Below are 144,179 nucleotides of genomic sequence, written 5' to 3'. Positions count from 1 at the left end.
TCAAACAAAACATTGGGTTTTAGAGTTTAATCTAAGTGCATTGGGCCTTCGTGAATTCGAATGTCTGGGGTCAGATGTCCACAGTGAATTCTGTGTGTGGACAGAAGTTGGGTGGGTGAACATCAAAGAGTGTGAATGAGTGAGTTGGGTTTAACGCCGCTTTTTACAGCATTCCAGTTATATCACGGCTTGTCAGCTTAATGTGGTGCAGGTCTCAGCGGTGTACCACTTCGGTGAAACCGACGAGCACGGGTATGGTGCTGACAAATCTAGAAACATAATCGGGGCGAACCGAGATTCGAACCCACAATCATAGGTTTCTGGCGTGCCCAAGGGACGCAACTCTGCACAGCGAATCGCGCGATACCTTGGACGACTGGGCCACCCACGCCCCTTGAACATCAAAGAAGGAAGAATAGTAATATACGGGTGTGTAATCGTGCGCTTCCTCACCTGGTGTGTGTGCTCCTCACCTGGTGCGTTGTCATGCTCTGCTCATTAAGACCTTGATGGTGCTTCACCTCGTCCGTCCTGTCTTCCTTGGGTAGCCTTATGGCTAAAGCTTTCGTTCGACGAGCTAATTACCGGGTTTGATCCTCCTTGTGTTTGCAAGGTGTGACGTACTTCCATTGGTGGTAAAATATTGCAAATAGCGGCGTAAAATCATACTCACTCACTCACTCACTCACTCACTCCAAGCATTACTTACCGTGAGTCAAACAAGCCAAATAAAACTACCTGATCGAACTTTCCTTTGAATCAATAAATGAAACAGTAAATCGATAATAGCAATAGACTCGTTATGACTGTGTTACGCATGAAGTATCCCAAGTCTAAAACAGCTGGGGGCTATGTGCAGTGTACGTCTTCACGTAGTTAATCAGTGACGTTTTTCAAACTGAGACATTGTGTGTTTCCGGAATAATACCTAATCGCTAGTTTGATAGATCTTGAAATCTGAGATGACACACGTATAAACTCGATTATTTAAACAACAAACAAACAAACACTCATAGAAAGAGCGTGCTCGACTGTACCAAAAGGCTGCACATAAATAATTGAATCAATTTCTAATATCTATTTTTTCAAAAGGATAAGGTGGAACTTTTAATTATTTTTGGTTGAAAAAAAACTCTTCTTTTTTTCAACTCAGCGTGACAGCAACACAATTTCGCACACCGATGTTAGGTTTCGGAGGAAACATTCACTCCATCACTTGCTGAAACAATGTCACAGTTAATAGTTGATCGTCTACTATTATTCCTTCCGCATTTATGTCATCTTATCTAAAATTAGAACGAAGGGGATTCCCCACACCCGTTTATCAGCCACATGGGGATTATTATGTCACGGGGAGCATCTGTGTTAACGTAAAAATGGTGTAACTTTAAGGGCGAATATATGATAAACGTACCTTGATACCTTGACAGTGTCTTTAATCTGCATCAATCAAATGCCGGAAATTTCTTACAAATGTCCATATATCATGTAAAGAAGGGACACGGCGATTGGTGGTTCTTTTTATATGTGTAATATTTCATGTTTTATATGTGCGCATGTTGGTCTTACTTCATAAATAATATCGGTTCATCGTTTTTCATTTTTAAGGAAATAAATTCTCTCGTAATAAGTGTGGATGATAGACGATTGCGTGAGCGTCACCAAAATACTGGGTTGAAGTAGACCTGCTAAACTTCGGATTCCAATCTGGACTGGTCAATCCAGTGATTGACATCATGAGCATCGATCTAAGATAGCAATGCATCGACCACGTCAGCGAGGCTGACCACCCGATCCTCATACGACAAGCATTGGTTGCTGAAGACCGATTCTAAACCGCATCTCCACAGGTCCTTCGGTATAAGACCGCCTCCGTGGTCTAGTGGTAGAGCGTCCGCCCGGAGAGCGGAAGGTCCGGGGTTCGATCCCCGGCCGCGTCATACCAAAAGACGTTAAAAGATGGTACTTGTTGTTACCCTGTCTGGCGTTCGGCATTAAGGGGCTAAAACAATGACTGGTCGGCTCGGAGTCAGTATACTGTGTCTGAGTGGGGTATTCATGTTAAACTGCGGCATGGTATCTCAGTGAGCTAGCACCATAAATCGGCATCAGTCCGGACTAGTACAAGCAGCCACACACCTGCATGCACGTTGCGATATAAGTGCAATAATCTTGGACGCGACGTGAAACCCAAGTTCACCTCACCTCACCTCCTTCGGTATAAAGATAAGATACAATCCAGGTATCAAAACTCGGAGTTTAGAGGGGGAGATTAATTTCCCGTACAGTTATATGTTTCTCGAATACACTGAAAGACCCGTGACGATACCACGTAACAAGAAAAAGAAACGAAGCAGATGAATATATCTATGCAGACGTTCCAACACAAAATCTTCGCGTGAATGATGTAAACGGTAAAGCAGTGAATGATAGTATTCTCTGAGGCTACATATTCATAGTCAGTTGACCAACATACTTGATATAGAAGAAGTGTATGTGTCAAGGGAAGTTGTTGATGACACCTGGAGCAAGACATAGACGAGTGATGGTTGAAGGCTTCCGAGCCTAACTAATTGAACTGCGTTGATGGAGTTGGTTGTGCTGACTAGTTTGCAGGTCCATTACCCCGAGGTCCACACACTTCTGCCAACGGCGCTGTAGTGCTTGGATCCCACCGGTGTAGAAGGCTCCCTCCTGGCGGAGTAAATATTCCTCCACGGCAGAAATGACATCATCAGCATTTGCATAATGCTTTCCAGGCTGAGTTCTTTCTTCAAGTTTGGGAAGAGGTGGGAATCTGGAGGTGCCGGTTCTGGTGAATACGGAATATGTTCAATGACCTTAAATCCACTGTCATGCAATGCAGCCATGGCAACAACAGATGCAGTTGCCTAAGGAGATTAGCATGATGTGGTCTGACCTTTCGGGAGGTAGTCCATCAATCGGATTCATTTGGAATTCCAGAAAAACGAAGCTGCCCCCTTGTCATCTGACGGGCCAGACTTTGCCTTCTTCGGAGAAGATGTTAGATGCTCCTGCTGATTTGACTCTCTGATTTAGTCTCTGGGGGATGGTGGTGAACCCAAGGGTCAACCATGGTCACAAATAGTTCAATACAATTAGCTGGGTCTCCTTCTCAACGACGTAAATTTTCACGATTGATAATGAACCTGTAGGAGATACTTTGATGACAATACAGTCCATTTTGTTAAAGAGAGTGAGTGAGTGAGTTGGGTTTAAAGCCGCTTTTAACAGTATTCCAGTCATATCGCGGCGTGTCAGCTTAATGTGAAAAGAAAGCCCGAAGTGATGCAGGTCTCAGACGTTTACCACTTCGGTGAAACCCACGAGCACGGGTATGGTGCTGACAAACCTAGAAACATAAACGGGGCGAACCGGGTTTCGAACCCACAGTCATAGGTTTCTGGCGTGCCCAAGGGACGCAATTCTGTACAGCGAATCGCGGCGCCTTAAACGACTGGGCCACCCGTGCCCCCCATTCAAACAGTAAATGTGTACCAAACATCCTCCGTAGTTAACGTCTAGCACCCAGTGACCAAGTCCCATCCATACATGTAAGTATAAAGATTCTGATACTTTCAATGTGTCTTTCATAAAGCTTGACTAACAGAAACAAGACACAAAGTATTGTAACAAAGCTTAAATAAATAAGGACATAATTGCTCATGATATAGTCGGAATCGTACTATCGACTCTGCTCTATGCAGATAATGGTATTGGATATGGAAAGGGATTTGTCGCCTTATTTGCTGAACTGGTTCCTCACATTGTGGTGGTATGCGTATAAGATCCATAACATGGTGAAGGAGACCCGTTGTTAACAATGCTAACATTTATCCTGATACTCCGTGTGTTCTCCCCACTTTTACACGTGTTTCCACCATAGTGTGACGTATCACGTGCATATATACTCAGTCCCAAAAGAAACGCGAACCATGGAAACATACAGAGTATGTACGTTAAGAAGAGTGAGTGAGTGAGTGAGTATGGTTTTACGCCGCTTTTAGCAATATTCCAGCAATATCACGGCGGGGGACACCAGAAATGGGCTTCACATATTGTACCCATGTCGGGATTCGAACCCGGGTCTTCGGCGTGACGAGCGAACGCTTTAACCACTGGGCTACCCGACCGCCCACGTTAAGAAGAGATGTGTCCAATGTGTACCAGTTAATGATAAAACTAACAATCAGTCAAGTGTTACCAAAGAGTGTCTTTATTCTTATCACGATATGCTGCACGTGATTTCCAAACTTAACACGCTAATCCTGCACTACTAGACAAATGGTGCAGCTCGTGTCATGGATCTATGACGTCACATGTGATGCGTTCGCGATCGTCGGTTCACGAAAATACCAATGCATCGAACCCATCTTATATCTCTCAATATGAGTAATATTTCATTTAATGACCAACATATATGGTATTTGCTTTTTGAAAAGATGGAATATTGATGAATACAGCGTTAAACAACAAACAACACTTGTAGGCTTGTGGACGGTGTGTCAGACAAGTGAGACCAGGTTCGATTCCCATTGTAAATATAACATGGTGACGTTCCCGGCATGGTATGGGAACAGTGACGGACAACTCACCTATCAACATCACGTATAAGTTATACATACACAATCATACATACATGCTACATGAATAATGAGAGTTTGGTGTGGTACTCGTACAAATGTGTTAATGTTGAAAAGTAAACACTAGGAAATAGTTGTGCTTGGTCCTGTATAATTATTTATTCAATTTTAAAAATTAAAACAAATCATTTTATGCTTGTGGAGTTCATTTCAGTTCACCAAATTGTTATATATTACGAATTTTGTATACTTTTATAATTGTTATATATAGTTTGTTTCTTCAAGATATATGAGCTGTGCGTCAGAAAGCTTTCTAAAAATGATAACTATTTACCACTTTTCCAAACCGAGGCCAACCCAATGCCTCGGGGATAAATAGTAAGTTGTGTAAGGTGGCAGCTATAACGACCAATGTTCAGCAGATGTCGTAAAATACACGTGTATCGGATTATGGCATGACGTCACAGTACAATCGGTGCACGTTGCTTATGGTAATAATAATAACATTCAGTTCAACGTGGGGGAAATGTGTTCGGATTGCGCGGCCCGAGTGTATGTGATAGCGGTTTGTACTGTATTCAACAAAACATGACTTCATGGGATCAGCATCAGGCTTGGAACACCTGAAATTCAACCAACGCGGTTCAGCTTTCCTGTTCACGTAAACATGAATAAAGTCTCACTGAAGTACTCGTAATGTAATGGCAATAGTATGGCTTTCGGGGTACACCCAGTGTAGGTTTTTATATGCATTTATAGCTGTGAGTTTCCGTATTGACAACACGCGATTACTACTAGAAATTGCAATAATAACACAAATGAATCACTCATAATATATTATCGTCATCATCAAGGTCGTTGTCTTAGTCATAATCTTCATCAACGTCATCACCACCATCGCATCAATGTTTTCGTCACCATCATCACCATGAACGTCGTCGTCCTCATCATCAAGGTCGACGTCGTCGTCTACTCTATTCCGATTAATCCCTTTGGCAAGTCTTGGATTGTCTCAACTGATATTTTTTAAAATGTTCAAGATAATGCTGAAAAAGAATACGTTTTTTCATGTCCAACAAACCAAAATACTGTTGATCGCTTCCTCCTCTTTGAGTCCCATATTGCATGTCCTGAAGCTGTGACTGTTCCCTGATTGGTCCCTTTATGAGGACACTGGTAAGATTTTCGGACATTCATTACTTAGTAAGCAATGGTGCCATGAAGGAAGAGACAGACTTAAATGGTTCGTTTATTTCTTCTGGCTAATCTGGCTCAGTTTCATTAATAGCATCTTCCCGAGGGAAGCAAGTTAACTGACTATAAATGTCCTGTTTCCACCCTTGCCGAATTAGCCTGGAATTATGGAGTTATATTTTGGCTGGACTATCGAGTCTATGTATAGTTCAATCAATATCGCGTAACGAAATCAACATCCGGTTCGTAAACTGCCGTTTAGATTTCGGTCGATTGCAGATTTGCAAAGCATGTGTTTCACTTACTCGGCATCAACAGATATTTTCCAAATATTTTCATGTTTTCAATTAAGATGCTCACGTGACTTGATGCACTTCGCGAAGTAAGACCCGTTTTATCACAATATAGATTTTGATTATCGGTCAGATCGTCTTGACTGGGTGCCGCCATTTTGTTTGAATACATGTTAGGGAGAGGCGGAATCAGATTGGTCAATAGGAGGGGCGGAGAAGGGTCATGACACATAATAACCACTGGTGGCGCTACGATCGAGCCTAAAAATTCCAGCCAACTTCGGGAAGGGTGTACTAGTACTTGTACTAGTCCGAACTGTTGCCGGTTTATAGTGCTAGCCCACTGAGATACCATGCCGCAGTTTAACATGAGTACCCAACTCAGACACAGTATACAGACACAGACTCCGCGCCGACCATTCCTTGTTCTAGCTCCTTGATGCCGAGCGCCAAACAGGGCAACATCTTTTAACGTCTTGTGGTAAGACGCGGCCGGGGATCGAACCCCGGACCTTCCCCTCTCCGGGCGGACGCTTTACCATTAGACCACGGAGGCGGTCCTGGGAAGATGAAGTAATAGTGGGTTTGCCTTTGGCAGTAAACCACGATGTATCACATTTAGTGAGGACAAGACTTGGGCACATTGGCAGTCTTAGTTTTGTTAGTGACTGTTAACTGATCGGTCACTATGTGAGTCGTCTCACCCCAAAGCATGGCTCGCTGCTCCGATGTAGACACCTGGAGTGACCGACCAGGATCAGGTGTCCCCTACATCGCCGTGGTCAGTTCACACATCGGTGACTACGGCGCTAAACCATCTCGCACCTCCTCTACAGCTGCCACTGAGATGACCTTTCTCAACCACCTATGACATGTGCAATCTTTGCCTGAAACTCGTGAAACACAGATTACGGTGGTAAATAGGTGTTAATCCCTGGACATAAATGCTGTCTGTTTGTACCCTGTAACGGGATACGTATGGGAACATATTTAAACATTGATTTACTTTTGTTATTAAAACCCAATAAAACCAGAACCCCGTAAAGCTAAGGACGTCTTGATAACACGGCAATAACGCCGACTCTTGTGGACACATATATGTCAGGTCCACTCTGGTCAACTTCACGAACAGGTGCGTGGTCATTTCAGATGTATCTGTTTCCGATGTAAGTGGTGGTTGACCTCTTTCCTCGTTTCACGTGACTGTCCGGAAGAGGACACTGGTCAGCTTTCTGACATTCATTACTTAGTAAGTACTTACAAGGGTCCGTCCGCTTTAAAATCGCAGTAAACTTTAGATGTGATTGGTTTGAACTCTTACCATCGGATAACTCGCTCAATTCGGGTCGACATACCCGGGCGACATGCCGCGAGATAGAACATAAGGCTGTGATTAGATGATTGTCCGACTTTATCTTACATTTTAATGAACTCGCTGTTTAAAGGTTTAAGTTTATAGCCTGATTACATCTTTATGTGTGCCCCGACAAACTAAGTTTAATTTTGCAGAAATGTATTGCAACCACACCCTTGGAGCTGGGGGTGGGGGTGTGTTGGCTCTTGGTGTTGCAGTTTATGAAAACGAAATAGTAAAGATAATAAGTTATTAAGTATGGTTTTACGCCGCCTTTAGTAAAATTCCAGCAATATTACGTCAGGGGACACCAGGAATGGACGTCACACAATGTACCCGTATGGGGAATCGAACCCGAGTCTCAGCGTGACGAGCGAAACCTTTAACCACTAGGCATACCCCAAAGCCCCAGTTAAGGTAATACGGATTAATGGTTGAACGTATCACGGACCTATATAACCGTTATACAAGTCCGTGAACGTATTTAGTTCTTTCATAATACATTTATTACTTGCATACCCTATATTAATAACAATCAAAAACGTTTGTAATTTAAATCAATGTATAATAAAAGCCGAATTCAACAGCTGACATCAAGCATGGCACTGATAAGTTCTTTGAGCTTTAGTTCTTCCAATAATTCCGGGTTTTGTCTTTAAAAGCGATAGTAGAGCGAAGATGATCGCAACTCCCATGCTTTAACATAGACTTACGACAGTCGTAGCGGTGCGATCGATTTATGAAACGGGGCTCTGGAATAATTATTATATTTTCAGCACTTATGCATACGACTCGCGAACGTGGACATTGTCAAGTTTCGTACTGTTTAGTCTCCCAATAGGTTATTTTTAATGAGAGAATTCCTACTGTTTCCCAGCCGAGCAAGGAAGCGGTGGAATCTGTGAGGTAACATCAGGCATGGCCCATAACGGCCAGGAGTAATTACTGGGACGCTTTTTCTTTGTCTTTTAAAGCCCCTTGCACTGGGTGACTGCGTGATGTTATTAGAGTAATTTCACATTTTGCGTCCAACATGCCAGGGAATTGAGCAAGCGGTGGTTAACATTTAGAGGTCGATTAAAAATTCATCATTGAAATTTAACAGTTTCTTGGTTAAAAGCCAGATCCCCGTCTGGATACAGCGGCCTGGCTATCTTCACAATACAATTGCACCTGTGAAGAGATGCGCGTTGTTGTTATGAGCACGACCCTGTGATTATTTTTTAAAGACGTTTTTTTATGTTCTTGACGACGTGAGACACAGACATGAGGGACACCGCTGACAGTGTCGGTCGTGGTATCGTGTTTTCATGTTTAAACGATGGGATGGGCCTGATTTGATTAATGCACAAACTCTTTTAAAGTCAAAATATCTCTTTTCATTTTTCAGCATACATGAGGGTAAAATGTCTGTATGCTTGACACCTTGAAGTACACACAGTATTACAGCTAACTCAAGGTACTTGAAACAAACTAATAGGTATTGTTTGTATGTAGTTTAACGCCGCACTCCGCAACAGTTCAGCTATATGACGGCACAGTTAGGATCCGATGACATGCATCAACCATGTCCATACATTACCACCCGATCCCGTTTGTCGCCTTTTACGACAAGCATTGGTTGCTGAAGACCAAATCATAATCCGGATCTTCACGGGTTCGCACAGGAATTGAAAATGGATATTGGATATGAAATTACGTGTGTAGTAAGAATTAAACCTTTAGCTTTACACTTTTGTCACCCTTTCAACTGGCGGAAGCCCAGAGCTAAAATTAATTTTGTAAAAAAATATTAAAAGGACAAACCTCTGAGGAAAGAACATTTTCTTCTTACTTCATTTTGTGCGGTTAGTTATAACAAATACTACAAATGTCTGCACAGCACCGCATAGACTGACATTTAGTCCCAGAAATAAAGTTATCTTATTTAAAAATGCATATCTACAAAATGAAAATATCATGAAATCCAAATGGAGCTCAGAACAATCCTTACTTTCAGAGATGAGGAAATGTATACTTGCCAAATCGTTCTAGACTTAAGTTGGGCTCCTTTTTTAAGTAATTCTCAAGAGTCATAATAGGGTTAAAGTTCTCATAAGGGAATAATATGTTGCACAAAGGTTTTGAAATACACGCAGAATGTTTAAAATGATGACAAGAAGATTATAAACCACTGTGAGCAGGTTTTTCGTATGAGTTACATCCCCTAATAATCAACTCTCTCTCTCTCTCTCTCTCTCTCTCTCTCTCTCTCTCTCTCTCTCTCTCTCTCTCTCTCTCTCTGTGTTATATACCCTAAATGATGTGCATTCAAAACCGTTATACCCTAAATACTTGCAGCAAAACAGTTAACCTACAAGGTGCAGGGGTCAAGGGTTAGCCTAGTGGTTGAAGCGTTTGCTCGTTAGACCGAAGGCCTAGGTTCCACTCCCAACATGGTGTTATGGCTGGAATGTTGCTTTGATGCGGCGTCAAATACGACATTCTCCTACAATTAAGGTGTGAAATGTTGGTTACCTTAGACCTTTTGGAATCTAGAAACCTGCTGCAACAATGATAAACTTTTAATACACAAATTATGCTCATTTCAAACCCTTGGTGCAGCTTAAAAATATATTGTGAAAATGCGAAACCTTATATGAGGACTAAACAGCAGGGCAAAAAGAAAGTATGCACTTGAAAATTGCATTTGACAAAAATATAACAAACGTTATCAAAACATTACTTGGCCGAAATACTGTCCAAAACACTACTATCCCCGTATCAAATACATCGCCATTGAATCACCATTTCTTTTTTTGTTTCATTCTTAGGCCCTATTAAACATTTGTGTATATTTCCTTTTGTCCGGCAGTTTACACTTCGGATTTTAAACTGTCGGTGTGTTATACATTTAGGTTCAAACAACAGGATAGTCCCCAGAACGTGATACCATGCCACGTCCTGCCCAAATCCATGCTACATACATAACCATGGTCCACGTTGATAGCTGTTTTCCAACTTGCGAGTTTGTCGGAGTACACCACCCCTACTTGAGCGTAGCGTATACCACAAGTCCAATTGGGCATGATTTAGGTGAACATACGAAAGTCAACAAACATCAATCAATATTGTAATAATTTTTCTATCAAAGTAACTGTCAAACTGACGTATAAGCAACGTTAAAGAAACAATCCCTCTTCCCGTGGCTTATCAATACGGCGCCTGTTCGCTTTCCTGGGCAGGCGATGCATCACAATAAACGCCCAACAAACGGCAACTTTCTTACTACATTTGTCACGTCGCAAATTAGACATACAGAAAGACATGGTTTTCAGTTCCATCTTTGTATAGTTACTAAAATAATGCTAAATGCCATTTTATTGTAATGAACAGTTTATCAAAGTGTCCTTTGTTACCGTAGATGGGGGCAATGATCGTTCAGACAGATGGGGCCGGGCAAAGGGCGGTGAAGAGACTGATTTAAATGGTTCGTTTATTTCTTCTAGCCAATCTGGCTCAGTTTAAGTAATATTGGGTAAGTGAGTTTGCTTTGGGAAGAATAGCACGGTAAATCACATTTTGTGGCGACCAGGGTATATTGACAATCTTAGTTTTGTTCAAGATGTTCGACCATCAAGTTGTTTGTAACAATAATAGGACTTTTATATTGGGCATATTTCCACACCAGACACGGACATGCGCAAAGCCTTATTATTACCCCGGTCACTGGATCAGTGTGCACTCGACAATCATTCTCAACTCAACTCCCTGGGGAGTATACAACCCAAGCTGCCTTATGGGCGTTAGAAGGTAAACAACCATCTTATCTCATTTCATCTCTTTCTACCGGGTACCCATTCACTGCTGGGTGAAGAGAGGCATATTTCGAACGAAGCCACTTGCCCAAGGAGACACCACATGTGTTACACGTGCTTCAGTGTGGGCAGGACCGAAGCCCTAGAAACTCACAAGAGCCAGGCTGCCGAAACGCGGTCACCCATCCAACGACTCTCCGCGATGATCGTTGCTTAACCTTACCTTATTGTGACCTGTGCGATGTGTTTGGTTTCTCGTGTTCTATTATGTATACTAATCCGACGGTTACTAATTACCCGATGTATATACGTATGTACCCACGCGCCCTCATGAAATAATTGACAAATGTACATGTGCCCGTTCTTGGAAAAAAAGCAATGCAACATGTATCATATTCTCTGTGTTCAGCTTGCAGTCGACACTTAGGAAGTTAAGTACAATATCGCTTTACTTTCTGATACTGTTTTCTTTGAAGCATTACATTTCAGTGAGTGAGTGAGTTGGATTTAACGCCGCTTTTGACAGTATTCCAGTTATATCATGGCGTGTCAGCTTAATGTGGGAGGAAAGCCCGAAGTGATGCAGGTCTCAGACGTTTACTACTTCGGTGAAACCCACGAGCACGGTTATGGTGCTGGCAAACCTAGAAACATAATCGGGGTGAACCGGGATTCGAACCCACGATCATAGGTTTCTGGCCAAGGGACGCAACTCTGCACAGCGAATCGCGGCGCCTTAGACGACTGGGCCACCCGTGCCCCCATTACATTTCAGAGGAGTATGAAATCAGAGTATGGAACTTTAGACAATGTCTCAGTTCACGGTATTGTTGAGTTCACATCGATAAAGAACATCATTATTCTACTTTGGTATCGAGGGGTAGAATAGGTCTTCAGCAACCATTGCTTGTCGTAAAAGGCGACTAAAGGGACCGGGTGGTCAGGGTCGCGGACTTGGTTGATGCAGGTCAACGTATCCCAATTGCGTGGCTCGATGCTCATGATGTCAATCACTGGATTGTCTGGTTCAGACTCGATTATTTACAGACCGCCGTCATATAGATGTATTATTGCTGAGCGCGGCATTAAACAACAAACAAACAAAACTTTGGTATCGCGAGTTCATGCTTGGTATTTACAAACAATGTAGGGGTCACGGGTGCCCCAGTCGTCAAAGGCGACGCAATTCGCTGTGCAGAGTTGCGCCCCTTGGGCATGCAAGAAACCTATGATTGTGGGTTCGAATCCCGGTTCGCCCCGATTATGTTTCTAGGTTTGTCAGCACGATACCCGTGCTCGTGGGTTTCACCGGAGTGGTAAACATCTGAGACCTTCATCACTTCGGGCTTTCCTCCAACATTAAGCTGACGCGTCGCGATATGACTGGAATACTGTTAAAAGCGGCGGTAAACCCAACTCACTCACTCACAAACAAGGTAACTATATTCAGACATTCACATGACGATTTCAAGGCGAGAATTGGAAATTGACCGCTGAAATACATGCTCATCATTTCACTTTTCTCTGTCTATTGGTTTAAGCTTTTCAGTATGTCCATATTATAAATATACTGTTATTTGAATTAAACCAAGAACGGGAACACATGTGCTCTGTGCATATTGTTTAGGCAGGATCAGAGTTTAGTGAGGTGAGGTGAAATGGGGTTTAACGTCGCGTCCAACATTATTGCACTTATATAACGACGTACATGTACGTGTGTGTGTTTGTGTGGCTGCTTGTACTAGTCCGGATTGATGCCGATATATAGTGCTAGCTCACTGAGATACCATGCCGCAGTATAACATGAATACCCCACTCAGACACAGTATACTGACTTCGAGCCGACCAGTCCTTGTTTTAGCCCCTTAATGCCGAGCGCCAGACAGGGTAAGAACAAGTACCATCTTTTAACGTCTTTTGGTATGACGCGGCCGGGGATCGAACCCCGGACCTTCCGCTCTCCGGGCGGACGCTCTACCACTAGACAACTAGACCTCTGAGTTAAGACGTCGATATCATGAATCAGTTGGGTGAGAAGTTGCCATTAACTGTATGGAACCAGCAAACATCCCTGTCTTACCACACTGCATCTCGATACCATTCAGTTGGTTTTGGTCTGCCTTTCTGTGAAAACACTGACCTGCTAATTTACAAGCAGACATCTCAGTGCATTGGTAACATAATGACAATTATTACAACCTGTCAAGAAGTGTATGGCTTCCGAGCTCGGGTAGAATATCTGTCCCGTCCACGAGAGCCTAGCCATTTGTAACCGTCTCCGCGTTATAATGATTACATGTTGTTGTAACATCCCCCGTACCCGGGTACGTTTACATGGACCCCGACGACAACAATGGCGGGTGGGTTCCGAAGCGTCATCTGGCCTCAAGCGGCCCACGTTGTTTTTTCACGTGAGTCAACATTCACACTCACAGTATCGCAACGTGTGGTTAAAGTCACACCATAACTTGATTATCCAAATCATAAAAATAAACAAATCGACAAAGGCATGCATATTCTGCCACGCAGGATAAAGCACAGAGCATGGTTTGCACTGTGGAAACGTGCCTAAAGAGGGTGCTGAAATAGAGGTGAGGGTGGAACGAGGGGTGTGTGTCTGTGTGAAGCGACAGGGGGGCTCGGGGTTAAGCGGCGGGGGTGAAGCGAGAGGGGGAGGTACTGGGGGTATTGCGAGGTGGAAACTGGGGTGGAGCGACGGTGGGAGTTGTTGAAACTAGGTGGTAACTAGGGGTGATGCGTGGTGGTAACTGGGGGTAGAGCGACGGGGGGACAGGGGGTGATGCGAGGGGGAATGGGTGTGAAACGACGGGGGGATGGCTCGCAGGGAGATGGCAACCAGAGATGTTTAAAGAAAACGTGAGTACAAATAAACCTTTAGGGGTCACGTCAGTGCAGGGTTGTCTCGCTTTGCACAACATCATGATGAGACTGCAGCACACTGTGAGGTGCCCGTGGCCACTAGGGAGAGGTGGTCCAGGAGGGGGTTGGCTTGTAGTGCTCTCGGGATGAATTTGGGAGATGGTCCGAGACAGGTGGTGGTGGCGTGGGGTGCAGTGTTACCAGAGAAGGGAGAGGTGGTCCAGGACAGGAGTGGGTGGCGTGGGGTGCCTTGTGGCCAATGGGGAGAGGTGTTCCATGACAGGTGGTGGTGGCGTGGGATGCAGTGTTACCAGAGAAGGGAGAGGTGGTCCAGGACAGGAGTGGGTGGCGTGGGTTGCCTTGTGGCCAATGGGGAAAGGTGATCCATGACAGGTGGGAGTGACGTGGGGTGCAATGTGGCCAGAGACGGGAGAGGTGGCCCATGACAGGTGGGGGTGGCGTGGGTTGCCTTGTGTCCACTGGGGAGAGGTGGTCCATGACTGGAGGGGGTGGCGTGAGATGCCTTGTGGCCACTGGGGAGAGGTGGTCCATGACAGGTTGGGGTGGCGTGGGTTGCCTTGTGGCCAGAGGGGAGAGGTGGTCCAAGACAGTGTTTAACGCATTCTCTTGTGACAAGGCACACCTTTGATTCCCCACATAGGTACATCTGTGAAATCCATTTCTGGTAATATGGCGGCGTAAAACCATACTCAATCACTGCGTTCTTGTGGCATGTCGCCCAAGCATCCAGTCTATGAAATACACAAGTTATAAGAGTATCCCAGGTAACAACTGAAATTAATAACTGAACCTGGTACCTGGTGGTCCTATACAAAATATCCCCCAAAGCGAATATATAATACCTGATTTGCTCTCAATATCAAACAGAGCCATATAAATTTGTCTCATAGTCTGTTTCAACTGATGGACCACACTGGGAGATTAGTTGTGCAGTCATCTCCATATTGGGTTGTATGAGGTTTTCTAACTGTCTGATCTGAGACGTAATCATCTATAAGTGAGTGAGTGAGTCACGTTTAGCTATATCCAAGTTGGTTTCGTTGGTTTGTTGTTTTACGCCGCATTCAGCAATATTCAAGCTATATGACGGCGGCCTGTAAATAATCGAGTCTGGATCAGACAATCCAGTGATTTATATCATGCTTCAACCAAGTCAGCGAGCCTGACCACCCGATCCCGTTAGTCGCCTCTTACGACAGCATCGATCCACGCAATTGGGATCGATGACATGCTTCAACCAAGTCAGCGAGCCTGACCACCCGATCCCGTTAGTTGCCTCTTACGACAAGCAATACCACGGCGGGGGTCACCAGAAATGGGCTTCACACAGGGTGCTCGTGTGGGGTATCGAACTCAGGCCTTCGGCGTGACGAGTGAACCCTTTAAACCGCCCCTACAAGTGATGCGCACACAACTTTATTTTTGTCCAATATTGGAGATATCGCTATGGGATATGATTAAAAGATATATGTAAGGAGATATCGCTAATAACCTGTCTATTATATATCAAACTAGTTGATCACTTTGGGTAACTAGGGGCTGTTACTTTCTAATAAGAGTGAGTGAGTGAGTATGGTTTTACGCCGATTTTAGCAATATTCCAGCAATATCATGGCGGGGGACACCAGAAATGGGCTTCACACATAGTACCCATGTCGGAAATTGAACCCGGGTCTTCGGCGTGACGAGCGAACGCTTTAACCACTAGGCTACCCGACCGCCCCCTTTCTAATAAGAGGCAAATGATCATAGCTGTCATGAAAGTCAAACAATTCCACCCAGTTGACAAAGTGTCTTTAGATGGACTGGTCCAGCTACTGGGGTCTGATGCTGGAAGGTATATCTGTGTGCTGTGTTGACTCTGGGAGTCTCGGTAACTTATCGTTTAGGCCTTCAGGTGGGCAGCAGACGTCGACGTCAACTTCAACTTGATCCACATCGACGGGACGTAACGAATCACGCCATTGCCTCATGCTCTTCGTACATGGAGAAAACCTTGATATTTATAACATTATTCAAATATAAGTAAACAGAAAACAATTCGTGTTGACACTGGAGGTGAAAATACATTCGACACGCAATGTGGAGCTACACAAACCAGTTGTTTTCTTGAAGAAAATCCTAAGGTAGCCCTGACGTAGGACTACATTGAAAGTCTGCCTCCAATTACCGTTAGAACGCCTATATTAGACCGTCGAGGATCCCTTAATGATCAGTCGGATAACGGTTTCATAACTCTGACGTTATTGCCTGAACTGAACATTACCAGGAACAGATTCCAAGACCACTCACTTACTTTTGTATGAGGTACACTGATTAATATGTATCTGTGGTGAGCGAGTGTCGTTTTACGCCGCTTTTCACAATTATCCAGTAATATCACGGCGGGGGACACCATAAATTGGCTTCACACATTGTACTCAAGTGAGAAATGATCACGTAACTAAAACTTGTATCTGATATTTATATATTTATATTGTAATTATTTTCACTTAATAAAAACATTCTAATTCAGATAACCAAGGGACGTGGCTGAATTTCACAACACGCGTAATAACGCATGGGCATTGTATTATACAACAGCGACCCCGCCCGAGCGTGTTACTATAGTCGTCGTAACTGCAATTTGACAATTTTACCCAGATTGCGAGTCTTGGCCATCAATCCACCAGTAAGCTCATCAAGTACACATGTCTTTGACAACTGCGATGACGTGAAACGTCGACATCGGCACGTTTGCATAACATCTGCTACGGACGGCCTCAGCCCGTAGGACAACATTTCTCATACAGATTAGAGTTTGGTTTCACTGTGATCATTGCGCAGCTCTCCGTATGTTTGGGACTGACAGTTTGCTGCAGTTTTGCGCCTAAGCTGTCACATCCGCATGGCGAATTTTCAAGCGGCCCCTATGACCGAACGGGACCAAAGGGAGAGAATGCACGTAATTTTACAGTAATAAAATAGCGTCCGCGTTTGTTTCATCATGGCAGGATAAAAGTTATGTTTCTGTCGTATCCTGTTTACAGAAATTCAAGAAACAAATCGGTGTTACACAAACACTGTATTTGGGAATCTTCAGACAAAAATTATAGGTTATTTTTTGTCATTTGGTTATTTGTCTTGGAAAATCGCTGACTGGATTGCCCTGAGTAAAACGTATTGCAAAACAGTTGTAATTGTTATAAAAATGTATATGATTAGAAAATATAATCATGACAAGTTACAAATCGATTTTTATGGAACGTGGTGTTTCAGAAGCATAACACAAATCGGTAAAGTGAAACATTATTTCAAACACCTCGTCACATGCATCTATCTTTCTACGTATCTTTTTATGGTTCTATACTAGTCTTAAACTATACATCTGTGATACTCTAGTTATTTTACTGTTCTTTGACGACGGGTTTTATAATAAAAATTGAATGTATTATTCCTGTCTAACTTGATTGAGTCACGATATGGCTGAAATAGTGTGACTATAAATATTCACTCACTCACTCACTACCTTTCTACGACATATTGCAGTATGTATTAAGCACCATATCCAAGTAAACCTCTATTCAATGATTGAAAAGCGCTCACACCAGAAGACGTAAGGTTGAGATGGCTTCCTATAAGTTCAAATAAAATAAAAGTATTTTTTAATATTTGAATTCAGTCAATGTTGCAATCTATTTTTTAAAATATTGTCACGGATTTTTTAATTTTTAATTTTGTCCATATTGTTTATATATTCAACAACAACAAAATCATTACATTAATGCTTGAGTTTAAATTCTGGGAGGTCCAAAATTAAAACTTTACCTTATTACGCATATAGAGTTTCTGTTCTTAATGCACACAAGGTGCATACTCAGTTAATACACGATCTTTTATTTTCCTTCGCTAAAGTGTTCAAAACACATGGTCTGTTTCGGGTGTGGTTATTTTCAGGAATGTTCAAACATGTTCAGCACCTGTACAATGCTTTCAAACAGATAAGACGCGTATTGCAAATGACGTCATACCAGGGATGTCTTTACCCGATGAGCAGATTTATCTGTCAACATGTCATTCTAAGTACACTACATTAAATGTCACAACGACCAAAAAGCAAGATTGGTTTATCCATCGGGCGTTTACACCTCTTGCATGAAGTTTGTTTGTCTGTTTACCGCTATTTCTCACCTCAGCGCGTAATATAGCAGACGTGCGCGAAAATCAACACCCGGGGCCTTTGATGTGCCCGCCCTCGCCGGGTTTTCATCAACAGATAGCGCACCTGCAGTGACCGGTTATTCCCAGGTGGGTCTGACACTTCGGAAAGATAAACATTGGTGACAGATCCACGCAGTTCTCGTGCAGCTGCAGCAACGAGCTTGTCCTCGTGAGGTTAAACGTTGGGTGCGTCTTGGACCACACGGCAAAACGACCGTAGACGTCACCAGCGGGCATTTTGGAAAATACGCACGGATTTTAATATGTTTAAATGTTTAATATATTTAAAAGTGTGGTTTGATGTTTTGTTGTGTTTGTCAGGTTACTTTGTGTTGATTATAACTCGTGTAATGAGAGGCGTTGTGGTATTTGCTTTCCTTCTTAGTAGGAGTGCTGGGGTAGCCCAGTCAGGTACAAAATGTCTCAATGGGAATTGTTTTACGGCAGCCTTGGCAAATTCTGTTTAGATACATGTATTAAACGATCAGATCATTCATACAATGAAGTTAACGGAAGCTTAATCTTTACTCAAACATATACAAGTCAAAAGGAATGTATGCATTGTCAAAATGAAATGGGAACATTAGCGACTTGTAGTGTGTTCACTGAGTTACAGTCAGTGTTTGGCATTAAATATATCACGTGACTAACCACGGGTCCGGGTAGTGCTGTGGGTACCCGGGTCCTACTCAGGACCCACCTGGCCCGAGTACCCGAGTTACCCGTCCCAGCCCTGTTTATCGGGTACTCGGGTGCCAATAGCATGGTCATGCATTGTATGTAAAAATTCCAATCTAATTTACTTATACCAGCTCTGTTTACAGATATGAATTGTTTGTTTGTTAAAAAGCATGGACTCGTGATACCGAAGTTTTGTTTGTTTGTTGTTTAACGCCGCACTCAGCCATATTTCAGCTATATTACGGCGGTCTGTAAATAATCGAGTCTGAACCAGACAATCAGTAATTGACATCCACACAAATGGGATCGATGACCAAGTCAGTGAGCCTGACCACCTGATCCCGTTAGTCGCCTTTTACGACAAGCATTGTCGCATGTGTTGCTGAAGACCTTTTCTACCCCGGATCTTCACGGGTAACACTATGATTCAAGACGTCTTAAATTTGATGTCAAGACAAATTGAGTGGTATGCCGTATACCTAGAGTGTGCGGGTTGACACCTAAAAGGTCACTTGGAAAGATTGAATAAAATAAGTAAAGCTCATGTATGCAAGCCGTTGTATTCCATCATGCTGAATCGTAACTTTCGCAGTCTGAAGATGCGTTTTCTTGTAACAAAGGGTCTCTAAATGAACTATCCAAACTTTGACTATATAAGCCATGCTTTTCATGTATCTATAACTCTCAAGTACAGTAGGATTTGACTGAACCATGTAAAGTTGCGTATGGCTTTAGAACAAATACCACGGCAGGCCGGATGAAGGGGTCCAAATGTAACAGAACATTTAGATAAAAAATGTTTTAAAAAGGGACCAGGGAGACCAGCTCTCCTGCAGGTCAGACGAGGTGTGAATTTCATACAAATACATAGTTTGCATGGGGAGTTCCACAAGTTATTGATTTTAACTCGTTTACAAACTTGGATTCACTTTTTCATGTGTTCAACATTGCATTTAGTGTATGAGTGTTAAAATGTATAGGGACAAGAATTCCGGCCAAAATATTGTTCAAGAAGGTTTCAATTCCTGGCTCGAAATTAATCGACACCTGGAACCTAATACAATACTCCGATCATTGTTGTGCTTAACTGAATTGTTTGCGCCTGGGTGTTTAAATAAATATTGAATCATATCGATATAAGTGTACGACCTAATTATTTTCCATTGGCGATAACATAACTTAATCTTGCTCCCACCCGATGCCGTATGCTGTATGTAATGAACAGTTAAATTATGTGTTGTCTAGCAGGGAAAGTTATTTAATGCGTGTACATTTCACATACATAAGTAGTACGGCGTTAGATGCAAAGATGATTTAGTTGGATGTGATAATTTTGTCTTTTCTGTAAAGCAAACATGTTTGTTAGACAACTAAATTGAATCAACCGAAATTCGAAACGTGACTCGCCAATCAATGCCCATTGCCCGCCATGTGACCAAAATAGAAAGAAGTTTCGTGAAAAACTCTATGGGTAATACAAACTTCCATGCAAAAGTGATGTAATATTCAAAATTATCTTTCGTGTATACGAGCATGGCTTCGGTGTGAGTTACCTCCCCTGCTTGTAGCCTCACACCTCACTATGTTTATTCAAAGAGAAGGAGCCTCCAGTGTTTACCGTAGAGGTGCGAATGACCTTCCGCCAAGCTGTTTATTTGTTTACATGGAAACGAGTGCCTCGCAAAAACTGACGGACTCACGTTCGTTTGTCAAAATACGGAGCGGCTCTAGCGCGGAAGTCGGGACGCAAGGCTAAACTTGGAGGCATGGATGGCGCCAGATTTGCCGGCATTGGGAACAAGCGACTTGAGAAACGCTCCGACTTCATAAACACAGAATTTCCCAGCATGCTTGTGTCACAATTAACCTTTAGCCTTCTGTTGGTAACAGTTTCAGCCTGCTTGCCTAAGCCTCAGCGCGACCTGGGTGATTATCACTAAACGCGAGAGCCCAATGCCCTCCAAGATGACGGGGTCACTTCTTTCACCGTATATCAAGATTATTGTTGGCTCTTCCGAATGTGTACGGACTCACAGTTGCACCCATTGTAAAACGATCCGGGGATGTTATTTACCAGTGATAAGGGGCTGCATTGACGTCTTGTTGTTTACAGTAAGAGTGAGTGAGTCAATTATAATTAATAATGAGCTAAAGGCGACTATGCTTGTCGTAAGAGGCAACTAACGGGATCGGGTGGTTAGGCTCGCTGTCTTGGTTGATGTGTGTCATCGCATCCCACTTGCGTGGATCGATGCTCATGATGTCAATCACTGGATTGTCTGGTCCAGACTTGATTATTTACAGACCGCCGTCATATAGCTGGAATATTGCTGAGTGCGGTGTCAAACAACAAACAAACAAAATAATGGGATCGAGTTTGTTCAGACTCGGTGTCTTTGCCGATTGCAAGTCATCGTCCCCGACGGTTTGGGTTATTTTCAGTCCCTGTTTCGCCTGATCCAGACTCCATTAATGTACAGGCCGCCGTGATATAGTTGGAAAATTGCTTAATGCGGCGTTGAACAACACTCACTCTAATTTGACCTCAAGTTTTATCAATTAAAATCGGACACTGGACCTGCTGGCTGTTCTGAAAATTATAATTGGGTATAATTGGGTGTTATTGGTAAAAGGTTATTTGGCTTCTCCTTTCCGAGGACAAAAATATCTTGAAGTGCCGACTCCGTCTCAAACAAACTCCCAGCTCAGCGCCCTGGTTATGTTTCTAGGCCTGTCCGCACCATACCCGTGTTTGTAGTTGTCCGCACCATACCCGTGTTTGTAGTTGTCCGCACCATACCCGTGTTTGTAGTTGTCCGCACCATACCCGTGTTTGTAGTTGTCCGCACCATACCCGTGTTTGGAGATCTCCTCACCATACCCGTGTTTGTAGTTGTCCGCACCATACCCGTGTTTGGAGATCTCCTCACCATACCCGTGTTTGTAGTTGTCCGCACCATACCCGTGTTTGGAGATCTCCTCACCATACCCGTGTTCGTGGGTTATCCATACCATACCCGTGTTTGTAGTTGTCCGCACCATACCCGTGTTTGTTGTTGTCCGCACCATACCCGTGTTTCTAGTTGTGCGCACCATACCCGTGTTTGTAGTTGTCCGCACCATACCCGTGTTTCTAGTTGTCCACACCATACCCGTGTTTGTTGTTGTCCGCACCATACCCGTGTTTGTAGTTGTCCTCACCATACCCGTGTTTCTAGTTGTCCGCACCATACCCGTGTTTGTTGTTGTCCGCACCATACCCGTGTTTGTTGTTGTCCGCACCATACCCGTGTTTGTTGTTGTCCTCACCATACCCGTGTTTGTTGTTGTCCGCACCATACCCGTGTTTGTTGTTGTCCTCACCATACCCGTGTTCGTTGTTGTCCGCACCATACCCGTGTTTGTTGTTGTCCGCACCATACCCGTGTTTGTTGTTGTCCTCACCATACCCGTGTTTGTTGTTGTCCGCACCATACCCGTGTTTCTAGTTGTCCGCACCATACCCGTGTTTGTTGTTGTCCTCACCATACCCGTGATTGTTGTTGTCCGCACCATACCCGTGTTTGTTGTTGTCCGCACCATACCCGTGTTTCTAGTTGTCCGCACCATACCCGTGTTTCTAGTTGTCCGCACCAACCCCGTGTTTGTTGTTGTCCGCACCACACCCGTGTTTGTAGTTATGCGCACCATACCCGCGTTTGTAGTTGTCCGCACCATACCCGTGTTTCTAGTTGTCCGCACCATACCCGTGTTTCTAGTTGTCCGCACCATACCCGTGTTTGTTGTTGTCCGCACCATACCCGTGCGGACACTTGAACCACTGGGCCATCTTTACCGTCATCATTCCTGGTGTCCCCGTTTTAATGGAGGATTGCTAAAGGCGGCCTTAAACTTTACTCACTCACTCTTATCGTCAAGTGGGATGTGACACACGTATAGTCCTTAAAATGTTTTACTATCAAAGAGAGATCTTTTCATCCTGAAAATAAATACTATTTCCACATAACCGAAAATACTCCATGATTATGAGACTGAATCGGTCTAACTGCCAAGGAAATAAATCCAGTTCCTTTTTATATCTCACTGAGTTGCAAATATGTGTCTGCAGACGTGTAGCGATCGTGTTTTCCATTAGCGTTCTGTGCACTCGAACCGACGCTGCAAATATCGCCCCTCATTCTGTTCCTTTGAATTAAAATCAATTATAGAATCGTATATCAAATATTAAATTGTCGTAAAATCGACTTGAGAGGAACACGTCGAAATTTACACCGGTTTTGGCGTAAAGCTAAGGGCAAAAGTTGGATTATCGGAAACGGAACAGGATCGGCAAAGGAACAAATTATCACTAACGCGAGTCGAAATGGCGGGAGAGGGGTAACGGGGGGCTGGACCGGCGCCATCCGCGTAGTGTGATGCTGGAAACATGGCGGTCCTGTCTGATCATTAGTATTATTTCTGAATCAGTGGGGACCGGAAGTGAGGAGTTTTTCGTTGAACGGATATCCCAGTGGCACCTTGTGGTCCCCGAATATACGATTACACGTGTACACGGTTTACTTACCAAGTTCTACACGCAAAATAGCTGCAGAAAAAGCGAATTGGAGTCTGACATCAAACGATCAACTCAACACTTCTTTACACAGTAGCATTCATTTGGACGCTGTGTGAGCTTCCAGGGGAGTTAGGAAACATTTTGTACGATAAACGGAGATGTTTTCATGTCGAACCTGAGCTGAATACTGTGCACATTAACTACTAGGAAATGCAGCGCGCCCCATTTCTTACATATTTCTGAACAAACTATTCATATAAACAATCTCCCGCGCCCCTCTAGAAATCAAATGGATGCTCTCCGACTAGATGGAGGTGAAATAACATCACAACATGGAGGTGGCATTACATATAACATGGAGTTGGGATTACATAAAACTACATGAGGTGATATAACATTACTACGTGGAAGTGTTATAACATAACTACTAGGAAGTGATATAACATAACTACGTTGAGATGTTATAACTTAACTACATGGAGATGATATAACATAACTACGTGGAGATGATATAACATAACTACATGGAGGTGATATAACATAACTACATGGAGGTGATATAACATAACTACATGGAAGTGATATAACATAACTACATGGAGGTGATATAACATAACTACATGGAGGTGATATAACATAACTACATGGAGGTGAAATAACATCACAACATGGAGGTGGCATAACATATAACAACATTGAGGTGGGATTACATAAAACTACATGAGGTGATATAACATTACTACGTGGAGGTGATATAACATAACTACATGGAAGTGATATAACATAACTACATGGAAGTGACATAACATAACCACGTGGAAGTGATATAACATAACTACATGGAAGTGATATAACATAACTACATGGAGGTGATATAACATAACTACATGGAAGTGATATAACATAACTGCATGGAAGTGATATAACATAACTACATGGAAGTGATATAACATAACCACATGGAGATGATATAACATAACTACATGGAGATGATATAACATAACGACATGGAGGTGATATAACATAACTACATGGAAGTGATATAACATAACTACATGGAAGTGATATAACATAACCACATGGAGATGATGTAAGATAACTACATGGAGGTGATATAACATAACTACATGGAAGTGATATAACATAACTACATGGAAGTGATATAACATAACTACATGGAAGTGATATAACATAACGACATGGAGATGATATAACATAACTACATGGAGATCATATAACATAACTACGTGGAGATGATATAACATAACTACATGGAAGTGATATAACATAACTACATGGAAGTGATATAACATAACTACATGGAAGTGATATAACATAACCACATGGAGATGATATAACATAACTACATGGAGATGATATAACATAACTACATGGAGGTGATATAACATAACTATATGGAAGTGATATAACATAACTACATGGAAGTGATATAACATAACTACATGGAAGTGATATAACATAACTATATGGAGGTGATATAACATTACTACGTGGAGATGATATAACATAACTACATGGAAGTGATATAACATAACGACATGGAGATGATATCACATAACTACATGGAGGTGATATAACATAACTACATGGAGGTGATATAACATAACTACATGGAGATGATATAACATAACTACGTGGAGATGATATAACATAACGACATGGAAGTGATATAACATAACTACATGGAGATGATATAACATAACTACGTGGAGATGATATAACATAACGACATGGAGGTGATATAACATAACTACATGGAAGTGATATAACTTAACTACATGGAAGTGATATAACATAACTACATGGAGGTGATATAACATAACTACATGGAGGTGATATAACATAACTACATGGAGGTGAAATAACATCACAACATGGAGGTGGCATAACATATAACAACATTGAGGTGGGATTACATAAAACTACATGAGGTGATATAACATTACTACGTGGAGGTGATATAACATAACTACATGGAAGTGATATAACATAACTACATGGAAGTGATATAACATAACTACGTGAAGGTGATATAACATAACTACATGGAGATGATATAACATTACTACATGGAGATGATATAACATAACTACATGGAAGTGATATAACATTACTACATGGAGGTGATATAACATAACTACATGGAAGTGATATAACATAACTACATGGAGGTGAAATAACATCACAACATGGAGGTGGCATAACATATAACAACATTGAGGTGGGATTACATAAAACTACATGAGGTGATATAACATTACTACATGGAGGTGATATAACATAACTACATGGAAGTGATATAACATAACTACATGGAAGTGATATAACATAACTACGTGAAGGTGATATAACATAACTACATGGAGATGATATAACATAACTACATGGAGATGATATAACATAACTACATGGAAGTGATATAACATTACTACATGGAGGTGATATAACATAACTACATGGAAGTGATATAACATAACTACATGGTGGTGATATAACATAACTACATGGAGGTGATATAACATAACTACGTGGAGATGATATAACATAACTACATGGAAGTGATATAACATAACGACATGGAGGTGATATAACATAACTACATGGAGGTGATATAACATAACTACGTGAAGATGATATAACATAATCTTTCCCTGATATGTCAACAAACTTGATATGTAGAGCACGTGACTATGTCTTCCTTCACGTGTCTGTATGCTGTGGGTATGGCAATAATTGCTGAGGCTACAATTAGTTTTTATGACACAAGAAATCAGGGTTGTCACTCACAGAGTTTTCACGGTCACCCTAGTGCCGCCATCTGGTGGCACGTGTCGGGAACAAGGGGGATTACCGGAAGACATTTGTCAATGTATCATCAGCTCTTAGTGAAGACAACTAGGGTACAGCTGTATAAATACATGGACAGACTTTGTAACTGTTGTCAGAGTTGAAGAAATGTTCCCAATTTGTCTTGCTTTAATTCTGTCAACGCTGGGCGTACTTGCGGGGACTCTCGGTAGCATCTATGCTCCTCGCCACTTGAAATAAAATCACGAAATATCGCGATTATTAATTACCTAAGATAGCTGCATGTGTGTTGATACTTATAAAATAAAAAAATAAAATAAAATTCCGGCGATAAGGAATATTACTTACATTAATGACAAAACATTCAAAGTGTGCTTTTCAAGAAATATCCATTTTGATAGCGATAAACGTAAGTAAGTAAGTAGCAGGAAATAAAAAGTAGTATTAAAATCGCAATTTGTCAACACTACGAAGTTTATGACGATCAACGAAAGAAGAGACAAAACCGCCTTGGGCACCAATACAGGCTCCCCCTCGACGACGAGGGAGTACGTCAGACGTCGAATGACTTGAGGTGGAATATGGCGCTATTCCAATTCCAGTGCTTGCAATAAACTTTCAGCTGGTCACCACAAGAAACTCAGACTAACAAATAGTCTATGAAATCTTATATTACACAATACATTTCCCTCCTCTAAAACAAATACAAATAATGTTCCTGGTTGTGATTTCATAGTGAAACAGAGCTGGCTAGACTTGCTTTTATATAACTCTTGGTTTTGTTTTCATAAAATGAATAAATTCCACAGTCATGGTGCAGGGGTACTCCAGGAACATGTCTTACTCTAATTTTACGTCCCAGAGTGAGTGAGTTGGGTTTAACGACGCTTTTAACAGTATTTCAGTTATATCGCGGCTTGTCAGCTTAATGTTGGAAGAAAACCCGAAGTGATGCAGGTCTCAGACGTTTACCGATTCGGTAAAACTCACGAGCATTGATATGGTGCTGACAAACCTAGAAACATAATCGGGGCGAACCGGGATTCGAACCCACAATCATTGGTTTCCGGCGTGCCCAAGGGACGCAACTCTGCACAGCGAATCGCGGCGCCTTAGACGACTGGGCCACCCGTGCCCCCTTTACGTCCCACATGATTCCGTGTTGAGTTGGAGACATGTCAGTGGACCTGGCTGGCCATGGCAAGACGTTCATTATACACTGTACACACTGTTCGATTGTTTGTTGTTTAACGCCACACTCAGCAATATTCCAGCTTTATGACGTCGGCCTGTAAATAATCGAGTCTGGACCTGACAATTGATATCATGAGCATCGATCCACGCAATTGGGATACGATGACGTGCATCAACCACGTCAGCGATCCTGACCACCAGATCCCGTTAGCCGCCACTTACGACCAGCATTGTCGTCTTTTACGGCAAGCATGGGTTGCTGAAGACCTATTCTACCCCGGATCTTCACGGGTACTGTACACACTGAAGCCCATGTAGCAAACTGAAGCACATGTAGCAAACTGTAGCACATTTGGTGTCTCCTCAGAAAAATGGCTTTGTTCGAAAATATGTCTCTATTCATCCAGCAGTGAATGGGTTGGGTACCCGACAGAATGTGATGAATTATACTGCATTACAAATATCCAGTTACTACTACTACTACTACTACTACTACTACTACTACTACTTCTACTACCTCACACCTGCGGGCAGTACTTCATCCCCGTTTCGTTGTGCACGGACAACTACTACTACTACTACTACTACTATTTCCATGAAACGCGCGAAGTACTTCATCCACGTAGCGTTGTGCATTGAGATTGGCGTCACGTCTTCAGTTGTTCACAGACACGCCCCAAACCATGACTACCACCGCCGAATGTCACGACCTCCTGGATGTAACAACGCGCGGTACGCTCTCGCGGTGAATACGCACTCTGCCATCAGGACTGAAGAGCTGGAATCGACATTCGTCAGAAAAAGAGTACCCGTTACCAGTGTCTGATCTGCCATTGGCTGACGCTCCGTGCCCACCTCAATCTTTGGCTCCGATGTTGAGGCGTCAAGGCTATCCGCGGTACGTTCTGGAGGCACCAGTACCATGTTGCCGTAGTCACCTCGATAGAGTTCTTCGTCTGACAGGATGTCCAAAGGTAGTTGCGGGCGATGACGTACGTCACTGTGACGAATCTGTGAACTGCGCGTAGATATCGGTCTTCGTTGGGGGTAAGTGTCCAAATAACATGGTGTTGTACGTGCATCAAACTTTCACGGTTAAAGTCAATTTGCACGAGATCCCGTGACGAGAACTGTGGCTTTCATAAACACTCGTGTTGGTTGCAATTATGTGATTCATCTACAGCAATGATTTGACTGACCCGTGAAGATCCGGGGTAGAATAGGTCTTCAGCAACCCATGCTTGCCGTAAAAGGCGACTGTCAGTTGTTTAACGTCGTAGTCAGCAATATTCCAGCTTTTTGGCGGCGGTCTGTAAAGAATCGAGCCTGGACCAGACAATCTAGTGATTCACATCATGAGCATCGATCCACGCAATTGGGATACGATGACGTGCATCAACCAAGTCAGCGAGCCTGACCACCCGATCAAGGGGTCTTCGTACTACTACATGCCGGATATGTTTCTCAAATACTTTGCTTTCACGTGCGTTATCACAGACTATGTGAACCTTAAAAAGTTGTAAAAGCAAAGTTGTTGAATAAATACTTTAAAATTGCTGATTTATGTTCTTTTCACAGACGATTAAGACGTGCTGCTGGGACAAACTCTATGCTCGCTTGCTCGCACGCACGCACGCACGCACGCACCTCGGGGCATCTTTGTGGCCAGTAACGCTCAGTGGAAATGATCTCAGGATATACCATTACAAGATGTACGCGCTGTGTAACTCACCACAAACTAATTCATCAAGTTCATCAAGAGAAACACTCGCTTCTCATAACAATAAATAAGACTGTATAGTGAAGTATGCACAACATATGTTAAATATTTCACAGACTGAATGGCACTCGAGGTCCACATCCAGCCAACAATAAGCCCACCATCCGTCAAAGTTCGCATTAAACCAGAGTGTTATAATTCCCCTGTCAAACAAGCACGGTTAAAACGTGCATCAGGCGAGCCTGCGGAGTACAATGTTGTCTTCTATCACGTCCGCGCAGGGTGTGGCTGAGTCACGTGCCACCAAAATGCCCGGAACGTGTATATCGTTGAGGGTCGATTATTAACAAAATTGTAATGATACTATATTGAATGACACCTTCAACGCATAATTCTTGTCATTAATAGTATTGAAGAAATGTTGTTGTTTTATTTCTTCATATTACAGAAATAACGCATTAACTGAAGTGAGGCTACCAGACATATATCCTGTTATACTGACACCTAAAACGACAACATTAAATGGTATAAAATGTAAAAAGAAAGTTGAAAGATTCCATATCTGATCAACTAGTCCAATATCAATGTATTATTGTGTTAGAATAGGGTTTTTTAACTTTTCGTTTTTGAACAAATGACTTTTCATATTTTCATTTCAAATTGTTGGCCTAAATACTTTTTTTTGTTGGCCTTTAATATGTTCAGTTCCTGGTTCAGGCAAACAAGGGCAACTTTAAGGATACCAACTTCATAGGTACTGATCTCCAGGATGTTACACCCATTCAACAAAATACATTTCTTGAATATGATGTTTTAGATAATATTGTTTACACCGTATCATCAATGTTGCAGCTGTCCGCAACATGGCATTTATTGCGTCTCATCAATTTTTCATACAAAACAAGCATGAAATACTCATGTCCCCCGCCAATATATCATGTCCAGTTGCTCTGGAAACCGGAAAAACAGTTTTTTCCAAAAATCTGAAACTATCAAAAGGCACCAGTTTACCACTAGACCTCACTATGTTCCACTAGCGGTGTAGAAATATTTACGGTTTTCAAGATCTGCTCGGGAATGGAGGACTACCGCCATTTTCAGTATAAGTCAAAGTCGTTGCCACGGAAACTCGAAAAATATTTTTTGCAAAAATCCCAAACTATCAAAAGCCACCAGTTCACAACTAGGCCTATCTTTTTGCAAAGTTTGGTTAAGGTATCTCTCATGGTTTTTTAGTTCTGTTCCGGAAATGAAACGTGACAAACGGACGGACGGACAGCGCCCATTCTTATATAAAGTGAGTGAGTGAGTGAGTGAGTGTGGTTTTACGCCGATTTTAGCAATATTCCAGCAATATCACGGCGGGGGACACCAGAAATGGGCTTCACACATTGTACCCATGTCGGGAATCGAACCCGGGTCTTGGCGTGACGAGCGAACGCTTTAACCACTAGGCTACCCGACCGCCCCTCTTATATAAAGGTCCGGTAATAAAGTTCGCTTTGAAAGCTGATAATAAATACTAGGCCAGTACGATGCGCGATGCTTTTGTGAACCCGAAAGTGGCAACATTGTTTTTTTTAAGCTTCACCGATGTATGATAATCGTGTTGAAAAAATATAGATAAATGGATAAATAAAGATAAATTGTATAGAACATAAAAACCCGCTAGGGGCCGGGTACAGATACAAATTATACACATTATACATTATGACAGTCTTACGATATCATCGATAGCGCGTTATTTAATATTTATACATCACAATAATGATGTGGTTTATTACCTTTTCAAACACTTAAACATCTTCAACACACACTTTGAAATGTCAATATAACGCAGCCAGTGATCATTGCCCGTTCTGCTTTCATCCCGACAGTCATGCTGAGGAATAATTACTTTTAACTTGACGTACTACACTTGACGTAATGGGGTTCAATATGGGAGAGAAAACTTAGAATCAAGCATGTAAAACTAGGCTCGTGTTTGAAACTATCTATCGTGGCCATCACAACTAATATTCCCACGACATTAAACCGCATTTACCAATTGCTCATGTTGCCTCCGAGGGTGGGCTGTCATTGTCCTAATAGCTTTTATGGATGTTTGTAGGAGACTCTTGTTCAATATTGTGATCAATCAAATTAGTTCTGATGTTAATGTTCTATCTACTGCAAATTATAAAGCGTTATTTCCGATGATTAAGTGACATATGATATGAGATGTTTGGCACGGAAGGAGAAGGCGGATGTTATGTTCCAAATGAACGTCCCTGAGCCCGCCGTAAGATCTAGTGCGCATCTGACTGGGCTCCTTCTAAAGTCTTAATCCACTTTCGTCGGTGTTCTGGTCTGAACATTGCGGTAAATATATACGCTTCTATATTTCAATAGAGTTACGGTATGGTTCATTTAACGTCGCGTTCAAGATAACTGTACATATATAACGACGTGAGTGTGTATGTTTGTACAAGTACGGACTAATGCAGGCTTTAGTGTTGGTCCACTGAGAGGCCATGCCGCAGTGTAACATGGATTAGTGAGTGAGTTAATATTAAACGTCACATTGGCATCATTTCAGCAATATAGCGACGAGCTAACGTGGATATAGGTGAGGTGTAGTGGGGTTTAACATCGCGTTCAAGATTATTGCAAAGGTACAATATTTAATTATTGTAAAGGCGCCTTCCTCTGACCGTTTGATCAAATTTTAATCTGTTTTGGGACTGAGAAGAAAAACTGACGAAAAAAACAAACCTTGTTCCATTTCGGACTCGAATACCAATTGACAGAAACATGTATTGCTCGAAAACATTAAATTTGCAAACGAATTGGTAAAGGAGAGAATGTCATTCTCTTCATGCAGTTCAATATGTACTTTTTTAGAATAAAAAAGAAGACGAGAATTGAACCTCAGCTATCTGCGTGGTTAGCCGAGCACTGGCTTATGATAAACGAGGATGAAAAAAATGTGCGGATTCATAAAAGATACTTTGATTACCTGAGCTGTTTCTATTATCCAAGATTCACGATAGGATCGTACCATTTGAGAAACATGCCTCATTCGTGACGGAACGCCACTGATTCGTGCACCAGCATCGTGTCAACAATAAGGTAAAAAACATACAGATTCTCAACTACCACCCATCAACACATAATCTGCGCAAATTACCCGTCATGCATGTGAATGTCGTGCACGTAATGTGCATCACGTGACGAGAGGGACTTAAGGGTTGTGTTGCATGCTTCGTGATTGTTTTGTTGTCTTTGTAGTGACATGTTTATAACACATATGGGCTGTGTAGTGCACCGATCATGCGCATGGTGACGACTGTGTGTTTTGCCAGACGGAAAGAGGCGAGTGACAGCGCCAAGCAGTTTGAGGAGATGTTGAAATCGTGTTTCTGTATTAGCTTTAAATAACCTAGCTCTGTTGTTAGCGCTAGCCGTGTTATTAGCGCTAGCTCTATTGTTAGTGCTAGTTCTGTTGTTAGTGCTAGCTCTGTCTTTAGCGCTAGCTCTATTGTTAGTGCTAGCTCTGTTGTTAGCGCTAGCTCTGTTGTTAGCGCTAGCTCTGTTGTTAGTGCTAGCTTAGTTTGTTAGTGCTAGCTCCTTTGTTAGCGATAGCTCTGTTGTTAGCGATAGCTCTGTTGTTAGTGCTAGCTCTGTTGTTAGTGCTAGCTCTGTTGTTAGCGCTAGCTCTGTTGTTAGCGCTAGCTCTGTTGTTAGTGCTAGCTCTATTGTTAGTGCTAGCTCTGTTGTTAGCGCTAGCTCTGTTGTTAGCGCTAGCTCTGTTGTTAGCGCTAGCTCTGTTAGTGCTAGCTCTGTTGTTAGCGCTAGCTCTGTTGTTAGCGCTAGCTCTGTTGTTAGCGCTAGCTCTGTTGTTAGCGCTAGCTCTGTTGTTAGTGCTAGCTCTGTTGTTAGTGCTAGCTTAGTTTGTTAGTGCTAGCTCTATTGTTAGTGCTAGCTCTGTTGTTAGCGCTAGCTCTGTTGTTAGTGCTAACTTTATTGTTAGTGCTAGCTCTGTTGTTAGCGCTAGCTCTGTTGTTAGTGCTAGCTCTGCTGTTAGCGCTAGCTCTGTTGTTAGTGCTAGCTTAGTTTGTTAGCGCTAGCTCTGTTGTTAGTGCTAGCTTAGTTTGTTAGTGCTAGCTCCTTTGTTAGCGATAGCTCTGTTGTTAGCGATAGCTCTGTTGTTAGCGCTAGCTCTGTTGTTAGTGCTAGCTCTATTGTTAGTGCTAGCTCTGTTGTTAGTGCTAGCTCTATTGTTAGTGCTAGCTCTATTGTTAGTGCTAGCTCTGTTGTTAGCGCTAGCTCTGTTGTTAGTGCTAACTCTATTGTTAGTGCTAGCTCTGTTGTTAGCGCTAGCTCTGTTGTTAGTGCTAGCTCTGCTGTTAGCGCTAGCTCTGTTGTTAGTGCTAGCTTAGTTTGTTAGCGCTAGCTCTGTTGTTAGTGCTAGCTTAGTTTGTTAGTGCTAGCTCCTTTGTTAGCGATAGCTCTGTTGTTAGCGATAGCTCTGTTGTTAGCGCTAGCTCTGTTGTTAGTGCTAGCTCTATTGTTAGTGCTAGCTCTGTTGTTAGTGCTAGCTCTGTTGTTAGCGCTAGCTCTGTTGTTAGTGCTAGCTCTGCTGTTAGCGCTAGCTCTGTTGTTAGTGCTAGCTTAGTTTGTTAGTGCTAGCTCCTTTGTTAGCGATAGCTCTGTGGTTAGCGATAGCTCTGTTGTTAGCTATAGCTCTGTTAGCGCTAGCTCTGTTGTTAGTGCTACCTCTGTTGTTAGCGCTGGCCTTGTTGTTAGCGCTAGCTCTGTTAGTGCTAGCTCCGTTGTTAGCGATAGATCTGTTGTTAGTGCTAGCTCTGTTGTTAGTGCTTTCGCTTGAATATGACGGCGAGGAACACCGAGAGCAGACTTGACATTGTTTCCATGTGGGGAAACGAACTAGCAGTGTCTTGAGGGTAACAAGCGAACACAACAACCACTGGACTACCCCTGCATTGCTCACACGACGTGACACAGCATATAGATCTCTACTGGAGGGAACATCAGAGAGCAGTTGTTTTTTTAAAAGGAGTGATGTGTGAGTGCGTGCGTGCGTGCGTGCGTGTTGGAGAGAGGCTTTGAGTATTTCATTAAACAAGTATGTTTTCATTGGGGCCTCCATTATATTATTTTATTTTTAAAAAGAAGGAGGGGGAGTAAAGGGGAATCCTTCCTTGAGATCTTCTACAGCACATCATTGTTAAACCGGGCCAACGTTGATATCTTACTGAAATAAGTTGCCTCTAGTAACACGAATAAGGAGTGAATCAAACGTGTAAGTATTTTCTCAACAACTATCACGTTAACATGTTTCAATTTCTTTCTAATCACATCCATGATGGACTTTCCCATTATCTGTCGCCCAGCTCCAAGACAATATATTAGAAAAGGAGTACAACTCAAGTCTAGAATGATTGGGCAAGTCTAGATGGCCTCAGCTCTGAAATTAAACATTATTCTGGGCTCCATTAGGAATTTTTTATTGTATTTTGTAGAGGAATGTTTTAAATAAGATAACTTTATTTCTGGGACTAAATGTCAGTCTAGCTTTCCCACAACAAGCAGAGGTGATGCCTGCGTCCTCCCGTGTCCCCAGGCCCCTGACCCCTCCTGCAAATTGGTGACGGCCAAGCAGGAGCAGGGCTGATTGACGTGTGAAAGATGCACGACCACTCTACCCAAAGGCTGAAGGAACCCCCTAGACACACCGCCAAGGGGCCAGTGGGGAGGAACACCGGTAACAAACATACTGCCAATTCTCTTACGATAAACGCTGTGATTGAGTTTTCAGTATCAGTTACAAATTACGAAAGAAACAAGTTGGGAACATTTTCTTTTCGTCTTTTAAGAGCCAGGGTGGAGTGAGGTCACTATTCATTATTTTACATTGCGGTCATTACTCGGTGGAGATTCCCACATGCTTGTCCCTTGCACTTAACGAGTGACTTCAGACTATTCTCGCCGACAACACGATTGCAACATGTTTCCCATTTCCTGATAATCAATGTGCCTCCACATCATAGGGGCCGGAATGCCCCAAGAGGCCCTACAATTCAAATAGTTTTTATCCCGTAAAACTGCCCCTATCTCCCTTGGGCCTCACCGCTCGTCTATTGTTGTTTTTTCTTCACTGAGTCATGGCAGTTTCGGTTACGTTTCTCTGACGCCTATTTTTTTGTAAGTTCTACCTCTACCCTTTTATTTAGATAGTCTCAGCCTGTTAATAACTTGATCTCTTTTGTTTTTTCCTCCGGCAGATGATGATGTGATCCCAATTTCAACATCCTCCTTCTCGGAACCCCCTCTCACCTTTCCTCATCCTCGTCAACACATGGGCCGCGATGCTGGTGCGAGAACACGATACCCCGACCGTCCAGGGTGAAGCAAACACAACCGAAGAGGTCACTCGGTCACAGCATTTAAGAAATAAACGACGAGTGGGAGTTGTTTATCGTCCAATAAAACACTGCAGGGAGAATAAAACATAAGGGGTACAATAAAACACTGCAGCGCAGCCCCTCATGGTTTATTCTCCCTGCAGTGTTTTATTGTGCGATAAACAACGACCACGAGTCGATTATTTCTTATAAAGATATCAACATGTAAAAAGTACACGCTTTAAAAATATTTACCCGTATTTAAATAATGATGACTCCCTGGATAGAATCCGCCCGCGGAAATGTCGGACAAGTCGATTTTATGAACAGTGGGGTTAAATTTGGTATTTCCCGCATATTTTCACACAATTTTCAACGTCGATTATCTGTACCTTTTCTCCCAGTAACGATTGTCATGTCAATTCCATGGAAGCGATCGTTCGGCAATTGCATTGCCCAGTTATGGGAACAACTCACTGGACACTTCCCTACAAAAAATAACGTCCAAATTACCTCGTCATCAAGTTGCGAGCGCATGTTCGAATTACAAGAAATAAACAATGCTTCCTTCTTCATTGTTATTTGCGATTTATCGCGTAGCTATCTTATGTTGAAAATAAACTACATCCACTAAATATGTCACTGATATTACACAGAGTATTATGACAAAAAGAAGAAGAAGTATAACAGTAAGTAGCGTAAGTCAGGAACATCGGGGTTAGAATTGGTCTTCAGCAACAAGATTCCGGGGTAGAATAGGTCTTCAGCAACCCATGCTTGCCGTAAAAGGCAACTAACGGGATCGGGTGGTCAGGCTCGCTGACTTGGTTGATACATGTCATCGATCCCCATTGCGTGGATCGATGCTCATGATATCAATCACTGGGTTGTCTGGGCCAGCCTCGATTATTTACAGACCGCCGTCATATAGCTGGAATATTGCTTAGTGCGGCGTTAAACAACAAACCAACCAACCTTTCTTCAGCAACAAATGCTTGTTGTAAGAGGCGGCTAACGGGATGGGGTGGTAAGGTTGATTCATGTCATCCTATCCCAATTGCGTAGATCGATGCTCATTATGTCAATCACTGGATTGTCTGGTCCAGCCTTGATTATTTACAGACCAAAGCTGGAATATTGCCGAGAGCGGCATGCGACATCTTCCCGAGACAAAGGCACACCTAGACACTCGCCCACACACAAACCTCCGCGCACGTTAAATCCCATTTCACCTCATCCGACCGCCTTCGTGGTCCAGTGGTAGAGCGTCCACCCGGAGAGCGGAAGGTCGAGAGTTCGATCCCCGTCCGCGTCATACCAAAAGACTTTACAATATGGTACTTGTTGTTACCCTGCCTTGCGCTCGGCATAAGGGTGCTAAAACAAGGACTGGTCGGCTCGGAGTCACACAGACACACACACACGTCCACGTCGCTATATAAGTGCAATAATCTTGGACGCGACGTTAAAACCCATTTCACCTCACCTCACCTCACCTCACCTCACCCCACCGACTTGGGACGTTTTCTCACCCGGAATCTGTACAGGATATAGTGTCACAACGAGCACGTTCTATAAACTTATAACAATCATAATAACAAGGGGTAAACAATGTTCGATCAGTCACGCCTGTCCGAAATCCCACAAACAATGCAAGAAACCAACTGACATTTTAGCTTGCCCAAACATTATCAGAATATGATCTCGATTCTCTCATTGAAAGGTCGTGATTACAAGTATCACCAGTAACACACATTCTACACACGTCAATATCATAATACCACCCCGATATGTCATAATTAGGAGTGGAATTACCCGTGTCACAGCGCGTCGCGACGTTCTCGTAATCAGTTGCTGTACCGGTAGTATTCTTTCACCAGTAAAACATATGTCAGGGATGCCGCTCTCGTGACGTTGTGTCACATTCAGTAGGTATCTGTTTCATTAATGATTGTTCAAAATTTCATTTTTTAATCTTTGAAAGCGAAAATCTGCTGCGGTAAGCACGTGTATGCGTAATTCAAAGCAATGCGCACGTGCATTGCGGTATCCTGGCGATCGTATCGCAGTCGGCGACGTGTGTCCGCGAGCGCACGACCCGCACGAGTGTGTAAAACAGATTAACGTGAGCGTGCCGCCACGGCAAAGGTATATTAGAACGGACTGGTTCAGCGTTCGTACCTCCCCATCTGGTTTGGATTAGAGGTGATTCTCGATGAAAAGATGGCATGAATGAATAAAACCTAACGTTATGTGTGAGTAACCCGTTATGTGTGAGTAATGCGCCTCTTTGAATATTATTTCATTGATATCATTGTGTGTGTGTGTGTGTGTGTGTGGCTGTGTGAGTGTGTGTGAGTGTGTGTGGCTGCTTGTACTAGTCCGGACTGATGGCGATTTTATAGATAGTCAAGGCCGTAGTCAACTTTTTTTTATAAGGGGGGGGGGGGGGGGGGGGGGGGCAAATATTTGTACAAGTATCACTTGTCCCCAACTTGATTTATATAAAACTGTTTTCTATAAAAAAAATCTAGGGGGGCAACTGCCCTCCCTGCCCCCCGGCTGGCTACGGCACTGATAGTGCTAGCCCACCGAGATACCATGCCGCAGTTTAACATGAATATCCAACTCAGCCACTCCGAGCAGACCAGTCCATGATTGTGCTCCTAAAAAGCCGAACGCCGGACAGGGTAAAAACAAGTACTATCTTTTTACGTCTTTTGGTATGACGCGGCGGGGTGGACGCTCTACCACTAGACCACGGAGGCGGTCTCAGCGTTAAATGAAACTCACATACGTTTCTGTAACTACACGTAGATTCCCATAGTCGCCTAAAGACACCATACGCGGATATTTCGCCCGCAATAATCGCTCAGAAAGGTTAAGTTCAATGCTCACGGACTTGAAACCTAGGTGGAATGAGCAAGACGTCATCAATATCTGTCTAATCTGATGGGCTAGCGTGACATCGTTTAATTTCTCCATCCTGTCTATCCAACCACCGTAGTAATCTCCCGACACCAAACCTTACTTCATCAGTATATAGGTCGATTCCGAGAACGTGAGATCCACGACCTTACCTGATCGCAAACATACTAAATTTCCCCGCCGAGCTCTGTAACTTTCGTTGTGTTTAGCATACTCCACTTACGATGATTCGGGTGTTAAAGGTCACATGTGTGTAGAATGTCTGGTATTAACGCTGCCACCCCTTCCGCTGTGCACGTGGCGGGTAGCCGTGGGGGCAGGGCGAGTTGGAGAACACCTGGCAGCTAGGGGGGCCGTGACACTGATTCATGTGCGCATCTTGCTCGTAGCTTTCTAAAATGGCGACTGCTGGATTCCAAATAAAGTAGGCATGCTATCTGGCCTTTAGAAAGGTCGCTTACGCTGTTGATGTGTACATGTAGTTATACACATTTCATTCCAAGGTTGTCTTAATAGCAGGGATAGAATAGATCCCAGGAATACTAACTCTTATACAGACGGGATTCACTCCAGGGCAGACTGAGGCCTTGGAACGTTACCTTGCCTGTTGTATGTCTGCATTTGTGTATTCCAGTCTAGTAAGTCTAGAGGATACAGAGCGGCAAGTCTAGTTGTGTGTCTTCCAGCATTATGGTAATCGCTTTGGAAATGGAATGATGTTATGTCTTTTTAATACAGTACAGTTCATAGGGCATCAAGAATCCAAGGATTAAAATCTATTTAGTCTGGGTCTCATTTCATAAATCGATCATACCGCTACAACTGTCGTAATTCGCATATTTTATAGACTGGGGTTATATTTAACTGCCTTGCTTTATAGACTGGGTTTATATTTAAATCCCTTGTTTTAGTGACTGGGGTTATATTTAACACCCTTGTTTTAGTGACTGGGGTTATATTTAAATCCCTTGTTTTAGTGACTGGGGTTATATTTAACTGCCTTGTTTTAGTGACTGGGGTTATATTTAACTCCCTTGTTTTAGTGACTTGGGTTATGTTTAACTCCCTTGTTTTAGTGACTGGGGTTATATTTAACTCCCTTGTTTTAGTGACTGGGGTTATATTTAACTCCCTTGTTTAAGTGACTGGGGTTATAACTTACTCCCTTGTTTTAGTGACTGTGGTTATATTTGAATCCCACATTTCAGTGACTGGGGTTAAATTTAACTCCCTTGTTTTAGTGACCGGGGTTATATTTAACACCCTTGTTTTAGTGACTGGGGTTATATTTAAATCCCTTGTTTTAGTGACTGGGGTTATATTTAACTGCCTTGTTTTAGTGACTGGGGTTATATTTAACTCCCTTGTTTTAGTGACTTGGGTTATGTTTAACTCCCTTGTTTTAGTGACTGGGGTTATATTTAACTCCCTTGTTTTAGTGACTGGGGTTATATTTAACTCCCTTGTTTAAGTGACTGGGGTTATAACTAACTCCCTTGTTTTAGTGACTGTGGTTATATTTGAATCCCACATTTCAGTGACTGGGGTTAAATTTAACTCCCTTGTTTTAGTGACCGGGGTTATATTTAAGACCCTTGTTTTAGTGACTGGGGTTATATTTAAATCCCTTGTTTAAGTGACTGGGGTTATATTTAACTGCCTTGTTTTAGTGACTGGGGTTATATTTAACTCCCTTGTTTAAGTGACTGGGGTTATAACTAACTCCCTTGTTTTAGTGACAAGGGTTATAGTTGAATCCCACATTTCGGTGACTGGGGTTATATTTAACTCCCATATTTTAGTGACTGGGGTTATATTTAACTCCCTTGTTTTAGTGACTGGGGTTATATTTAACTCCCATATCTTAGTGACTGGGGTTATGTTTAACTCGACCGCCTCCGTGGTCTAGTGGTAGAGCGTCCGCCCGGACAGCGGAAGGTCCGGGGTTCGATCCCCGGCCGCGTCATACCAAAATCGTTAAATGAGGGTACTTGTTGTTACCCTGTCTGGCGCTCGGTATTAAGGGGCTAAAACAAGGATTGGTCGGCTCGGAGTCAGTATACTGTGTCTGAGTGGGATATTCATGTTAAACTGCGGCATGGTATCTCAGTGAGCTAGCACTATAAATCGGCATCAGCCCGGACTAGTACAAGCAGCCACCAAACACACACACGTACATGCACGTCGCTATATAAGTGCAATCATCTTGGACGCGACGTTAAACCCCATTTCACCTCACCTAACCTATATTTAATTCACATGTTTCAGTAATTGAGGTTATACTTTAGTGACTTGGATTACATTTAACGCTCCACTGACAATGTCTCAGGCACACAGCTATTCTCCTCCCTTTACATCGACGATTGCTGGTGGTTGCTCTATTTGTTTCCTAGACAAACATTTACTTTCTGAAAATATATAATTTGGATAGAAACAAGCAACTTTATTTATATTGAAAAGGAGCTCCGGTGAGATGAGAGTTTTCAAGGACGTGAACCTATGGAAAATCGAGACTTTATTTAGGGTTACATAATACGGTTGAAAGACCATGAGACAGTCTATAAATTGTGAGACTGGTATAAGGACAAGTTGGACAACAATTACATTATACTTAATGTATTAATGTTATCACACAAAGGCCAGTTTTAGTCGTGGCCATGAGACAGACCTTCAGTCTTCTTTTACTTGCCAGAACGCCTCCGTGGTCCAGTGGTAGAGCGTCCGCCCGCAGAGCGGAAGGCCCGGGGTTCGATCTCCGACCGCGTCATACCAAAAGACGTTAAAAGATGGTAATTGTTGTTATCCTGTCTGGCGCTCGGCATTAAGGGGCTAAAACAAGGACTGGTCGGCTCGGAGTCAGTATACTGTGTCTGAGTGGGGTATTCATGTTAAACTGCGGCATGATATCTCAGTGAGCTAGCACTATAAATCGGCATCAGTCCGGACTAAAGTACTCACGGATATGAAAAAAAACCTGTTTTTTCGACCTCAGATCTTAAATAAATGCAGTTAATATACAAAATATGTAAATATTCAAACAACTAAATTAGTACTAATTGGGCCGTGGCACAAATACAGCGTATCAAATGTTTTTATGCCTTTTTACACGTAAAAGTGTGTAAAAATGTGAATAAAACAGACTATTGTGAAACAGGGCATAACCAGGTGTAAGTAGATCAAGGTGACCTATGACACCTTGACGACAGGTGAGAACAGGTGCATAATGCCTATAGTTTGTTTCTGCTATGTCAATTTGGACTTAGTTTTATTTTTGAATGTTGAAAGTGCCGACAAATTACCTCCTGTAAAGTACATTTTGTATTGTTCACTGAGATCAAACTAGCAAATCCAGACTAGTACTTTTCGAGTTGTTTTGTTATTTCGTATTTACAGCTACGTAACACTTTGTGTCGATTTTTAAATTGAGAAAAACAGTTTTTATTCATTTCCGAGAGTACTTTAGTACAAGCAGTCACACACACTCGTATGCCCGTCGCTATATAAGTGCCATAATCATGCACGCGACGTTAAACCCTATTTCACCTCCCCTCTTTTATTTGCCGAGTTGACAGATTATCGAAGTTTTCGCATGCTCACATATTGCTGGTCTTCAATTTGAATGCAGTTGAGTTCACTTAATATCTATGGACGTGAGTGACTAAGTGGTCAATGTTAAGTGAGTTGTTTTTATATGGAAAAAGTCCCGAGATCGCTTCCACGTCACGTCACAGGATTTCAGACCCGTGAGGATCCGGGGTATAAAAGGTCTTTAGCAACCCATTCTTGCCGTAATATGCAACTGTGCTTGTCGTAAGAGGCGACTAACAGGATTGGGTGGTCAGGCTCGCTGACCTGGTTGATACATGTCATCGATCCCAATTGCGTGGATCGGTGCGCATTATGTCAATCACTGGGTTGTCTGGTCCAGACTCGATTATTTGCAGACCGCCGTCATATAGCTGGAGTATTGCTTAGTGCGGCGTTAAACAACAAATAAACAATAAACAGTCACAGTATTTCAGCTGTAGTCTGTCCGCTCACAGGGCGTGTCGGGCTCGCTGGTCATCGTAGATTAATAATTTACATGGATCTAGCAATTAATGATAACCTTAATGAATAGAGACCATGTCTCAGTCTCGCGTATAGCACTAATTACAACTCGGCTAAGACTGGAAGAGAAAGAACAATCTGTCCCTCTTAATGGTTGAGGAAAGAACGCCAAAAGTAACACAGGCTGAAGATTAACCAGCCAAGGGAGGCAACTCTTCACAGCGCGCACATCCGTGCCAATTGCAGTGACAGTTCACGCACATCACAACGTATTTGGTTATGAAAACATTACACAGTATAATAATAATAATAATAATAATGATGATGATGATGATGATGATGATGTGGTGGTTGTGGTGATGATGATGATGGTGATGATGATGATGATGATAGTAATAATTTAGTATAATATAAAAATGAAATACATAAAATACGGACGTGCTGAGAATGTTTTAAAGTGTGACTGAGTGCAAAACGTATGTGGTAACAGAATGTAAGTTATCAACAAAGATGTGGATGTTATGATCACTGATGGAGATGTAGGGCGAGCTGCAGTGGTAAGTATACACGTGGTAGTTATGACATCAAACACATGCGATACCATACAGTATTATAGGACCAGAACATTCTCGATTACTGTTATCACAACAAGCGTTTAAGATGCCATGAAGCAGTAAATGAACGTACGTCAGATAAACACGCGATGTCGGGATATAACCACACAAAACATGCTATTACATACAACACGTAGGATGGAATACCGTTATACAGGGGTGGACGTCGTTAACACAGCGTGTGGAGATCAAATATGCATCATGCGTGGGGGGTTTTCAGATCGAAAACAAAATATGTGGAACCTGATATTTTTTTAAAAGAAAGAAATCATTCATTTAACGGATCGAAGACAAAACCTGAGCACCTGATGCATACAGAATATAGATCAAACGTTCTATCATATCCGGTAGCCTTTGAGGTGAGAGCGTTCGCTCGTCACGTCGAAGACCCGGGTTCCATTCCTCACATGGGTACAATGTGTGAGGCCCATTTCTGGTGTCCCCCGCCGTAATATTGCTGGAATATTGCTAAAAGCAGCGTAAAACCATACTCATACTATCACATCCGACAGAAACGAGAGTGAGTGAGTTGGGTTTAACGCCGCTTTTAACAGTATTCCAGTTATATCACGGGGTGTCACCTTAATGTGGGAGGAAAGCCCGAAGTGATGCAGGTGTCAGACGTTTACCATTTCGGTGAAACCCACGACCACGGTGCTGACAAACCTAGAAACATAATCGGGCAGAACCGGGATTCGAACCCACAATCACAGCAAATCGCGGCGCCTTAGTCGACTGGGCCACCCGTGCCCCCTGACAGAAACGAGAATGACCTTGATACATTGATGAAATACGGGTCACACGTGTTCTGACTCATTGACACCGGGTGACGTGCATAATTGGCCTGACATAATATCTTACGAAACAAAACAAAACAAACTTTGGGATGACTAACATATACTGCCAAATTGTCTGATGGAGTACGTTTATATTTTAAATTGCCCCTTCAATTTCAGTTATGTATTACAAGAAAATTCTGTACAGTAAACTACGGTTAAAACGAACTCGAGGGGACCACTTTTTTTTGTCCGTAATAACCGTAGTTCGTTATAAGCATACATACAACATATATACAGTAAACTCCGGTTATAACGAACACGCTTATAACGAACTGACGGATATAACGAACTTACCTGTTTGGTCCCGACTATTTGCTGTAGTTATGCTGTATATATGCTTATAACGAACTACGGTTATAACGAACTAGAATTAGTAGTCCCTTTGAGTTCGTTATAACCGTACTTAACTGTACAACAAATGGTCGGGACTAAAAACAAAGTTCGTTATATAGGTCAGTTCGTTATAAGCGTGTTCGTTATAAACGTAGTTTACTGTATGTTAAAACATGTCATCCTTTACATAATATCAAACACCACACAGATACACGGCAAAGATTAACATAACTTTAACATTTACAATTTCTTAAAACACGAGCTGTATAAAAGTGTTGAAATAATGTCAGTCCTTTTTTCTCCACCATCTTAACCCACCTCAAGAGGTCTCCGCAACAGGAACACTTCCAAAATAGATGGCTTTAACATTCACATAACTAACATTACAATTAATACACCAAGAGTCTGACGTAATGGGTTTTTGTTGTTCTTGTTGTTTTTAACGCCGCATTCAGCAATATTCCAGCTACCGTATTCGACGTAATAAGCGCCCCGCTCTAATAAGCGCCCATGGCGATAACTGCTTACATATTACCTAGTGAACAATCCCAATTAGCACCCCTTCCGATTGATCAATGTACACAAGACTTTTATATTCGCGTATAATACGCAATCGTGTGTTATATGCACCCTTCATTATGGGCAATTGAATTCTGGAAAAATATATCTGTCGTACATAAACATTTCAGGCTGTCAGCATAAACCACGAAATTTATCTTTCAACTCTGTTTTTTCCACCAAAATAATATTCTAATAAGAGCCCCTATTTGTAATTTTGAGAGCGCCCTGGGCGCTTATTGCGTCGAATACGGTATATGACGGCGGTCTGTAAATAATCGAGTCTGGACCAGACAGTCCAGTGATTGGTATCATGAGCATCGATCCGCGCAATTGGGATACGATGACATGCATTAACCAAGTCAGCGAGCCTTACCTCCCAATCCCGTTGGTCGCCTCTTACGACAAGCATAGTCGCCTTTTACGGCAAGGGTGGGTTGCTGAAGACCTATTCTACCCCGGAATCCTCACGGGTTCTGACGTAATGGGAGTTGTTATGAAAGTTAATAGCCAAGAAATAACACTGTGCGTGCATTCGGGTTCTGAAGTCTTGTTGCTCTACTTTACATCGAGTTTCATTTCATGTTATCATCTGATTTCCACATACATTATCCCCGCCCGCCGAGTGAACATTAAAGACTTGGTGACTGTACATTCCTTAAATTACAGACCGCCTTCGTGGTCTTGTGGTAGAGCGTCCGCCCGGAGAGCGGAAGGTCCAGGGTTCGATCCCGGGCCGCGTCATACAAAAAGACGTTAAAAGATTGTACTTGTTGTTACCCTGTCTGGCGCTCGGCATTAAGGGGCTAAAACAAGGACTGGTCGGCTCGGAGTCAGTATACTGTGTCTGAGTGGGGTATTCATGTTAAACTACGGCATGGTATCTCAGTGAGCTAGCACTATAAATCGGCATCAGTCCGGACTAGTACAAGTAGCCACACACACACATACACGTGCATGCACGTCGCTATATAAGTGCAATAATCTTGGACGCGACGTTAAACCCAATTTCACCTCACCTCACCTTAAATTACAGTGAATAATGTGTATTAGAGAATGAAGTACACGCTTGTAGAGTTGTGGCCCTTAGTCGTGCCTGGATCCGAATACCTGCGTCACTTTGGGCGTCTTATAAACACCTGCCTCGTGTTATAGGTTAATATACTGTTCAAAGTTCATTTTAGAAAAAGACGAACGTGTATCAATGGATGAACGTGCTATAACACTAAGGATTCAAAAACTGGGATTAGGCCTATCATATATAGTACATGTCACCGACAAGCAAAGGGAAGACCAGCCATTACTTTAGAGGATGAGACACTAATAGTTACTGTTTTGACGGCTCAGCATAAATGATGTTTGCGATGAAAATGGCATTTGTGCCTCAAATCCTTTTCGACGAACTTAAATCGTTTGAATGGCCAATGGTGTCTCTAAAAATGTCTGATCTGTCTCAAATTGGTAAACATTTGTGTATTTACAATACATTGTCATCGCGTCACGACCACGAACCGATAATGTCAATAGCAACCCAAGCTGTTGTATCTCAGTCGTGTTATCTCGCCCAGCACGAGATGCATGCGGAATTGAGAGCTTGTAGTTTTGATAACCTCACGCAGAGACCAGTGAAGTTCAAATCTGCCACTTTTAAACGCTTCGTTAAATTGTAAAACTTGGAAAAGTAAACAAACTGCCCAATTAGCCGAAGGAATCTGCGAGAACAGTGTTTTTAATGGTCTATAATGATAGTCGAATGTTGACTTGTCCCTAAGAGTGGCCATAAAAAACAGCCTTCGTGGAACCTTCAGCCTCATTACGCGGGCCGAGAGGCGGTTGAGGATTTCAAACCCGTCATACCGTTTATTTATGTCTTTTAAAACAAATAAATTAGATTGTTCATCGCGTCCATTTGTTCTGAAAAATTGAATTAGAAATGGTTATTGTAACAGCGTGTTACGAGATCTGTTATGTTTTGATAAAACTGCAAATTACATGTTCCCGTTGTAAATGAGTTGTTGAGAAAGCGTCCTGTTATGGAGCGTTGCTTCCACTGACGTTTCTGGTGTTCGCTTGTTAATGAGAAGACACTTGACGTTGAACAATGTGCTTCCATAGCAGGTCCTGGCTGGTAGGACAAACCCTCACTGTCATACTTCATGCAAACTGTGACTCTGGGAAGAATGCCATTAAGCATCAATGTTGACGCTTCACGTGACCCTAGCTTTGAAAAGAATACGTCATTTATGAGCATGCACGTTCTTCGATTTATAGGATAATTGAAACTAGCTGTAATAAATCACTTTAAATGAATAAATCCGAAGTGTACTAATTGTAACTCGGGGCAACTATCGTTAATGTAAAATGGTCGTCAGCTGTTGAAAACCTGCTCATGACAACTTGTGGTCAAGGGGAGACAACTCCATTTAACGCAACATACGCCAGATGAAATTATGACTCGTCCTGTTTCTAAAATGTCCATGTTTCGCTTACATAAAAGCTGTTCCTCGTTGTCTTTGGTAACATCTTTCCATGCGAAATCATTTAATATTCAAAGCGTTTGGTTCCAAAATAATATTACACCTGATTTTATTTTACGAATGGTTTGTTTGTTCGTTGTTCAACGCCGCTCTCAATTCCAGCTATATGACGACGGTCTTGAAATAATCGAGTCTGGACCAGACAGTGATTGACATCATGAGCATCGATACACGCAATTGAGATACGATGGCATGCATCAACTAAGTTAGCGAGCCTGACCACCCGATCCCGTTAGTCGCCTCTTACGACAAGCACAGTCACCTTTTACAGCAAGTATGGGTTGCTGAAGACCTATTCTACCCCGGGTCTTCACGGTTAGTTCATTTTACGAGGATAAGGATGTTCATAGCAGATTGGTCATAGTTGTCCAATAAAACTTCAACCAACGGCTGTACTCTTAACAGATGTAGATTATCTGTCAGGGCCTAAGTTTTAGTGAAACAAACAAAATCAATTTTTTTTTAATAGAGGCCGGAATTAATTTGAATTCAATTAGGATGAAACCATAATTCGAGGGCGATTCGAATCTTCAGATAGATCATCAGGTAAGTGTGCTGACAATGCACAAAGTTTATTTGCATTTTTGGGTATGCATGGTTGTGTAAATGTTCTACAGAGATCTACCGTGCCACGTATTCAACTGATGTATCAACTGAAACAGACCACAAAACATTAATTACGAACTCGACACAAGCAATACTTTACTTGGAGACAGTATTCATCGGGAGCACTTGTAAGTTGGAAGTTCAAAAATAGTATACATTCATTTTATAATTTTTATTTATTTTATTTTATAAACGTATCCCAGACGCATCAGTGTGCATGAGTTTGTATGTTGTTTGTTGTTTAACGCCCCACTCAGCAATATTGTATATGAAGCGAAACCTTGTGGAACACAGTTGTGTGAAGAATACTTTACGAGATCGGAGTTTCAGGTAGAAGTGCATTAACAGCTTACAACCATATACCATACATATTGTCTCTGTAACAACACATTATGCCAACCTATAAGTACTTATACATGTATCAATAAATTCTCATTCTTAAAAGTGAGTCATCTATTGAATTGGTAGTTTACTGGTACGCACATAGCAGAATTGGACGAAATATGAAGGAGTCAGCAAGACATTCTCCTCAAGTGACCAGTTTCAGAAATTAGGGAAGGTCTATTCTTTGTTTGATTATCAGGGATTAGCGCGAACGCAGACCCCCACACATATAAATTACGTACTCGAATCACCCGCATTTGGGGTGATCGCAGGGGTCAGCCAAACCGATGTTGTGCAATGGAAAGGGCCTCGCCCTGGGAGGACCGCCTTGCGGATCACGGTGACCTCCCGTACCAGGTAAGTATGCTTACAAATAGCTCCAGTCACGTTTAGTACAACCAGCCCATAACTTTCACTCTGGTGTCCTCGATCCATAACGCTTCGCGGAAATATTCAAACAAAAGCCTCTAATTATTTTGTTGATATGGATAGTTCAATTGGTATTTATTGTTTATTGTGATAAAACATGATATTTTCATAAACTCTGTCACATCATGATAATTATGGTAAGATACATGGTACAGGATAACAGCCACGTGGGTCTAGCCTTGCTCCAAGGCTTCACTGAATAATAAATCCATGGATGTATAAGAATTCTATCCTTATGATAGGCTAGTCTAGATAAACAGAATAAGGACGCTAGTCTTTAATCGGGACAAATGGTTCGTATTATATATATAATCTACAAATTACGAAGTGAAATAATAAGTTTTGCCTTAGAGACTTAATCAAGTCTACACAAGGCCCAGTAAGCGGCAATAACAGCGCGATAACAAAGCTCCTCATAGCGACAGCTTGTTCGTCTCCCATCAGTCACAGCTCCCCTCTGTAATATGCGGCCACAAACATGCAAGGGACCCGCTGTGATGGCTGTCGTGACGCCGAATACTCTGCCTCCAGCTGAATTATTGTCTTTGTTTGTCAATTTGAATTCTATGTAATCATGTAATCAGTATAGTACGAATATAAGGGAGAAGTTGGGTGTTTTCCCCCGTTTTTCTGCACTCTCGAACCATTCTGATTATAAAAAACAAAACGTCAATCCGCCCGGGAAAAGGAAATCAATCGTAAACCTTTTCAAATTGACTATGATGGCATTGCCAAAGATATACACAAAAACATTAGTGTCACTACATTTGCACAGAGACCACATACCGATATATCGTCTCTGAGTTTCATCTTCCCCAGGCAAGGGAGTTAACTGACTATATACGTCCAGTTTGTGGACTTTTATGGTCAGTTAACTCCCTTGCCCCGGGAAGATGCTACATTTGGATTAAAAGGGCAGATTTCAAGATTCTTGTCATGGCCTCTTGCACATTGGTGGTAGCGATGAGACCGGGAGGGTAACGCAGGAGCACGCGCTGCTAAAGAGCTTGTCGTTTATGCCCTGTACAGAGTTTTGTTGGTCTCTCGCCGTTCGTGTGATCGTTTAACCTACGTTTCCAGATCAACCTGAGTACAGAAACAATTATAAAACTGGAAGTGTTGTAGTTGTTGTTTGTTGTTAAACGTCGCACTCAGCAATATTCCAGCCATATGACGGTGGTGTGTAAATAATCGAGTCTGGACCAGATAATCCAGTGATTGATATTAAAAACAACGATCCACGATATACAATCAACCAAGTCACGGAGCCTGACCATTAACTCGCGTCTTTCGACAAACATAGGTTGCTGCGGGCTATTCCAAACCGGAATCCCTACGGATCTACAACTAGTAATGTCACGCGTGAGTTTACAAACAGAAAACAGAAGTTCTACACTTGCACTAAAATCTAAAATCATATGTCGGAATGTGCTGAATTGAAGAAAGCAAACACGGACGCTGTATTTTGACAGATCTGTACACTTCTATTCATGTTTAATAATATAATAGAATCTGCGTGCATTTGCAAAATATACATCGGCAAAACCAGATATATTTCATTTAAAATAATGAATCTAAATATACTTTTTGAAAAGCATCTTGGAACAATGTATTTTTGTAGCAATTTCTTTTTACCGAGAACTTCAGAATATTTTCCTCTTAACAATTTCAATTTCTGCTTCAATATCACGTGACTCCAAAAGACTACTGTATTTGGTATTTACTTTGACGAAAGGGGCCGTATTGCGGTCTAAGGGAGGTAACTTCAGCCAGGCACTTAGTTTGGCAGGTCACAGGTCATATGCAACGGACACTTGTAGATTTTGACTCTATGTGAAAAATATGATGCCATTTAGACAGGCCCTCAGATGGCTTAAACAGATTTATTTGAATGATTTTAAATCCTTTTAACATTCCATTAATGTTGATCTAGTGCTTTTTTATTGAACGAGTATTTTTTTTCAGAAACGAAATAGTCTGCTTTAGGTTTTTAATCCATATCATGAAGCGGTGGTTATTCTTCTGTCTTTTCTTTCTCTTTCCCATCATTATTTTTCATGTATATGTATGCTGACGTCTCCTATATGTTATCTTAACGACTTCGTACTGTCTATTTGGCAATTTAATACTTTGTGATTCTTAATAAGTCAATATTTTGGGGCATAAATACGCCTTCTGTTGACTCACGTCACCCTTAAAATATAACACCACCACCAGATAGTCGTTTGTTACGGCAAGCATGGGTTGCTGAAGACCTATTCTAACCCGAATCTTCACGGGTAGTCAATATATGAGACGAAAGAACACGTTATATACAGGTGCGTCTTACCCAAACACCAAACACCAAACACAATTACCGCACACTTCCTAATACCAGAACAAAGGACGTTCTCAGCAAATTATCTTTCGCACAGATTCTATCAATGAAAAGTCATTGAACATAGTAACTTGTAATTTCAAGTAATTTGGACTGAATGCGACCCTTAGAAATATATATTATATAAATGGTTTTGAAAAGTGTTTTTCGTCGAATAATTTCATTGACAATCGTATCAAAGCTGGTATACTCAGTGTGCTGAGGACCAAACAAAATACTGATAGTGAAGAACATTAAACGACGACCAGGTGCATTTTTGTGTTTGACATTTAATATATATTTACAAAATGGTAAAATTTAATAAATGATTGAAATCACTGCCTGATCAGTGGGAAACTCTTGTGGAACACTATTTCAGGTAGAAATGACTTCTATTCCTTTTTTTTTATCATCAGGGTTTGGCGCGGACGCAGTGTAATTCACGAACGGATACGTGGTCTGTTAGAACATTGGTCATGCCCACCTATGAGTACTTATATCAATAAATTTTCATTTTTAAAAGTGTCGCCCATTCGAGTTTAATTTATCAGGTACTTACTTCCCTGGTGTGATGTGTGATGAAAAAACGGCAAAATATCAAGGAAATGAACAGCAAGAAGTCCTCATTTGAAGTGTAAGAGTCAAGTTCTATTTTTCCTTTGATTATCAGGGGTTAGCGCGAACGCAGACCCCCACACATATAAATTACGTACTCGAGTCACCCGCATTTGGGGTGATCGCAGGGGTCAGCCAAACCGATGTGCAATGGAAAGGCCTCGCCCTGGGAGGACCGCCTTGCGGATCACGGTAACCTCCCGTACCAGGTAAGTATGCTTTCAAATAGCTCCAGTCACGCTTAGTACAACCAGTCCATAACTTTCACTCTGGTGTCCTCGATCCATAACGCTTCGCGGAAATATTCAAACAAAAGCATCAAACTAGTCTCCCAACTTAGATATTTCAGGTGATATTTCGTATTAATTGTGATAATACACGATATTTTCATAAAATCCGTTTTATCCTGAAACTGGTAAAAAGTACATGGTGCAAGGACAACAGCCACGTGTAGTGTTCGCTTTGTCTGGAAAGACTCCACACAGGGTCCAGGAGGCGGGAAGCAGGCTCCTCACAGCGATAGCCCGTTCGCGGAGCTCTCTCTATACTATCGCTGCCACCAGGCAAAACTCCCCACTGTGATAGGTGGCCCCAACCATGCTTGGAGTTGAACTCGCAACCGAATGACCGTTATGTTTACAAACAAGTGACGACTGTCGTGACACCGAATACACTTACCCCTGCTAAATTACTCTTCTTTGTTTGTCAATTTGAAGTTCTATTTCATTAAAACTATCATGTAAATAATATGGTAAGAATGTAAGGGAGAAGTCTGTTGATTTTCCGTTTGTCTGCAATCTCGAACCAATCTGATTATTAAAACAACAAAGTAACTTCATCTGGAAAACATGGTCAGTCGTAAACCTTTTCAAAATGAAATATGATGGCATTCCCAAAGACATAAACAAAAGTATTAACGTTACTAAATTTGGGGTTAGAGGGCAAATTTCAAGATTCTTGTAATGGCCGCGCCCACACTGGTGGCAGCGATGTTACCGAGAGTGTAACGAAGGTGTCACGCGCTGGGAAGGAGCTTGAGGCGGGAAGTTACAACGGGAGATAACGCGAAGCTGAACATGAGTTATGCTGTTTAGGTCCCGTCCCTGAGATCGTACAACACACATTGCTAACTGTACGGGTATATTTCCAAGGCCATACATGCAGATACTTAGGGGAATGAAAATATAATTGGAAATGATTAAACTTCAAAGTACGTTCAACTTAATCTGGCAGAATGTTATTTGGAAGTAATTTGGACTGAATGCCACCCTTAGAAATATATATTATATAAATGGTTTTGAAAAGTGTTTTTCGTCGAATAATTTCAATGACCATCGTATCAAAGCTGGTATACTCAGTGTGCTGAGGACCAAACAAAATACTGATAGTGAAGAACATTAAAGGAAGTGCATTTTTGTGTTTGACATTTAATATATAGTTACAAAATTGTAAAAGTTAATGAATGATTGAACCACTTGTGGAACACAATGTCAGGTAGAAAGACTTCTATTCTTATATTTGATCAGCAAATTAGCGCGGAACGCAGACCCCTTCACATTCACGAACAGACACGTGGTCTGTTACAACATTGGTCATGCCCACCTACGAGGACTTATATCAATAAATTCTCATTTTTAAAAGTGTCGCCCATTCGAGTTTAATTTATTAGGTACATCCCTGGTGTGATGTGTGATGAAAAAACGGCAAAATATCAAGGAAATGAACAGCAAGAAGTCCTCATTTGAAGTGTAAGAGTCAAGTTCTATTTTTCCTTTGATTATCAGGGGTTAGCGCGAACGCAGACCCCCACACATATAAATTACGTACTCGAGTCACCCGCATTTGGGGTGATCGCAGGGGTCAGCCAAACCGATGTGCAATGGAAAGGCCTCGCCCTGGGAGGACCGCCTTGCGGATCACGGTAACCTCCCGTACCAGGTAAGTATGCTTTCAAATGGCTCCAGTCACGCTTAGTACAACCAGTCCATAACTTTCACTCTGGTGTCCTCGATCCATAACGCTTCGCGGAAATATTCAAACAAAAGCATCAAACTAGTCTACTAACTTAGATATTTCAGGTGATATTTCGTATTAATTGTGATAATACACGATATTTTCATAAAATCCGTTTTATCCTGAAACTGATAAAAAGAACATGGTGCAAGGACAACAGCCACGTGTAGTGTTCGCTTTGTCTGGAAAGACTCCACACAGGGTCCAGGAGGCGGGAAGTTACAAAGGGAGATAACGCGAAGCTAAACATGCCACATGCGTTCTGCTGTTTACGTCCCGTCCCTGAGATCGTACAACATACATGGCTATCTGTACGGGTATATTTCCAAGGCCATACATGCAGATACTGAAGGGAATGGAAATATAATTGGAAATGATTAAACTTCAAAGTACGTTTAACTTCATCTGGCAGAATGTTATTCTGTCAGTATATTATACAATACAAACGTACATTCAAAGTCTGACACTGATAATTTTCCAACAGTCCACAGAACTTTCAACACAGAAACAAAATTATTTCACGCACAGAAAACACACGATGCTACTTTATAACTGAGCATCCCCTTTATTCGACGAAGGGGGTGCTGGGCAGGCGGGGGAGGGTATCTGAGGGACCTACCATTTTAACTTCGGGGTGGGGAGGGTATCTGAGGGACCTACCATTTGATCTTCGAGGTGGGGAGGGCTGTGATTTTATCACCAAAAAACATTGTGGTTGAAAATTCTTGAATAAAAGAATCTGCGTGTATTATACACGATAGATATATTTTCGAGAATTAAATTGCCCATTATTAAGGGTGCATATAACAAACGAGTGCGTATTATACACGAATAAATAAGTCTTGTGTACATTGATCAATCGGAAAGGGTGCTAACTGGGATGGTTCACTAGCCATTATATTAGCAAATAACGCCGTGGGCGCTTATTACGTCGAGTACGGTATATCTAGTTTTGAACCTGCAGCTGAAACCAATATCTAATCTCTGTACAAAATCCCCCAATTTTTGCGTCCTTGGGTAGGGTCATGAAGTACAATGGACAGGCTGGTAAAGAGCTTAAGCTAAAACAATCACATATTACTGTTAGTAGAGGTTCATGTTGATACCCGTGAAGAGCAGGGTAGAATAGGTCCTCAGCAACCCATCCTTGTCGTAAGAGACGACTAACGGGATTGGGTGATCAGGCTCGCTGACATGGTTGATGCATGTCATCGTATTCGAATTGCGTTGATCGATGCTCATGATATTTATCACTGGATCGTCTGGTCCAGACTCGATTATTTACAGACCGCCCTCATGTAGTAGCGGGCAAGGCTCCGGTTAGTGCAGTAAACACAGAACAGGCTACTGGGGTGTGAGTTGACAGTTGATTTTATTTGCGCACACGCTAGTTGTTTCTGAACTCTGTACTCTAAAAATACAATGAAAATATCTAATAAATGAAATAAAACATATCATAGTATCAACACACCAATGTATAAACGACTCATCCAGTTTAATATGCTATGCATACTATAAACATTTACACGTGATATTTTACATTAATGTATCAAACATGCTGAGCAGTAATTACACTTACCCTTGTGGTTTTAAGCCAAATTACATATAGAAATACTTAAGACAGTTACACAAATACTGCCTCTACAGATTGCCATGATATAAACATAATATAAACACAATATACGCAAAATGTACACATAACTTACCACTGTGTGGCAATGAGCTGGCAACTATGTCAGCGTTGGCAGATCACAGGCATCAATTGCCATATTCTAGAACAAATTTAAACAATAAGGCCGCATAAGAAAAAGGAAATGGCCAATAAAATTAAGAACATGTAAAATGACCTTTTCATATGTATCCATTCAATCAAAATCTACACACATACATACTGCATTCACACATGTAGTTAGATGGTATTTCAGTAGTGATTAATAGTTAAATTAGATTATAGATTTAGTTTAGATTTAACTGAAGTGTTTAACAAATTAAGAGGGAAGGTATGGAATATCTGAAGATATCGAGATAACATGTATACTTATGATGAAGTACTAGTTTATGTTTTTAAACTATTTTCAGTTTGACATATATAGATATATTATAAAATATATATAATTAGCAATCAATGCATTACCTTAATGCATCTAATTCATAAAACTAAATACACAGACATATCTACAAGATACATAAATATGAACCAAACACAAACTAACCTTATAGAGATCCTGAACACAAATATATCGTCCACTGATTTGAAATCCAGTCCAAAGAACCACTGATATCCTTCAAGTTTAAGTGACCAACTAATTTAGCAAAGTCAGCAAAAAACAGAAGAAACCTTTTACTTACATAACACAGAAGCTGGGAAGGAAAACAAAGCAAGACGCTTGTGCTGTTGGTGACTGTATAGGTGAAAGTGGCTATTGTTATGTTAGTAGTTATGTAAGTACTGGAGCTAGTCTAATTGTTGTTGTTTTCATACTGCTCAAGTAATCTAGCTTGAGACAGAAACAGGCTAAAACAGAAACGAGACAATTAAAAGACTTTACTAAAATATTTACAAAATAGCAATAAAATCAACTCGGCCACACTCATATACCCGGAATATTTATGAGTGCAGTGTTAAACAACAACAAACAAACAAACAAACAAAGGTAGCCAGTTAAAGTGGTCCCTTTGGGTTTGTTATAACCATACTTTACTGTATATCCTGACTTCATTAACACCCTGTACACAAAATACACACATGACTGGTTGAGAAGAGGGACAAAATTAGATCAAAGACTGAACTTGTGGCCAAGATGAATATACAATATTGAGTTATGAAGGATACAACAAACATACTGCATATGAGATCTGAATTGTGTGGGCAGTAGTATTTCGAGACACCAATACTGGGATCACAAATTATACAAATAATTACCCCTGACAAGGTCAATTCATGAAAACAAGAATGTCAGGGCTTTGAGCATGCTTAAGGATGGATTCGGTGCTGTACAAATCATCATCATCATCATCATCATCCCCGACCGCGTCATACCAAAAGACGTTAAAAGATGGTACTTGTTGTTACCCTGTCTGGCGCTTTGCATTAAGGGGCTCAAACAAGGACTGGTCAGCTCGGAGTCAGTATACTGTGTCTGAGTGGGGTATTCATGTTAAACTGCAGCATGGTATCTCAGTGAGGTAGCACTATAAATCGGCATCATTCGGACTAGTACAAGCAGCCACACAAACACACACAGTGCATGCACGTCGCTATATAAGTGCAATAATCTTGGACACAACGTTAAACCCAATATCACCTCACCTCACCTCACCTCACATCATCATCATCATCATCACCACCACTATTATTATTATTATTATTATTATTATTATTATTATTTTGGGGGCAAAAGAAACTACACTTCTCAGATAATTTTATCAAGTTTGATTTTCAATAGAAAATAGTAAGTCAGCAATATTCAGCACTCAAAGAATACTTCTACATGCTTTTATTGTTTCGAAATATAATTTGATTTAATACTTAATTATTTTTGCATAATACACAATTGCTGATGTGTATCATAGACATCTTACCCTCGAAAATCACAAATGTACAACATTTCAAACACAGTAGTAGTCAAATGAGTCTTGTTAGTCCCAACTGTGGTAGTAGCACTGCCCTTTGATGTAATGGTAACAGTATGACTATCACCCTGGAACTGTGTGTACCATGTCCTCCAGTTGTTGGAATTTGCTGGGGTTTGAGATTGTGATGTTTGAAGTTACCAGAGTACATTCCATTTACAGACTTGTGCTGTTCCTTACCCTGGGTCACGCCACATGGTGACAGCTGATGACTAATAACCAACAGGTGACTAGCAAACAAGAGAAAAATAATTTTAAGACAAATAAATTCACCCATCTTTTAATAAAATATGGAAGAGTTTAAAACCTGACATCAAGATTTCAAATGGAATGTAGGCTAGTTATTTTCCTGATATCTTATTGTATTTGAACACTTATAGTTTTCTTTTCGAGGTTTGATTTTGGTTTTTATTTTCCATCATATTTGCAATTTATTTATAAGAAATGGCAGCACATATTCCTGCATGTCCAATGCCCATGTTGCTCTGTGTGGTCTCCCTAGTCCTGCGCCATGACTGTGGTAGATGGATGGATGAATGGATGGGTGGATGGATGGATGGATGGACGGACGGACGGACGGATGGATGGACGGACGGACGGATGGACGGACATGGATGGATGGATGGATGGATAGATAGATAGATACACTACCAAAAGCCTAGGCAACAAACTTACCAAGTCCAGTTTCCTTGATTCCAACAGCAGAGGAGGAAAGGTTCTTTTGAAAACAATAAATTACAATTATTTTAAAGAAACATTTTCATAGACCAAGCGTTAGCCTAGGTCCCACTGTCCACTGATGTACTTTTATTACATGCTCCAAGGGCTTGAAGAAGTGAAGGATGGGAGGACCGAGGGTAGTCGGGGGGCTGAGGGGTCGGGGTAGATGATCTTGAGGACAAATAATGCAGATCATATTACTGAGCAAAACCATGGTGTAACAAAGCATCTCCTCATAACTTAACAATTGACATCTATGGTCATTTGTTGGAGTTGTGAAATCAAGGAAACCAGACCTTGTTGAGTTTGATCTCGACTTGCCTAGGAATTTAATAAAAATTTAAATTCAAATATATATAAATTCCACAGTCACTTGCTGAACTTGTGTATACACAACTTGTCTTCAAAATTTAACAAAGTATGAAATCCATCAATATTGATATAACCATCCTCCAACCATGCCAGTGTAACCTGTTTTGTTTAGCTAGTAATTATAAGAGACCAATGATGAAAGTTCATAATTAAACAGGACAACTTGTTCTTATTATTTATATAATAAAGAAATTATGTTTTAACCCAATAATTATTGCCTTAGAGACTTGTGCAAGTCTGTGTTGAAGTCAGCACTCCTCTAACCAACAACTCTTCCATGGATTCCTCCAGTCAATCAAAACACATGGTCCAGGGCCGAAACAGGAAGTACGCAATCATGACCTTTGCACTTCCCAGTGGTCACAAGGATGAATTATCTCCCTTGTTAGATACCTGGACTTGCAAAGGACATTAAGAACTGTTCTTTATAGAATGTTCCATTGTTTGTTTTGGGCTGGATAAATATTTTCCTCTTGACTACAAAACTGCACTTAGTGGTTCAACTACAAATCCCTGGATGTAAAAATCATAAATATTTCAATTTGAGTTTTCTATTCTGCAATACACGGATTAGCTCATATCCATAACACAGTTTGTTGTTAAATGCCGCATTCAGCAACATGCACAGCAGACTGAACTGACTGTGTGCAACTCCATGAACTCACAAACCCCATAGAGAAACTGGGTGATGCGGTTATACATGTAAGAAAGACATCACCACATAAACAATATATGGAGTATGGACAGGTCTTCTGGAAGCAAATTAATAATGTCTTTGGAATCATCAAAATGCAGCAACGACCAAATGCATAATCCACCTGTAATGTAAAAGATCAGAAAAACAGGATCGATGCACATGTACATTATGCATATGCCTAGAAAAATAGGGGTTTCCAACAGGTTGTTAGCAGCTGGTTAACCATGACCGACCGAAGCACTACAGAACATCATCATCGCACGTTTGGAAGCTGCAGAACCGCAGCTGGCTGAAGCCAAGGTATTCTATGACTCAGGAACCGCTTCATAGGACTAAATCACTTGGATACGAGTACACAAAATCAGCAGCCTTTGAGGTGGGCCTCCAAGTAGTCTTAACGCACCAACATTGTCAATTGCCACGCCAGTGGTGTCAAGCCTACAGAAGAAGAGCTAACCAGTGATGGAGAACTGCTTGGTTCAGCAATGAGCAACGATTTCTGCAAGCCAGGGTGCACTGCCATGAACATTTTGCCACCAAGTGCATTCAGGACATTAACAAACTTAACAGTGGCAAGGTGATGATGTGATCAGCCATCTCCATCACTGATAGCAAAAACCTCAACAGCAAGTGTTCATACCATGTAGCATCATCTTCCCAGGCAAGGGTTGGTTGGTTGGTTGGTTGGTTGTTTAACGCCGCACTCAGCAATATTCCAGCTATATGACGGCGGTCTGTAAATAATCGAGTCTGGACCAGACAATCCAGTGATTAATGTCATGAGCATCGAAGGGAGTTAACGGACTATGAAAGTCCAGTTTTCATCCTTAACCGAAGTGGGCTTGAATTATGGCGTTATATTTTGGCTGGACTAACAAATCTATGCATAGTCCAATCAAAATCAGGTAACAAATCGACATCTGGTTCGTAACGCCATGCAGAATGTGGTCAATTGCGGGATTAGTCAAAGCATGTGTTCCATCAACATAGTGTCAACAGATATTTTCCAAATGATTTGATGCACTTTGCGAAATAAGTCCCATTTTATTACAAGGTAGATCTTGATTATCGATCAGATCGTCTTCACTGGGGGGCCATCATTTAGTATAAAGCAAATGTAAGTGATATGAGAGGTGGAATCTAATTGACCAGAAATTAAGACCTAGTTCGGCAATGGTGGAAACTGGAATACATTCAGTTAACTCTCTTGCCTCGGGAAAATGAGCTAGCAGCAGCCAGGGGGGAACAGTCCCCACCCAAAGTACCTGTACTCGTCCATGACCAAGAGGTGCCAGCCAGTAACACAGACAGTGGACACACGATATATCAAGTTCTCAGGACCCTGGTCCTTCCTGTTTCCAGTGTGGCATAACTCACCAAGTGTTCAGATGTGCAGTAAATCAGTTACTTTCCATGCCAAAAATCAGGTTTCGTGTGTTTTGTTTTAGAAGGATAGCCTGGAATGTCACGATCATACCATATATCCCTTTGTTCATGGAAACCTGAATCTATACCAAGATTAAACTTTGAAGACACTGTGAAACAAACATCTATACAGAAGACAATAGAGGGACAAAATTCACAATTTTATTTTCATTACTTTGCATATTTTACACTATATACATACATACAATTTACAGATAGTTTTGTGTTATTTAACACACTGTACAGCACACAGTACATTATCACATTTCTTTCCTCATACACAAACATAATTCACTCTTAGGCATTTGAACATACAGTGGAACTGATGTCAACAAAATCAAATATAGAAACCAAATACTTAACAACTGAAATTGTACAGAGAAAGACAATGTGATCAACAATGACGCAAACAATGTCAATGTATGAAGCCTGTGAAATACAGGAAATGATTCATGGTGTGTTGGGTAAATGCATGGAAACATGGGGATGATCATGGATTAAAATACTTGAACTTACTTGGAATCATCTTCCAGATGCAAGGGAATTAACCGAATATAAACCTCCAGTTTCCACTGGAGTTTTACAGTCGTTAACTCCCTTGCCTCAGGAAGATGACTTGGAATGGTTGCTTCATGGATATGCATTTCATGGTAAAATTACTTCGAAAAAGAGTAAATGTGCTCTGATCATAAATTAAGCCATTTGTACATCTGTACAGTCTTCAGGATCAACCTGATACCTGTGTTGGTACTGCCTGAGCACTATCAACAGTCACCATGGTAACAAACATTTGAACATATTCCAACACATTATCTGTGAAAGATCTAATATTTGACCTTAAACTATCATTTGAATTACCCATGTTGTAGCATCATAACTCTCAGTCCATGTTAGCCTTGTCTAACATGTTCCTCATATCCTAACACTGGATACACAATCATTAACATCTAACTCCATTAATCGTATCAGTAACCAAAACAGAAAGGGCAACTAAAGAACTGCATCCTGTGAGGCCACAGTTAAGTAATGCCATGAGCATGGGTGGTAATGGCGGTGACTATGACGATGACGATGACGACGATGATGATGGAAATATGCGCTTTGCATAGACAATGATATGATGTGCTACACATATGTAAACAGGAAGAATATCTTCAATGTCATTGTGATGCAAGACGAGATTCAGACAGTTCTTGTAACAAGACATACGCATATCTCGAGGAACAGACTGTAGAAACAGGTCTTCATTACATTCAAAAGACTGTTGAATGTTGACTCATGTGCAGCAATGGTTACTATGGATAATGACCAACACCCTGAGATGTAACTGTTCAATCTTCCCACCCGACGTATCCCATGTTCAAATGCAATGGTTCTGGGTGCTCACTCTATGTATTGCTCAACATTTTACTGAAGTGCTCCAAGTGAAAATTATTCAGCTAGCCTGACAAGCTGTTACACATGCTGCTGTGAAAACAACCAGCAACAATGTGTCCACATTGTGTCATGCTGTGCTACATCTGTACAAAGCCATTGCGCCTGAAAGACAAGTGTGCATCTTCAGTGTGACCAAAACTTCAAAAAAATAAATCTCCTTTATCTACATTGCTTTTCCCTTCCAACATAACATTCTCTTACATTAAATACCACGGCCTTATCCTGCAAATCATCAAATACAAAAATAGTGTCACAGCACTGTAGCTCACCTGGACACATAAATGTCAACAAAGAGAGACACCCAACAAAAGCTGATGTCAGTGTTGATATTTAAATATTTTGGCAAGAGGAAAAACTAACAAAAGTCTAAATCATTTGAACAATACTTATCATAAGGAGACTGTAGTGTTGACTCCCCAACTAACTAAAAAATTGCCAAATTTCATTACATTTTGGGAAAAAATGGCCATAAATAGCTTTTACAATATAGGTTGTTTTTACAAGATGTTGAAGCCAGACGACTTATGCTTGACACCAGACAAGCAGGCCAGATATTAGCTCATTTGACTTTCTATCAGGTGAGCTAAAAATAAATACAAACTTATCCATATGTCCAGCAAATGAAGAGCTTACAAAAGTGAAACACAAGCTGCACGTTTGTGAAGCCCAAACTCTCTCCAAAATGAAGTGCAAACAACATGACTTAGGGGTCAAGTGTATGTCAAACAACTGTGAAATAGTTTTCTCTCAGATGTAATTGATACAATAAAATTAGACGTGAGAGTTGGTAGATCTGATTCAAGTTCTGAAGTTTAGAATTCTACATGTACTCCTTGATTCTTAGCTTGTGCCTGAAAATAACACTATCTTTCAAACAATTTAAGATGTCTCTAGACATCAACAAAGGTGATGACGATTTGTTACTCAGCAAATACATTTTTGACCTCAGATAAAAAGAGAATACAATAACTTCTCAAAAAGGCAAAATACACCTTTGGTATTGGTTTCATCAGTCATTTAGAATCTTAAGATATACCACATTACTTGACTTGTTTTAACAAAAAAGCGAACTGGGAGAAATATTTCTCTTGTGAGGAATCTGCAGCACAAGTCTGGAAACAATCTCTGGCCTTCGTAACACTTAACACTATAAAGCGCTTTTTGGCAAAGTGAAAAAAACATATCCTTCTGACCAGCTACTATAAGCAAAGGAAGAGTTGGACCGCAGCCCTCACCATGTCACGTTGATGCAGGATCTAAGTGCCATGGCGACAGAACGGAAGAACAGTTAATGTCCTGTGTGTGAGCTCATATTACAACTAGACAGATGCATTAGTGTATCTGTCTCTTAGGTACAATGAAGCCTCGTGGATGAACACAGTTCCAGAAGACCAAATCACTGATAGGGTGTCTTGTTCCTTTGGATTCTAATAGACTTTCCAAACAAGATTGTCTAGAAGGCAGGGTGTGCAGGCTACTGAGGTTTCACCATATCTAAGAACCATTTACTGAAGTTCCAAGATCACTGCAAGATAGGGATACTAGACACTTTGATTGTGATGCTTGAATCAATATATTGATACTAAACATTCCAATCAATGACACCCCTACTGCATGGCTGCTGACTCATTCCATGAACAGGTAGGTATAAGACGTGAGACATGTCAAATCTATGTTTCAATATACAAGTATGGGCAGTGTTAAGAACTTCTGAGCTTTCAACAGTCCCTGTACTGGCTTCGGGAAACACAAACATGGGAACATTCAAATGAAGATGCTGTGTGGGACTGATTCTAAACAGATCTTCGTATATTATGGACATTCTTGAAAAGGTGATCAGTAAAATACTGGAAGATCTTTGGATGCTGAATTGCTACACATTGTCCACAAGTCTGAAGCAAGGAATACTTGGCTGCTGAGAGGACAGCAAGGGTGTCAAGACACTGCCACACTCAAGTCCCACAACACACAGGCACGACACATTCTCACTGGTTTCTCTGTATATAAGGCAGCATTTACCACACCACTCAACATTTAAACCCTCCAAGGAAGTGACATCAACTTTCTCTCATGATGGCCGCAGGAATGTATGTGGTAGAAAATGATCCCGACCATGGAAGCACCCTGTGTGGGAACGCCATATTGAGCTCACGTAGCACAAGACACAGGGCATTCCTCACGGAGTTCTCTGTCCTTGAGTCAGCTCTGTGAGTCAGATCTACTAGCAACAGCCAGTATCAGTGCTTGGACTGACTAGATTCAGTGTGCACGGAGGTGGAAGAACGGTTCTGGTCAAGCCGTGGGTCTTTGTGAGAACGTCGATCAGAATGCTCATCACTCTTGCGCTTCCTGAAACATAGGAAAACATTTGAGGGAACTGTATTGGGTCCTACTCTCCAGGAAACATTGGCTCTGATTTTACACTTTGTGTATTAACAAGCACATAAGAATGTATTACACAACAAATTGACTGCTACACATTATCCTTATTCACAGTATTAGAAACCCTGTAACCATGAATTCCTCCACAGCTTACCACTAATCTTATGATCGGACACATTTTAATGAGGTTATGACAAATTTGTGAATTTTAACATATTTATGATATTCTTACAACGATAACAAAAGCAACCATTCCACCATTATCCCTGCCATACACACAAGTCCAGGCCCTCTGAACAAAACAAGGTAAACCAAAGACCAAAATAGGATATTTCCATACTTAGGGCTGAAGGAACTTGGGTATTACCCAACAATATGACAGATTAAAATGTGATTAAAGTCAAATACATAATTTGCAGATGACACTACAGAATGAGTTTACTGATTTTTAACATTTAAAATTTAAATCTCAGCCCTACGTATGAAAGCAAAATCCACAAAATCCCATGTGAATAAAACCTTGCTCCAAGGTTGAGAAACAAAAGGCTTGGTAGTATAACTAAAGTAAACCTGATACATCTCACCTCATTAGTAACAAGAGGTTGTTGATTGACCAGGCCGCTCTGGAGGATAAAACAGCCATGGTTTCAACGAGTGGAAGAAGCTACCAACTACCTACACCTTGAAGGTCTATTGGAGAAGATAAATCAATAGTCTGATGGTAGCGAGCCTCCATAACATCTCAGCACTTGTAAAAATTAGTGATCTTGTTATTGAAACTCAATAACTCATGTTCAACATTTTATACATCAGTGTTTGCCCTAAAAGAATGGTGTCTCAAATGACACGGTAGCTGTGGTTTGGGGCATATCTTATTTTTACTCAATTTATTCAAGGCTCATGTGTAATTTTGCTACTAGCTGTCAGTCTTTGAAAAAATATTTCCAAACCTTCTGACACACACACACACTGTGTCGGTGCCAATAGCTGGTACAATCACCATGTGATCTTATAACTTCTAATAACATCTAATAATCTCGGTTGGGAAGAAACATCAAAACTCATACAATAAGAATTTGAGTAGACAGGTATGAAAAGTCATACATTGCTTGGCATTTTCAAAATCAATGTATAAGGACACTACAAACAAGAAAACTGCGTTATCACTATCCCCCGCTATAGGGCACATGGAAGTTAATGTTTACTATAAAACAAGAGTCCTATATATCCTTAAGAAGAGACAAGCACTGGGATGGCATTTTGTCATGAGAAAATCTGATTTTACTTTCCACGTTGCAGACACTATGTACTGAATAGAAATAACCTTCATCAAGGGCCTTAACTGTGCATCTAAAAACATGTAGCAAGGGATGTAACTCTGGAAAAGTATAATTTATGGCACAATTTTCAAACTCAGTCTTGACAAGGATCTCTTAGATAAGCATGCAAATTATCATTCATGTAACTTCAGTAGTTTCTGAGAAAACATGTCCCCATTTCACGCAGCGAGTGCCAAGTTGAGCCAGTAAGGAGCAAGGGCACTAACTCTGTAAAGTGTGATTTTAAGACACCAATTTTCGTACTCATTTGAGATCATGACCAGTAACATCGGTGTGTAAAATTTCTCATTTCTCTACCTTAAATAGTTTTTGAGAAACATTTTCCCACTGAGAAGCTGATGGATGAACTCTGTTCTTATAACTACAACTAGAGATGAACCCAAGATATATGGGTAAATAGGAAAATAAATGAAAGGGATAAAAGCCCTGCACTACTAGACTGTGCTGTGAACAAGTAAAATGATGGTAGTCCTCAACGACAAGTAGCATTTGAGGGCTATAAATTGGAACCAGTTCTCAAAGCTTCAACTCTTCTGCTAAGTGCAACTGAATAAAACTGATAGATGTAAATATGGTAAAATAATTTGTCTCATTCAAGCAAGACAAGCCACACATTGTGAGGAAAAGCAAAATGAGGTTTCCACCAGTCCTCTGGACTAGTCTTTAAAGAAATAAATTTATATGGCCGGAATGCTGAACTGACCTTGTCCCCCAGTCATCCCCTTGTCTCTGGTAGTGACCATCATGTTCTCTGTAGTGGTGGCCGTATTCTGGACGATAGTGGTCATTGCGGTGGTGGTCTGAGCGGTAGTTGGACTGGCGACCATCGCCGCCGCCACCACCGCCTCCTCCCCATTCATGACGGTGGTATCCTGATCCCCCTTGATGACTGCTCCGCCCACTGCTTGAGTGCCGGTCATTATTGTACCTGAAGTCAGACAACTACAATGTAAACCAGGCAGTTATTGTGTCAGAGAAATGTCCGCCCCATCGCTAGCCTAGGATGTGGAGTGAGCTGAGTTTAATGTCACTTTGAGCAGTATTCCAGTTCATCACAGCATCTGAAGATGTGGTTGTAATGCATGAGTGAGCGTATAATGCTACAATCTGCAACATCATTTTATTCCATGCAGCCATTTGACGGATAACTACGAAATATGATGGTAAATTATTACACCCTAATTTCAGATAGAAGAAAACAATAATGGCATTTAAGATTTAATATGTATACAAGGAACAAACAAAAAGTCATGGATTCTTGATATTTTTTAGATATTGTCATGAAATTGTGTGTCTTCACTACAAAAGCAAATCTCCAAGAATATTTATGACTCCTACAGTTTTTGTTCAGTATACCACTCAAAAGAGGCTGAAGAACACTGATTTTCTGTTATGACTATATTTAATCTGTCATGGATGTTGGGTTTTGCAAAACATAGCCTTCCAGTTGTGGGTGTTCTGTAACTTGTTTGACACAACTGAAAATGTTACCTGTGATATGCATCTTGTTTACTGTCATTGCTGTGATGCGGACGATGAAGTTCATTGTAACGGTTGTATGAACTCGCGCTGCCTTCATTGTACCTGTCAAAAATCATGTAACTGTGAGGACGGTCAAGGTTCAAAGTGTGAATAAAGCCACAGAGATTAATATTCCAACCACTGATATATGTACCCAATCACAGCATCACTAACACTGCAGTTGCCAATCTTCTTCCAGACATACACATGTATCACATTTATGTTTGAAACACATGCTAGTCAAAGACTCAATAAATACAGCCACATTGCCCTGCAGCTCACACTACTCATGAAGTTATTGAGATCATCATACGAGCAAGCGTGTCATACCGTCATACCGAGTGTCTGACTTCGAGTATTTCCGGAGTGAGAGCAAGGGTAATACATGTATTTTTTCTTACACAAACTTGGACCTGGTATCTAGACCAGACAATCCAGTGACTGACATCATCTACGATTGATCGATCGAGCATTGATCTACGCAAATTGGATACAATGACATGCATCAACCAAGTCAACAAGCCTGATCACCCGACCCTGCAAGATGCCTCTTACAACAAGAGACCCAAAGGGCCTGTATCGCTCACCTGAATATTTACCCAATCAGGACAAAATATACATATACATTGTACATGTATATAATACTGCAAATATTTAGTAATTTTGACTGTTAAAATGGGTGGATTCACATCTGACAGCATGAATCTGACAGCAATATAACTCAAGATACAAATGTTGCATAAAGATCTGAACTGTTTCCATGTTATGATCCATGATCAAAGTTTCCAGAGGCAAGGCTGGACGCTAGGCGAATCCTATTGGCATAAATGTATTATTCTCTTCATAACAAACAAATGTATACAGTGTATTTGTTTATTATAGGGTGGGGATAATATTGGTTTGCATGTTATGGTAAAGGTTCTAACTCTCTTGGGAGTGCCAGACGGATGAATAGAAGGGCCATTCCTGGTAGCATATGTGCATTCCTCTCATTATACTCAGCAATTGTACATATGGTTGTACGGTGGGGATCTTTACTGTGTCCAAGTTAAGTGCAGCCCTCCGTTTTACAATTGTGATTTCCAATCACCTGAGAATACTTCCTACTAAATATGATTGATGTCCATCCTGTAGTTCCTGAGAAAAAGTCGCTTAAAGTATAGCCAAATTACTCCTATTTGGCCCTGCCCCTCAGCCCCTTGGAGGGACAGCACCTCCATTTGTACAATTTTGAATCCCCACCACCTAGGGATGCTTCCAGTCAAATTTTGTTAATTTCCAATTAGTGGTTCAGAAAAAGTCATTTGAATAAATTGCTGACAATGTGACATACAGACGACGGACGCCACGGTATGGAATAAGCTCACCTTGGTCCTTTGGACCCGGTTAGCTAACAAGCAAGGGTTGCTGAAGACCATTTCTAACCTGGAACTCCACTGGGACCAGAACTAGTCCTTATGTAAGCTTTCTCGAGTAAAGCAGGTAGATAGGTGTGACAGCGAGACGATAGGCGCCATGTCCAAACTCACCTGTTTCTGGGGACATCCTCTGCTCGAGCTAATGGACTAGCATGCTGCCACCTGTCAGCGGGACTCGAGTTGCCACTCTCTACACGTGAGGACTCCTTCACACTGCTGAAAGTATTGCGGAATGATGACGTGTGACTGGAACTACTGCTGCTGCCGTGCTTCGGGCCATTATGTACAACGCTGTCAATATAAAGACAGTCATAGAGAACGTAAATCTCTTATGGAGCTTAACTCTGGGTGAGGTGGGAATATATCACTAGCAGACCATACTTTGGTAAGCACTGTATCTTACAGTACGGCTCCTACAGATGTGAGTACGAACAGTCGATTCATCAAGTTCTTCACATTTGTCATCAACAGTAACCTGTAATCACATTACTTGGAATTTTCTATCTCTTTAAAGTTATGGTTACCTGTCCTTATTCTTGTCTTTTTGTTCTGAGCTATGGGATTTTTTAGATGGAGGTTGATCTCTCTTTCCCGCTTCCCCAAGCTTCTCAAACGGCCGCTTGGAACTGGACTTGTGGCTGTTTCCAAGGGATGACTGAGACAGATTGGAGTTGGAACTCTCAGGGTGGAACTGGAATACATCACATGCAGATCTAGTCACCGCTTTACAATGACAATATTTACATCCAACCTCATGCTGCCACATATTTCATACAGAATGGTAGGCCTCGTCTCCAGTTGAAACTGACAATGTTTATGAATAATTCTTGTTTATTTACAAATAGAGCCAAAATAAGTGTTAATAAACCTTAAACATTCTTAGAAAGGCGTTTCATAATGTGTCTACCCAAAACCAAATGCTCTTCCTTGCTGGTGTCACTGATGCCAGCTGCACTGTGCACCTACATGGCTCGAGAGTCCAAAGTAGTACTATTAATAGAGTACAACACTCACTTCGTCTGTTGCAGGCACAGTGTCCTTGTTGCCATCTCGCTTCTTGACAGCATGTTTGTAAAGTTTGTGGAGTTTGATGGGATCCAGCTCGGTGAACTTTGACACAAAAATCCAAAGATTGCTGAAAAAACGTGAAGATGTTTGAGATTGGAACTACATTCATGTACAAACATGTTGAAATGGCATAACTCTGGTGAGGTGAGGTGAAATGGGGCTTAACATCACGTCCAAGATTATTGCACTTATATAGCGATGTGCATGCACATGTGTGTGTGTGGCTGCTTGTACTAGTCCGGACTGATGCAGATTTATAGTGCTAGCCCACTGAGATACTATGCAGCTGTTTAACATGAATACCCCAATCACACACAGTATAATGACTCCGAGCCGACCAGTCCTTGTTTTAGTCCCTTAATGCCGTGCGCCAGACAGGGTAACAACAAGTACCATCTGTTAATGTCTTTTGGTATGACGCGGCCAGGGTTTTGACCCCTGGACCTTCCGCTCTCCGGGCAGATGCTCTACCACTAGACCACGGAGGAGGTCAGCATAACTCAGTCATCAAGACATGCACATAAGGAAACATATTTCTTTGATCCAGTTGAAAATTGAAATGTACTTGCCACCAGTAAGGGAGTATGTTTGGTTTAACGCCGCTTTTAACATTATTCCAGTTATATCACGGCGTGTTAGCTTAATGTGGGGGGAAAGCCCGAAGTGATGCGGGTTTCAAACGTTCACCACTTGGGTGAAACCCTCGAGCACTGTTATGGCGTTGACAAACCTAGAAATATAATTGGGATGAACCGGGTTTCGGACCCACAATCACAGGTTTCTGGTGTGCCCAAGGGACACAACTCTGCACAGCAAATCATGGCCCTGTGCCCCCAGATTACTTACTTCCTCCACTGCTTGATGATCTCTGGGTTGCTCATGTTGACGAGACACTTGCTGATCTGGTCCCCGATCTTCAGCAAGCATTGCCGCATATGCATGATCTGCTCCTTCTCGGACAAGCCTTCCTCGGGGTTGTCCAACTCCTTCAGGGCTCGCTTCACCGGTCGCATCTTCTCCTTACACTGAAAACACAGAGGACAAACAGCACGTGAGCTGGACTCAATTCATAGACCATTTTGACATCAAAATGCCACTCTACAAACTGCACTCCTTGGTGAGCAAATCAACAGACTCCCTACACTGTAATCAGGTTTTGTTTATATGAATTCATTCAGTACTCAAACACTGGCTGCAGTAATGGGCAAAATTATTTTCTTGTTTGATAGCCTCCTGTACTAATGTCCTATTCATACAATGCAACATTTGGTGCTCTGTTCTCTGAATAAACATGTCTTGATATTCTCCCTGAAGTCTGAAATACAAACCTGAGCGAAGATTTCCTTTGTGAGCTCTAGGCCCGACTCATCTTGTGAGACAGAGATAGGTTCTGAGTTGGCAGTGAAGTGCATAGGCCCCGCCCCATCTTTATTCTTCTGCAAACAGCAAAGAAAACAAACACATATTCTAGAGTTGGACTACAAATGTCTCCTTGGCGTACATGGTTGTATTCAAATAAATAATAAAACACAGTTCACGGAAATGTAGCTCATCTGCAGTCAACAGTGTAAAGTGTCAACAAAGACGCTTACAAAGAGTATGTGTCAGCATTGATATTCAAATATTTTTCGCATCAACACTAAAGACTAACAGGTGACTTTCAGTCAAAACTCGACACTTTTGAAACTTCATTACGCATACAAGATTAAGAAAAGACCCTTGCTCTTGTGTAACACAGGCATTTTTTATTTTACTTTTATGATTGAGAAGTGTAATTTTTACAATGTATTATATACTTCAAGTTCAAAACAACCAACATGACCAAATGCCTTCAATCTCTCACAAAGAAATTTGTCAATGACAACAATTCTTGCCTCCAAGATATTTGTTCTATCATAACCAGTACCTTCTTATTCTTACTCTTCTTCTCCTCCTTCTTGTCCTCAGACTTCTCGCGGTCATGTCGCTCCAGGTTTTCCTTATCTTTATCCTTTTTCTTTTTTTCCTTTTTCTCTTTCTTTTCCTTTTTCTCTTTCTTGACTTTCTTCTTCTTCTTCTTAATCTCCCCCTCCTCAACCTCTTCATCATCGTCTTCCTCCTCGTTCTTGACATCCCCCTCAGCCTCCTGCTTCACCTGCTTGACCTCCTTCTCCTCCGAGCCCTTGTGGGCCTTCCTGGGACTTGCAGGGATGCTGTCATTCATCTCTTCCTTCAAAGCTTTAACTGATGACTTCATGGAGTTCTCATCTGAGCTGCTGAAGTCATTTTCTATGATTTCAGGTTTTGATTTGGGTTTCCTTTGACGTTTGGATGTTTTTGTTTTTGCTTTTGTTGGCTGGAATGTGAAATTTGTTTCACTGCTTACTTATTTCTACTGCACGATACAATTTCAGTTCTTGAACCTCCATTGAGTGAACTGAATAACTACTTATACATAAATCATTGAACAAACTAGACTACTAAGAATTCAAATGGAAGAAAACGAAGAGTATTATGCATGAACTGTCATAAATACCAAATCGTACATAAAGAAGTTCTCCTTGTACCAAGACATTTTCCTAACGAAGAGTATCATAACAGTGAGTGAGTGAGTGAGGTTTTATGGCGCTTTTAGCAATATCACGTCAGTGGACACCAGAAATGGGCGTCACACATTGTACCCATGTGGGGAATCAAACCTGGGCCTTCAACATGACGAGCAAACGCTTTACCACTAGGTTACCCCACCTGCCCGTAATTGACATTGACCTGAGAAACAGATTCTGTAGTCTGAAACGAATTAAGGTCTAATAACAGAAATGAAAAGAAGACAAATGTACTGTAACTCTTACAATAATATTGTTCTTCTCCGTCTTCTTCTTCAGTATCTTCAGCAGGTACTCAACTCTCGTCTGGAGGTGCTTGCCCTGTGGTTTCATGTCTTCACCAGGAAGAATCTGGAACATAAACACACCAATAAATAGCCTTGATCTTTTACCATACAATCATCAACCGCCACAAATTACAGAAATACCACTTATAGTGTTGTATGTTATCTTAATGCACTAACCTCACGCTCAGTTCACGCTCAGTTCACGCTCCATGCAGTACAATATTACCCTGGTCCATGGATCAGGGGAGGCGAGGTGTAACAGGGTTTAATGCCTAGTTCATCATAATTGCACTTATATTGCGACGGATGTGCATTTGGGTGTGGCGGCTTGTACTAGTCTGAAACCAGTATTGGCTCTTTAGTGATGCTATGCTGCAGTGTACAAACGCTGAGCTGACAAGTCAGTTTTTATCCCCTTATGCCGAGCGCCAGGCAGAGAAACATCAAATACCATCATTTAATGTCTTTTGGTTTGACGAGGCCGGGGATTGAACCACCAACCTTCCACTCTCCAGCAGATGCTCTATCCACTAGACCATGGAGGCGGTTGTCAATGGATCAGTGTGAATTGGCTTGTAACAAATGAAGGAAAAAAATAAAGTTGACTTGTGGAATTCAACTTCTTTATTCAATGCAACATTTTGGCACAGCTGCCATAACCTTATCAAGCATGTGACTTCACCGACACCAAAGCTTCGATTAAAATGATACTCAAAGACATGGCAGGAAAACATTCTACAGCACCAAAAATATGCCAAGAAGCAGGTAGGCACAGGTTCTTCCTGTACCAAATCCAATGTTCATATCATCAGTAGAACTGTGGCATACCTTTTGATGGAGCGAGAGTTCTGGGTCCATCTTGATGGCCTCCCAGCTGCCCATGCCATATTCGTAGACCCCCTTCAACAGGTTGGAGTCATCCTCAATGTCCCACAGGCAATCCCAGTGCACCTTCTTTACATACATGTCCATCTGATACCTGCAACACGGGAACACGACTCACTGAGAGAGCATCCCCATCTCACGCTCAGTCCTCATCTCGGGCTAGCAGCCTACATCGGCTTCACAGACAGACGGGTAACTACAGGAGTGGGTGTCAGTTGTCTTCGTCCAGCAGTCGGCAATACAGCCACAATGGTGGAGGCATGTAAATATTAAAGTTGGGAAAAACAAGTGGATGATAGCAAACATCATTCCACACTATCAGTGGCCATGCACAGGATCAGAAATTGGCACTAGTCGAGTCCTTGCCAAACTGCCCAATAGTAAAAGTATCATAAGGACTAGAAGAAATTTGCCATTTCTAAGGGTCTTGCTATAAGTTATCATTATAAGGACTAGTGGACAAAACATGCCAGTTTCTACCACTGCATGTACAGTGAAACCCTGATTCCAAGTTGGGTCCACTGTTAAGACAATCATAGGTACTGGGGATCAATTCTGTCAAAAATTTCCAAAACGATAATTACACATAACCCATAGTACGATTCTGTTAATTAATCATATACAGGCAAGCCCATTCAACCAAAGCTGTTATCTCCATCTTTCATAATATTCATGATTTTGTAATTATCACAAAGTCTGAGCTTACCTCTTCCTCTCCGCTTTCTCAGCAGGTACTTCCTTAGCCAGGGGCTCCAACTCCTGCTGCGCCTTGACCAGGGAGTTGCAGTTGACCATCACTCCGGACAGCTTGAATGTTGGCCCACGGCTGTGAGCCTTCTTGCCACCTGCAATACCAGTCTTCATTATACCCTAGTTCACAGACTATGTACTACATACATACAAAAAACAACCAAAGAAAACATGAATATCAGTACTCTACAGCTTTTAGATGTAGGATACTTAAAGAGATAAAAACAGAGCGATATTTCTGCGAGATGATTGTGTCCAAGCCTCACCTTCGGGTTGTGTCTCCTCAGCCTGCTTGTTCTTGCTCTCCTCAATTGTTTCACTGCAGTGCTTGATCAACATCTCCGCCAAACGTTTCAAGTCAGCCTCAGACTTCTCTTGCAATTCTCCATCACAGGCAATGGCATCCAGTCTGAAGACAGTGACAGTGAGACAATGTTATGAATAATTTGAATTCACAAAGCATAAAAGCATAATTCATATCATCAAGACATGTTCACTAATTAGTCCTCTTATCCAAAATCAGTGACAACTTTTTAACAATTGTTATTCTAAAAACAAAATCAACATTTGTTTAATGATGCTGTCATATTATGATATTGTATAAATATATTTCTGAAGAACATCAAAAATGATTATAACAAATAGCATCAAAAGTGGCATCATGTTTAATACTGGCTACCCATACTGACCACATGTCCAATGGCCATCAGACTGACAATGTTGCACATTCTTTGAAAGCAGGGCAGCATCAAAGTGTAAACTACAATGTTACTAACAATTTCTATTGTTACCTTGTTAAAGGATCTCCGAACTTCTTAAAGCTTTTAACAAATCTCCTAATTTCTGCATCAGTAAATCCCTTCACAGCATCCTTGTTGACAGTGCGAGGTCTTCCTCTCCGTCTGGGTTTGTCCTCATCTTCATCCTCATCACTGCCCTCCGATTCCTCGACCTCACGCTTCTTCCGTTTTTTCTTCTCTCCATCAGAATCATACTCCATCTGCAGCTGCAACAGCCAGAGGAATGACCTGGGTCAACACTTGATAAAAGTGTCAATGTCTTCCACTAATCAAACCAGTAGTAGCCTTTTCCTATTTCATAAGTATCCTCAACGACGGGACAGAAATTTGCATGAACCTCCTAGCTTGTCTAATGGAAAGGTAACAGAAGTGGTAAAATTTTTCTGCCATTTTTAGGCGACACTAAAACATCTACTTCCTACCACTGCAACAAAGCAGGGCATTGTATTACTGTTATAAACAATCATGATGTCAAAGATGGAACTATGATGGTTTAGAAATTAACAGTTCAAAACATCAACATCACCAGCGATAGAAACTAATATATGTAGTCCGCTAGTCCTTATAATGATAACATATAGTAAAACCTGTAAAAAACGCAAATTTCTACTGGTCCTTAAAAAAACATAACTGATGGGCAGTTTGGTAAGGACAATAGGACTAGTGGCAATTTCTATCACTGCATCACCAATTTCAACTTCATGAAATTGATTATTATTCACAGGGTTGAGCTTACACCCCTTAATTCTCAGTACTCGGAGAGAGGATGTGCATCTACTGTCATCAGCCTACTGACCTGCTGTATAGTCTTGCGACTGCGCGGTGGCAGATGTAGCTCAAGCAGCTGCTGCTGCCTCTCCTCCTCCTCCACCTTCTTCCGGTCCTTCTCCGGGATGATGTTGTCCCACACCCGACCTGCCAACAGGAACATGCTGACCATCAACCACATGTCTTGGAGAGGGACAGAGTATTTTGTTTAATCCTGCACTCAGCAATATTCCAGCTATATGACGGCAGTCTTCACATAATCGAGTCTGAACCCGACAATCCAGTGATTGACATCATGAGCATCGGAATTGTGCTCCAATGACATGCATCAAACAAGCCAGTGAGCCCGATCCCGTTAGACGCCTCTTATGACTAAAATAGTCGCCTGTTACGGCAAGCATGGGTTGCTGAAGACCTATTCTACCCCAGATCTTCTCAGGTGGGAGGGAGTAGGTGAAGTTGGTTTATTGCTGCTTTGAAAGGTGGGATGAAAGTCCAAAATGCCCACTCATGTCTTTGAGAAGCTAAACATCTAGATTAATATTGTGGATCGTGACGACTTCTCTTGAGTATAACTGCTTTCATTCGGTGAAGCGATTAGGGCCCAAGTTCAACCTTACCGTACGTATGGTAGGATTACAAAGATTGGTAACAGAAGGACAGACATGAAAATTACTATCGGCACAGGTGTGTTGGTCTTATAATCACCTGGGTCATCTGGTGGTTGTTCTTCTTCCATTGTTTCAAAACTGACCACCTTGAACTGTGAGAGGAGTTCATCACCTACGGATGATGTGTCAGTCTCGTGTGTCTCGGCTCGGTTGAGGATGTCATCAATGTCCACCTACAATCAACAACATCATTTTGACAACTGCACAAGTTAAAAAAGTTGAATCTTTCTTTTCTTTAGCAAGATGAAAATAAAACAATTTTTCATGCTGTCTGGGTATTCAGGTTTCAAAATAAAATCATCACATACGATTCTAGTAAGTTGTAGGAAAAGGGTGTATGAATGTTGCAACATCACCACTTTGTCACCATGACTTTTTTTAATAAGCATGGGCTGTCAACAGTGGCAAAATCCCCAAAACATTATCATTTTGGGTAATTATAAGTCAACTTACCTCAGAATACAATTGCCTTATTCAATTCATGGTGAAAAAGCAGCGATTTTGAGCATTAAACAACATTCATACACCCACTTCATCCATCTTGTGGAATTTACGCTGAAATTAATCTCCCAACACCAGCAAGTCATCAAGCTGCTCAGTCTGCACTGACATCCGGATGTGTATATACCTGAGGTTCCTCCTCATCTTCATCCATCTCCTTGAACAACTCCTCTGCACCAAACTTCAATATGGCTGCCAGCTCCTCCTTGTTGAATGGGGTTGAGTTACTGCAACTAAACAAAAACATCCTTACAAGTGACCGTTTTCAGAAATGTCATATCGCTTAGCAATATTCCAGCTATATGCAAGCTGTCTGCAAATATTCAAGTTTGGACCAGATAATCCAGTGATTGACATCATGAGCATTGATCGACACAATTGGGATATGATGACATGCATCAACTTGGATGGCGAGTCTGACCACCCGATGCTGTTAGTCACCACTTATGACAAGCATAGGTTGCTGAAGACATTCTAACCCTGGTCTTCACATGTAGGTTCTTGAAATGGATAATCTTGAACCCAGGATGCACAAAATAAGACTGAACAAGTGGGTACAATTGGAATCTCTCCTGATCTACTAACTGTGTAAGACTTCAAGTCTATCCAGGTTGTACAGATACTGCAGCAAATCCCTTGTGTTCCTACCTAGATGGGGCAGCTCCCTTGTTGAGCACAGTTCGGCCGGTGGTGTCCATTCTCTGGATGACAAGATGATCAAGGACCATCTTCTTTTTGGCACGCTCCACAATAGTCTCCTCCACACTGTTCTTGTTGACCAGGCGATACACGCTAACCTTAAAATAACAGAATGCATGCAAGGGTGAGTTCCCTTTTCGAACAATATTTTGGTAGTATCATGATATCTCATCTTGATCTGGTTGTTGTTTAATGCCGCACTTGCCAATAATCCAGCTATATGACGATGGTCTGTAAATAATCGAATCCGGTCCAGAGATTGATATCATGAGCATCGATCTACGCAATTTCAATACAATGACATTGCATCAACCAAGTCAGTGAGCCTGATCCTGTTAGCCGCCTCTTACGATAAAAACATTCGCCTGTTACAGCAAGCATGGGTTGCTGAGGTCCTATTCTGACATGTATCAACAAAGTCAGCAAGCCTGACCACCCGATCCCATTCGTCGTCTCTTATGAAAGCATAGTTGCCAGTTGCCTATTCTCTACCCGGATCATCATGGGTCCAGCTTCATGTGGGAGGACCAATGCCATGCAGGTCTTGTTTACAAAGTGGGTGAAGTTAATAGACAAAGGTATTGATACACCAAGGATCAACACCATCAAATCCGAAATTCAAACACTCGATCAGTGGAGGCTGCACAGAAACTGAAGCAGCTTGGACCACACCCACCCACATGGCAAAACCAACATCACTAAGCTACTTTCAATGTTACAAACTATGCAAGGTTCACGGCATGTCAGGTAAAAGAGAAAAAGGGTTTTAAAAGAATGTCTGTCCTCAACATGTTGACAACCGATGCCTAGCATCATGCAATCCCTCACCTGGTTCTTCTGGCCTATTCTGTGGGCGCGGGCCTGTGCCTGCAGGTCGTTCTGTGGGTTCCAGTCGCTGTCAAATATGATCACAGTATCAGCTGTTGCCAGGTTCACACCCAGCCCTCCTGCTCGTGTTGACAACAGGAAACAGAAATCCTGGAACAATACACAACGGTTATCGGACCAGCGAACATCAAATTACAGAAAAATTCTTATCTCTCTTAACAATTTTCTTTCTACATTAAGCTGTACATATGACTGAGTAAAGTCTATGTTTGAGGTGACCACCACTCCTCACCTGAGAGTTTTCTGCGTTGAAGTGGTCCATGGCTTGTTTCCTGAGTTCACCACGTATAGACCCATCTAGTCTCTGAAAAATAATATATCGAAATTTCAGTCTCTCTTTCCCAAAATAAATACTTCCAAAGAAAACAAATTGTAACTGTTAAAATAAATTGTATATTTATAATACTGATCCTATCTCTTCCTTCTTTAAATCCTTGTGAAAACCCAAACACATTCCAGGATCACAATGGTCATCGCCTTAACAATAGAGCCCTGTGCTGAAATCATGTGCACTGTGACCTACCCAAGCTTACATACTTACCCCTGCCAAAACATTACCTTTCTAATCGCCACACGAACGCACTTGCATTTCAGAGAATACAGTTGGTTTTTTTGTGGTTTCACTACCTTACAACTATATAGTTTTCTATGCTAATAAGTGATGATGGACGACAAAGAAACACTTTGCCCAGCTTTGCCTGGCAGACAGATGTTTTCACCATCCGACCCGCACAAGTGTTGTGACTTTCGGCGTAGGGAGATGGCCAGGAATTCCAAATCAAAGGATTCAGAGAGTAAATCCATGGCTAAGAAGACTACCAAAAAATCTAAGAAGCCAGTCAAGAAGCCTTGTGAGGTCGTAGTGTGCTCCAGCATTGTACATGGGACAATCCATTTAAGACTCGGTTATACCGGCTTTCCCTAGTCCACTAATTCACTCTTTGCAGATCGCATTCAAGAGATGGCCGCCAAGTTACACATCAGCTGATCTGAAGATCCATGTCATAATAGTCTCTAGTGATGGAAAACTTACCTGATAATGAAAGCGCTTGTACTGCAGATACTCTGCAATGATGTCCAACATCCGGACCATCTGGGAGAATATCAGCACCCGATGGCCCGTTTCTTTCAACCGAGTCAACAGCTTGTCCAGCAGCAGCATCTTGCCACTCCCCCGCAACAGTCTCTGCACAAAAACAATCACTGGTCGTAAACACAAGTCAAGGTATGGATTTCGAATCATATTCTCTGAATCATCTAGAAAACTCCACAGGATCAAAGTCATCTTCAGTCAAGGTGGATCCCTATCAAGTAGTGTACTTGCAAGGTCAGCAATTTTCCAACATGCATCTTACTTTAGGACTTATAATGGCCTCCAGAGCAAATGTGTATCTGGAATATTGTTGACATTTTTTAAATTACTCACCATCAACCGATCTTGGGCAACCTCTTCCTCTGGGGGGCGTGTCAGTTCTGCATGGTTACAGCACTTTTTTAACTCCATGATGATGTTTACAAAACTGCTAACATTTCCCTTCAGACCTCTGCTTAGCGCTCGATAGTTTTTCGTCAAAATCCATCTGTAAATAAAATGAAGTGTCACAGAACCTATAGCAGGAAATTGGACGTAATCACAAGAATATAAACTATATGTGTGGAATTTTCTCACATCTATAACAAATCTTTTCAACAATGGGAAATTTCGTCAAAATATTCTGAAGGTGAATTTTATAACACCTTGTGTAGGTTTTGCTCACTTGTAGTACTGCTTCTGTATTGACGACATCTCCACTCGCAGAATTTGTTCCACCTGAAACAAACATAGGTGACTGAGTGAGTGAGTGAGTGGAGGAACACAGTATGGTGCTGGCAAACCAAGGATAACAAATTGACCCAACGATCAGCGGTCCTGGCACGGCTAAACAATCTGTACCACCACAGATTCTGTACCATCTGGCCGCACATGACCCCTAACAATCATGGATGTTCATGTTATCTGTTCAGTACTAATTGCCAAGTACTACTTCGATTAATATTTTTAGAACATAAATTAACCATATTGGATGTCCAGGCTTTGGATTGGTTGGTTGGTTGGTTTGTTGTTTGACGCCGCACTCAGCAAGATTCCAGCTATGACGGTGGTCTGTAAATAATCGAGTCTGGACCAGACAATCCAGTGATTAATATCATGAGCATCGATCCACGCAATTGGGATCGATGACATGCATCAACCAAGTCAGCGAGCCTGACCAACCGATCCCTTTAGTCGCCTTTTACGACAAGCATAGTCGCCTTATACGTCAAGCATAGTCACCTTTTACAGCAAGTATTGGTTGCTGAAGACCTATTCTACCCCGGATCTCCGCGGGCCTCCAGGCTTTGGAACACAATGCAAGTAATATCTATAAGATACGTTCTAAATACCAACACAGTAATATTCAATGTAAATAATCAGCACTTTTAGTTTCAGATGAGTCAAAAACAAATTTCAAATAGTACACTGTTTCTAAACTTACTTTGGCTGGCAATGACTTTTCTACATCCTTCTTCACTCGACGTATGAGATAGGGTTCGAGTTCTCGGTGGAGAGCTGCAAAACCTGTCTTGTCAGCTTTGGAATGCTTCAACTCAAAGTCAGACCAGCGGTCAAACCTAAGGAAATCGTGAAACAATAGGCTAATGATCAACGTTTCTTCTTAAAAGTGAGTGTGGTTCCTAACTTAAAAGCTGTACAACTATGAAAACCCCCATCTCTCTACCTGCCAAAACTTCATTAATTATTTTTCAACATGTTCAATAACTAGTGTTATTTTGCAATTGTCACATGTGAATCAGTTGATACTGTAAACAAATATAAAGTATTTCTTAGTGGTAGTCTGGTAACAAACTGCAACAACTTGTTTAACTGATGCAACTGGCAAAAGTACAGAAAATATTTCCATCTGATTCTCTGGTTCTTACTTTTCTGGCATGATGAAATGAAGGAGAGACCAGAGTTCCTTGAGAGAGTTCTGGAGTGGTGTTCCTGTGATGAGGATGCGATTATTTGTGTCGAAGTCTTTTAAACATTTGTACAGCATGGAGTCATCATTTTTCAGTCGATGTGCTTCGTCCACACCGAGGAAAGCCCATTGATGACTACCTAAGAAAGACTGGTTTAACAAAGAACATCCTGATGTAGCTGGCGTTGAGAACATCCTGGGGAGGCTGTAATATATCCGACATACATAGCACCCACATAATACAGTACCAGGACAACCCTAAAACAAGGTTCATAAAGATATCAACACTAAAATTTAAGGCCTTTCCGAGGCTTTTCAACTGTCACTTTCAAGGCTTTTTAAGTTGGATTATTAGCCTTAGTGTTACAATATTTTTTTTAATCCTGCATACTTTACATAATCGTAAGACCTAAAAAGCAATATGAACATCACACATTTTTACAACAAGTTTTATTTTCACAACCAACAAATATAATAAAACAAGTTCTAAATTTTAGTTCTTTCATAAATAAGTATATGTCACTTTGTACAAATTCAAGGCTTTCCAAGCTATTTTGGTGATTTTCAAGGTTGTTACTGAATGCCTTTTATGGCAAGCATGGGTTGCTGAAGATCTATTCTACCCCGGATCTTCACGGGTCTTTTCAAGCCTGTATGAACCTCGTCAAATAGTGTAAATGGAATATTAATCCTTTTAGCATATGAATTTATTTGGCTTCAAGCTGTGATCCCTAATGTGAATGGGCACAGTAGTAGCATATGCTTTGTTAGTGATAGACAACAGAACTTGCTGCTTCAAGTAAATGTTGTTGACATAATCAACATTCTAATCACTTTCACACATTACCATAGAAACACATGGCTACATCACACAACAATACTACACTTATAACATCTGATTTATTGCTGAATGAGACATTAAACAACAAACAAAACAAACATCTGATTCATGTATTAACATAGAATTATAAGCACTTCACAGTGAGAGAGTTCTCTCCCTTATATCACATCACACTCATGATCCTAATTTTTCTTCATTTGCACCGACATGACACATTACCATTCACAATCATATATATCATTGGAAAAAAAAATGTCATATATTACTTACCTTGTCTTTTAACAATATTTCATATGTTGTGACCAGGACATTGAACTTTAACCTCTTGCTGTTGGGATGGTACCATTCATAGTCCCGAATCTTTAAGAACAAGTATCATCTTATTTTACCATTTCTCCACTCATGAATTGAATTCGTTATTTGTGGCCACAAGAATTGAATATTTATGAATATGCAATCATGTGCATTTACCTGTACCTAAAACATCCATAAGAACATATGATATGCATAGATTTCTTTAAAGACAACACTCTTATAATATTAAATTTGACAGGAATTTGGTCACTGGTCATTGTAGCATTTGAGCAGATACTAAGACTAAGTACCTGGACAAGTGCAGCATATAAATGTATAATATAGAAACTTAACAAACCATGTCAAATAATTTCTGTTGTTAATGTTTCACTGAATATGACAAATTATACATCAACTGCAGACTTATTATTGTATTCGTGAATTAGTATTCGTACTCATTACCCTATTCGCCTCATAGTGTATTTGTTGCAGCCCTATTCTCCACACAGCCATTGTTCAAACTATGACAAATCACATCTTAACTATAACTGAACACCAAGCAGAAATAGTCAATGCATCAATTTGAACTTATGGAATGAGAAAAGATTCATAGAGCTCATCGTCAGACAAAATCCTTAGACCATTTATATCAGCCATAATTAATAACATACCATGTTTCGACTGTTGATATCACCAAGGTAGGTGATAACATTCATCTCTGGCGCCCAGTTCTGGAGCTCCCGTTGCCAAGCAACCACTGTAGACAAGGGAACCACCAGGATAAAGGGGCCGTAAAGTTGGTAGTTGTTGAAGAGAAGGGACAGGAAGCCAATAATCTGGATAGTCTTTCCCAGCCCCATCTCATCAGCCAATATCACACTGTTCTCTCTGAAACAAGATGGAGTTCCCATGACGATCCTGTGGAACTAGATGTCTCTACCATGGTAGATCATATCACCTAGGTTAAATTAAACAGTTACAGCATGAAATGTTATTAAAGAAATGGTAACAAACCCAGGTTCCCAGTCTGCATGTACTTATTTAATATTTCATTATTCTCTCCATAATGCTTTCATTAATCCAACTGCTAACATTTATTTATTATCACACTTCTTGAGACAACTGATTTTGTATCTGTATTGAATGTCTACAGCTCTGGTAATTCCTATTTCATTTTTCTTTCAAAACAGATAAAAACTTCAAGGGACCAGTCTTACAACACAGCCCTATGTGTCTTCCGGGTTAGAGTGGTGGTGAAATGGGGTTTAACGTCGCGTCCAAGATTATTGCACTTATATAGCGACGTGCATGTGTGTGTGTGTGTGTGTGTGTGTGTGTGTGTGTGTGTGTGTGTGTGTGTGTGTGTGTGTGTGTGTGTGTGTGTGTGTGTGTGTGTGTGTGTGTGTGTGTGTGTGTGTGTGTGTGTGTGTGTGTGTGTGTGTGTGTGTGTGTGTGTGTGCTTGTACTACTCGGACTGATGCCGATTTATAGTGCTAGCTCACTCAGATATCATGCTGCAGTTTAACATGAATACCCCACTCAGACACAGTATACTGACTCCGAGCCAACCAGTCCTTCTTTTAGCCCCTTAATGCCGAGCGCCAGACAGGGTAACAACAAGTACCATCTTTTAACGTCTTTTGGTATGACGCGGTCGTGGATCGAACCCCGGACCTTCCGCTCTCCGGGCTGACACTCTACCACTAGACCACGGAGGGTGGATTCCGGGTTAGAATAAGTCCCCAGCAACCTGTGCTTTTCATAAAAGGCGACTAAATGGACAGGGTGGTCAGGCTTAGTGACTTGAGTGACTTGGGTGATTGCATGTCATTGCATCTCGATTTCATGGATGGATTGCTCATCATGTTTAACACTGAATTATCTGGTCGAGTCTAAATCATGAACAGGCCTGCTTGCATATAGCTGAAAATATTGCTGTGGCTTTAAACAAACAAACAAACAAACAATCAAACAAACTTATAACACATGAGAGGCATTCAGTAAACACATAGGAGACATGTGGGTGGTGTAGTTGTGTGGTTCACCTACTTGGTCCAGGCATTGATGAGCCAGTTGAGGCCCTCCAGCTGGTAGTCCCGCAGCTCTCGGTGCTCGCTGCCACCAAGATATTTGGGTTGAGTTTTTAAAGGTAAAAATTTTGGACGGACTTTCAGTACCTAGAACATATAAGTGAAGAGAACCCTTCAATCTCACCCTCAATCATTTCAAAACTTTTTTCATCAAAATTGATTTATAGGACAAAAACAAAGTTCCACAATTTTTGATGAGATTCAAAAAGAAAAAAGCCACTAAGTGTAGCATGTCAAAAGCACTGTTTACCTTACTAAGTTTGGAGGGTGTACGCTGTGACTTGTTCCTTGCATGGTACTCATCTACAAATTTCTGGAAGTGCTTGGACACTAATTCCCCATCTTCCCATGTACACTCTGAGTATGGCAACCCCTGCCATTTACACAGATAGTCGGGGAAACCATTGTGCTCATTGGCTTGCTTCTGGTTAGAGTGAGCTGGAAGAATACAAACAAATTATCAGCTCTTTATGACCATACATATGTATAAAACTGACAGTTAATAATTACAATGCTGTACTTCAAATGTTCTTGAGTGAGTGAGCATGGTTTTACGCCGCTTTTACAATATTCCAGCAATATTATGGCGGGGGACACCAGAAATGGGCTTCACACATTGTACCCATGTCGGGAATCGAACCCGGGTCTTCGACATGACGATCGAACGCTTTAACCACTAGGCTACCCGACGGCCCCGAAATGTTCTTTAAACTACTGAGATGCACTAATGCTGCCTTTTCCAGCAAAATCATGGATGGTGACACCGAGAATGGGCTGTCGAATGATACTGATGCTGGGATTGGTTTAAAGCACAAGTGTACACAGACCACTGGGCTACTATCAGTAGCACATGGGACAGTCACTAAATCAAACTTAAAAATATATAACATTCCTAATCTCACAAGCTTGTCTCTAGTGACAGTGCACTTTGTTCAAAACAAAGAAAAGAACAAGTGAACAAATTGGATTAAATCTGTTATACGACACTCGTCTTAAGGTAGTAGTTTTAATTTTAAATCCATCCTGATTCAAGACCAATATTACTCAAGACACAGACATCACCGTTATGGGCACCTACCAATTATTCTCTCGCAGAGCCTGTATTGCCCCTGTAGATCATCCATCATCTCCTGCTGACACTCGAAGTACTCTATGTCTTCTGGAGATGCCGTCAACCGCCTGAAATGTTGGCATGCCTGTACTATGATGACTGTAGTGTAAAATCTCTCATATCTACCCAGTGTTCAAGGTGTCCATCCAGACTGCAATTCTTTGTCCTCTGGATGAGTACATTTCTATTTAAAAGTTGTTCTTATTTTATTACAGAGTTTCTAATGCAGTAATGATTGCCATGATTACAAGAGCAAAAATAGGCTACATATTTTTAATAAGATTTGAAAAGTAAGAATACTAACTACCCTCGTCAGTCCAGGTTATGGAAGGTTTTTGACAAATCAAATATATTTCCACAATGGTTACCACAGCAATAATAAGCTTTATACCATTCTCCTATCTCCTCATTCTTCTTCTTGAAGTTCTCCAGCTTCTTGATGCCGTTGACCTTCTGTTCCCGGAGGTTGGCCTCAGATTCCCACGTGTTGTGGATGTGTGCCCAGTTCTTCCACTTGACGAGATACTGCATCTCCTTGACAACCACCTTCTCCGTGCCATCACTGACTTCTCCTTCCTCAGTTTGATCCAGTGCTGTGGCTGAGGGAGGGTTGCTTCCTGCATTAGGATAACCACAAGTGGCTATATTGTACACTGTGGTCTTGCTGCCTGTAGCTAAAGAGTGAACGGTAGCCACGTAACATCAAGCACGACATACACCCATACTCTACTACACTCATACACTACTGCTATCATTGCTGTGTTGTACAATTGTCAGTCAAGGTAGGCGCCCTTAGTCATCTAGGCAGCGCTAGAAATTAGCACCAGTCCTATAGTCCTTGCCAATCTGTCCAACAGTTTAGGTATCATAAGGACTAGTAGAAATTTGCCAATTTTAAGGGCTTTTCTATATGTTATCATTGTAAGGACTAGTGGACTATAACTGTTAGTTTCTACCCCTGTCAAGGTATGAAAAATAATATTCAGTAGTCTTGGTTCTTATCCAAACACCACTGCATGAATTTTTGCTTGGTAACAATAGTTTGCAAATTCTGACTCTGAACAGCTTACTTTCATGTCTATGTTTAACATTTTGCAAATTGTTTTTTTTATTACTTTTCCACAAGTCCTTGCCTGAGAACATATTGTCATAACATTAATGTGATTAACATATTACACACATTAAGGGTTTTGTAAGTTTTCAAGTAGTTGTTCTATTTCATTTTCTTTAGCATTAATGGGTTTGTAGTGATAGAAATTGGCACTCGTCCTATGGTCTTAGCCAAATTGCAGAACAGTTACAGTATCATAAGGACTTGTAAAAATTTGCCATTTTAAAGGGTTTTGCAATATGTCATCAACAGGACAAGTGGATTAAAACATTAGTTCCTGTCAATGTTTTGTCTCTTGTCTCTTTGAATCATGATTATTGACCTTCCTGTACAACACAGCTGAGTGATTCATGAAATCATGAAAAGCAATGAAGGTGATTCATATGGTTCACTGTTGAGTTAAGGCCCACTTGCTACTCCCAACAAACAGTTCCTGAACGACATGCTAGAACAAGTACTCAGCTCTACGAACATGTGACGCACATGAATCACCACAGTATGAAATTCGCACATATTGGTACGTGTACAGCTTGCAGACATTGCAGTGAAATCTACATCAACTGACAGCAACATTATCAATAGCATACACATTTACACCAGCAGTTGGCTGACTTTGCTGCTATAAGTCACGAAGCAACAACTGTCTGTAGCTGCACATATACCACTGAAACTGTGAACTGCAACATGAGGAGATGAAAATACAGGCAGGTGGGTCAGGACAATGACAAGTGATGGAAGGTTGCCATGACAATGGTTGGCATGCAGGCAGCTAGCTTTATGAAACATACACAAAACAACCCAATTCACAGCTATCATACGCGTTTGTGCTAACACCAGTTTAGATCCACACATTTCAGCAATTGGGATATTCTCACTGAACAGTGTCAGCTAGGAAGATAGCATCTACAATTCAACAATATTTATGTCAGTACAAACATTAAGCAAAACACAAAACCCCATCTTCCATGTCAAAATCTATTTCCAAAATTGCAAGTCGTTTAACTCCAAACTGATTTCTGACAATTTGGCAACAATCAAAATGAAACAAGCATTAGCACATGACATTTCCCCCAGCCCAATGCGACTACCAACAAATACACAACAGCATGAGTGAGCATAGCATGACATGACATGACATGAGCCAGTGGACATGACCTCTCTCCCGCTCATTCAAACCTCCTGCCAAGCTCACACCACCCATCACCATCCCTTCTCACCGGCAGTGTACCTTCACTATTTAACACAAACAATTACCTCACAGGCAGTATTTGAAATATAGAAGAAATTCTTACTATTTTGGTCAGTTGGAACACTGAACAACAAATACATCATTACACAGGACTACCAACATCACATTCAAATTTTTCACTGAATTGAATTAAAACTTTCAACAGTGTAACAAATGAACTGTAAATAAAAGCAGTAATTGTTTTAAAGTCAAGAATCTTTAGTGTTTATTAACTGCAATTTGTGAAGTCCTTACCTCCTTTGACACCTAATCTTGTGCCGAGGACCTTTTCAAGGGTTTCCCGACTGTCCTCCTCTGCGTCTTCAACAGCATTGGTCGTCACCTCCATAATGTCGTCCGAATCTGTTGAAGCATCGGTGTCTTCCTTGTAACTAAACAAAAAAGCACACACTACAGACATATATCTTTGTTTGACATATTGTGTCTATCACTACAACATGAACGACCATAAAGAAACACCAACATATTAACAACATTAATAAAGGTATAACAAACCATTCAACAGTAAAAGAAACTTCCATTTTTAATTTCAAACTGAAGACTTTAATTCAACAAGACTTTCAACCTTGTGATGAATTACTGTGATAAAAAAAAAGAAGAAATTTCAAATTTACACATTGTAACACTTTCCTGCTGATCACTGCAGCCATGCAGATAAAGATGTCTGTGCTAGGGAAAGAGCAGTGCACCACTACACCAGACACAGCCTTTGAAATTCATGCTAGTCTGCAAGCCTCAGACTTCTAAATTGTGGCAAGGACAAGCAAATATCGAGTGTTGGTAGTCCTCATGACTAGTAACATTTGAAGGCTATGTTTCTGAACCAATTCCAATGCTTCAATTTTGCTACTGAATAAAACCGACAGAAAATAGTTATCATAGTTAACATTATTGTCTTGTTCAAGCAGGAATAGCTACTAACTCTGAGGACTTGTCAAATAATGGTAAAAAGACAAATCTCTAAGGCTGTAGGCAACACCTTCATATCTTCATACACATAAAGCAAAACTTCACAACAGCTGACAAAGATCTTAATGCTAAGTGCCAGATGTCAAAAAACGGTAAGCAGCATAGTAGCAAGTTTACTCAGCCCAAAAACAATCAGATGGAGATCGTCACTCAAGACAATCAATTATCGAGTCATCTTAGTGAACTTCTGAAGTAATTTAATTCAATATTAATTGAATCATAAGTCTAGATCTTGTGCAAAATTTCACAAAAGACAGATGAAAAAATCAGAGGGAAAAAGGCACTAGTCCTCTTAACTTGTTTATTGATATTAATGATATATTCAATAATAATTTGACGCCAGATATCAACCAAGGTTTGCTTTCAATAGTATTCATTAGTGATTCCAGTACAGGTGAAAACAGAAATACCTGTATAAACTCTATTACAGGCAGCTAGATCAATTTGTCAAAATATGTGAAATATTTCAGGAAGATATGCATGTGTCCTGCTCTGTTTAACTAGCACATCTCTGGTATCAGTAATATTTCATCTTGTTCCATTAAAATGATACGATATGATGTGAAATTTCAAAACATCAAAAGGCCAAAGTAGATGAATTTGTCTTCAGGTAAGAAATCACTAACAAAGACGCACGAAGGTTGATGTGTTTGCAAAGTTGCTAGATAAAAAGCAGATTATGATGTCAATAAACAAATTGATTACTGAAGGTCATGCCAGACTCCCCTGGACTATGTCAGCAGACAGAATATAAAACTGTACACAAAGGATATATTTGGTTCATAATACAACATCAAGTAAAGAAATTCTCAAGAGTAAGTTCACAAATAAAGTTACTACTATCTTACCTAACGTGTTTAGTTGACTTGCGCTTGGAAACACGAGAGGTTTTGTTCCTGCTATAGAGAATTGTTCTCTTTAACGCAGTCATTATATTTGACATATGATAAATACATTTACCCACTAATGAGAACCAAATCATACTCAAGGAATACTGAAAGTTAAAATAAGAACTGCAAAACAATTGACTTTGTAAACCTAAAAATATAAACCAATAAAATAAACCAATTAATCACTCTGAAAATACATATCGAGTCTGCCAGACAAATACACATGCAGCTACTCACAACAAAACAAGGTGTGAGCCAGTAAGCCTAACATGAAGCTATACTTATTCGAAAATACACATTTCTTTCTTTTTTTTAAGTGACCATAAAAGTAATCAACTCATCGGTACAATTGCAGCACACTGTGTCAACCCTTGGGGATTCCAGGTCCCCAAAACCATTGTTTGTCATAAGAAGCAACTGAATGGATCATGTGGTCAGGCATGGTGACTTGGTGATAGTATTTCATTCATTGCATGCTATGATGTCAGTCACCAGACTATCTGGTCCAGATTAAAATTTGAATAGGCCACCATCATATAGCTAGAATATTTGCTGAGCGCAGCGTTAAACAAAACAAAATGGATACCTGTTGGGCATTCTGATTTCATGCTTCCCACATAACCACATACCACCAAGGGTGAACTATAAACTATTCGTCTCATTCCCCAAAATAACACAACAATGAATCAACATGCTGAATGTTCCAACACAATTAAACCTCATTTTATGGCATATAAAAAATAACAATTCAACAACAGCTTGAAGTGATTTCAACTTGATTGAAGTGCCACAAATGGTGATTTCAACTTGATTTCTTATGTCTTGGATACATAAAGTTCAACCTGTAGAACAGCCGAGTTATTTGTCTGGAAATGGTTCCTACCTAGACATCAATTAATCAAATTGAAATTTACAAGAATGTAGCCCAAAAAACTGCCCGGAATGTAAAGTTTGAGTTCATCAAAACTGGCAGCTTAAAAAAATCATGAAAGAAGTAATTTGACATATTTGACATGCAACAGTGCACATCATACCACTGGTTGAAAGTAACCCATAAAACTGAACTCAAGTTAACTTGATTGATGATTTCTTCCATAAATCCCCCTAAAACATGTCATTAAAATGTATTGGCAAAGGATAAAAAATCTCCTCACCTGACTTTTGAGGCCACAGCCCTCCGAGCCACATGTCGCCTGTCTTCATCCGAGTCTTCCTCACTCCCAGTAGATGACCCCGATGATAACCTTTTCTTCCTTGTGCCGGTTGGTTTCCGTGGAGACTTTGAGCCTCGAGGTGGTCTCCGCACAGGTTTGATCCGGACTCTCCGACTACAGAGAGATTCAATGAGTACCAATGAGTTGTGTTTGTCCAGAAACCAGCAATGATGAGTATATTTATAATGTGCCACATCCATGCCCTAAAGCATGCTCAAAGTGTTGCATTATTACCCCAAACAATGGATAAATGTGCACTTGATTTTCATGTTTTACATCCCTGGGGAGTTTACAACCCAAGATGCCTCATAAGGCACTTGGTTAATAGTCATCCTACCGGGTACCCATTCAATGCTGGGTGAACAGAGTGAGTATGGTTTTACACCGCTTTTAGCAATATTCCAGCAATATCACTACGGGGAACACAAGAAATAGGCTTCACACATAGTACCCATGTGGGGAATCGAACAAGCTGTGACAAGCAAACTCATTGACCACAAGGCTACCCCACCGTCCCGCTGGGTGAACAAGAGGCATATTCTGGACAAAATTTCTTGCTCACAGAGATGCCACAACTTGTGTTTAAATGCAGGGCAGAACCAAAGCCTTAGAAACTCCCAGGAGCAAAGCTGCGTGACATGGGTCACCCATCCAACTACCCTCCACGACAAATGTTGCTTAACTCTGCCTGATTTGTGGCATGTACGATGGACACGCGTCCATGTGCCACCACAGCAAGTACCAACCCCATCATACAATAGTAAACTTTAACAGAGGTTAACAGACATTGAAAAAGACTGAAGGCTTTATTTCTTATTCATTTGGGGGGGGGGGGGGGGGGGGGGGGAGAGAGAGAGAGAGAGAGGAAGGAGGAGGCAAGTGGTTGACGCCTTTGCTTGTCACACGACATACAATGTACAGTGTGTGAAGCCCACCATGATATTAATGGAATACCATTTAAAGCGGTGTCAAACCCAACTCAAGCTCACTCATTCACATTGATTCGAGACATCTTGCTTCTACTTTTGTTGTCATATTCAGTGGATTTAAAACTTTACAGGTGGCCAATCATTAGCTACTATCATTTGCTTAAAAAACAAAAAGAAAGTTACCCTACAAACATACTGCCAATGTGACAATAATTCTCCTTACTTGGTATTAATCTTGCTTGGTTTGTAGTCCCCTGAGCTGGCCTCATTGCTGTCATCACTTCCACCCCAATCAGTTGATCTGCAACATTCAGTGTTCAATTAATACTTGAAAACAAGAGATTACTACATACACCAGTAAAGTACAGCTGCAATATACAAACATGATGGCATGAATATGACATGAGATGGAAGAATAGGTACTAAAAATACCGGACCCCACATTCGTAGGATGGAGGAGAATTATTAAAGATTATTAACCCAATATATCTGGTGATAAGTTCTCACTGTTTTAACAAAGATAACAATGTATAATGTATCAGGACAAACAGGACTTGATGAGACAGGTAACAAGAGTGTGTCACTAGTGTTTGTTTTCTTAAGCTGCAGTTCTTAAATCCTAGCTATAACAAAGTAGCCTGTCTAATAATCAGCCCTGGTCCAAACCAACCACCTCATAAAATGAGCAATGTCTGATGCCATTGGGGTACGATGACATGCGATCAACCGAGTCACAAAGTCTGGCCATCCAAAACAAGCAATAAGCGATGGCGCTCTAACCTGGGGCCCCCTAACTATCTTCTGTCTTGTTACAGAGTGAAGAACACCTACCCTTTCCTCTTTCCTCTCCTCTTGGACCGAGGGTGGTCCTCGTCACTGTCACTCTAAAACACAAGAGGAACCAGCTGTGAGTCACACTGAAGTCACACTGATTGTACAATTACTTCTGCAATTCAGGGGTAGGCCAGTACAGTGCCAGCTTACTTGCACAATGTGCCACAATATCATGATAACATGAATCTGATGATGCTCTAGCTTTAACACTTATATCATGACAAGGTCTCCAAATTTTGTACATTATTTATGATGAGGACCTGACTTTCATAGCTTGTCTTGAACTCTTTTTTTAGATACACAAAAAAATCGAGCAAGAGTTTGCCACTAACATGGCTATATCCCCCGCCCCTGTTGCAGAATTTATGACATAATTAAATCTAAACAAACCCTAACCTTTTTTAACCGAGGTGGAACTTGTCATGGAAATTGTAAAAAAAAAGGAGAGTTTGGAACCAAAGTCCATCTTGTTCCCATGGAAACGTAAAAAATAAAAATTTCTAAAATTTCTAAATAGCAAAAGGCACCAGTTCAGCATGTACCTGACAGACCTGCAAAGTTTCATGAAAAAATATTGAACAGTTTCTGAGTTATGCTCCGGAAACGAAACATGACGTACGGACGGACGGAGCCCCTTTCTATATCGCCCACCAACTTCGTTGGGCGGGGGATAAAAATTGCAGAAAGTTTCCCATCTAGCATCTAGTTAAATAACAGCCAACTTACAGCATTGGCAGCATTGTACCGAACAGGCTCTTTCCTGGATCTTGCAGACCTACGAATTCCATACAGATCTGGCTCCTCATTCCACAACTCCTGGAAAAACAACAACACAACATCAACATACATAAGTATAACACAACAAAGAGAACCGTATGGTTTATATACCACAGATAAAGAAATAGATAAAGTCAAAAATCAGATTTACATTAAAAAAAGCATTGAACCACAGGACATTTTAATAGCTGAAAAATTAGCAAACATCAATTTTGAAAACAGTCCTAAGACTGTCAAAAGGATAAATCTATGAGATTCCCTTTCTCACTGATCCAATGGCTGATTGTGTGTGTGACACAGAAGTCGATGATAATAATGTTATCATGGCCTGTAAATAATAGCCTCTGGAAACCCAGCGACTGAGTATGGTTTTACTTCGCTTTTAGCAATATTCCAGAAATATCATGGGTGGGGGACACCAGAAATGTTTTTTCTGAGGCGAGGTGCAATGGGGTGGGTGATTTCAAACAGTTGAGTCGTCATTAAACATGGGACGAATGATCCAATATTTCGTACATTTATTACCGATAGTGAGTGAGTGAGTGAGTGAGTTGGGTTTAACGCTGCTTTTAACAGTATTCCAGTTATATCGCGGCGTGTCAGCTTAATTTTTGGAGGAAAGCCCGAAGTGATGCTGGTCTCAGACGTTTACCACTTCGGTGAAACCCACTAGCACGGGTATGGTGCTGACAAACCTAGAAACATAATCTGGGCGAACCGGGATTCGAACCCACAATCATAGGTTTCTGGAGTGCCCAAGGGACGCAATTCTTGCTGGCGAATCGCAGCGCCTTAGATGACTGGGCCTCCCGTGCCCCCTTATTTCCGATAGAAAAATACACTTTATCATTAAAAAATATATTGACATTTTCAAACATACAGAGGTAAAGCGGACATAAAGTCTGTAATTTTTCTAAACTGGCAAAAGGTGACAATCTTCTTATTTAACAAGTGTTGCATTTGTCATTTTCAGTTAAATATGATGAGAGGAAAACGGAAATGAAACTGTAATTTTTCATATTTTCAGTAAGTGAAAAGGTCACCGGATGTGATGTCACAGACGGGTAGTCTGCTGATAATCTTTTGTTAATAAATATTTACAGTGAATTTGGAAATAATTCTTCTTTCACACTGAGAATAAACACAAATCAGTACATAGTATCAATAATCATCAATAACTGACTATATAATTGTCATATTATCAAATCTGTTTGAACGTGCATGCTCCTGTGACCCGGAAACGGTCGTAGACATATTATTATTAACATGCCACATGCAAGTTTCTCAGTATCTTTTATTTGAAGTTATGTTGTTACAAGGATCACCCCTTGATGTTACATTGAATATGAAAATATGATTAATCTAACTTTGAGGTATGCTGATTATTTTTTAACCATGATATTTTTGTCTGACATAATAGATTCTTAGTCAAGAGATATCGCAATGACCATCTTCCACAACAGGGTCACGAAAATGGGCATGACACATTTTGTTTCAATATAACATTCATTCTTTCCTGAATGTTATCAAGTATTTGCAACAGCATGATGCATATATATTAATAATATACTCAATAAATATTTTATAGTTTCACAATTTGGGATATTTGATTGACTTTTGCTCTTATTACATTTTCGCATGATTTTGAAGTTTAAAGAACAATTTCACATAACATTTATGAATAAAAAAATTAAAAAATTCCTGCTTTTACTAGTCTGGATTTATGCCAGTTTCACAGTGCTAGCCCACTGAGATACGTTGCAGCTAAACATGGATATCCCACTCAGACACAGTATACTGACTCCATGCCAACCAGCCCTTGTCTTATTACCTCATGTTCTCTGGGTGGGCAGACACACTAGGCCACGGAGGCTGTCCAGAGTAAGAGAAAACATGTATTCTTTTGCAGACAGGAATTTTGGCCTTGGCACACATAGGAACTTATTCACAGCAATAAAACTTGTATGATCAATACTTTAGCATTTATCTATCTAGTCATACACTGACCTGCTTTAAGCGCTCCTTCTTGGATCTGCTCTTGCCTGAACTGGCATCTTGGGAATCGGTGTCCCCGAGTGACTCCTTCGAGTCCTCATCACGATCATCGATATCGTCGTGATCGTCATGGTCGTCATGGTCATCATGTTCATTATGGTCCTCTAGCTCGTGTTTCTTTGGAGATTCATCTTCACTCTCTGATTGGCTACTTGATTTGGAATCACTGTCACTCTTGTTAACCTCACTATGAGACTCTTGATCATTTTCGGACTGATTGCTCGACTCTGATGAACTCTTGGACTTTTCAGACTTGGATCCACCTGAATCAGAATCTGAACCAGAACTTGACCCACTGAAAGATATGGAATAAACCTTCAATGACTAACTAAATTTCAGCTGATAGAATTCCTGCATAGGAAACTGAAATTTCTCAGGTTATTATAATCACAACAAATGTTTTAACTTTGTACACAGTACTTGTATTTCAATGATAACAAGGTTAATAAATAAGAAAGGGTTTAAAACAATTTTCATAACTGAACTGAATATAAATGGGAATGCTAATACACAGAGACTTCGTCTATTATTGTTTGTTGTTTAACCCCACTGTCGGCAATATTCCAGTTATATGATGGTGGTCTGTAAATAATCGAGTATGGACCAGACAATCCAGTGATTGACATGAGCATTGATCCACAGAATTTGGATATGATAACATTCATCTATGAAGTCAGCGAGCCTGACCACCCGATCCTGTTAGTCGCCTCTTAGGACACGGATGAGTCGCTGAAGGCCAATTCTAACCCAGATCTTCACAGGTTTTTGTATATATAATAAGCAATTTGGGAAGAAAACATAGTTTCAATTTGCTGCCAAAGGACTTTGAAAGAACTCCCGGCTTAAACCTAACCAGGTAACTGAATTGTCTCGGCACTTGGCTGAATAACAATAACAGACAAACTGTTAACTATATGGAATTGTCTTCTCTGCCAAAAGATATGTTGAGGCCGGTTGTTTGAAAGCAATAAGCTTACAACATTCTGATATTTACATCAACTACAAGCCAAAAAATCAACTGACCTTGACCCCGAATCTGACCCTGACCCACTGTCTTCGTCGTTCTCCAGTTTGTCGTTACTCAATTGAGGCAATGTGTGCTTGTAGCTGGCATCACTCAGGTAGTCTGTCTGTGGTAAAGATGTTGTTGTCAGTGCACTGGTGTTGTTGCTTGTGTTGTTGTTGGTAGTGGTGGCAGTGGTGGAGGAGGTGCCTGACCCAAACACAGGGTTTTCAAATTTTGTAAGACCGGATATTCCAATCTGAAAATAAAATATGCATAATAATCACTGATGTACTGAAAAATAACTAAATGAATAAATTGTGTGAATGTTAATGACGTAAGTAAAATGGAAACCCTAATCTATCTATCGGTGAGTAGTCCATCACGCCACAACAAATTAAAACTGTGCTTATTCTGAAGACCTTATGGATAATTTGACATACAACAACACCATTAACAAAGCCGTTTAACTCTACATCAGCGAAAATCTTGTTACAATAGATAATCAAGACAAGAAAGGACCAAACAAATTACATTTCTCTCCAAGAAGCAACATTTTTAATGAATGAAACTTCCTGTCAACATGATTTCAAAGCTAACTTACAGTCCACAGGTATCCTTATTACTAGTTGCATAATAGAGGTCCTGTTATGTACTGAGCCAATATTCAAGACACTGTGCATCTAAATTCATTAAAACACGGAAACTTGGTAACATTGTAATGATATTATGTTGTCCAAAATTCAATTTTATTTCTTATTCAGAATATGATGCAACATCCTTCGAGTCAAAAGATACTTTGGTCACTTGTCTAATGCCCTTCTTAAAGTGAAGGTTTGGAAACATTAAATATTTTCAAAGCTGATAAGGCTGCGGCAGCCCATTAACCACAGCCAACAAAAACTCTATTTTTCTAAAAGGCGTCATCCTCAAAATCACAAATTACACATATTGTTGAAACTGTGAAACCATGTACAACACAAATAAATATAAATAGGATGGGTCCACATTCAATTATCCTGTTTTTAAGGTGATTTCATTCTGCATCACCACCCACAATCATTCTCCCATATGACACATGAGTGAAACAGTTCTGCCTGTAAATCTCAATGAAACACAAGATTTCATTTTAACAACTGAGATAATATTTACTTTATCATACGATTGCATCATATAGTGGATGTTAAACGCAGTAATGACTTCTTAGCAGACATGTCAGTGAAGCACGACTGGTCTAAAAACCGTGATGATATCTCAACGGCGTCCGGACTGAAATGAACTGTCTCCATGTCCATTATACAGAGCACATGCACAACAAACAATATCGAGAAAGAAAGCAGTAGTCCAACAGTTATAATGTTACTTTAATACAAATTTGTAATCTTTGGTTTAAGGTTAAAAAAAACCAACTTAAAATTTAGGGCTAAAACACAAAAATTAACTATGCCTCCAAGACATCTGAAATGCTGAAATGCCTAATTGAGTGAATTAGTAATTACTGTCCAATGGAAGCAATTCAAGACACAGAGAAATAAACTAAAAATTAAAAGATATACTAAAAAATAATGATTCGAAATTTTTCTAAGTCCAAAGTTTATGAAAATACAGACAAAATAACCCAGGATCATTCAAAACCATTTTCAAATCTTGAAAGATTTAGAAAGAGAAACAAGATCTTCATCTTCAAAACTTGTTTGACGAGGAAACCTTTCAGCAGACAAAGAAACATGTCTGTCCAACAAAGAACAAATCAAAGTCATGGGGGGAAGGTAAGAGTTACTTCCCCTGAACAGATCCATCACATGTTTGTATGCATGCATTTAAAGATGCATATATATATATACATGTGAAGGATCTATTCAGGGGAACATTATAATCTGTCCATTATAAGGTGTCACTAGATTTCCAACACCTTCTTTTACAAAAGTATAAAAATGACATGAAATGAAATCTGGTGAACACAATGTAGACATGAGTTTAACAGCTACCTGAAACAGATGAAAAGCATGCAATACCAACATAAGGGTAAAAGATATATCATAGAATGCCATGAGACAAAGCATTTTTTCAAACAAACACTTTATATCAACCATATTTAATTAGAACAAAATTACCTTCAGGTAGTGATTATAACTGACATGCGAGAGAAAGATGGGTGAAGGATTTAATCTATAAAAGAGAACTTTTCTAACTATCCAACATATTTTAGAGTTTCTTTTCTATTATCTTGCTTTATCAGGTTCATGGACTATGTACGAGTGAAATGTTCATAACGGCCATTCCACTTTCACATATCAGAAACGTCCCCAAATACAACTGATCAAACAAGCCATCAATAATGATCACGCAACCAAAACATATCCAGTTAGACATGTGGTTTGATACTGTCCTTAGTCATGATAATTTAACACAATCCTGAAGCAAGAAGATTTATTAACCTATTTAGGTGATTAAATTACAATAATGGAGTAATTAACCTGAAACACTTTTAACAATAGAACTAAAATTATTCTGCTGTTTTCTCGCACATGACCATTAACCTGTATACTACATGTATACAACATTAGTTACTTATCAAGCAAGTGTCTAGCTGTCTACAAGTTCTCTCCCCTTGATTGCATCATCCTCAGTGGTGACCCATGTTGAATAGAAGGCCGTAAAAGCAATCACATGCATATCATACTTCCAATATTAAGTTATTTTACAACAGACTTATCCAGCTGTTTACAACTCATTCTATATTAGTTATATTAAGAATTGCAAAACACATTTTGCCAGAACAGTTATCAGTGTAACTGACATGTTTAAACATTTAAAGCACCTGAAATATGTTGACCAGATTTATCAAGGAAATGCTGAATCCTGAACACACTCCTACTAAAAAAGCGTTTAATTTGCCAGTTATGTCATGACTCATTGATGTAATTGTCACAGTTACAACATGAACTCACTACTCAGTACAGTAGCATCAGAACAGCCATTGAACTTGACTGAATCCATAAACTTCAAATCATTGGTAGATCATTTACTAAGTTAGACATTAACATGGATAATTTTGTGTTAAGATATTCATTAATATCAAATTTCCATTTTAAGAAATTGTTTGTCCCTTAATGTAAACCTCTTGGTCATGAGAGCAGGATGTGCCCTGATGTGAACCTTTCTCTTCACTTTTCCTCTTTGTTGATATTTTGCAGTTGCGAAAAGATTTCTGATTTTTCACAACCACTGTGTTCTGTTGTTTATGTTATATTATGATGCTATAATCTGGACCCCTCCATTTTTGTTTGGGACCCCTCCATTTTTGTTTGGGACCCCTAATTTTATGATGAATGGGTCCAAGTGACCCCAAGAAAATTTAAGCCAGAGCAGACACTGCTTCTCATAGCGTTCATCTTCTCATTATCAGCATTATCAGCATGACCAGCAGCTGCTGACCACTACATTCAGTCTTTCAGTTTAGTTCACAAGAATGTGATTTTATTAAATCACCCGCCTTTCACCCTATGTCTTCATGACATGGAGACGGAACTTTGACTCTCAAAAGACGTACAAGGTGTTGTTCACACCCAATCAGTGTTAGTGTTATTATTATTATTGACAGTTGTGGTATGATATGCACGGAACTGATCAGTTCTGGTATGATATGCACGGAACTGATCAGTTCTGGTATGATATGCACGGAACTGTTCAGTATGAAGTACTTCACAACCACTCATTTGTAATCAGTGAGTAAATGAATATGGCTTAACACCACTTTAAACAATACCATGGCGGGGGACACCAGAAACAGGCTTCACACATCGTACCCATGTGGGGATTCAAACCAAGGCTTTGGCGTGATGAGCAAACAAATTATCCACTAGGCTACCCCACCACCCCTAAGTGTAATGAAGTTCTCGCACTGGATTTTATATCAATGCAGCATTGGTGAATGTAAAGCAACATCTTTGTAGAATCACACCCAATATTGATCCCTGATCTTATAACCATCATAACCACAGTCAAAACCAAATACAATCTGAAATAGCTTGATACAGCAGAACATTTGATTTTGCATAAAGACATGCCTTTTAAGTTACAAAATGTACTGCATTAACCTCGCAATCATGATTGGAAGGCCTCAGCCAATGAAAGCACTGTGTTTGAAACTCAACATGTTGGTTGAGGGTTCCTTGTCATCACACTACTGCAACATAGTAATGATTTGATGGGTTGTTACTTACTACAAAAATTAAATACTGCTTACAAATGATTTTAAATATATTAGCAAATTGGTACAATAATGTAACTAAATTCAGGAGAAGCAATTAACAAGGTTCTTGGTATTGGTTGTGTGGATACCCCACAAACTACCAAGGAAACTGTAAACACTTAAACTTATCATGTTATAGTATTTTACTCATAACAAAATATATTAATCAATGCATACTGCAAAATATATTGAAAAAAGTTAGAAACATGAAATTTGTGCTCTCGCAGTGTTTCAGTACAGATACTAAAATAATCCTGTTATAAAAAACATAAATCGATCAATCTTATATCTACATCAGTCTTCACAACCTAATGATAATTTCTTTCAGTTCAACAAATAATGTTAATAATCACTAAATAAAAAGTTTATAAAATAATTGTCATTGCAATCTAATTTTAATTCACACCGAGAATATTTTCCTAAAATTACATAATCACCCAGAAATAAAAAATCTAAATAAAACATAATAATGTGTTGAGATGCAGAACATTTCAAAATGAGATGCTTATGCTGTTTATTCAAGTATCTCAAATGAAACAATTATGCAAACCCACCCAAAATGTAGCCCTATTGACATGCTAGAAGTATATATTTAGTGTCAAATCATGAAAACATTGCTAATATTTACCATATTTTAGTAGTTTGCACAGTTACTTTAAGTTGAGTAATTGAAGCAAGTAATAATGATGTCAAATAACGTAATAAAACATGGATAAACAGCATAAATAAAACAGAAAATATAGTTTGAAAAAGTTGCCAGCTAAACCTATATATCTGATCACTGAAAGTACAGTCGATTTAAACAATACAAGTTTTCTCATTGGCGTCCGAAAAAGGTCAAGTCGAAAGTTCTTGAATTATTATCTACATGTATGGAATGAATGATTTTAAGCAAAACTTACATGGTCCACCTTTAATTATGATGAGTAATGTTCTCTTAATTATCTGCCATTACAACCTCAACCTGCATCAGATCTGCAAAACTAAGTCTGTTGACAATTCTATTTGGACAACTGAAAACCCAACAAGGTACATTGTGAGAAATAAAGATAAAATACCTGTAAATAATGAAATGCTTAATTATATATGGTGAAATGGGCTTACAAATCAGTGCTTATGACCTTGACCAGGACCATTGTTATCAATGGAAAAAACATGATTCAAGTGAAAAATTTAAAGTCCCCATCATATCCAAGATTTTTAAGAAAATAAGCAAATGTGAGTAAATACAAAGTAAATGTAGTCATTTGTATGGGAAAATATCAACAATACCATACAAAACAAATGCAACACTAACTACAGTAAGCAGTCATTTGTGATAAAAAAAAATTATAACTCCAAATCTAGTTCATGACAGAGTTATCTCCCTTAGATTTCTACAATCTCAAGCAAAATATCTGTGAATAAATAATGAAAACTGACAAAAGCCTACACTAAGGTACAGCACATGTAATTCAAGTGTAACATCTTTATGAAATAGGTCAGGTTAATATGTTCCCTATGTGTATTGATATAGAATACACATATGGAAGCAGATTGCAACCAATAACTTCAGCAACAGACTCTAGAAAATATCTAGCAAGTCTCTAGACAATATGCACTGCAATGTAACAGGGGAAAAGGACTTGGAATACTCAAAATGTCAACTAAAAACTTATTAAGCCAGTTACAACTAAGCTGCAAAGAAAATGCATAATTCACTCTTAACATGTCATTGGTACTCATAGTAAGCTATAGGTCAACAAAATGTTTATTTGCTGATACAAGGGCTAGACAATATACTCAATTTAACCTTTACAAATCATGACTATTTATATGCTCCCTAAATTACATCTCTTGGAACTGACTTCAAATGGAAATACCGGACTTGCTTCTGACAACATAACAAGACACTAAACACACCATTTGCACAGAAGAAAACCCCTATGCTACAACCAATATAAATAGTATTACTTACTGGTATGAAATCTCTCGCTTCCTGAAGCAACATCAGACAATGTGTATGAGGATTGATCGAGTATGGTTTACATTGTTTTTAGCAATATTCCAGCAATATCACACTGGGGGAAATCAGAAATGGGCTTCACACAATGTAGCCATGTGAGAATCGAACCCAGGCCTTCGGCGTGACAAGCAAACGCTTTAACCACTAGGCTACCCCACCGCCCTATGTGTGTATAAGGAACAGAAAAAGCACAATGAAAATGATTTCTCCTGTATGGTTCAGTACCATGAATTCTTGACAACAATAAACCTTTTGACCAATGAAACTCCTCGTAGTATAGCAGATATAAGGAAAGAGACTTGATCAAAGGAAGAAGTAAAGATAGCACATCACATTATGTCACTCTGTACTAACAGGTAAGGCTCCAGTGAGGTTAGTGTACGTAATAAAACATGATATGAACATGTGATAATAGAGTAGTTTGTATGAAATGATTGAGAAGACAATTAAGGCTATTGGACTGTATTGTAAATGACAAGATCTCTGATAAGTTGTGGCATTCTTGCCAAAGACATTCAAAATTAGTTCAAAACACAATATCACATACACTGCTTATTAATGTGCCACTCAAGTAGTGTATGCATACAATTACCACATGACGTATGAAAATAAAGAATGTACAGTCAACTGCAGTTATTGTTACACATAATAGTTCTTATCTAGAACAATTTTCTCTTTTGCCATACTAATCCTTTCATTGGAAATCACTTGGATGTTATCCAAATTTTATTGATCAATTGTATGTCCACCATAACTGTGGCTATAATAATTTTAACCTTTTTGAAGGTAAAGCTAAAATTGCAGATATCTCAATAGTATAGCATTGTGTTAAATTACACAACCCCTATGCTGAAAATAGCAATAACCTATGCATATGTGCATTGATGGTACTCATTACTTTAGTTCAACAGTTGCCACGTTACCATTTTTAGCATATACAGATTTATGATCATCTTCCTATGTTTAAAACTTTGCAGTTAAGCATATAAATAAGATTTGTACTTTTTAGTAAATAGGACACTAGTTGTGTAGACATAGAACACATATACAGATTTTCTAAAGCTAGATCAGCAAATGTATCAGCAATGGATATTTTTTAATATCATATCAGTGAATCTAAAGTAAACAAAGACATAATTAAGTATTTACAAGTAAAACCATTTCACCACTATCAAAACAGCTGCCATTTAGGTCTGCATGATCAGATTCTGAAGGTGACAAATCACTATTATCCTCAATGTGCTACAAACGGGACAAATAATGTCTCTTTTGTAAATGGTATTTTGTTGACATTCTGTAGACTGGCATATTTGACATTAGTCCTTCTGAATGGCCCATCCCACACAAAAATACACAAACAAAACATGAACTTATAGTGAAGAACAGGTGCACTGATTAATGATATCACAACAGTCTATCTAAAACAGGTATAAAGTTGCAGATCAAATTATAGTTTTCTGCTGCTATTTAGTACATTGCTTAATGTACACACTGTACAGTGTGCTGCATTGAGTTTTCAAACACTTTAAAGCATTACAAGTGTAATGAAGACACCTACATGTATGTACCAAAGGGTCACATATGATCATCATTTTAACTATTTCAAAGTTGCAAGTAATAAGTGGAGAGGGTATATATGTTTTACTTATGCCTGTAAATGCTCTCAGAAGGTGTGCACACATACTTATTAACATTTAGTGAACAGAGATGTTAGAAGTACATTAATACAACATTTGAAAACAACAGAATATCATCAAATTTGCAAGACAATACAATATATGCAACAATACTGCATGTTTTCTACACTAAACCCATACAATATTGTTGCAAAGCTGTTAACAAACATCCTAAAGGACTGTTTCATATAAAAACACAAAGTTAACAGGTTTGATGAAGAGGGGAGAATGAGTATTGCAGAGCAATACTGTCTAACTCGAAACAAAGTCAAAATTTGCAAAAATGGGTCCCATTTAGAAATGAAAACTACCAAGGTCATTTGAAAGTCACAGTGTCTGTGAAGCCTTGGAAGGTAAAATAAACATGAAACACGATCAATTATGATACATTTTGATCAAATATATGTTGTAAACAATGATTCCCTCCACAAATATCAGAAATATTCCTTGGTGGGGTAGGCTTGTTTAAATCCAGATTTCTCAACTGAAGTCCCTGGCAAGAAAACCAAAATCGCTGTAACGTTGAAAACAGACATTGAAGTAATTAAATATGAGCATAATATCCACCAAAACGCCAAAATAAAGTAGTAAACAATCACATCTTGGAAGAGCATTGCAGACGAAGTCAAAATTCATCATGGCCGACCACCGCCAAGTAAGCAGTTTGTCGCGTCACGCCTAATCCTGGTGCTAACTGGTAGCAAAACAAATGAATTTCGACACACATAGGTAGCTAAACCATAAATGAATAAGAGGGACACAAGCTGGCAACATTCACCCTGTCGTACCTTGCTCATCTTGGATCGCACACGAGCTCCATCATGGCGTCGTCTGCAGACTGAACAATGAAGCGAAATGAGCAGAAATTCCTTTCCAATCACGTGCCTCGTCTGTTCCAATCCACGCCCGAGGTTGGTCTAGAAGGTGAATTAAAAATCAGGGATTAATTTGGCGCAAATTCGATTAAAATCCGTTCACAAATGCATATTCCACAAACATTTTCGCGGAGTGGGTCCTCTCAAAGGCAAAATTTACAAAAATATGTTCAAATGATTTCACAGTAAGTTAACGCGTCACAGGAAAGGTGCCATAGGTGCCTATTGACATCTAATACACTCCATAAGTCGATAGATGAAAAATTATCACGTTATTTACCTGATTAAACGCATGTGACAATGTTGATACGTGAAAAACCGTCAGGTACAGATTCGAGAAGCTAAAACCATCATGGCCGCCATTGTTCTTTACTTCACGTTGTACGCGCAAGGCACTATGGGTAACACACTATCATGAGTGATCGGCGCGACGCAACTGCATTTGGCCCTACGCAAAGCTAAGCAGGTCACGGTGCACTAAAATCTGGGATAATTTATTCAGATGTTCTACATGTATAACACGCAAATGACGTCACTCCCTGAGATTGTTGACTTGTTGTAAACAAGTGTCTATACAGTCTCGACCCGTTTGAATATTATAATGTTTTTATTTAGACCCATGCTTAATAAATTAATCATACAAATAAATATATACATATCTGAATCTGTAATAAACTAGGTAGGGTATATTTTCGACATCTGGTTTCATTGCTAACGATATTCAAATCTGAGGAACCATTTTGTTCAGAAATATAACTAAATAATCGGAATTCAAGTCTGTGATAATTTACAAAATATGCTGAGTCATCAACTTATTTAAACCGACCAGCTTGTGAATTACATGTGGCGAATTAGAATATGATTATGAATATCAATATACTCATTGTTATTGAACAAACACGCACATTTATGTCCGTCATTTCCTGAGTCAATAAATATGATTACCGCAATGCAGTGCTAAGAAAACATTTCTCGAAAAAGAAATATATAAATGTTGCTTTATCTGTTGACAGAGGTGTTTGTTTTAGGCGACAAAGCAGGTAACAGGTTGGTCTATGTTGACTGCAGACGCGGTATCGAAGTGGTCTGTCGTGGGTGACAAGCGGATCCACTGTCAGCAATATCTGCAAGGGAATATACAAAGCAAGTTGCGCGGGAATGTGTTCGTGCCGATAAATAAACCAATGATATGCAAGCTTGGAGCTCCAGACTAAAACACAATGAGTCAATATTGCGGTTGGGAGAAGCTCGGCGATAACCACCCTCATTTGACAGGATTGATGTTGGACAAAGGGCGACGCTTGGTTTATGAAACAGCTAGAGCCCAAGCTGCTCACGAATTTACATATTTTTTTTTGTAGTATGGTAGGCAGGCTTAAAGTACGTTTTTTAGCTTGTATTTAGGGTTTAGAGTGAGTCCGCTGTAAAAATCTGATGTTCATGATAAGTACTATTGACGCCACGGTTAACCTGCGTTCGGATAGGTCAGCCACTATGTTACGGATAGGCCTACCACTTTTAATTAAGTAGGGACGCCACCAACAAGTTACTTTCGTTCAGGTAGGGACGCCACTAAGTTACCTTCATGCAGGTATTGACGCCACTAAGTTACTTTCGTTCAGGTAGGGACGCCACTAAGTTACCTTCATGCAGGTATTGACGCCACAAAGTTACTTTTTTTGGGGCAAAACCGCCACTACGTTATTTACATTCAGGGTAGGGACGCCACTAAGGTACTTTCTTTCGGGTAGGGACGCCACTAAGTTACTTTCTTTCGGGTAGGGACGCCACTAAGTTATTTTTGTTCGGATAGGGACGCCACTAAGTTATTTTTGTTCGGGTAGGGGCGCCACTAAGTTATTTTCTTTCGGGTAGGGACGCCACTAAGTTACTTTCTTTCGGGTAGGGACGCCACTAAGTTACTTTCTTTCGGGTAGGGACGCCACTACGTTATTGAAATTCAGTGTAGGGACGCCACTAAGTTACTCTTTTGGGGTAGGGACGCCACTAAGTTATTTTCGTTCGGGTAGGGATGCCACTAAGTTATTTTTGTTTGGGTAGGGACGCCACTAAGTTATTTTTGTTCGGGTAGGGGCGCCACTAAGTTATTTTTGTTCGGGTAGGGACGCCACTAAGTTATTTTTGTTCGGGTAGGGGCGCCACTAAGTTATTTTCGTTCGGGTAGGGACGCCACTACGTTATTGAAATTCAGGGTAGGGTCGCCTCTGAGTTACTTTCTTTCGGGTAGGGGCGCCACTAAGTTATTTTTGTTCGGGTAGGGACGCCACTACGTTATTTACATTCAGGGTAGGGTCGCCTCTGAGTTACTTTCTTTCGGGTAGGGACGCCACTAGATTACTTTCTTTCGGGTAGGAACGCCACTAAGTTACTCTCTTTCGGGTAGGGACGCCACTAAAGTACTTTCGTTCGGGTAGGGACGCCACTACGTTATTTACATTCAGGGTAGGGACACCAAAAAGTTACTTTCGTTTGGGTAGGGACGCCACTAAGTTACTCTCTTTCGGGTAGGGACGCCACTAAGTTATTTTCTTTCGGGTAGGGACGCCACTACGTTATTGAAATTCAGTGTAGGGACGCCACTAAGTTACTCTTTTGGGGTAGGGACGCCACTAAGTTATTTTCGTTCGGGTAGGGATGCCACTAAGTTATTTTTGTTTGGGTAGGGACGCCACTAAGTTATTTTTGTTCGGGTAGGGGCGCCACTAAGTTATTTTTGTTCGGGTAGGGACGCCACTAAGTTATTTTTGTTCGGGTAGGGGCGCCACTAAGTTATTTTCGTTCGGGTAGGGACGCCACTACGTTATTGAAATTCAGGGTAGGGTCGCCTCTGAGTTACTTTCTTTCGGGTAGGGGCGCCACTAAGTTATTTTTGTTCGGGTAGGGACGCCACTACGTTATTTACATTCAGGGTAGGGTCGCCTCTGAGTTACTTTCTTTCGGGTAGGGACGCCACTAGATTACTTTCTTTCGGGTAGGAACGCCACTAAGTTACTCTCTTTCGGGTAGGGACGCATCTAAAGTACTTTCGTTCGGGTAGGGACGCCACTACGTTATTTACATTCAGGGTAGGGACACCAAAAAGTTACTTTTGTTTGGGTAGGGACGCCACTAAGTTACTCTCTTTCGGGTAGGGACGCCACTAAGTTATTTTCGTTCGGGTAGGGACGCCACTAAGTTATTTAAATTCAGGGTAGGGACACCAAAAAGTCACTTTCGTTCGGGTAGGGACGCCATGGAGTTACTGTCGTTTGAGTGGGGACGCCACTGAGTGATGTACGTTCGGGTGGGACGCCACTAAAAGTTAAACCTATACGGTTGGGCAGGGTCATTAATCGTTATACACGTATTTGGGAAGGGTTGTCACAAAGTTGCTTATGTTTCGTCTGGTTTGGCACTAAGTTACGCACGTACGTTTGAGGAGGGAAGTCACACACGTTGATTAAGTTCGGTGTAGGGGTTTCTGGGATTTTAGTCATTGAAAGGATATTTTTCAGTCACTGCCTCAAAGCACGCATGCAATGACCTTTTGGGGTTGTTTTCATCAGGACATCAATTTTGTCTAGCCAAATCATTGTTTTGGTTTAAAACTGAGGAAAGGAATTACGTCATTCAAATGTCATTTCTGAAACAACTATTCGAAAAAATAATCGCTACCCTCCCATATTCAATTCAAGTCTTTATTGACCCTAAGCTTTACAGCTTACCAGTACAATGGATTACATGTTTATACACCACCACCCACCCCCACCCACCACCACCCACCCCCACCCAACCGAAAATGCAATGAACGGCCCAATACTAGCATATGGGTGCATGTGTTAAAGTGTTTTGATTAGGATTGTAACTGGGGAATGTGTCTGACTACATTTGTGAATGGGAAAACTATCGAACCTTGTCTGATTGAACAAAGTTTATACCTTCACAAGGAACACATTTCTTCGGACGATTAAGCGAGTGCCCAATATTTCCTCAAGCTAGAACTTGCCAAGTCAGCCGTGAATAGTAGGCCGACTATATCAGATGAGCTGAGCAGCTGGGCTGGTTGACGTACACCATCTTCCTCGTCCCCAAGGCCCCTCCCTGTGACACGAGACGGATGGTGGACGTGCTGCTGCACGGACAGACACCACCAGGGTGCGGTATGAATGACCTATCCATTAGTTCATCATGGGAGCATACCGTGTTAGTGCTGTTGCTGCAGCGAAGGGGAAGTTATATTGCTCTTCTATACTTACGTACACGTTAATATGCATAGTGAAGTATTCACGAATAATCAATACAGAAGGTCGTCATAGTGTCTACATGGTAACGGTTGAGGGGGTATTTAAGGTAGCGGTGAAAGTAACGGACATGTAGTGAAGGTGGCTATAAAGGGGGGTGGGAGGTGGGTATATAGTGAAGTGGCACTGTGTGTGTGTGTGTGGGGGGGGGGGGGGGGGGGGGGCATGTAGTGAGGTGGCACTGGGGGGACATGTAGTGAAGGTGGCACTGATGGGAACACATGAAGTGAAGGTGGCACTGAGGGGGACATGTAGTGAAGGGGGGGGGGGGGGGAGGGGGGGACGTGTGTGTTAATTGGCATGTAGTGAAGGTGGTGGTGGTGGGCATGAAGTGAAGATGGTACGGGTGGTACTAGGGGGGTGGGGGTGGCATGTAGTGAAGGGGGTACTGGGGTGTGTGTGTTGGCATATAGTGAAGGTTGCGATGTGAGGGGCATGTAATGAAGGTGGTACGGGGGTGGGGGTGGGGTGGGGTGGGGTGGGTGGGGGTGGGGTTTGGGGTTGGCATGTAGTGAAGGTGGCGGTGAGAGGGGCATGTAGTGAAGGTGGCGATGGGGGGATGGTGTAGTGAAGGTGGCACTGTGGGGATAGTGTAGTGAAGGTGGCAGTGTGGGGATAGTGTAGTGAAGGTGGCACTGTGGGGATGGTGCAGTGAAGGTGGCACTGTGGGGATAGTGTAGTGAATGTGGCAGTGTGGGGATAGTGCAGTGAAGGTGGCGCTGTGGGGATAGTGTAGTGAAGGTGGCACTGTGGGGATAGTGTGGTGAAGGTGGCAGTGTGGGGATGGTGTAGTGAAGGTGGCAGTGTGGGGATGGTGTAGTGAAGGTGGCACTGTGGGGATAGTTTAGTGAAGGTGGCACTGTGGGGATAGTGCAGTGAAGGTGGCACTGTGGGGATAGTGTAGTGAAGGTGGCACTGTGGGGATAGTGTAGTGAAGGTGGCACTGTGGGGATAGTGCAGTGAAGGTGGCAGTGCGGGGATGGTGTAGTGAAGGTGGCACTGTGGGGATAGTGCAGTGAAGGTGGCACTGTGGGGATAGTGCAGTGAAGGTGGCACTGTGGGGATAGTGTAGTGAAGGTGGCACTGTTGGGATGGTGTAGTGAAGGTGGCACTGTGGGGATAGTGCAGTGAAGGTGGCACTGTGGGGATAGTGCAGTGAAGGTGGCACTGTGGGGATAGTGCAGTGAAGGTGGCAGTGCGGGGATGGTGTAGTGAAGGTGGCACTGTGGGGATAGTGCAGTGAAGGTGGCACTGTGGGGATAGTGCAGTGAAGGTGGCACTGTGGGGATAGTGTAGTGAAGGTGGCACTGTTGGGATGGTGTAGTGAAGGTGGCACTGTGGGGATAGTGCAGTGAAGGTGGCACTGTGGGGATAGTGCAGTGAAGGTGGCACTGTGGGGATAGTGTAGTGAAGGTGGCACTGTGGGGATGGTGTAGTGAAGGTGGCACTGTGGGGATAGTGTAGTGAATGTGGCACTGTGGGGATAGTGCAGTGAAGGTGGCACTGTGGGGATAGTGCAGTGAAGGTGGCACTGTGGGGATAGTGTAGTGAAGATGGCACTGTGGGGATAGTGTGGTGAAGGTGGCGCTGTGGGGATAGTGTAGTGAAGGTGGCAGTGTGGGGATAGTGTAGTGAAGGTGGCACTGTGGGGATAGTGTAGTGAAGGTGGCAGTGTGGGGATAGTGCAGTGAAGGTGGCGCTGTGGGGATTTGTGTTAAACCTAGAAACACGTTTCTGTCCTTTCCTACAAATTTGTCAATGATTTTAAATATAATCTTATCATAACGACAGGTCATATCTACATGACAAACCTCAAGTATGGACAAAGGTTATCTCCGAATTAACTCCGGCCTACTTTCCTTATCGCCCGAGCAGTCAAAACCGCTTCTACACATTCCCAATGCTTGCACGAACAGATGTCTCACAACAGATCCTACACATACTTGCACGAACAGATGTCTCACAACAGATCCTACACGTGCTTGCAGAAACAGATGTCTCACAACAGATCCTACACATACTTCCACGAGCAGATGTCTCACAACAGATGCTACACATACTTGCACGAACAGATGTCTCACAACAGATCCTACACATGCTTGCACGAACAGATGTCTCACAACAGATCCTACACATACTTGCACGAACAGATATCTCACAACAGATCCTACACATGCTTGCACGAACAGATGTCTCACAACAGATCCTACACATACTTGCACGAACAGATATCTCACAACAGATCCTACACATGCTTGCACGAACAGATGTCTCACAACAGATCCTACACATACTTGCACGAACAGATATCTCACAACAGATCCTACACATGCTTGCACGAACAGATGTCTCACAACAGATCCTACACATACTTGCACGAACAGATATCTCACAACAGATCCTACACATGCTTGCACGAACAGATGTCTCACAACAGATCCTACACATACTTGCACGAACAGATATCTCACAACAGATCCTACACATACTTGCACGAACAGATATCTCACAACAGATCCTACACATACTTGCACGAACAGATGTCTCACAACAGATCCTACACATACTTACACGAACAGATGTCTCACAACATATCCTACACATACTTACACGAACAGATGTCTCACAACAGATCCTACACATACTTACACGAACAGATGTCTCACAACATATCCTACACATACTTACACGAACAGATGTCTCACAACAGATCCTACACATGCCTGCACAAACTGATATCACAAACCCACTCCTTTACACCACGAATGATTGCACGAGCAGATATCACACACCCACTCCTTTACACCACACATGATTGAACGAGCAGATATCACACACCCACTCCTTTACACCATACATGATTGCACGAGCGGATATCACACACCCACTCCTTTACACCACACATGATTGAACGAGCAGATATCACACACCCACTCCTTTACACCATACATGATTGCACGAGCGGATATCACACACCCACTCCTTTACACCACACATGATTGCACGAGCAGATGTCACACACCCACTCCTTACACCACATGAATGCACGAGCAGATGTCACACACTCTCTCATATACACCATGCATGATTGCACAAGCAGATATCACAAAACCACTCCTTTAAACCATACATGATTGCACGAGCAGATATCACACACCCACTCCTTTACACCACACATGCTTGCACGAACAGATGTCACACATCCACTCCTTTACACCATACATGATTGCACGAGCAGATATCACACACCCACTCCTTTACACCAAACATGAATGCACGAGCAGATATCACACACTCGCTCATATACACCACACATGATTGCACGAGGAGATATCACACACCCACTCCTTTACACCATACATGAATGCACGAGCAGATATCACACTCCCAATCCTTTACACCACACATGATTGCACGAGCAGATATCACACACCCAATCCTTTACACCACACATGATTGCACGAGCAGATATCACACACCCAATCCTTTACACCACACATGCTTGCACGAGCAGATATCACATAACCGCTCATATACACCATACATGATTGCACGAGCAGATGTCACACACCCACTCCTTCACACCACACATGAATGCACGAGCAGATTTGATACAACCAGTCATACATGCTGTCCATGCTTGCACGAGCAAATATCAAACAACTACCCCTGCAGATGTCACTGATTAACGTTCCAGGAGTTATTTCCCTTTAATCGCATTGCAGTGTATCAATGAACGCTATTCACCACCGTAATGTTTCTCTTCAGGCGCCGTGTAGAACGTCTAGGTTCGATTCTCTACAGGTAGTATTTGCCTAGCTGTCATCTGAGTCGCACACCACCCATTCTTTCAATGGAGAAGTTACATTTTAGCGAAGCCGCTCACTCGTTGTGTTCAATTATATCATCATTCCAATCATCAGCTCCTTATTACACACCACGTTCAATGGATGTGTCTTAAGACAGGCATCGGACTTCGTATATATATTATTATTGTGTGTTTGTTGTTTAAATTCGCACTCAGCAATATTTCAGGCATATGACGGTGATCTGTAAATAATCGGGTCTCGACCAAACAATCAAGTGATTGACATCATGAGCATCGATCTTTGCAATTGGGATACGATGACATGCATTAACCACGTCAGCGAGCCTGACCACCTGATCACGTTAGCTTTATCAGCATTAAAAACCTAAAAAATTAATACTGTTAATGGAAAATTAAGGTAATACATATTAGACGTTTTAAACAACCTAAATGGGTGACGTACACATATTCTGGCTTACAGACGAAAAATAATATAACACGTTCCCTATTATAAGAGTGCGACTTGAAGTAAAATTACGGAAAAACATACAGAAAATATAAAATATATAAAGGAATGTGTTACGTGTACCATGCTTTTAGAATGTTAAATCTGAGTACCAAATACAGTAAACTACGGTTATAACGAACACAAAGGGACCACTAAATTTAGTTCGTTATAACCGTAGTTCGTTATAAGCAAATATACAACATATACAGCTTATGGACGAGACCAAAAGAAACCCACAACACTTCGTTATATCCGTCAGTTCGTTATAAGCGTGTTTGTTACGATCTTTTTACGTCCCGCTTACCACACTGCTGAGTCCCGAGTACCCTACTTAATATACTCCGAATCCCATGTACCACACTGCTGAGTCCCGAATACCCTTCTAAATATACTCCGAATCCCATGTACCACACTGCTGAGTCCCGAGTACCCTACTTAATATACTCCGAATCCCATGTACCACACTGCTGAGTCCCGAATACCCTTCTAAATATACTCCGAATCCCATGTACCACACTGCTGAGTCCCGAATACCCTTCTAAATATACTCCGAATCCCGCGTACCACACTGCTGAGTCCCGAATACCCTACTAAATATACTCCGAATCCCATATACCACACTGCTGAGTCCCGAATACCCTTCTAAATATACTCCGAATCCCGCGTACCACACTGCTGATTTGTGAATACCCCACTAAATAGTCGATTCCATAACTGCAGCTCTGATTTTCAGACTCGATTTATAACAGGTCGCGTTCATCGACCTGAATTATAAGGGTTCCTGCGGCGTTAAAGAATATTCACTCATTCACAAATGAGCGCATTTAACCAAAGACGTATAGATATATACGTCTTTGACTAAACTAAACATTAAATCGATCTTTGTAATGAGTTACGAAACTTTTACTCTAGTTATTTTGTCAAAAGATGTAAAAACGTGTAAAATACACGTATATCAGGAAATTATGTGTTCACTTTTGTAATATCTCCGACAAAGAAGATCACAGATAAACATCACTCATGCGAAATGATAACAATTTAAAAACCACGGACCTGAACAGATTCAAAGACGTAATAAACACCTCTCGTGGCGACTGGTTGATGTAACTGACTTAATGATCGTCCTCATACATAGCTATTCACCACTTAAAAGTGCCAACTCCGTGTTTGCTTGCTGCAACATGAAGTGTCGTCATCCGCGATGTACTTGACGGAAAGTACTCTCTGGGTGATGCCTCGACCTTTACTGATGCAAGGTGCTCGCTGTTTGGCCATTGTCAGTCCAAGGTAAATACAGGATGTAAATCAGCTATGAGCTGATTTATTTCTGTGCATGTTGCCCATTATTGTCATCTGGAGTAGGCCTCTATGACTCTGTGCCTTCTGTTTAGTTTGACTCTGTTCATGTGACTGAGCTTGGGGTAGGAATACCCTAAGATTTCTGCACACGTCTCTGTGCACCATCGCCTGTTTACCTGTTAGGTATACGCTTCCGGTATATCAAAAAAGGCATGCAATCAATTTGAGTCCCGAGTACCCTACTAAACATACTCCGAATCCCGCGTACCGCACTGCTGATTTGTGAATACCCAAATAAAAATAGTATACTCCGAATCCCGCGTACCACACTGCTGAGTCCCGAATACCATACTAAATATACTCCGAACCCGAATACCCCACTAAATATACTCCGAACCCGGTTTACCACACTGCTCAGTCCCGAATACCCCACTAAATATACTCCGAATCCCGTGTACCACACTGCTGAGTCCTGAATACCCTACTAAATATACTGTGAACCCGGTGTACCACACTGCTGAGTCCCGAATTTCCAACTAAATATACTCCGAATCCCGCGTACCGCACTGCTGATTCGTGAATACCCTACTAAATATACTCCGAATCCCGTGAACCAAATGGGGGTCGGCACCGTACTGTATCCCTCTCATTATTGCGGTAAACTTTTTGACAAACGTCATACAGTTCAGGTTTTTAGATAAAACTAAAACTGAATAACCAAAAAAATATCGAGAATTTTGGATACAACTTGACCAAATGTGGCGTGTTATGCACGTACTTTCTATTCATTTTACCCATAAGGCCATATTTCAATTACCCATAAGTCGCACAGACTTTTCAGCAAGCTATTACAAATAGAAAAAAAAGCTATTCAGGACGTTATTTGAACACAGGCACATTTAGAAGAAGAAAAATATTACTGCCTTTTACGGCAAGCATGGCTTGCTGAAGACCTATTCTACCCCTGATCTTGACGGGTCGTAGGCTATTCAGGATCTCCCAGTCATTATTGTGACGTCAAGACCTCGTGGGGAATTTACATCCATAACAGATGACAACTTTTATGAATTTAGGAGTGTCGTTGCGTTAAAAATGAAAACAACTAACAACACAATAGAAATGTGTAAAATACATACACCAATAATGAATTGTCACTGTAGACGAAATTAGAAATGTATGAATTTCCTATACAATTACCCATAAACCCCCATATCCCCACAGAGTTGTCACAGAACTATTACAAATAGACCAGGCCATCGTGGAATATTTTTTTCCTTATATTTGGTTAAAGCGTTTGCTTGCCACGCCGAAAACCCGAGTTCGAGTCCCATTTTCTTGTTAGTTCGAACGAGTTGAGTTATCATGAGGAACTACGTAGACCTTATGTCACACAAACGTATTTCACCAAACACGAATCTTTGCAGCAAGTGAACTCCTAACGATAAATTCCTCACAGGTGTCAGTAGCGTGCGTGCGGGATTTTAAGTTCCGGGTTGCACAAAGCCATTCAGCTCGTAAAGGTTCGGGCTATTGACACCTGAACTCCTAGTCTACCGGACACCCAATGTCATATATCACGACGCATCTGAGCCTGTAAAGTTGTATTTAAAGTAGCAGATTTGCAGGCAAAGAGGTGAATCCGCTGCTTGTCGGAAAATATGTTTGCCGATAGCCCATTCAGTATGTTGATATTGACAGGCAATAGGCTTGAAACAGTTGTCTCCCTTGGGGAACAACACGCGCCTGATTTGTGTCTTTCCGTGCATGTCGGGGTCTTCACGTCGTGGTTATTTTAGAGGTAAGTCTTAGCTCATATCAGCCGTCAAAATTTGATTTATGTGGCTTAATAGTTCGCGAGAAAAATTATTTTTTCCATCACAGGCTGTATTCACCATGCAAAAACATAAAGCAAAGTTCATTACTCCACACAAAATATATTCTTAAAACCAAATTTGGAATTTTGTCTTGACGAATGTCTTATTTATGTAACTTCAGTAGTTTCCAAGAAAACTTGTCAGTATGTACCAAGTTAAAAAACATGAAGCAAGGGTCATAACCTTGTGAAAAATAAGTTGTCAATATCAACTTTATGTTAAAGACCGTTTTGTGGAACGGGAGCCTGAAGCGACTACAGTCCACTGTATATGTATAATATTGTATATGAACCCTGTTCCTTTGCAATTCAGCACTTTTGTTTGTCGATTCCATAACTGCAGCTCTGATTTTCAGACTCGATTAATAACAGGTCGCCTTCATCGACCTGAATTAGGGTTCCTGCGGCGTTAAAGAATACTCACTCATACACAAATGAGCGCATTTAACCAAAGACGTATATAGATATATACGTCTTTGACTAAACTAAACATTAAATCGATCTTTGTAATGAGTTACGAAATTTTTACTCCAGTTATTTTGTCAAAAGATGAAAAAGCGTGTAAAATACACGTTTATCAGGAAATTATGTGTTCACTTTTGTAATATCTCCGACAAAGAAGATCACAGATAAACATCACTCATGCGAAATGATAACAATTTAAAAACCACGGACCTGAACAGATTCAAAGACGTAATAAACACCTCTCGTGGCGACTGGTTGATGTAACTGACTTAATGATCGTCCTCAGCTATGAGCTGCATTTATTTCTGTGCATGTTGCCCATTATTGTCACCTGGAGTAGGCCTCTAGGACTCTGTCCCTTCTGTTTAGTTTGACTCTGTTCATGTGACTGAGCTTGGAGTAGGAATCCCCTGAGATTTCTGCACACGTCTCTGTGCACCATCGCCTGTTTACCTGTTAGGTATACGCTTCCGGTATATCAAAATAGGCATGCAATCAATTTGCAAAACCAAACAATACTTGGATAAATATCACTGAGCTCTCCGAGTCCATTTTCCCGAGGCAAGGGAATTAACTCACTATAAATAAACGTCCAGTTAGTGCCCTTGCCTTGGGAATCAGCATCACCATTTGTTTGGATGACCTCACCAGATCACCATCAAACGGCAGAGCCATCTGTTATGAAGACATTATATCCTCTACGAGTGCGAATGTCTGGATGAAGGATTGAAAATGAGGGCACTCTAAACCTTAAACCCCAAATTATTGCCGTTGTTCTATGTCAATAGAACACTTTTGGTCAAGAAAAAATCTTATTACATCGAAACATGAAAAATGTTATTCTTCCATCATTCGTCGATAATGAAATTAGAATGTTTTTTACTTTCTTTTATTAAATTCTCGGATACAAAAAGAGGCTGGTATGTTACGAACAACACGCTGAGGTGGCGTTTCTGACAACATCAAAGTGTCTCACAGAAGACGTGAGACATGTCATGGGCGAGAATATTTCTCTCAAAACTTTAAATAATAAACACACAATAAATGGAAACCGTGGAGCATATGGGCCACTCGGCGTCCACGAACAGTAGGTTTCATAGTCATCTACACATCGACTGGCCCTGCCCAAGTATCTCTTAGAACACGTTTTGTCCACCCTGGGCATCGACCTGATTGGTTTGTCTTCAGAGAGAACGTCTTTGTACAGCTTTATGGTAATAACCTCCAGTGATTCAGATTCGTTGTCACTGTCTCGACATCCTGCCAGAACTGGCACTTATTTTGAAGGTTCTGGAAAGAAGCGGATACATCTTAAAGAGACAAACATGAAAAATGACATAGATTATAATAATAATAATAATAATAATAATAATAATAATTATAATAATAATAATAATAATAATAAAAATAATAATTGCATTTATAATGCGCCAGATTCCATTCACCAAGTGGATGCTCATAGCGCTACACTATTATTACCCCGGTCAATGGATCAGTGAACACTCGATTTTTATTCTCAGCTCCCTGGGGAGTATACAACCCAAGCTGCCTGTGAGACGCTAGAAGGTTAACAGCCACATTACCATCTCATCCTACCGGGTACCCACTCACTGCTGGGTCAACAGAGGCACATTTCAACCAAAGTCACTTGACTAAGGAGACACCACATGTGATACATGTGCTTCAGTGTGGGGCAGGACCGAAGCCCTAGAAACTCTCAAGAGTCAAGCTGCTGAACGTGGTCACCCATCCAACTACTCTCCGAGACCGACGTTGCTTAACTTCACCTGATTTGTGATATGTGCACTGTGCAATAAGTGCTTGTTTTACGACAACCTCCACCAAAACGTAAACAAACGCACAATCAAACAAACATAAACAAAAAACAACAACTACTTGTTATTGAATTGACCTCAGTGCATGATGTAAGGTGTAGTAGAAAGACAATCGGATACTTTTATTTAGAAAATTTGAATTTGCTTTATATTTTTCTTTCATCGTGCTTCCCCCAAGCTCATACATGGTAGACAATGAAACGTAATGGCCGAGGAAAACCAGCACCAATGGACGATTATTTTGGAGGGCATACACGGTTCACAAAATACGGTACACATGATATATATACATTTCTTAGTACATTAATATTTTTGGACATTATTTCAGTTACATGACGGCGCATAAAGCTTAAACATGTGTAGCTGAAACGTTCATGGCCTTGTGAGTGAGTGAGTGAGTATGGTTTTACGCCGCTTTTAGCAATATTCCAGCAATATCACGGCGGGGGATACCAGAAATGGGCTTCACACATTGTACCCACGTCGGGAATCGAACCCGGGTCTTCGGCGTGACGATCGAACGCTTTAAAGGGGAAGTGTACACGCTAAAATCACTTTCTTTCTTTTTCTAAACAAAACGCAATTTTAGAATTAGTTAATATCTGTGTTTGAAAATGTAAACTCATTTTTTTCACAGTGAAAGTAGGAAGCTCACAATAGTGTGAAAATGATATGCCGTTATGAGGCCTTCGTTTTTCGAGCTAAACAGGCTTGAGTTATCCCCCTTAGATTATGACGTAATTGGTGCCAATTCAACTGGATCCCTGTCTATTCTCAACGCAAAAGATATCAAGTACCAGTTTTCGGTAAAACAACATGGCCTACGACACACTCCGGCGCAGTGGTGACTCAGCATAACACTATGCTGGCTGGCATCTGAGACGCTAGAATCACACAGCTGTACCTACACCACGTGAAGCGGCTCTAACATAGCATGATAACGTCATAATGTTTATCAATTGGCACCAATGACGTCATATTGCAAGGGGCATAATCCATGGTGTTTTTGTTATGAAAATAGAACACTTGGTAAATGTGAAAAATATAAATCGTTTTAATGCAAAACATATGTTAATTAATTGTGATATTTTTATATTTTTGTCTATGACACTACTAGGTTAACACTTTTAATGTGGAAAAAGTACAAGAAAATTAGGTTCATTTCCGTGTGAACTTGCCCTTTAACCACTAGGCTACCCGACCGCCCCTCATGGCCTTGTGACGCTAACACGCATGGGTATGTTGGTGGACGAATATCCTGATCAAACTGGGCCCTGTTAGACAAAGCGATCGTAGCGCTAAGGTGATCGTAACTCTCATACTTTCACAAGACTTACGACAGTCGCAAAGCTACGATCGCTTTGTGGAACGACACGCATTCGAGCCCGCGAGACACAAGCTCCTCACAGCGATAGTCCGTTCGCGGAGCTCTTACTGAGAGTGTAACGAGGGTGTCACGCGCTGGGAAGGAGCTTGCGCGAGACACGGCTAAGGGAGGCAACTGCGCACAGCGACGTCTGACTCATCAGAGAAACCTGACGTCATTAACTACGACTTACCAACGAGTCTAACACTTGTATTCACGTTTCCTCTGTTGTTGTGGGCAAAACATTCATATTCCCCATAGTCATTGCTCTCCAGATGCATGATCCGCAGCTCGGACCTTTGACGATAGAGACCGTTACTGGTGTTGCTTGTCCGGTGTTTGAAACTGTTAGACAGCTTGTTTCTGTGGCGTGTCCAATGCATCTGGGGGGCTGGGTTACCCACGCTGTGACACACGAGATAGGCAATGCTTCCTTTGCTCGTCATTACCTGTTCGTCCTCAATGTAGACGATTGGTCTCGCTGCACAACAGACAGACAGTGATAAAATTGTGATTATTAATCGTGGTAAGAATTGTGAAGTGAACGAATATTTTATAAATGTCAGAAGTATTTTACTGCGGTCAGTAAATAATCGATTCTGATTAATGCAAACAAGTGATTGAAAACATGAGCAACCTCGCATATCGACGGGATCGAGCCTGACAACCCAATCATTATATCATTGCAAGCATGGTATGATCGCAAAAACATTGCAAACACTGAGATAAGGTTTGGTTTGGTTTGTTTGTTGTTTAACGCCGCACTCAGCAATATTCCAGCTATATGACGGCGGTCTGTAAATAATCGTGTCTGGACCAGACAATCCAGATATTGATATCATGGTCATCGATCCACGCAATTGGGATACGATGACATACATCAACCAAGTCAGCGAGCCTGACCCCCCGATCCCGTTAGTCGCCTCTTACGACAAGCATAGTCGCCACTTACGGCAAGCATGGGTTGCTGAAGACCTGTTCTAGTCACGAGGTCCTGAGATAAGGGCCGGGTGCAAAGAAAGTACACCATTGAAAATGAGTGAGTGAGAGAGTGAGTCAGTGGGTGTTTGGGGAGTTGGGTCTAACGCGTCTTTGAGCAGTATTACAGTTATATAACGGCGTGTCAGCTTGATGTGGGAGTAAAAACCGAAGTGGTGCGGGTCTCCGACGTTGACCACTGTAACCAACGAGCACGGGTATGTTGCTGACAAACCCTGAAACACAATCGGGGAGAACCTGGATTCGATCCCAAAATCATTGGTTTCTGGCTTGCCCAAGGGACGCAACTCTGCACATCGAATTGCAGCGCCTTAGACGACTGGGCAACCCGGATAAAAGTGAGTGGATGAGTATGGTTTTACGCCGCTTTTAGCATTCCAGCAAAATCACGGCTGGGGACACCAGAAATGGGCTTCCAGATTGTACCCATGTCGGGAATCGAACCCAGGCCTTCGGCGTGACGAGCGAACGCTTTAACCACGAGGCTACCCGACCGCCCCTCAACCCGGGTATGACTTATGCTGATTGGACATTGTGTGAAGTTTTGTTTACACCGCTGTTTTGTGGCTGCAGTTTTGTTTCCTAATTCATCATACTTTCTGACTCAGTACACTAACTACATGGTGTGTGGAAGCTGTGAATCACGTGATACATACCCGGACCAGTGGGCGTGGCTGGTGTTGTCCGCGGGGCAGGGGTCGTGGGGTTTGCTGCAATGGAAATACATATTTTGGATACACATATTATGAATTTGATCGCGCACTTTTCAGTTCAAAACTGCCCAAATGCGCTGAAAACATTGCATGCATTATTATCACCCGGTCAGTTACCACAACCTTTTATATTAATTTGGGTGATCCTGGCACAGTTAGACTGGTTAGGCTCATCATCAGCTCAAGACTCTTGCCCTTCTACACGCAGCCCAGACAGCGAATGGGACTTCATCCTGCATAGTCGAACCCACCCAGAACCTTTCGGAGAATGTGAAGACTCCACAACACTGCAGCCTTCTGCATTACCCAGATTGTCAGAAGGGCTGTATTCCTGGTAGCAAACCTGGGTACTCTCATAACATCAGTGAAAAGATTGTGAGGTTCCAAGCCTAAGACACCGAGAACAATGGGGAGTCGGACAACTTGTACATGGGATGCAAGTGTGACATCTCGTAAACGAGGTTCTGCTCGTTCCCATGTCAATCACATTAGGGACATGATTGAATTTATCAAAAAATACAAGATCCGATTTCTTGACAAGATCAGATGTCTGAGGATGTATACGGGCCTATTCCAAAGAAATGTATGATTATCATTTTCCATGACGCCCTCTACATATTCTGGGTCGTACCAAGGGCGGACAACTGAGTCAAAACAACAAGCAAGGCGAAGACGGTCATAAAAGGATCAAGCCACTCCATCCTGTCGCTTAAGATACTGTGTTTATACTAAAGCTGGGCATCCACTGACAATGTGTTTTGCAGTCTCATTAAATTCATTACATAATCTGCAATTCATATTTACATTTTGATGCAAATCCCACATTGACGGTTTCGATTTGGAAGTGACTGGTCCTGAGCAGCGAGTTTCACTTTTCAGGCCAGCCGACTTCATCAAACTCGATGCAGTGGATGTTCACGGCGGCCTGTAAAAAGAATTAACCCTCTGGATGCCGAGTTTTTTTTCTGACGCACATTTTCCTAAGATCGGAAAAGTGAAGGTTGTGCGAGAATTGCGCTCACGCGGCACTGGATCTATCTCTGGCAATACAATTACGCAGAGGTGGAGAATATTAAATTTCTTATTTGATAGTGTAAATTTAACTGTAAATATCAAACCGGTTTTTAAAAAAGACACTCCTAAGTGTTGTCCGAGAATTTATTCTGCGTTGAAAAACAGTAAATTTCTCCGCTTTTTATCGTACACCGATAAAAGTACTGTGCGACAATTTTTTTAATTAAGAAGCTTTACGGAAACTGTGAGCGAACAAAATACTGCCTAATATCTGAACGACATAACTACATATCAAATGGGGTTATATGCGTATGTATAACGACATACATTTAATTCCAAAAATAGCATGCCGTAAATGACGAAAACTGATTTTTCTCTATGACGTCAAAAGGTGACAGAGAGGTTACACACGTACAAAGAAAAGGGGGCATAACTCCGCTATGCTTAGCTCTAGTTTGTTGTAACTCAGGTCACTTGGTGAGAATTAACTGTGGGTAAGGACAATATATTTTCTTGGTGTTTTGTTCAGGAGGAACCAAACTATTCCAACACAAATATCAATATTGAAACTGTACACGTTTAGTTATAAAATATACCCATCAGAAATGATGAAATCGTACTTCATAAAAAGGAGGTAATAGAGAAATGGATGGCCTTATCTAACCTATAACTTTGTCCTTAGATTCCAACATTCTCCTGATTGTGTAAGTGTAATTTGACTAATGTTGCATCATTATTAATGGAGCACAAGCCTTATCACCAAATGTTATGAAATACCCTAAAAATAACACGATACCTTTTGACGTCATGGCTGGTTTTATGTCTTGGATAACGTCGGAAAAAGACGACACTGGTATTTTGATTAATATATATCTCCCCTAATTTTCGTTCATGGTATGGAAAATCTCGATGTGTGGAACTGAATTTGACGCTTTTTCGACACAACATAAAATGACTGCTCTCACCAAGTAAATAATGTCTTGAATATGTAAACAATTAGAACGTTTATCGAGTATCTTAATTGGACAAGACACGCACCTGTTTGGCATCAATTTACGTAATGAAATTCCCAAAAGAATATTTCAAAACAACCACAATTATATTCAATATTGGACATATATTTGTTCATGATTATGCTATTTTTTCTTACACAATTAAAGATGCAAAGAAAGCTCTATTGGTATAGAATTATCAGGGTAATCGTATACGTTTGAACCAACGGGGTACCTGGCATGGGTTTTATTTTTATACATTTTACAGTTCCTGGAGAAATAAAGTAAACTGTTTACTATCCTGTGATCACAATATTGAAACAATAATGTAACCATTGATTATATAATGCAAAACGAGAGGATTAATTCGTAAATTGTTTGTGACTAACGCGCACCTGGTGAATCGTTAGATATCACTGTTCTTTGTATCCAACGACATAAAAGACAAATCCAAGACTAAGACATTTCAGAAATGTGTGCATATATTTTACCGAAACATATCATCCATTTTGTTAAAGTAATATATTCAGTTTTAGTTATAAAATAAAATGAAACGGCTGTTCATGGACATTGGTTATATGAACTTATAATATTGACTTATTACACATCCCAAGAAATATGTACATTCTGCAGTTACATTTACACTTCATCTTGTAACACTTGTCCAAAGGAAAGAAATATCGTAGTCGACACTATAAACCTATCACATTGTTATGTAAACAATGTTCGAACAAACAAACAGGAGATTATCAAAGGTTCCTTCATGCATGTTGTGGCCTATATGTACGTATGATTTCATTTTGAACATTGACAAATATCCAAAGTGAAATTAATTGTGTGAAAAAATGTATAAAAGACATGCAAAATATACACCATAACTGAAACTGTAAACAGCATGATACAGTGATCGTGTGCACTCTCATTCAAGGACCTTCACCTCAAAGAAATGACCAAATATGTACAACAATGTTGACGTATGACATCACTACCTGTGACCCACTTTTACAAAATGGCGTGTACACTTTCAACAGTACGCGGGATTGTACGAGGGGACTTTCGTTGATTCAGGGATCGTATAAACATAAATGTGACATGTAAGTAATCAGAAACATTCTGACAATCTATGTACTGTTATTTGTTGTCATAATTTTCATAGAAACAAACGGAAATAGTCAGAAATTCCGATAAATACCGTTGTCGTTGTGCGTGATTTTGCGTCAGTCATGGCGTCAACCAGAACGGTAACGTTGACAACTTCTGTTGAAAATATCTAATCATTGCAATGTATCTATTTGAAATTCCGTACTTCTTCCTACGATTCTCTTCCCATGCATGTTCTGAAAATGTTGAGCCAATATATTGAACGAATAGACGAATGGATAGCTCAAAATAGGAGAATATGCTACACTGTGTAAAATCTGAATTTTGCTTTGTTTACATTTCAACCATGTGCAGTTTTTCGAGCACAGCGTTCGTTTTCACACCTAAGTTATTTTGCTTGATTTCATCTAGCCACTTTGTATTGGTGACAAAGACCACTGGTCATTTGATTCTAAAATGTATGAGGAATTCAAGGATGTAGGTATTGCAGATAAGTTTGAAATATACGTGATGTTACAGGCGTCTCATAACCGGTGTACCTGAAACGTGATTTTGTAAACACTATCCAATATGGTGGAAAGTTCACTTGGGCGTTCGTGTTTTCGTTTTTCCCAAAACATTCTAAACGATTCTAGGGTTATCGGAGACGTTTTTGAATGATCATTGGTGATTTCATAAAATACAGATACCCGTGATAACTAATATGCTATTTTTGAAATTCATTTCTCCGAGTAAATATCCGAAATTTAGATTTCAAAACATGCTGTAAATAACGCCGTGAGTGTTAATTTAGTAATGTGTAAAAAATGGCGACATTTACGATGTACCTCATTTTCAGAGGTCATGTTCAGTACTTTTGCTTGGCCTAAAATGCCAGTGGATGATATCACAGGACAGGGAATTTCCCACCTTATTCAAAACTGTAAAGTGTTGTTGTGTGGGTGATGTATTTTGAATTTTATTCGACTTCAAAGTGAGGGTTGTAGAGGAGGGACATATATGTCCCTCTGGCATCCAGGGGGTTAACAGTTCGAGCCTGTGCCGATTTGATATGGCACTTCGCTTGGTTGACACTCATTTCCTGGCATAAGGACGTGCATTCAATATAGACCAATGATGCTGGGTATAAAGTAAAATGGCTATCATATGTTAACAAAAAACGTTTTAAACTGCAAAATGACGCCAAAATGAACTTTCATCTGTTACATACAATACGTCCGTCAATGAGTAACATACTGGTACCCACCTTCCACGACCAGCTTGACCCTGCCTCTGCCGGTGGGGTAGACGCCGTTCCTGCCTGTGCATGTGTAGTTGCCGCCGTCCTCCGGTCTGGCACTGGGAATCTTATACGTCGTACCAAGCACTCCCAGATCTGCGGAGAAGGTAGCGATTGAATTACGAACGGTTATAACGAACACGCTTATAACGAACTGACGGATATAACGAACTTACTTTTGGGTCCCGACTATTTGCTGTTGTTATACTGTATATATGCTTATAACGAACTACGGTTATAACGAACTAAAATTAGTAGTCCCTTAGAGTTCGTTATAACCGTACTTTACTGTAAGTGCATGGGCAATAAACTAATGGCAACTATGACTGTGTGACAGCACCACGAAGTACACACTTACGTCAAACCTGTCCAGACGAATATTAGTTACGAAAGAAATAGTTTTTTATGATTATATTAATGTAATACCTTAATATATTTTTTTTTAGCCCATACTTACTTTTCTTGACCCTCTTGCCCCCGACCATTACACGTGCACTCCAGCTGATCTTGGGGGAAGGGTGACCCCTGAAGTTACAGGCCAAGGTCGCGGGGCTTCCTTCCTTGACATTCACCGTACTGACGTGGTTATTGGTAACGAGTACGGGAGCTTGCTTTTGAGGACCTGGAACAAACGTTAATAAAATCCCTTACTGCAGACACAACTGGGATATGTACTTAGCAATAACGTCTGTTGAGGAGTGACGGGGTGAGTTGGGCTAAGCGCGAACAGTTTTACAGTTACATATCGGCGTTTGAGGGTCATATAAGCCGAGGGACAAAGGAACACGTTTACCTACTTGGCAAAAACCTACAAAAGGGATATGGTTTTTAAAACACGATCAGCGTATCCTATCCAGGGTAAGGGACGTAACTTTTACAAAAATCGTTGTGCCTGCGACAGCCGGGTCACACGTGCCCCATACAGAGCATGCACTAAACACACTGTAGAAATAAAGGGGTATAAAATGCCAATGAAAACAGCTTACTCCACTTGAACAGAATATAGCATTATACAGTCTTGAAAGAGTGAGTTAAAGAGGGAATAAGTGAATGAGTGCGTGCGTGTACAGGTTGCTTTATCTCTGGGCAGCAGCGTCGAGCTACGTCACGGCGGATTGCATGCTGTGTTGGATATCGAGCAGACTGCCCACTGCCCAGATGCTAAACATCGCCAGGGTACTATGCCAAGCTAAGTTTGTGTATCACTCCATGAGTGAGTGAGTTGAGGTTTACGACGCTTTAAGCAAAGTTCCGTCAAACTCACGGCGGGGAACACCATACACGGGCTCCATTTGCCCCCATCTGGGGAATCGAACCCGGGCCTTGGGCGTGACGAGCTGACGTTTTCACCACTCGGCTACTAAACTGGCCTTTCACGCTATGACCTGACAGTACCTTTGCTTCTTAGTGTGAAGGTGCGAGTGAGGACTGGGTTGGTGTTGACGATGCATGTATATGTGCCGAAGTCGCTGTCCTTGACGTTCCTGATGCGGAGACTCCATTCTTCCCGCGTAGTGTGATGGATGCGGAGACGGCTGTCACTGGAGAGGACCTTCTTCCTGTACGCCAACACCCCACCCCTCTCTCCTACCCACAACACCTGAACAAGTAAAGGGGGGAGACTATCAGTTTACTGGAACACATTGCCGTCAATCATGGTTCAAAGGACAATTTGCGATCATTAATAGTTGGTTTACAGTATAACCCCGTAAATACGGACGGTTTCGTTCGCAGTCAAATCATCCGAATGAACAAATTGGTGTTTGAAAAAATCATAGGTAGACATAGTATTAATCGACTATGAACGATCCTTATAGATCACGTCCGGATTGTGGGGTGTCCGCACTAACGGGGTCCTGACTACTGTACTGTACAAGTGTACATGGTGTGTACACCACCACTGTTAGTATTTGCTCAGTCAAGTCAAGTATGGTTTATTATTGTGCTTGCATGTTGAGATTAAAACCTTGATATGCGAAAGCACTGATCATTGGGCTCCCGATTGATGCAACTCTCATATTTAATAGCCTTAATCAAGTGTGAGGGAAATGAGGTTTACTGTCGCGTTCATAACTATTGTACTTATATAGCGACGTGCATAATAACGGACCAAAAAACGTATTGGCGTTATAGGAAGTACATTTCAAGCCCTTGCTACACTGTTGGTCACAAAGTTGTAAAATCTTGAGCTGAGGTGAAATAGGGTTTAACGTCGCGTTCAAGATATATAACGACGCGCATACACGTGTGTGTGTGTGTGTTCGTGTGTGTGTGCGTGCGTGCTTGCGTGCTTGCGTGCGTGCGTGCGTTCGTGCGTGTGTGTTTGTGTGCGTGTGTGGCTGCTTGTACTAGTCCGGACTAATGCCGATTTTATAGTGCTATCCAACCATGCCGCAGTTTAACATGACTACCCCACTCAAACACAGTATACTGACTCCGAGCCGACCAGTCCTTGTTTTATTCCCTTAATGTCGAACGCCAGGCATGGTAACAACAAGTACCATCGTTTAACGTCTTTTGCTACGAAACGGCCGGCTAGGGGATCGAACCACCGACCTTCCGCTCTCCGAGCAGACGCTCAATCCACTACACCACGGAGGCGGTCCCTAATACAAATAATAATGTGGTTATGATCCATATGAAAATATAATTTAAAGGTTCTGTGAATTTATCAACGTATGGCAACGTTTGCTCTGTTTGACGGATGCACTTGTGTCACGTTTTACAGTATCACTTGTCAAGGCTAACCCGAGGCCTGAACCTAATCACAAATCATATTACAAAGCGAATAATTACTGAAGCGTCAATGGACATTGTTACTTATGTGCCTTTAACCCTATGTCCGTCAGTTAAGGCCTCCACGTGATGAAATGTGTATAATAGTAATTCGCTACGCGCAGCCAAGGAGCTTGACGCGCAACAATGGAAGGGAGGTAACTCTTCGGGGAAAAGTCCATTGATCTTAAACGATGTCGATTATACCAGAGACCATATATCGGTATATGGTCTCTGATTATACCAATGCTCCGTCGACAATGTTGATTGCCAGGATTTACGTTGGTATCTGAGAGTTACTGGTGTTAACTAGAGTTTAAAGAGGTCACCATACCTCACAGACTACCAGCTAAGCATCTCAATAATACTTAATTAGTTTCTACTTTTAAGTTACAAAAATAAGCATCCTGTCGCAGTGAAGTGTGTTTTCCACAGTAGTAATATAAACATCAACATGTGGTTATTTGTTTTCAGACACAACCCACATATATCCCATGACAAGAGGATACCTTTAACTCTATATTGATAACAAGTTGTATTTATGTACAGAACGGTCACCAAAATACCAGATGTTTCATTTTCAGATACACCACTCATCACAAAAGTCACACAGTTCTCTTGAACCTTACGTTGGAAATACTTCCACCATATAAATATATCACATTTACAAAAATACACACATGTCTATTAAATACTTTTATCAGTTATTATCAACAAAATAATTTTAATGTTTAAAAATCCAGAATATTAAATTGTGGGTCCTTTACTGCTGGTACCTATTTCGCGTAGATAATATTTCCTGCGTAGAAACCGTTGCCTCACCTTGTGTTTCTTCAGGTTTTTAACATTGCACGGCATGAGTACCGTCTCTCCAACGTCTACTTTCAGGATACTCTCTGTAGCCTCGATGTGGGTGCCGCCGTTTCCTAGAGACAGGCATGGACGTTAACGTACAAGCAGTGCGAGTCATTGAAACAGTAAAACCTCTTTACCTAGTAGTCCAAGACAAGTGGTCGCCTGATTTAAAAAAGGCGCAGTATATATGCATGTCCCCTTAAATCATATATGAATCCAAGGGTACAAATTAAGCGTTGAAACTATAAATATTACGTTTAAACTGCGGCGTTTGGCAAGCACCCGACTCTCGTAATAGGGGCTCCAGGGGCTCCTATGTTGTAGGCAGTAAAAATATCTGTGAGAGGATTTTAAAAATGATGGAAAGCCCCTTGCCGTCACCATGCCACATATATAAAGGCAACTTCTGCTGGTCGAACCACACTACAAACCAACCTCAATCTAAATAAGGTTCCTACTCTAGATGAAATACTAAACCCTCAAAATAAACTAGAAAACTTCAAGGCCCTAGGCGTATTCCTAATCAAAACAGGCCTAATTAAGCGCATCTAAAAACTAATTAATCTACAAATCCAAAATGCAATAAACATACAAACACCCACCTCACCCGGCTCCCTTAGTTCCCTCCTCCACCCACCTCGGCATTTATTCCAAATTTTAAAATTTCAAAAAATCGATATAAGCAACCCCTAAAAGCCCCCTCTTGTGTTGCACACACCACTTTAACCCTTCTCGGAATACACTAAATGGTCTGGCCAGGCCCGTGTGCGAAATACGCTGCAGTCGGAAAGCGCACGTTAAATCTTCTATATCAGTCAGTCAGTGGTCGAATTAATGGAACGGTTCGACAGGCTCGGTGACTTGGTTGATTGTCTGTCATATCGTACCGCGACGGCGAGGATCGATCGTTTCTCATAATTTCATTCACTGGATTGTCAGACTCGAGTATTGTCGGACCACCGTCATTCAAGTGGAATGTTGATGAGCGCAGGGTTAAACAACAACCAAACATCCATCACCATTAACATCCATGCACCACAGCATGCTCATTAAATCAACCGAAAGAACAATGTTACGACCAGAAACGTCTTTGTTGAAACCATCCACCTGCAACCACTCACCTGGCATAATAAGTGACGGAGTCTGCGACCACCCACCTGGCATAATAAGTGACGGAGTCTGCAACCACCCACCTGGCATAATGACTGACGGAGTCTGCGACCACCCACCTGGCATAATGACTGACGGAGTCTGCGACCACCCACCTGGCATAATGAGAGGGATGGTCTGCGACCACTCACCTGGCATAATGAGAGGGATGGTCTGCGACCACCCACCTGGCATAATAAGTGACGGAGTCTTCGACCACCCACCTGGCATAATGAGTGACGGAGTCTGCAACCACCCACCTGGCATAATGAGTGACGGAGTCTGCGACCACCCACCTGGCATAATGAGTGACGGAGTCTGCGACCACCCACCTGGCATAATGAGTGACGGAGTCTGCGACCACCCACCTGGCATAATGACTGACGGAGTCTGCGACCACCCACCTGGCATAATGACTGACGGAGTCTGCGACCACCCACCTGGCATAATGAGAGGGATGGTCTGCGACCACTCACCTGGCATAATGAGAGGGATGGTCTGCGACCACCCACCTGGCATAATAAGTGACGGAGTCTTCGACCACCCACCTGGCATAATGAGTGACGGAGTCTGCAACCACCCACCTGGCATAATGAGTGACGGAGTCTGCGACCACCCACCTGGCATAATGAGTGACGGAGTCTGCGACCACCCACCTGGCATAATGAGTGACGGAGTCTGCGACCACCCACCTGGCATAATGACTGACGGAGTCTGCGACCACCCACCTGGCATAATGACTGACGGAGTCTGCGACCACCCACCTGGCATAATGAGTGACTGAGTCTGCGAACACCCACCTGGCATAATGAGTGACGGAGTCTGCGACCACCCACCTGGCATAATGAGTGACGGAGTCTGCGACCACCCACCTGGCATAATGAGTGACGGAGTCTGCGACCACCCACCTGGCATAATGAGTGACGGAGTCTGCAACCACCTACCTGGCATAATGAGTGACGGAGTCTGCGACCACCCACCTGGCTTAATAAGTTACGGAGTCTGCGAACACCCACCCATCTTCGCGAGGCAAGTGAGTTAACTGACTATAAAAGTCCAGTTTCCACCCTTGCACAACTAGGCTGGTATTATGGAGTTACATTTTGGCTGGACTAACGAGTCTATGCATAGTCCAATCAAAATCGCGCACCGAAATCGAAATCCGGTTCGTAAAGTGTCATGCAGATTTCGGTCGACTGCAGGATTTTCATGTTTTTAATCAAGGTGATCGCGTGATTTGATGCACTTCGCGATATAAGACTAGTTTTATCACTATATAGATCTTGATTATCGATCAGATCGTCTTGACTGGGCGCCACCGTTTTGTTTGAAGCAAATGCAAGTGATACGAGAGGTTGAATCTGATTGGTCCAAAGGAGAGGCATAGAAAGGACATAACTCGTAATAGCCACTGGTGGCGCTACGATCGAGCCCAGGAATTCCTGCCAAGTTCGGCAAGGGTGGAAACTGGACTTTTAAAGTCAGTTAACTCTCTTGCCTCGGGAAGATGCCACCCACCTGACATAATGAGTGACCGAGTCTGCAACCACCTACCTGGCATAATGAGCGTGATGGTCTGCGACAGTTCATCGTGTCCAGTGACACGACACTCGTACTCCCCGGCGTCCGACGTGTCCAGTTTCTTGATGTACAGTGTCCACCTCTGGGTCGCAGGTTCATGAGCAACCCGGTATTTCTTGGACGGGGTAAACTTGGCGGTTCCCACTGAGATAGGGACCGGATCCGACAGCCGCCGCCAAGTCACCTGCAGCACAGACGGAGATAGCATACAGCTGGTTCATTACTTTATACAGTCGAACGAATGCCTAAATGGACAATTTCACCTTCTATATTCGTAGTACTACTATTTATTACAGGACTGTCACCCCGAACACTATCCCTCTAAGTAGTCACTGTTATTGATATATTCACTGAATATTTGTATTCTGGATATTAACCCTACTGTCTGTTCACTCTACGTTACAGGAATAATGGACGATCACCCTTCTATCTATTCACCATTTACTATTAGAAAACTGATATCAGGGACAATCACCTTCTATCTATTCACCATTTACTATTAGAAAACTGCTGGCCTGGACATTCACCCGACTATCTATTAACTGTTTACGATAGGAAACCTGATATCCGAGACAATCACCTGCTATCTTTTCACTATTTACTGTAGGAAAACTGATATCCGGGACAATTACATTCTATCTATTCACTATTTACTATTTGAAAACTGATATCAGGGACAATCACCTTCTATCTATTCACCATTTACTATTTGAAAACTGATATCCGGAACAATCACCTGCTATCTATTCACCATTTACTATTTGAAAACTGATATCAGGGACAATCACCTTCTATCTATTCCCTCTTTATGACAGGAAAACTGATATCAGGGACAATCACCTTCTATCTATTCACTATTTACTATTTGAAAACTGATATCCGGGACAACCACCTTCTATCTATTCCCTCTTTATGACAGGAAAACTGTTATCAGGGACAATCACCTTCTATCTATTCACTGTTTACAAAAGGAAAACTGATATCCGTGACTATCACCTATCTATTCACTATTTACTGTAGGAAAACTGATATCCGGGACAATTACATTCTATCTATTCACTATTTACTATTTGAAAACTGATATCCGGGACAATCACCTTCTATCTATTCCCTCTTTATGACAGGAAAACTGATATCAGGGACAATCACCTTCTATCTATGCCCTCTTTATGACAGGAAAACTGATATCAGGGACAATCACCTTCTATCTATTCCCTCTTTATGACAGGAAAACTGATATCAGGGACAATCACCTTCTATCTATTCACTGTTTACAAAAGGAAAACTGATATACGTGACAATCACCTATCTATTCACTATTTACTGTAGGAAAACTGATATCCGGGACAATTACATTCCATCTTTTCACCATTTACTATTTGAAAACTGATATCCGGGACAATCACCTTCTATCTATTCACTCTTTATGACAGGAAAACTGATATCCGGGACAATCACCTTCTATCTATTCACTATTTACTAAAGGAATACTGCCATCCTGGACAAATTTATTGCCTGCTACAGAATAATTGCTACTTCACTACCAAACTGGCCACAAAGATAAACGTTTCTTCAGCTGATGATGTCTCCAGGAATACGAAGGTTCACTTACCGTGTTCCGGCCCAGGTTGGCGACAGTGCAGTACAGTTCGGCGTCGTTCCCGATGTAGTAGGTGATGTTGAGTTGGGGAGCGTCTACATCCGGGAACTTGGCAGCTGAAATACCGTATGGAAAGGCCAACACAACATCAGTCCCATATGGCGAATATATCCACCTTTATTGTGTTTTGAAGAAGTTGTATTAGAATAGTAACTTGTGGTATCAGTGACCATGATTATCTTCAGGTTGAATTTAACTTTTTAAATTACTTGATTTCTGAATCTCCCGTCACGAAATTCACAAATGTTGAAAATACGAGGGGTGGGTGAGCGCTTAGTCTCATCACGGACTTGTTATATAGGTTCGTGGTCTCATTTAGAAAGACTTGACGTTAAGACATTAAACATTAAAGATGTTGGAGTGATTTTAAACAACAAACATACTTCTACAACTACTCATACTGCTATTACCACTACCACCACTACTACTACTACTACTAGTAGTAAGAATAATACTTCTTATGTTTAACTTTTTTCATTTCACCCGACGACATTATTCTAAAAGTAGTTTTTTTCAATTTTTACCAGGTATCATATGATATAAAACATACGTCATGGAAAAAAAATAATTAAAAGGACTGCTAAAATTTTACCTAACTAATCGTGCACATTAGTGTTTACTTCATTAACTGTGCAGCGCGTTAACACTGTATGCTCTTAATTAGTGTAAAGTTAACCTCAGTCCCGTGCTTGTTTAACCGTTTACACGTGATCTTATGAGCTTCGATATCTTCATTGGCAATTCACCCCGCTAAGCGTTTATCTCCCTTCCATGTATTAAGCGTCATGTACCGTTCCTGCTGTGTCCGTGCTGCACGTCGCGAGCGTTAAATACCACAGACAGCTTCCGCCTTGTGTTTCTACTCAAGCTGATAGATATCCACGTGTGTGTATACACTGAGATTATATGATTGTTTGTTGCAAAATCTCACACATCGTAATTCATGCTTGTATCTTAGAATATTTACGTAATTCCGAAAGGTGTCGGGAAACGTGTTAATTGAAAATACTTCCTCGTGTGATGAATAAATGAACCGATAAGTGTGTACCACAAAAACAGGTGGTTTCAGATAAATCAATGGAAACATAAACCAATACGCTATATCGTGCGTAGAGTAATCATACTAATAAGTAATAATACGTGGGCTTATATTTATTATAAAAAAACACTGATGAGAAAATGACTACATTACGCAGGACTGTTTATTTTCATTTTTTTATCCTCATCGATTGATTTTTAAAATGAACTATTAGACGTGTTTGATAGTTTTAGCAAATGACAGTAAAAGTTAAATAACGATGTACACTTACCCAAGGTGACGCCGGAGAACTCCACTGTTCCAACAATGATGCACATATACACAGTCACTATCACACCGGTGGTGGACATCTTTGTAATATTTAAATGTTGAATATTTACTTAACCAGTCAAAGAAAACGTGTTATTCCCAAATGTTCCAAGTATCTTTCATCTGAACGTGATGTCACTCCCAGCGATCCCTCCCATGATGTCTGCAGACGTTTATGTCTGTAACAGTGCCGTGGGTTTGTAAACAGCAGCAGAACTCTCTAGCATCACACACGATTGGCAGGATTTATGGAACCGTTAGAACCAATTAACAGAGAATACCAAGTATCTGGTTCTTAAGAATATTCTCCGGAAAGAGCAGCAGTGGTCTCCCTTGGATACTGGTTCAACTCTTCAGCTGTAACAGCATTCCCACGGTTGTAATATTCGAGCTGTAGTTCATGCTCCGATTTTGGGTAAATCTTTTTTCCACGGTTCTGCATTGAGCAGCAATCACTAAACTCCCAAGGGCTATCTTCAGACTGACTCCGGTCAATATATACTGCTGCACAATGCCGTGTTAAAGTGCGACCCACGTTTTCCTTTCCGAAACTCGTGAATCACACTGAGAGGAGGGATGTAAACCTCAGACATGTAGAGGGGGATGCGGAAAATGGGAGCGGATGTTCCTGGGTTGTAAAGTCATTAGCGGTCGTATTCCAATGTTCATTAGTGGAGCGAGGGGGTTATTTACTCATGCAAGAGGGGGGGGGGGGGGGGGGCGTTAATCAGGGCTATCATACCAGAGAACATATTGTTGTTTTAATGATCAGTACCCCGCCATGTGCTATCACTTAAAGCAGGACGTCAAATGCACTGATTTTAAGATAAAGGTCATAATATTTGGGACGGGATCGTGCATATGGCGGTGAAACACGAAAGCACTTTGAAGTGTTGCGTTAATGTGTGACGCAGGTACTCAATTCATGCAATTTCCGCAATCTGTGAATGTCATTAAGTTTCAAGGACGAATTTACCAGTTAAAGTTGTTTCAGATACGACTTGAATTAATTGAAAAAGTACATCGATCTTGAAACTTGAGAACTCTTGTATTCACTCGTTTGACACGATCCTTTATCAAAAGTTCATATTCATTTCAGAAATTATTCCATTGTATCTGTTCTAACTGATGCATATTTTAACAAGAGTTATAAATGTACATCTGACTAAACGGATATAACATAAAGAGCTCGGAAGCGAGAATGTACTTCCGGTTGGCTTTCTCCTAAACAATTTATATCCCACAACTATATGTGTTCGGTAACGGGATGGTTTTCGCGAGTGTGTGAAATTTCTCATATCCCTATGATTGTATAGTCAACTTTATTATAATTCACATGGTTTATACATAAGCGGTGACCTTCAGTGACGGGTCGCCTACTGTGCCAGGCGGTGTGGTGTCGATCACTGGGCATCGAGTGGAGTGGAAGGAAGCTGTGGTGAATCCCCGCTGTCCACGCACTGTGAATATATGTTGTGGTATGTAGGTGAGATCTTCCCATGAAGAGTTGGAGTGAGTGAGTTGGGTTTAACGCCGCTTTTAACACTATTCCAGTTATATAACGGCGTGTCAGCTTAATGTGGGAGGAAAGCCCCAACTGATGCAGGTCTCAGATGTTTACCACTTCGGTGAAACCCACGAGCACGGGTATGGTGCTGACAAACCTAGAAACATAATCAGGACGAACCGGGATTCGAACCCCCAATCATAGGTTTCTGGCGTACCCAAGGGACGCAACTCTGGACAGCGAATCGCGGCGCCTTAGACGACTGGGCCACCCGTGCCACCTGAAGAGTTAGAGACCGATCATTCAATATAATTAACCTCTGAGGGAGAGGGGTTAGTTACTTTAGAGACAGGATATTTTTCGGTCACTGCATTAAAACATACACCCAACATATCCAGCGAACTACCTGTTTGGGTTAAACCTGAGACAAAATTACTTTTCCCCCCAATTTGTGAAGATTTCATTTTTTAAATCCCATTTCCGTCGGTCATACCCCACCCGTGAAGAATAGGTCTACAGAAACCAATGCTTGCCGTAAAAGGCGACTATGCTTGTCGTAAGAGGCTACTAACGGGATCGGGTGGCCAGGTTTACTGACTTGGTTGATGTATGTAATCGTATCCCAATTGCGTGGATCGATGCTCATAATATCAATCACTGGATTGTCTGGTCCAGACTCGATTATTTACAGACCGCCGTTATATAGCTGGAATATTGCTGAGTGCGGCGTTACACAACAAACAAACAAACAAACAAACACCAAACAAACATTTGCCAGATACCCTAATTGCTAGACAGTGGAAAAGAGAAAGCTTGTCGAAGCATATGAGACTTACCTGTTGTGGTAAGGGACCAATCCATAACGAAGGTAATAGTAAAAAAGTTGATCTACTCAGATACAATAGGATTACATATTGTTTAACTTTATACCAGTATATATTCAACCAATGAACCATTTGCTCACGAAAGCAACATAAATGTGTAATTTCTTCTTACGAAAATATTCAGTTTTCTCAATTTAAATGTTTTACTAAATTGTGCATACATCGTCGTAGATATCTCAATTTGTCAAAAACATGCCAGGTTTGCAGTTTATAAAAATGTAAAGAGGATAAGAAATCAAATGTCATTCCCACATAAATAGTTAGAATTAATCTCAGTTAATTAATTAGTTCTGCTTTAAGTAAGTCTAGTTATTTGTAAGTATGGGATATGTAAGAATGACGACACACTTAAAGCGCATATTTAAAATGTTCATTTGGTGGTTTATGTACTTGCTTATATAAACATATATTGTTTTACTATCATGTGGAGAAAGGTATTGTTTTATACTGTATATATCAAAATTCTACTAGAATGGCATGTGTACACATGTTGAGTACGTGTTAACCTGTTACTAATATTGCCGTTTATAAGGTGAAATCTAAATAAACAATCTACCTGTGTGTCTGTCCATTGGGGAAAAGTGAAATATACATTGAATTATTTCCAATACTCTCATGTTAACATTAGGTGTAAAATATACCTTTGTTCGAGTTTTTTTTATGTCAAATTGGACGACAATTTTATTCTGATTTTCCGTGTGTGTACCAACCATAGAGAGGCTTGAAAAACATGAAAATTGCGATTTTTATTAAAACGAAGCGACAAATTCCACCCCCGAGGGCCACACCCGTGATATGAAAACCATTGTTTTTGTTCATGTAAAAAGCAATGAAATGATGGACATCATAAATCGATACATTATTTCAAGCTTAGACATCTCAGGTGAATGCAATTGCGACAGATCTGTTGTTTACGAACAATCGGTTGACCAAGCACACTAAAATAGCAGAACTGTGCGAAGTACTACGTCAGAGCACCACAGCTACACAGATGTGAAGTACGTACCTTTCAGAGGTAGTGTGCCCTTATATGTCCCGCTGATGGACACACTACAAATCATCATACTGCGAAAATGTTGATCCACAAATCATGTGATGGCTTTCAGCGTTTACAAATAATAAAATTCACCAATCCCCAAACCTTTATTTCGTTCATAAACTAGAGTGAGTGAGTGTGTAGTTGAGAAGGGGCTCAGCGGAGGGGACTACCTCACCTTTGAGGGGCAGAAACAAGCCCATCATGCACTAGGAGATGGATCTACACCAAGTTCCAGATTACGAGGACTTGTCCCAAAGATGGAAGAGTTCCATAACCAAGCTGAACTTCTAAAGGTATATATAATAACTTCATTTTCTGTAATTGCGATTTAACAACAGAAGGAATAGAGCTAGCTTGAACTGGCTAGACTTGCTTTTGTATGCATTTCTAGATTATTTTTTTCATAAAATAAATATATTCCACGGTCATGGTGCAGAAGTAGGTGCTGACATACCCAGAAACATATCAAAGCCACGATCATAGGTTTCTGGCACGTCTAGGGAAGGCAACTCTGAAAAGCGGATTGCGGCGCCTGAGACGGCTGGTCTGCCAAACCCACGTCATGAACTCTACTATATCTTCCCTAATGCAGCGTATCACAGGCAACAGATTGAAACATGGCATAATCAAACATTGGCAATATGGTTATACAATCTCATTAAAATCAGATCTAAGTTCTCGCTGCCGCTAAACAAAGATCTGAGGACATCCCATTACGGTTCACGTCAGAACGACCTTTCGCGAACTTTGACCGACCACTGGAATGACTAACAAGAAGTCGACAGCCAATTAGAAAGCAGCTTTCTCGAGCTTTACGGCACTCGTTTCAACTTGGCGACTTCCATTTCAGACCACGCTTGAAATATATGTTGACACAGTTCGCCATTAAATTTTTAAAACTGAACGAACGAACATTCCGGAATGTTTAATATATGGTTGCGATTGTATGGCAGTGCTTCCCACGTACTGTGCAACGCCTCCTCCGTTCAAATGTTTATCCCACGTAAGCAGAGATAGACGATAATTTTGACGGAATCAGTCGTACGGACCGTAACTGTCCTACGGAATACCCGGTGTTAACGTTTTCGAGGTTGCGTGATTAGAAAACGCATTCGGCTGTCACTTTCATGAACTGCTAAACGACGCTTTGATTAGTCGGATGAAAGGTCGTTCTGATGTGACCCGTAATGGGATGTCCTCAGATCTTTGTTTAGCGATAGCGAGAACTAGGATCTGATTTTAATGAGATTGTATCGTTATAACGCACATTACCTTTGTGGAACATTCACTGAGTGACTGGCATGGTCTGAACCTTGCCATCCCTCCTAATAAACACAAGTAACACGAACACTCACAACAAACAGGGACACAGACAGGCTGTCATTATATGACAGACATCACTGTGAAGCAATTGGCTGCAATGTTTAGGAATAACTGACAGAGTCCCTTTCTCCTGGGAGTGGTATGAGAGGCTGTTCCTCGCTGTTGCGGACGTAGATGACACGTGTTCTGTCGTTACTGGCCCTGGAGACACACAGGAGGCTGATGTAGATGAACGAGAGCAACATGCACAGGAAACTGATGGTCCAGGTGCAACTCTGGAAACATGACATCACACAGTGTACTGTATGAATACGATATAACGATGGTCAAAAGAAATAGGTAACTACTGGTTCTGCTATGTGTTCGGTAAAAGTCAATTTTGTTTTCTGTCCTTTTGTCTATCTGCTTCTTATTCTTCATTAGTTTTGTTCATTATTCACATGGTCTCCCTTTTAACACGTTCTTGCATAAAATCAGCAGTCATATTCTATGTTTTAAAAGGGCCCCAAAATCATACTTCATCCCTTATCAAGTACTATTTGAGAGACCCGTAAAGATCCGGGGTAGGTCTTCAGCAACCCATTCTTGCCGTAAAAGGCGACTATGCTTGTCGTAAGAGGCGACTGACGGGATCAGGTGGTCAGGCTCGCTGACTTGGTTGATGTATGTCATCGTATCCCAATTGCATGGATCGATGCTCATGATGTCAATCACTCGATTGTCTGGTCCAGACTCGATTATTTACAGACCGCCGTCATATCGCTGGAATATTGCTGAATGCGACGTTAAACAACAAACAAACAAACAAACAAATCCTAAACTATGTGGGTCAGTGGGTATTTGAGCTTTTAACATTGTTTTTGACAGCATTTCATTCATGAAAGAAGGGAGAAAGCTGCTTGTGGCATCGTACAACATGGCTTTAAAATTCTCCTCTTTTGATACACCTGTTACAAGGCCATTCAGTGTAGCAATACCCTACAATACCGACCTGTTGTATAATCTCTGTCCTGAAGTACATCGTCATGTTGAGTTTCTCCTCTGCAAAACGTTTATCATAATATTTGGCCGCCATCTGACAACTGAAACAAGTTGCATATACAAATATTATTTCGTGAGAGCGAGTGTCAAAATGATTTAACAAATGTGTTTTAGAATATTTGTTTTCCGAACAATGTATTTCGCCAAAAATCGCGCCTTCCATATATCTCCAGACAAAGCCTTTGGGCGTGTGAAATCATTACTACAAGGGTGAAATCATTACTACAAGTGTGAATTCATTACTACAGGGGTGAAATCATTACTACACGTGTGAAATCAATACTACAAGGGTGGAATAATACTTATTCTTAATGTTTAACCTACAATAATATAATGACTTGTTTATAACACGAGTAAGCGAGTAATTTGGTTTAAGGGCGTTGTGAATTTCGATTATGTCACGGCTTGTTATGTTAATGTGGGGTGAGAGAGGCGAATGATGTAGGTGTCTTGATGAAGCCATGAGCACAGTAAGGATCTGACAGACCAACGACAAAGATTTGACAATGAATAGACGCAAATGAGCAACTTGCACGACCTCTCGCTCTGACAACTCTTTCAATGAGATGAGTGACAGACACAGCTATAGCCAGTTTTATGACAATATCAGGATGTTAATACCGAATCAGTGAGTGCTGACTGGCCTCAACCAGACATGACCTTGTTCACACAAAGATTTGGAAAAATGTGTGTCATCGCCCAGTTGACTGTACGCATATTTTGCAAATCCTGCAATCGACCAATCTGTACGTTGAAATCCATGTTGGTTGTTTTCGATTTCGTTGGGCTGTGTTAATGGGACTATGCATTGATGTTAGTCCAGCCAAAATATAACTATAATTGCAGCCTTGTTCGGCAAAGGATGAAACTGGACGTTTAGAGTCAGTTTTCTTCCTTGCCTCGGCAAGATGACTTTTAAGATGAATATGGGTGAGTGAGTGAATGAGTTGGGGTTTTATCGTGTTATTAGCAATGTTCGAGCAATGTCACGGAGGGGGACATCAGAAATGGGCACCATTTAATCTCGTACGATTGTCCAGTTTAATATCCTTGATAGGTCAGTGGTATTGTTACTTCTATACAAAAGTACTGTTTACTTACTCGGTTGCGTTTGGGAACGTTGTTTGCAGGTTCTTACACCACAACAAGAACTGTGTAGTCAATGAAGCGGAACCAGTTAGACCGAGAACGGTGACAATGACGAATATCACAGTTTGCAGGGCAAAACATCTACACATGAAACATAGGCAAACATGACTGTGAGACATTGCAGAGACTATATAACACACATATTCTAACAAAACAGGTAACAGAAAGAATAATATTAACCGTTAAAAAACATGAGAATACTATGAAAGAATCGGGCGTTCGATCTTTACTTTCTTTTGAGTAGTATAGAACTTGAACAATTGAACAGTATTTCAGTTATTTTTCACATGTCTGAAT

General features: G+C 41.0%; 3 protein-coding genes, 2 long non-coding RNA genes and 3 other non-coding genes across 16 annotated transcripts in view; 1 reads left to right on the top strand and 7 right to left on the bottom strand.

Moving 5' to 3' along the window:
* Positions 1-31,546: 31,546 nt before the first annotated feature.
* Positions 31,547-36,267, top strand: LOC124136972. Its single transcript, XR_006861459.2, has 3 exons — positions 31,547-31,683; positions 34,895-35,089; positions 35,610-36,267. It is a non-coding gene; the product is annotated as an uncharacterized LOC124136972 (long non-coding RNA).
* A 12,507-nt stretch (positions 36,268-48,774) lies between these two features.
* LOC124137001 lies at positions 48,775-48,943 on the bottom strand. The gene has a single exon (XR_006861468.2). It is a non-coding gene; the product is annotated as a U1 spliceosomal RNA (small nuclear RNA).
* Positions 48,944-52,030: 3,087 nt separating this feature from the next.
* On the bottom strand, positions 52,031-52,195 carry LOC124137000. The gene has a single exon (XR_006861467.2). It is a non-coding gene; the product is annotated as a U1 spliceosomal RNA (small nuclear RNA).
* Positions 52,196-53,759: 1,564 nt separating this feature from the next.
* LOC124136999 lies at positions 53,760-53,924 on the bottom strand. Its single transcript, XR_006861466.2, has one exon. It is a non-coding gene; the product is annotated as a U1 spliceosomal RNA (small nuclear RNA).
* Positions 53,925-55,282: 1,358 nt separating this feature from the next.
* LOC125372490 lies at positions 55,283-56,273 on the bottom strand. Its single transcript, XR_007218157.1, has 3 exons — positions 56,205-56,273; positions 55,698-55,763; positions 55,283-55,402 (listed from the first exon to the last, which is right to left on the bottom strand). It is a non-coding gene; the product is annotated as an uncharacterized LOC125372490 (long non-coding RNA).
* Positions 56,274-60,986: 4,713 nt separating this feature from the next.
* LOC124136925 (chromodomain-helicase-DNA-binding protein 1-like) lies at positions 60,987-106,438 on the bottom strand. 8 transcript variants are annotated; one of them, XM_046502991.2, is made up of 42 exons: positions 106,299-106,438; positions 105,932-106,060; positions 97,228-97,466; positions 96,157-96,499; positions 94,099-94,188; positions 93,370-93,422; positions 92,762-92,839; positions 91,550-91,723; positions 90,354-90,404; positions 88,771-88,907; positions 86,568-86,850; positions 86,144-86,244; positions 85,316-85,503; positions 85,025-85,152; positions 83,647-83,863; positions 82,952-83,041; positions 81,800-81,990; positions 81,355-81,490; positions 80,596-80,648; positions 80,265-80,418; positions 79,872-80,024; positions 79,071-79,142; positions 78,779-78,928; positions 77,900-78,048; positions 77,379-77,484; positions 76,788-76,923; positions 76,108-76,226; positions 75,303-75,517; positions 74,778-74,920; positions 74,468-74,606; positions 73,705-73,855; positions 72,836-72,940; positions 71,911-72,339; positions 71,333-71,440; positions 70,851-71,029; positions 69,951-70,071; positions 69,461-69,627; positions 69,048-69,227; positions 67,489-67,581; positions 66,701-66,925; positions 65,242-65,280; positions 60,987-64,624 (listed from the first exon to the last, which is right to left on the bottom strand). In XM_046502991.2, the coding sequence occupies exons 2-42, from the start codon at positions 105,938-105,940 to the stop codon at positions 64,513-64,515; spliced, it is 6,006 nt and encodes a 2,001-aa protein (XP_046358947.1). In that variant the 5' UTR covers positions 105,941-106,060; positions 106,299-106,438; the 3' UTR covers positions 60,987-64,512. The 8 variants fall into 8 exon arrangements, with proteins under 8 accessions (XP_046358947.1, XP_046358953.1, XP_046358954.1 ...); XM_046502997.2 differs by having other exon boundaries at positions 69,048-69,152; XM_046502998.2 differs by having other exon boundaries at positions 69,048-69,149.
* Positions 106,439-119,145: 12,707 nt separating this feature from the next.
* LOC124136924 (basement membrane-specific heparan sulfate proteoglycan core protein-like) lies at positions 119,146-137,543 on the bottom strand. The gene is made up of 10 exons (XM_048402525.1): positions 136,902-137,543; positions 135,544-135,647; positions 133,905-134,115; positions 131,169-131,272; positions 128,967-129,171; positions 128,029-128,193; positions 127,539-127,667; positions 123,129-123,182; positions 121,667-121,954; positions 119,146-119,562 (listed from the first exon to the last, which is right to left on the bottom strand). The coding sequence occupies exons 1-10, from the start codon at positions 136,978-136,980 to the stop codon at positions 119,549-119,551; spliced, it is 1,353 nt and encodes a 450-aa protein (XP_048258482.1). The 5' UTR covers positions 136,981-137,543; the 3' UTR covers positions 119,146-119,548.
* A 3,747-nt stretch (positions 137,544-141,290) lies between these two features.
* The window catches only part of LOC124136923, an 8,820-nt gene continuing 5,931 nt past the window's right edge, over positions 141,291-144,179 (bottom strand). For both annotated transcript variants that reach the window (XM_046502989.2, XM_048402522.1), the window contains 3 exons: positions 143,835-143,963; positions 142,684-142,774; positions 141,291-141,967 (listed from right to left, as the gene is read on the bottom strand). In XM_046502989.2, the coding sequence (XP_046358945.2) occupies positions 141,794-141,967; positions 142,684-142,774; positions 143,835-143,963 (394 nt within the window). In that variant the 3' untranslated portion in view covers positions 141,291-141,793. The remainder of the gene's footprint in view (positions 141,968-142,683; positions 142,775-143,834; positions 143,964-144,179) is intronic.

The sequence above is a fragment of the Haliotis rufescens genome, unplaced genomic scaffold (genome assembly GCF_023055435.1).
Source record: "Haliotis rufescens isolate VD_foot unplaced genomic scaffold, xgHalRufe1.0.p SCAF_1, whole genome shotgun sequence".
In the NCBI taxonomy this organism is placed as follows: domain Eukaryota; kingdom Metazoa; phylum Mollusca; class Gastropoda; order Lepetellida; family Haliotidae; genus Haliotis; species Haliotis rufescens.
This window is presented reverse-complemented; position numbering and strand designations above follow the sequence as displayed.

Bases quoted from the DNA above. Each gene is read 5' to 3' on its own strand.
- LOC124136925 (XM_046502991.2), bottom strand. The intron at 85,153-85,315 runs GTAAACAGTGCT...TATATGTTCTAG, and splicing joins CACCCTCCAAACTTAGTAAG to GTACTGAAAGTCCGTCCAAA. The intron at 71,441-71,910 runs GTACTGGTTATG...TGCTGTTTGCAG, and splicing joins AGAAGAGTAAGAATAAGAAG to AAGAATAAAGATGGGGCGGG.
- LOC124136924 (XM_048402525.1), bottom strand. From the start codon at position 136,980: ATGTCCACCACCGGTGTGATAGTGACTGTGTATATGTGCATCATTGTT. The intron at 134,116-135,543 runs GTAAGTGAACCT...TCTGTGCTGCAG, and splicing joins CCAACCTGGGCCGGAACACG to GTGACTTGGCGGCGGCTGTC. The intron at 129,172-131,168 runs GTGAGGCAACGG...TTACTTGTTCAG, and splicing joins AAAACCTGAAGAAACACAAG to GTGTTGTGGGTAGGAGAGAG.